Source organism: Notamacropus eugenii, chromosome 5, assembly GCF_028372415.1.
Source record: "Notamacropus eugenii isolate mMacEug1 chromosome 5, mMacEug1.pri_v2, whole genome shotgun sequence".
NCBI classification, from domain to species: Eukaryota; Metazoa; Chordata; class Mammalia; order Diprotodontia; family Macropodidae; genus Notamacropus; species Notamacropus eugenii.
The window spans coordinates 177593126-177694558 of NC_092876.1; the positions used below are offsets into that span (position 1 = coordinate 177593126).

At 40.4% G+C, this 101433-nt stretch overlaps 1 protein-coding gene across 5 annotated transcripts; it reads left to right on the forward strand.

Moving 5' to 3' along the window:
- Positions 1-13414: 13414 nt before the first annotated feature.
- Positions 13415-68934, forward strand: KCNJ5 (potassium inwardly rectifying channel subfamily J member 5). Of its 5 annotated transcripts, XM_072611566.1 has the most exons (5): positions 13415-13743; positions 16441-16533; positions 41711-41805; positions 55651-56594; positions 60894-68934. In XM_072611566.1, the coding sequence occupies exons 4-5, from the start codon at positions 55658-55660 to the stop codon at positions 61211-61213; spliced, it is 1257 nt and encodes a 418-aa protein (XP_072467667.1). In that variant the 5' UTR covers positions 13415-13743; positions 16441-16533; positions 41711-41805; positions 55651-55657; the 3' UTR covers positions 61214-68934. The 5 variants fall into 5 exon arrangements, with proteins under 5 accessions (XP_072467667.1, XP_072467666.1, XP_072467668.1 ...); XM_072611565.1 differs by lacking the exon at positions 41711-41805; XM_072611567.1 differs by lacking the exons at positions 16441-16533; positions 41711-41805.
- The last annotated feature ends 32499 nt before the right edge of the window (positions 68935-101433 follow it).

The following is a 101433-nucleotide window of genomic DNA, read 5'->3' on the forward strand; positions in this document are numbered from 1 at the left end:
CACATATATTAAAATATATGTGTATATCTATATAAAGGTTAGGTGCCGATGTGACTTGTGGAAGTGTTGATATTGTGGGAGAAACTACATCAAGGTCCGTACACCTTGAGGGCTACAACCCAGATCACACCAATGCCGTTACACTGAGTTAACGAAACTGAACCTGGTGTCCTGATTTAGCAAACTTAAATCATTCCTGGAGACAAGTCCTTACTTTCCTTACCCAATAGTGTTAAGTCAAAAGGATGACAGGAAAGGATTCTGGGGAAGTCATGAAAAGAACCACGCCATACTTTTTTTTCATTCTCAGAATTTCCACTAGGCTTTTTGCCTGCAGGTATTCTGATATTGTGGAAAAAATACTGAACCTAAAAGAAGGAGCCCTGGACTGCAGAGACTTGAGCCTTGGGCAAGAAATTTAACTTCTCTGATTCTTTTTCCTCATTATTGAATATAAATTTGTTAAGTTCCCATTGTGTCCCAGGAACTGAGCCCAGTGCTCAGACAAAAAGGAAGCCATTTCTGCTCTCTAGAAGTTTATATCTCAATGTGGAGAAAAAAATATATAGATATATACATATGTATAAACAAACATATGGGTGTATATAAAATGTGTGTATATTTGCATACATTATATATGTGAACATGATACATATGTAAGTAGATCTGACATACAAAGTAATTTTGGGAAAGGAGCAAAATTAGCAGCTATGGTGCTCAAGAAGGCCATTCTGTAGAAGTTAATACTTGAGTTGAGCTTTACAAGGAACTAGGGATTCTAAGAGGCAGAGGCCAGGCATCAAGACAGCCTGTGCCAAGGCGTGGAGACAATGTACTGTACATGGGAACAAGCAGGCCAGTTTGACTGCAATGGGGAGTTCATAAATGGGAGTAATGTGTAATAAATCTGGAGAGGGAGGCTGGGACCAGATTGTGAGGACTTTTAAATGCCAAGCAGAAGACTTTGCATTTTATTGTTAATAAAATGGGGATATTAACACTCCCACAAGGATGTTGTCAATCTCAAATGAGACAATAATATTATCTCATCTTTTTATGGTTCTTTAAGGTTTACAAACCACTTTCTGATTATTATCTTTTTGGATTCTGACAACAAGCCTTTTAAACTGGGAATAATCATTCATATTTATGCTTTATGATATGCAAAATGTTTTCCCGCACAACAAAGCCATGATTAGGGAGTGCGAGTGTAATTACCCCCATTGTCTGGATAGGAAAATTGAGGCCCCAAGAGGTTATGATGGTCACACAACATGTAAGTGACCGAAGCAAGATTTGAGTCCAAAATTCTTAAGTCCAAATCAAGGAATCTTTCTGCTGCAATCCACTGTAAAAAAGGTGTCAACTCCCATTTGGTTATTCAGAAAAGCTCAAGGGATTTGTACAGGGTCACAGGACTCTCAGCCCTAGGCTTTCACTTACTCACCAAGCTGCCTCCTCAGTGTGCTAATGTAGCTTAAGTACCTTGGGACCTTAAATTACAAAAATGTGAATTCTAATAACTAGACTGGGAGGTTAGCATTTAGCCTTCTCTCCTGAACCTCCTCCTGCTCTTCCCTCCCCATCCCCATGGTGGTATCTTAACCTTACATTCTACCAGATTGGCTCTCCCCAAGCCTGTGATGTCAGTCATAAACCTGGATAATAAGAAGTTCACAGTATACAGCAAGGTACTGCTGGACATTGTGCTGGTGAGAAATCATTCGTTGCCAGTAGGTGGCACCATTGGCCACTAGAGGAAAGAATACTCTTGAGTAAACTATTGATTCTGCATCTGGGGAGCATCTGGATGGGATTTTGTCAAGGAAATTAGCAATATATTCAACATAATTTAAAGTATTGTAGACTCCCATTGACTATACAGTATGAAAGGGAAAAGGAAGCCCTAAGAAGGAAAGAAATTTCCCAAAGGGTCACTCAGCAAAAGAAAGCAGACTGGATTTAGAGTCAAAGTACCTAGTTGTGAAGCCTGACTTGGACACTTCCTAGCCATGTGACCTTGGGCAAGTCTCTTAACCTCTCTGGCCCTCAGTTTCCTCATCTGCAAAATGAGAGAGTTGGACTAGATGACTAGATGACCTCTAAGGCCCCATCCAGCTCTATGAGACCAAAACCATTGAAGTGTGCAGTACAGCTCCTTAGAGCACTGGTGGCTAGGAGATGGGGAGGGGGGGAGTTGAGGGCCAATAGGTAATAGAGAGAGAAGATGAGGAAGAGATAGAGGGAGGGGAGAAGGAAAGGGAGAGAAGAGAGGGAGGGGGAGGGGGAGAGGCAAGGACAAAGAGGGGCAAAGAAAAGCAGGGACAGAGAGAAGGAAGGGGAGAGGTAAAGTGAAAGGGAGAGGAGGAGAGAAAGAGAGAAAAGGAGAGAGATGGAAGTGGAGGAGAGGGAGTGGGAGAGGAAGAGGGAATGAAAGAGAGGAAGAGAGTGGAAGAGGGGGAAAGAGTGGGAGAGGGAAGACCTGGGAGAGGAAACTTGACAAAATATACCCTTAGAAAGTTGCTTAGAGCACTAAGAGGTTAAATGACTTGCCTAGGATCACACAGCCAATCTATATCAGAGGCAGGCCTTGAGCCCAGGCCTTCCTGGATTCAAGGTTAACTTTCTATCCATTACACTCCACCGCCCAGTATATGCATGTCAGACATACAGTTCATTGTAGTAAATTTCTTTCCCCTGTATTTGGACACCTGAACAGGGAGAAAAAAGATAAGGAATGAAAAGCTTAGCAGACAGCGGCAAAAAGGCAAAATGATCTGTGACTTGTACCATGAATCTCCCTCAGTGCCTTCTGCATGAATTAAAATTCTGTATTGGGTCCTGGAGCTACAGGCTGAAAGACTGTCTGGCAGCTTGAGGTGGGAGGCACCACAATTGTGAGACTGATTTCATAAACAACAAGCCTGTGACTTTTCTTTTAGAAACAGAAATAGAATCCTCCACTGAAGTCCTTCCTAGGGACCTCACTGCACCAAAGGCTCCATGATCCTGGGTTCTCAAAGGCTATTCTAAGGGAGTATAAAGGCTGAGAGCGCAAAGACTGTCTAAACACACCCCACCTCTGCCCCTTTTCCTTTCCCTCTTCCCTCTCACTTTTCCTCTCCTTCCTCTTCTCACTCTCTCTCCTTCCCCCATCCCTCACTTTCCCCTCTCCCCATCCCATATATACTGTGATTAAGTGAAGCTTTGCTTTCATAAGGATGGGTACTGGTGAGGTGTATGCCTAGGACCACCCAACTGACACCCAAGAGGCTTATGTCTAAGGTGACCACATGATTCTACATTAATGCCAAGCCAACACCTAAAGACGTACTGAGGCATGTAGGAGCTGCATGGCAGAAACTACTCCCTCTAAATCACAGACCTTGAAAAAGGTATTTTAATTATTCACCTTTTCCTTAAACCCATTTTCCCCTCTGACATGCTTATTTTTGTTGATGAACCATCTTTCTACCAAAAAGACGATCCGAAGTCAGATTTTATTCCTCCATCCTCCAGTCCAATCCCCAAATCTCGTCATTCTTCCTCAGTAATTATTTTCATATCAGTCTCTTTGTTTCTATTACCAAGTAATTAGAGAGGCAAAATCATAGTTCTAGGATAACAGGATCTTAGATTTATAGCTGGTGAAGATCTCAGAGGTCATTAAATCTAGAAATTTGCAAAGTGTTGTAGTCGAGTACCCTTCACGATCCTTATGACCCTTTCAAGGAGTCCATGAGATCAAAGCTATTTTTATAGTAATACTAAGATGTTTTCTCTTCCAATACAATAACTATAGATATAACTTACACAAACAAAAACTGTTTGGGGAGACCTCAAAGATTGCGAAGAATATGAAGGAGTCCTGAGACCAAACACTTCAAGAATCACTAATTTAATTAATTAATTAATCTCTAATTTTTAGTGAGAAACCTGAGGTCCAGAGAGGAAGGATGACTTGCTCCTCACACAAGTAGTAAGAATACTTTGACTTCAAATCAGGTGTCTTTTAGACTCACAATTCTTTGTACAACAATGTCTGACTCTTTGTGACCCAATCTGGGATTTTTTTGGCAAAGATACTGGAGCGGATCGCCATTTCCTTCTCCATTTTACAGATGAGGAAACTGAAGCAAACTGGGTTAAGTGACTTGCCCAGGATCACACAGGTAGTATCTGGGGCCACATGCAAGCTCAGCAAGATGAGCCCTCCTGACTGCAGAGCCCAGCACTGTATCCACTGCACCACTTTGCCCCCAAATGCAATGATTACAAAGCCTCAGCTCTCTCACCTCCATCCTCTCCTCTTTCTGGCCCTTCCTACCTTCATTTATAGAATGAACCTCTCTAACGCATTGTTTTCATTATGCTTTTTGCTCACTCAAAAATCTTCTATGACTACTAGTTTCCATTGACTATAGAATGAAGTCCAAATAAGATTGTGAAGATAGATTGAGGTCAAACTATGGAGGGCTTTGAAGAATTCAATGTACCTTTCTTGTTTTACTTCCCACCATTTCTCTCAGCACAAACCCTCTACTACTACCTCCCATCTTCCTAAAGCCTGGCCTAACAACTCCCAGACCACATGGGACCCTCCTGATGCTTTTTAGCAGACTTGCCTTATTGTATCCCTTGCTTGGGACATGCTGAACACAGAACTTCCTTGTACTACAGACTTTTTCATGTCTACATGTCTAATCTATACCAAAGAAAGAGTTTTTTTAAGCTTAAAGTCCCATAGGGATGTATTATTATCTTCATAATATTATTTATTATTCTAAGCTCCCCAAGGGCAAGGACTGTGCCTATGTATCCAGGGAGTACACACTTTTGAGCCCTCAATAGCTCCTTGTACAAGGTAGGTCTCAATAAGTACATATCTACAAGATAGTTATTTGCTAATAACGATAGCTAATACTGATGTAGCACTGAAAACTTAAAGTGCTTTATGTACAAAATCTCATTTGATCTTCAAAATAATCCTTTGAGGTAAGTGGTACCGATGACATGATTCTCATTTCACAGATAAGGAAACAGACTGAGAAAGGTCAAATGATTTAAAGGGAGGTTCAGAGAGGTTAAGTGACTCAACAAGAATCACAAAGCTAGTAAGTGCATGAGCCCAGGTCTTTCTGACTCAAGTTCAGTGCTCTATGAATTAAGCTGCATTACATATATATACATATATACTTATAGATGGTCACCAGGCTTTGCTTGAGTTATTGGGGGTCGATGGGGCAGACTAGTGACCTAGGAGAAAAAGCTTAAAATATTTGTCTTGTTCAGATCCCAAGAAATTTGGTTGGGAATATAGCCTATAAATCTACTGTGTTTTAATTAATATTTCACCTTGCTGTAAATATTTATGAGACATTATCAGCCTCATAAATGCAAAAGTAATATCTATAAATATCAAGAAAAGTAATTTCCTATGAGTGATGTTTCTAATAGAATTCTTGGACTATCAATAAATTATCCAATAGTACAGGGCTCTGAGCCAAGTAGACTTGTATTCAAATCCTGCCTCAAATTTTTACTACCTATGGGACTCGGGGTAAGCCACTTAACTTCCCTCTAACATCATTATCTTCATCTTTTAAAAACTAACTGCCTCCCAGAGTAGGGAAGCTATGGCCCATATGGCCTTGAGGCCTTGGCATTATGACTAAGGCACATTCACAGCAACGAAGGAAACGTGAGCTGTGCAAATCCAGAGACATCTCCATGGGCTAATTGTGCCTGCCCTATGGGACAGCCTTCTGAGCTCACCTTGGATCCGTCATAGCTGAACACGCTGTACCCTGACCCCAGCATCATGAAGCCATTAGTCTTCTTGAAAAACAAAGGATGAACAACACCTCCCAGGGGTGTTGTAAGGAATGAATGAAATAATACATCGCAGGGCACTTTACAGACTTTAAAACACTACATAATTGTTTGCTGTATTATTATTATTATTAATTATTAATGTACTAAGCCAGGGGTGGGGAACCTACGGCCTGGAGGTCATATGTGTCCCTCTAGATCCTCAAGTGAGGCTTTTTTAATACAGACCCCACAAAACAAATCCTCTTTAATGAAAAGATCTGTTCTGTAAAACTTGGACTCAGTCAAAAGGCTGCACCCGAGGACCTAGAAGGTTACAAGTGGCCTCAGGGCCACAGGTTCCCCACCCCTGTACCAAACCAAATGCTGATGTTAAAAAAAGATTGGGAAAATCACCATTTCTATCTTAAAGGAATTTTCAATCTAGTAGACAGCTATTGGGGATAAGACAAACACACAAAGAACCATAACATAAGTTATAAGAATGTAGAAGATGGCCAAACAGTGGTATGAGAGCTTTGAAAAGCAAGTAGTTTCTCATGGATGGGAGATTTAGGAGAGGATCCATGAAAATGGTAGGACCTAAGCTGGGACTTGATGGTAGGGAAGATTTTTCCAAGGTGGAGCTATGTAGAGAGATCATCACAGATAGAGAGCACACTGTACAAAAAGGTACATAGTTGAAAGAGGACAGGAACAGAAGAAGGAATGGTCAATAGTCCAGTTTTCATGACTTAGAAAGGTAGATTGGAGCAAGATTGTGTCTAAGTTCCTTTTCCAGGTCTGAAGTTCTATGATCAATGACTTCTCTTTGTTTATAAACTGATCTGCTTTCCCCTCACCGTTTTTTGTGGAAAAGGGACAGAGAGCTAGGGCTGGTGATTATGCTTGGAAAGAGGACTCTCCCATCATTCTAAGAGGGGAGACAACATGTAAATACATATGCACATATGAGATACATACAGATTAAATGGAAGGTCACCCTAGAGAGAAGGCACCAGAAGCTAGAGATTGAGATTGGGATGGGGACCAGAAAGACCTTTTATAGAAGGCACCATCTGAGGTGACTTGAAGAAAGTCAGGGAAACTGAGAGCTGTGAGCTGTGCAAATCCAATGACATCACCATCCTAACTGAGAGGCAAGGATGAAGAGGAAGAACGTTCCAGGCATGAGGGGAAGCCACTACAAAGGCACAGAGGGGGAGATGGAGGGTCATGTGTGAGCAAAGACAAGTAGGCCAGTATGGCTGGATAGTATGTAGAGGGGTGTAATGTATAAGAAGGCCAGAAAGGTAGGGAGGGGTCATGGTGTGATGACCTTCAAATGCCAAGCAGAGGAATTTATAATTAATTATGGGGGGGTAACAGAGAGCCACTGGAGTATATTAAACAGCGAATGAGATGAACAGATTTGTGCTCTACTGCCAAGTCTAGATTCAAAGCTTTTCTATCATGGTTCAAACCTGTCAGGGCTTGACCTCTAAAGGCATGGCCTTCAAGAATCTAGGGTCACATCCATGTCACAATGAGGTATTTAGGTAGGATCCTTAATAAATCCATAATTTACAAAAAAAGAAACCCTTATATAGGCTTTAAAGTTTGCAAAGTACTTATGGATATTGTCTTCTTTGAGCCTAATGATACCCCATGACCTAGATACTTATAGGTATTATTCATCAGACTTTCAGTAGTGTGAAAATCATGATAATCTCTTGGCATGGGTTATGCATCCCAGGTTCCCAGGGCACACATGAGAAATAAAAGCAGCTCTGGAAATGCATCTATGGTTAGCTTAAGAGGATTAAAGCAGGTAAAAGAGGAAAGGTAAGATAGGTCCCTGGTCTCTAATTATCAAGTAGAACACATACAATTCTCAGGTGTTTTTAAGCTTCTCACCATCAATTTTCAACTTTTGAAGGATGCATTTAACACCTTTGTTCCAAAGAGTATTCCAGCTGTTATCTTAGCTATTACCAGCTTCTTCTGATGCGAGAAACAGAAGCCACGGGCCGGTTGGTTAAGCAATTTACCTAAGTTCTTACAAACTAGGACTGAAATCCCTAATGTTTTCATTTTCAGTCCTGGTCTTCTGCAAACTGAATCCCGGTATTGTGTTTCCCAGTTCCTACTACCATTAGGCAGCTAGAGTGCCAGGTCTGGGGTCAGGAAGACTCATCAGCCTGAGCCCAAATCCAACCTCAGACACTAGGTGTATGATCCCGGGCAAGTCACTTAACCCTGTTTACCTCAGTTTCCTCATCTGTAAAATGATCTGGGAAAGGAAATGGCAAACCACTCTAGTATCTTTGTCAAGAAAACCTCGAAAAGGATCAAAAAGAGTTAGACATGACTGAAAAATGACTGAATGTGTACGATTGCTTAAAGCAGCTTTGCAAATAAATGAGGCAACGGCTAAGGTCCTTTTCCAGTTCTGAGGTTCTGTGGCTAAGGACTTTTTCTTGTTTATAAACTGATAGGTTTTCCCCTCACCTTTTGGGGGGGAGGAGGGGAGGAGGGAACTGGGAATTGCACCTGTAAAGGGGACTCTCCCCATAGATGCAGCTTGGCAGCATTTCTGTAACTTGTAGTTTAGGAGAGCTGAGGGGCCACCCAGGGATTATTTGACTCACCTCTAGTCACTTAGACAGTGTGTGTCCAAGGTAGGATTTGAATCCAGATTTTCCTGACTCCAGTGCCTACTCTTTATCCATTATACCATGCTGAATTGCTAAACCAGGAAGAGAGAATATACATAAATAATACCAGTCATCTTTCTTTTCCACTAATAACAATGGAAATTGTTTACTTGCCACTCATCCTGGGAGAGATGGCTAGGCAGTGCAATACAGTCAACAACATTTTGCATTGAGCCAGGAAGAGCTTTCAAATGAATCAATCCATAATCATTTATTAAGTGTCTAATTTGTGCCAGGTATCATTTGGTACTGGGCATACAAAGACAAAAACACAAATGTTCCTAGGAGCTTCTATTCAAATACTTAAAGCAATATATACACAGATAAGTAAATTACGTATATATGATAACATATTCATGTACTTTTATTTATTTAGTATGTCTTTAAATATGTATGTATATACATAGCAGTTAGATGGCACAGTAGATAAAACTCTGGGCTTGGAAACAGGAAAACTCATCTTCCTGAGTTCGAATCTGGCCTCAGACACTTACTAACTGTGTGACCCTGGGCAAATCACTTAACATCATTTGACTCAGTTTCCTCATCTGTAAAATGAGCTAGAGAAGTAATGGCAAACTACTTCAGTATCTTTGCCAAGACACTGGATCCTACATTGGAGTCACGGAGAGTCAAACAGGACTGAAACAACTAGACAGCAAACATATGCACAAAGTATACATACATACACAAAGTAAATGCAAAGAACTTCCATTGGGATACTAGCAGCTTGGGGAGGACATCAAGAAAGGCTTCACATAGGAGATGGCCCTGAATCTGAACGTTGAAGACAGCCAAACATGGAGGAGTATTTAGGCAGTTGCATAGGAATAGGAGATTGTAATATGTAGAGTGAAGAACAAATGGGCCAGGATTTAGCAGGATTGTAGCTAGATATGAAGGAGTGATGTGTAATAAAGGAGCTACATGGGAGTCAGAAAGTCCTGAGTTCAATCAAATTCAGCCTCAGACACTTACTAGCTGTGTGACCATGGACAAGTCAATTAACCTTGCTTGCCTGAATCCCCTGAGGGAAAAAATGGCACTTTAGTATCTTTGCCAAGAAAACACCATGGTACATTTCGCAGGGTCTAAGGGTCAGGTATAACTGAAAAACAACAAATAAATAATAAGCCTGTGGAAAGTACTGGAAAAGTAGGCTGGAGTCATGTTATAAAGGGCTCTGAATGCCAAACGGAAATTTTATTTCATCCCAGATGCAATAGGGAGCCACTGGAGCTTTTCAAGTAGGGTCATGACATGGTCAGAAGTCTGCCTTAAGGATATTAATTTGGCATCTGTGCAGAGGAGGGACTAGAAAGAGGGGAGTCTAGAGACAGGGGGAACAATTTTGGAGGTTACTGTAATAGTTCTTGTGAGAGACAATGAGAGCCTGAACTAGGGGAAGTTGTGGTATGAGTAGGGGGAAAATGGATTATGAGATGTTGTAAAAGTAGGATTGACATGGCTGGGCAAGTATTTGGATATGATAGTAAAGGAGAATGATGCATCACAGATATTTCTGAGATAGTGCACCTGGGTGACTAAAAAGGTGATTTTTCCCAACAGAAATAGAGAAGCTAGGAGAAGGGATATATTTAGAGTCAAAGATAATGAATTCTGCTTTGGTTACATTGAGTTTGTGACACCAACAGGCAATTGGTGATGCATGAGAGGAACTCAGAAGAGAGATTCAGTCTGGATATATGGACCTGGTATAATTATCCCTTCTACATCATGACTTCTACCATTATGGTTTCGATATATTGTGGGTTGGGATAAGAAATTAAATGGGAATTTTTTTGTGAGTTTTGCAGAAGCTGTAGACAACATATGAAGATGAGCATACAATAACGGAAACAATTTAGAAATTCAGAAAAGCATAAAATATCTGTATAGTATTCTATAATATCAACATATTTTATCTTTTAATACCACAATAATTCAAACTTCTTCTCTGGTACAAAGAGAAGGTCAAAAATTTTACGTGAATTTTCCAGATCATGGGGGCACCTAACCCTCATGAAGTAGAAGGGATAATTGTAGTTGTCTGCTTAGAGATGATAATTGAACCCATAGAGACTACTGAGATCACCATGGTAGATAAAAGAGAAACCTATAGAAACCTATAGGTAGGTGGCAGGACATAGATGATCCAAGAGATAACCATCCAAACAGACTTAGAAGAAGCAGCCAAATCAAGAAGGAGAATCAAAATTGAGCAGTCATGAGAACCCAGAGAAAAAGGCATATTTAGGAAGAGAGGATTGATGCTGCCAAGTGCCACAGACAGGTCAAGCAGGAAGAGGTAAGAGAAAAGCCCTATTTAGCCCCATAGAGCCCTACCATACCTTACAGAGAAATTTGGTCAATGGTCTTTCAGACAAATGGCTTTGGAAAGTAGGAAACCACTGGAAACTTTAGAGACAACCTTTGGAAGACAGATTGCAAAGTGTTAAGAAACTAGTGAGAAGAGAAGAAGTAGAAGCAAAGAGAATAGACAGATTTTTCAAGGAGTTTGTCTGTGAAATGCAGAGGAGACATAGGATGCTAGTTTAAGGGAATGGTAAGACCAAGTGATTTTTAAAGGATATTAGAAGACCTGATCATATTTGTAGATAGTGAGGTGGGCAATCAGTTGATGGGGAGATATTGAATAGTAAAGAGAAGCAATGTTTGAAGGGTTGAGGTTGAGCAATCTTTAGATCTATATCATCCATCTACAAATATCAGCTTAATAACTATGAACAAGTCACTTAACTGTTTTGAGACTCAATTTCTCCATTTCTAAAATGGAGATAATAATAGTATTTAACTCACAGGTCTTTTGCACATCAAATGAGATGAAGCAGGTATGTCACTATGTAAATGTCAGCTATTAGAAGGTTCCTTAAATCAACTTGAAAAAAATGGAGTTGGGAGTGGTAGAGGAGGTAGAAGACTAGCTCGTGGAGTGGAAGGACTAGAGAGAAGTGAAGCAATAAAAAATCTTTACTCTGACTACAAGCTTGAAATTGCGCTGAGCGTTACTTCTATTGCCCAGCTACTTAGATAGCCTTTTAAAATTTTGCTTAACATCTATGAAGATCTCAAGCTCCTAGCAGATTTCAATCAAATTTCCCTCCACATTTCCACCACAAATAATAATGATGATAGATTCCATTCACCTTTTAACCTCATACATTTCCTGGGAGTTATAGAGGTGGAGGGAAGGGATGGTGGATTTATGAACTCTGGAAAAGTTGCTTCTTTATTTTCTTCCTATTCAGTTTATACACAATTTTCCTTATTTCCAGTAGCTTTCTGATGACTGTGACCCCACCACCTGGCAAGAAAGGTCCAGAAAATTCTCCTTGCCCACTGGGACAATGCCCAGACCCACAGTGGGCATCTCAGCAAGCTTGAGTATGGGATTTGAGATCAGGAAAGAGAATAATTACAGATTTAGAGATGTGAGGAACTTTAGCAGCTACTGAGTCTCAGTTCCCTCATTTGAAGAATGAACAAACTGAGCCCTAGAAAGTTATGACTTACCCAAGATCAAATAGCTAGAAAGGTCCAGAGCTAGGATTCAAATCTATATATCCTTTGACTCCAAGTCCATCACATTTTATGCTGTCTTCAAAACATAGCTCAAGCACCATCTTTTTTTCTCTTTTCTTTTTTTATCTATTTATTTGCTTTTAGTTTTCATCATTCACTTCTATAAGATTTTGAGTTCCAAATTTTCTCCCCCTCCCTCTGCTACCCCTTTCCTAAGATGGTGTGCAAATCTGATATAGGCTTTGCATGTATGACCATACTAATTATATTTCCACATTAGTCATGTTGTAAAGAAGAATTAGAACCAAAGAGAAAAACCATAAGAAAGAAGAAACAAACAGAAAAGAAAAAATAGTATGTTTCAGTCTCCATTCAGACTCCATAGTTCTTTCTCTGGAAGTGGACAGCATTGTCCATCATGAGTCTTAGAACTGTCTTAGAATCTTGTATTGCTGAGAAGAGATGTCTGTCAAAGTTGATCACTGCACAATGTAAACACCATCTTTTATACAAAGTCTTTACCGATACTCTCTTAACCACTTATGTTTTTACTCCCTAACCTATTCCATATTTCTTTTTGTTAGTCTTTGTATTCTTATATATGTAAGTATAGAATATAGGTTTCATGAAGGGAGGACCTGTTTTATTTTTTGTCTTTGCATCCCCAGAGCCTAGCATGTAGTAGGTGCTTAATAAGTGCTGATTGATTGATTGACTGAAGAAGATTACCTTCCGCTAGTGCACTGTGGCACTCTCCTCTTTGATTTCTGGTTTTCTCCCTTCCTCCTCTCATCTTCCTGCTCCCATTTTCTCCCTCCTATTTTGCATCTGGGTGACAAGAGGAAGTCTTGGAGATCAGAGGTGACAGCCCAGCTCACCTAGGGAAATACATCAAGAATGCATTTTCAGCATTTGGCAGGAATGAGGGAGAAGGAGCAGAAAAGGGGTAGGGGGAGGGAAAGGGGAGGAGATGCTTTTCTCTCAAGACCTTTTACTCACTCCTAGAGGCAACGGCTTTCTCTCCTCCTTTTCCCCACCTTTCCTCTCTGTTCATTCAGATATGATGTTCCAGGATCACATGAGATTACTCTCGCTCTCTCATTCTCTGTCTTTCCCTCTGTGTCTTTCTAATTCCCTCCTCTTTAAATAGGTTTATTATGTAGAGAATTCATTTACTGGAAAAAGAGAAATAGGTGGGGGGTGGGGAGGAGAGGGAGAGGGCAGTGGGAGGAGGGAAGAAAAGAGAGGAGAGAGAGAGAGAGAGAGAGAGAGAGAGAGAGAGAGAGAGAGAGAGAGAGAGAGAGAGAGAGAGAGAGAGAGAGAGAGAGAGAGAGAGAGAGAGAGAGAGAGAGAGAGAGAGAGAGAGAGGATGGCAAAGATAGCTAGCTAGCCAAGAAGCAGGAGAGGGGAGGGTGGGAGTGATTGAAGAGGCAGAAGAGGGAACAGGATGGCACAATCCAGCTTCCACCCACATAGCCCCAGGCCAAGGAGAGGCACAGGTAGGAAGAGGTTAAGAAACCCTGAGCTCCGGAGACGGAAGCCATCCGTGTGCTGGTAATGGCTCAGATTGGAGAGTCCCAGAGGGAATCCTTGACTGTGGTCCCTGCGCTGGTTCGCCCAGTTACCCCCAAAGTTGCTGTCAGCTGGACACAGGAAGCACCCTTCTCAGCAAGTAAGTTGTCTTCATTTTCTTTGTCCTGTGTTGATCATTGGGAGCAATGAGGGGAGTTGGTGAACTCTCGAACGAGCCTTTGAGGTAGAGCGGGAGGCGGCGTCCCTAGGGGATGGATATGCGTGCCAAATTCAGCAGGTGGCCGAACGACCAAAGGGCACCTGCTGCGGAGGGATTAGCCTGGGAAAGGGCACGGGATGGAGTTAAAAGTTCAGCCAGGAAAATGGGAGACGACCTTGCTACTGGGACCGAGGGAGTAATTCAGGATTTTAGCTTGAGGAATCATTGTTGCTTTCCCCTGGTTAGCCCCTAATAGGGGTTTTTAGGAAGACTTCTGCAATGGTAACGAAGCTCTCTGTTCCGGGGTGGGGATGGAGATAAGAATGGGAGCATAGGGGAAAAGAGGTGTGTAGGGTTCTAGCTGGCTATTAGGTGGGAAAGGAGATTCCTGTGGCATCAGCCGCTTCAAAAGTGTGTGGGGGGGGGGTGGTAGGGCCATGGAAAACAGCATATAGGATGTATAGACTCCTGTGCTTTCCATAAATCTTCATCAGAATCTGATTTCTCTTTTAAAGACTGCCAAATAGGAAACACTGCTTCACATTTTTCCCCTTCCTGGGCTTTATTTCATAGGAATGAAGGCTTAAAGGTCATCTAGTCCAATCTCCTCATTTTGCAGAAGAAAGTGAGGTCCAAAGTAGGAAAAATGACCAGCCAAAAGCCACTGCATAGTAAATGACAGTCTGAATTCAAACCCAGATACTCTATCTCCTGTCCAGTTGTCCACTAGACCATATATCCTGTCTATCTTATAATATTTTCCAATATTGTTCAATGAATCTTGTGGTTAGGGTCCCTGCCAAGCCAGAGGGAGGTAATAGTATGCTGGAAAAAGCTATGTATCTGGGCTCTGAAGTTCTAGGTTGGAATTCTGGCTTTGCAATTTGCTGCTGGTGTGGCACTGGGAAATTCAGTTCTCTGTGCCTAAGTTTTCTCATTTATAAAATGAGGAGTTTGGGCTAGAATCTTAGGGGCTCCTAACCTTGGCTCCATGGATCTCCTAGGGCCCCCATGGTTAGATTTCAGGGGGTCAGAAAAATTGGATAAGAAAATATTACATCTTTATTTTCGTTATCCTCTAACTGAAATTTAATATTTCCTTCAGTTATTAATGTAAGTAATAAGCATTCTAAGAAAAGGTACATTGACTTCACCACACTGCCAGTGGGGCCTATAACATAAAAAGTTAAGAACTCCTGGGTTAGATGGTCCATGAAGTCTCTTTCAGTTCTAAATCTTATGATTAGTACCTTTAGTCCCACTGAACCCTTTTACCTCCTTACAGAGAAATTCTGTAAGCTATCCCTGTGAATTCTGTAAGTCATCCCTGTGAATTCTGTAAGTCTGGTACCTTTCTGCAAGAGAGGGAATTACCCAGTGAAGGATCCTTGAGACTGGGCTTTGCCTCCTATCTGTGTGAGTTCCTCTGGATTTCAGGAAGGAGTCAAGTTCCTTTCTCCAGACCTACCCCATCCCTTGTCCTCAAGTGTTCAAAAGTTCTAAGGTCTATCCTAGACTTCAGATTGGGTAGCACAAACTCAGGAGCTATATCTGAGAGCTCTGCCTAATCATCAAGGGCACAAGAGTGGTCTAGCTTTTCATAAGGGTCTGTATCATCCAATACCTACTTTCTAGTATCATCTCAAAGCTCACTAGCTGGTATGAATGCAGTCCTTAGGCTCCCTAGAAAGACTGACTGAGGAGCTAGAGAAGACTTGGTAATGAGAGAGGAATAGAGGAAATTTACATTCTCTAGAACAGCTCTAGACCCATGTTATCACACTCTGAAAGTAATACAAAGGTGTCTAGTGTGGGAAGCATGTACCGGTGTGTGGTAAACAGCAAGGAAAGACTGTCACTGCAAGAAGTAATGACATCATTCCACTTACAGGTGTAATGTAATAGAACTTGTCCTATTCAGTGGTGAGGGAAAAGTGGGGGAGGGTGGGAAGGGTGGAAAGGATAAATCCAGGGCAGGTGTTTGAGAAGGAATGGAGCTGAACTCTAGTGACAATGTCAGAGTTATTATTAAAGATGACAGCTCACATATATGGTCTGCACAGACAAATCAGGACCAGGCTTCCCCAGAGCAGTACTCTATACCCACAAAAAGATCATCCATCCTATTCTCAATATCCCAACGCAGGCCCAAGCACTTCTCTTGTAAAACTGCAAACAGCTGGATGTACCTGCTAGGACTTACAAAATGGGTCCCAACCAGGTATTTCTTACCAAATTCCTGTCCAGGTGACATTGAAGCATTATGTTTACCTTTTTAGAGAGAGATGGGTCCATGAGGGTCCAGTGTACCCAAACTAGAAGAGAAGAAATAGAAGTCAGTCAGAAAGATTTACAAGGGAGGAAGACTGCCTTAGTAGCTTCCTATAGGTAATAAAGAGCTTTGTGGGTCATGATTATCCAAGTCACAGTTCCCCAGGGTTTCCCAATACAACTTTCTCCCAACCTGTGCTTTACAAATCCTGCCCAGAGTATCCTGGGTGCTTCAGAGCCTGTCCTACCATGGAGCCCAGCAGAGACATCGGCTCAGCTCGGTCACAAACAGCAGTTCCTCCATGATTCCCCAGCTGCCTGCTGCACTCACATCAATCGGACTGAATCCCTTTGTTGTCCCCACAGATGCTCCCCTCAGCCCCAGAAGATTTCTGCTGTGCCTGGCATGAACTCTGGTCTGGGGATTCTTATGTCTGCTTCAGTCTATATGTGATGAAGGTAATGAAACAGCAGGGGAGACCAATGGGAATTCCCATTCGCCAGTTTTCATTTCCTCTTCTCTCTCTAAAAGCCTTCCTGACCTTTATGTTTTTAATAGCTAATGGATAGCCAAACACACTCCACGTAGTGGAAAGACACCCATGACCTATTTGCGTTTAGTCTAGAGGCTATGTTGTCACGGCATGAATTCAGGGCACTACAGAGGAACACAATACCCTCCACCAGTAGCTTTGATCTGTGGATCTCTCAGTTTCTCCACCAGCAAAAGAGGCCATCGTTAGAGATCTTCTAGGTTGGCCTCCCATTTTACAAATGAGAAAACTGAGGGCTAGAGCATTTCTATGACTCCTTCCAGGTTCAAAAGGTAATCAGTAACATTAAGTGGTGAGGTTCAGATCTCACCTCTGATATTCATTATGTGATCATTGATAAGAGCACTTAACCTCCTCTCTTCTTTTTTCATCCTCTCCTTTCTTCATCTGTAAAATGGGAATGATAATATCTGTAGTACTGAGTTAACAGGGCAACTAGGTGGCTCAGTGGATAGAACACCAGGTCTGGAGTCAGGATGGCTCATCTTCCTTGAGTTCAAATCTGACCTCAGACACCTACTGGCTATGTAACTGTGGGTAGGTCATTTCAGTTTCCTTGTCTGTAAAATGAATTAGAGAAGGAAATGCCAAACCACTGTAAATCTTTGCCAAGAAAATCCCAAATGGTGTCTCAGAGAGTCAGACACAACTACATAACAGCAACTTGTTTAATAGGGTGTGTGTGTGTGTGTGTGTGTGTGTGTGTGTGTGTGTGTGTGTGTGTGTAGGGTGTCCCAAAAGTCTTGTTACAGTGTTAAGCATTGATAGTTAATCCAGGTTTCAAACCTCAGCTCCTCTGATCCTAATTTCATTGTTCATTCCACTATACAATGGACAAACCAAAGGAAATCTTAAATCCTCTCCTCCATTATGCTTCAGGGCAACCCCTCTCTACTGTAAGGCCTTAAATGTTCAGGGGAAGCCAACTCATAGTCCTGACTGGAGACTATTCAGAAAATGAATCAGCTCCCTCCTGTAACTCCCCAGTCATAATCCCATAAGGCTTTACAAAGCCTGTCAGAAAAAAAGTTTCAGATTCTCCCATGTGAATTGACTCTGGATTCTCTGTGCTGATGGAGGGGAGCAAAGACAGAGAATTGTCTATGTGGCCTTGGAGTGTATTATGGGATCATTTTGGCAGCAAATTTATATTTCTAATTATGTTTTGTTTAAATTATAATGTGTTGCACTCCCTGATCAAATGTTGTCTGGTACTTTGGGGGAAGAAAAAAATTGAGGGGAGGGAGGGACAAGGAACTGGGCCAGCTAAGTGATCTAGGAGAGACATGTGGGGATTAAAAATTCATTGTAGATAATTCAAGGCAGCTTAAATACTTTGGCCACATAATGAGAAGACAGAATTCATTTGAAAAAAACCCTGATGTAGGGAAAGATTGGAGGCAAAAGGAGAAGGGAAAGGCAGAGAATGAGATGGAGGGAAGCAATGAACGTGAGCTAGGACAGACTTCAGGAGACAGCGGAAGGTAGTACAAGGGTCTGGCATGCTGTGGTCCACAGGGTCAAGAAGACCAGCACGTGACTCAACAACAAACAAAACCGACAAAAGTAGATAGCCCACCTTCAAATCAATACTTGTTCCATTTAATTGAAAAATCCAGAGTGGACTATATTTCTAAGTATGTTTATTCTGATTAGAATAACATCAGTAACAAAAGGCCTTTTCCAACTTCCCTAAAGATAGAATAAGAGGCACTCATTTTAAAATGCATCTGGAGGGCTTAAAGTTAGACTAAACAAAGACCACTAGAATCTCATCCTCGGGAGATTTTTTAAGGTCAAGGAGCAGGCATCTTCTTCCTAGGAGGACTTTGATCCAGGGCTTTGAGATAGACTAGATGAATTCCTGTCAGTCTGATTTTTTTTTTAGTTCCTCCCACCTTGGCATTTTGATAAGCAGGCTATTCTAGTAAACAGAGGCCATGAGGGGAGAGGTAACTTTCCAAAGATCCTTGCAGCAAGTGAAGAGTATGAATCAGACTTTTTAACACGTGGCCCCAGAGGCTGGTTCATTATCTCCCTAACAGTGGAGTAAAGAGACAGAAATGTTCTGACAGGCCATTGGCCAGCAGCACTAGTGCTCTGTGACCACAAAAAGGCAAGGAGACAGAGAATCTGTCTCTTAGGCACCTGCCCTCGTATCTTTCTCTCGCTCATATCTGTCTGGCTCAGTTTGGGTACTGCTTGCCCCAACTGGGTTTGGGTATGTGCTGTTTGTCTCTGCTTTAAAGCCAACCAGTTCCCGCTTCTGTGAGCCAACATTCTCTGGTATGCATTGGAAAAGAGAGATGAAATGACTCCACTACACTGAAAAAAAAATGCAATCAATCATTGTAGATAACCCAATTCATTGTACCTACTATGAATATATGAACTGCATTCATAGCGCCTACTATGTGCTAGATACTCAGAGTAAAAAGACCAATAAAAAGAGGTCCTATCCTCAAATTTATTTAGATTCATCTCTTCTTCTGTAATCCCCCCATCCCTGCTTTAGCCCAGGGCCATTTCCCTTCAGACCTGGATTACTAAAACAATCTCCTGGTTGGCCTCATTGTCTACGGTGTCTTCACTTTCCAATCCACCCCACGTACCATTGTCAAACTACCAAATAAGTTTTTTTATCATGTCTTCTCCTCAAAAACTTATTGCCTACTATGCAATTCAAAAATCTTGTGCATTCCAAGGCACTCCATATTATTTCCCCATTCTACATATAAAATCTTATTTCACACTTCCTAAAACATCTTGTCCATTCCAAACTGGCATGGAACATACACTATTGCACTTCAAATCAATACCACATTCAAAATTTATACACACATATAATAAGTGTGTCTGTTTCATATGCAATATAATTTGTTTCATTATACATTATACGCCATTTGATCCAGTCAAACTGACTTGCTTGCTGCCTAGCACAGAGTAGGAGTTCAATCGATGCTAGTTGACTATCTGTTGTCTTACATGACATTCCATCATTCCCCCTCTGCTTGCACAGAGTCTGTCTTCCATGACTAGAATGCACTCCCCACTCCCCTCTCCCTCTTAGAATTCCTAGCTCCTTCATTCTACTTAAGATCTTTCCCCATTTCCCCTGCTGCTTCCCCCCAAATTACCTTGTACTTATGTTTCATCTGCTTATCTGTGATATTTTTTTTTTTCTTGCAAGAATATAAGTTTCTTGAAGGCAGGACTTGTTTCACTTTTGTTTTATAATCACTAGCACAGTGCCTGGCATATTGTAGATGATTATTCTATTTATTGATGTTATATACAGTATATTCCCTACCTACTTCAAAAAAAAGAACTACATCTCCTACTTAAACTTCAAACAATATTAGAGCTGGAAAGGATCCTTTAGTCCAATTCTTTCCATTCATAGCTGACAAAACTGAGACCCACATTGGGAAAGTGACCTACCCAAGCATCACAGCTAGGTTAATGGCAGGGCCAGGGCTCAGAGGAAAGCTAGGTGGCACAGTGGATAGATTGCCAGACCTAGAGTCAGGAAGACTCATCTTCCTAAGTTCAAATCTATCCTCAGACACTTACTAGCTGTATGACCCTGGGCAAGGCATTTAATTCTGTTTGCCTCAGTTTCCTCAAATGTAAAATGAGCTGAGAAGAAAATGGCAAATCACTCCTGTATCTCTACAAAGAAAACCCCAAATGGGGTCACAAAGAGTCAGACACGACTGAAACAACTAAATAACAACAAAGCTAAGAATTCAGTTCTTCTGATACTCAGACTAAGTGATTCTGAGGTCCATCAGAAACCCTCTTACCCTGTCCTTATTTATTTTGAAAAAGAATATGATGTAATGGATAGATCACTAGACTTGAGATAAAGGCATGTGGGTTTAAATTCTACCTCAGATATTTGCCAGCTAGTCATGCTACCATCACTTCACCACTCATTGCCTCAGTATCCTCATCTATAAAATGAGGATAATGATACTTATAATACTTCACAGAGTTGTGAGAATAGTGCTTCACAAACTTTGAAACACTCTAAAAAGAAAAGTTATTAAATTCTAGTTCCCCATAAGCATCTTTGACCTATCTCTCCAATCTGAAGGTCATTATCCATCACATAGAAAATATATACAAAATAGGAGTTTTGTGGTTGTTCTTTGATAATCATTTATGACAACACCTTAAGCACCTACTGTGTGCAGAGTATCTGCACCAAACAGAAGTCCTACCCTTTCCTTGTTCTTCGCATAATGCAATATGCTTTAAAATGCCTTTGTTTACAATTGTCCTTAGCATTTTTACAAGCTCATTCTGGACTTTAGTATTAGAATCATAATATCTCAGAATTTAAGGGATGAAATTAACTGACTAAGAAGAACATCCTTCTGATCCTCCTCTTATATCTTTTTTTCAATTTTCCTGTGTGTCTTTGGTTAATCTCCTTCCATTATTTGTAGATGCTCTTTTAAAAATTGTTATTTAATTTTTAGTTCATGGGATAAAACAAGCATTTCCATAACACAGTATATTACAAGATATTCTTTTCACATTAGAGAGCTTCCTGTGCAGCAACACTGGTTTCTAGAGGAATTATTCCTCCACTCTTTTCTTCTTGATCACTATAATTTGCAGTTTCATTGTGACAATTTCAGTTTTGAGAGTCTCCTATTTTTCTTAAGTCATCTTCCCTTTTATCTCAGATTGTTGGAGCGTGTGTGTGTGTGAGTGCGTAAATTAGAGAGCTAATGTGCTGATGTGAAAAAAAGAAATTCCAGCTCTCTCTCCATACTCTCTTAATTGATTCAGAAACATAAAATTATATAAATTGTTTTTAGCCCTTTCCCCTGTCACTTTCTTCTGAAACTTACCAGGCTCCTTCTTTCTGAGGTCCCTTCTGTGTCTAGGTTTATGATTTTCCAATCTTCTGCTATTCTTTTCTGTCGCTCCAGATGTCCTCCACAGTTTTTGCCATTGCATCTGAACATTTTTTTTTCTCCTTCCCTCTCACAATTTTCATTTTAAAGTCCTTTTAATCAGGTTGGTAAGCTTCCAGATAAAGCTATTTTTTCTAGCCCTCATGAGGTGAGTCTTGAACTCTACTCCTTGTCAAGAGCCCATCATTCTTAAACCATGGTCCAGAAAATTTAATCCTGTTCTTTGATACCATCTGCATGCCCAGCTGCTCACTTCATGAATTCTCCCTTAGCTTCCAGAGTCTCAAGCCTTCAACTGGAAGAAGAGATTAAAAAATATATATCACCTACATTTCAACGCCTTTCACTTTCCTCCCCAGGACTTCCATGTCACTCAAGATACATCCTTGGCTTCCATGGTTGTTCTCACCTGCTAGTGCGGGAATCAACAGACGTCTGCATTCTGTAGCTTGGCCTCTGCCAGAGATTTCTGGCAAGCCTGCTTCTAGTTTTTTTAGTGGAGCCAGGCCCTTTATCCTCACGAAAGTGAAAGCATTAAAGAAAGACCTGTAATTTTACAACTCAGATGGATAGGAACCTAACACATTATCACAGTCATATATTGTTATGCTGGGAATTTTTAAGTGCATTTCAACAGAAACCCAAGGCGGTTTTTAAATGTAGAGAAGTGCTACTTCCTTCACATTCCCAGATCTTTATTTCTAGTTGTACACTCTTTACCTGAGATCCAGTCATATGTCTCCAGCCACCCACTGTACATTTTCACTAGACTGTCTGCCAGAACCACAAAGTTGCCTTGTCCAAAGTTAAGCTCACCATTTGTTTCACGAAAACTAGCTCCCCCTCCCAATTCCTTCACTCTGAACATAACAATGACATCCTTTAAGGTGCCAGGTTTGAAACCTGGGCGGCCTTATCCTCTGACACCCAGTCAGTCATCAAGTCTGCTCAGTTTCTCCCTCCAAATGCCACCCTGTATTCATCTCTTCTTTTCTATTTCACTGCTTCTATCCCATGACAACCCTCCTGTTCTCATGCTTAGGCTAAGGGGCCCAATTATTCTTCCACTTTCTAATTCCAATTTGCTCAGCCTTTTGCCTTATCGCTTTTGCATTTGACTGCCTTTCTTCATTGTTTAATCTTATCCATGGTATGCCTTGACAATTCTTTTATTTTAGAAGGAATAAAGATTCCTTGGATGAGTCAGAAGATCTGGATTTGCATCTTGGTTTTGCCCCTTACAAGACCTTAGATAAGTCACTTCCCCTCTCTCAGCCTCACTTTTTACCTCATTAAAATGAGAGGTTGTATTAGAATAAGGTTTTTTAACTTGGGTGGGTAGGGTCTGTGAACTTGTTTTTTAAATATTCCAAAAATTGTGTTTCAATATAATTGATTTTCTTTGTTATCTTATGTATTTTATTTTATGCATTAAAAAACTTATTCTCAGAAGGATCAGATAGGCTTCACCAGAATAAGGGTTTAGGACACACACAGTGATCAATAACTGCTGAACTGGCTGATCTCAACAGTCCCTTCCAGCTCTAACATTCTATGATCAATTGAGATGATTCATTGAAAGTGCTTTACAAACCTCAAAGTATATATGAATGTCGGCTATTATCATAGTCTCATGAGTTTTTTTGATTCAGATAAGAGATGGATAAAAACCAAGTAACTCATAGAATACTTTATATCTCAAATCCCCAAAGTCTTTAAATTTTGTTGTAACTAGTGGCTCTGGCCCCCAACTAAGGAAGGCCCAAGCCCTGGGCTGCTATCAGAAGACTCCTCCAGTGGTCTAGCTGTCTTGGGGATGTGAGGATAATTTCATAGTCTTGTCTACCTTTGAGCGGCATAGATTCTCTTGTACTATTTGGTCACGATTTCTGATTGCATCCATTGGGGATTATTTTATATTTTTCAGACGCTTTCCAAGATTGATGAAATAGTTGCTTTTTGTAGTTGAATAAAAAGCAGTAGGATGTTGGTTTTATAGTTATTATTATCTCTTTTTTATCTTGTTTGATGGAATTCAGTTATAAATGATTCTGGAACAAATGGTTAGTGTGCTATATTATTCCTTTATATTTAATGCTCTGTGGATGACTGCACAGGTGAATTAAATAACTGCTTTCTGTAATTTAGTAAAATTATTGGAATGTAAACTTGTTCTCTGCAGGATTCCTGACAGCATCCTTGGTACTATTCTAGTAGTAGACAGGACAATAGAAATTAGATGTACTTCTTCCTACTCCTACAATGGTTTTTATTTCCTCGATTAGGTGCTTATATTTTGACTTTTTTTTTCCCCTTTTGGTTCCATGTAGCTGGGAGGATTTGATATGGCAATATCTATTAAAATATTATTTTAAAATTGTTATGGGTCCATGTTATATGCTAAAGATGGTAGGCAACAGGGTTTTTGGATGTGTTTCTTTTTTTCCCATGATAATGCTCTAGTTTGGGCCCTTAGGGGGCATAGTGAACAGAACACTGGGCCTTATCTTCCTGAGTTCAAATCAGACCTCAGACACTATCTATGTGACCCTGGGCAAGTCACTTAACCCTGGTTGCCTCAGTTTCTTCATATGCAAGATGGACTGGAGAAGGAAATGTAAAATCACTCCAGTATCTTTTCCAAGAAAACATCAAATGGGGTTACAAAGAGTTGGACACAACTGAGCAACAATTCTCTAATTTTAGTATAATTTATTTTGAATTTTCAAGGATATTTTGAAGCCTGTGTTTTTGTCACCTGTTAGTTTATGAAAGAGAGCTTCTAATGTATAATTCTCCCTACCAGATCACATTATGCTAGGTATTCAGTAGGTGCTCCATTTTTCCAACCCACAAGGATGTGTTGTATAATCTCTACCTTTATTACCACTTGTCTTAGAGATCAGCTAGTCCAACCCCTCATTTTATTTATAAGAAAATGAAAGCTCAGATATGGTGTCATGATGTTTCCAAGGTCCACAGCTAATAAATGGCAGAAACACCTTTTGTGCCTCAAAGGCACCACTTTCTGTATCCTGATCCCCTTTGGCACTCTGGGGAAGCCTACAGACCCCTTCCCAGAATCAGGTTTCTAAATCTATAAAACCAACAACATAGAATTATAAAGGAAAGCACTTATGTTGAAATGTAATGTAATATCTACATTAAGAAAAACAGTCCCAGAATGCCTATTCCAAGGCCAATAGTGCTCTTTTCATTCCACCATCCACCATCCTTTCTAAAGCTCCATTTTTCTCTGGCTCCCTCTGCCTCACTCATTCTCTGACTCTTGTATCTGCGTTTGCTCGTTCCCTGTGAGTCCTTCCTATCAGTCTCCTGGAGTAATGTCTGTGGCCATTTTGCTCACTCTTCAGGATCTCATTTTCACTCTTTAGTTTCCCCTCCAGCTATCTCACGCCTGTGTTTGACTCTCAGTTTGCTTGTTTACCCAGGATTGCTTTCTGTGGCTCCGGCCAGGGTCCGCGTATGAATGTTCATGTTTTCTCTACTATTCATATTCTTTTGTCATCTCTTCCACTGTACCCCTCTGGCGATCTTCTCTCCTCCCTCACATTCCCCCAGCCTCACTGGCAAACTGGCATCCACCCAAGAATCCATCCCTTGGGGCCTCTAGAAGATGCAATGGTTTCCCTCTTTGATTTAATTATTGAGTTCCTTTATTATTTAATGACATATCCATAATAACGGCTGACATTTATATAGCAGTTGATAGCTTATAAAGGGCCTTATTTAGGTTGTCTCCTGTGATCCTTACAACAGCCCCTTGTTAAAGTATTGTCATCCCCATCTTACAAATGAAGAAACTGAGGTTTAAAGAAGTAAGAGAATGTCCCCTAAGTGACAGGGCTGGTAACTGCAACTCAGACTCCAGTCTTCTGAACCCAAAACAATGCTCATCACATTATACCGTGTGTGTGTGTGTGTGTGTGTGTGCATGCATCATATATGTTTATGTATAAGTATATATGGGTATAACTGTTCATAACACATATATGTATTATACACTATAACACACTTATGAAGCAAACATGTTTACATGAGGAAGTATACAAATGTATTCTACATGTGTGCATGTGTATAGACATGTATAGATCCATATGTGCATTGTACATTGCCTAGATATGCATGGGCATATAGTATATGTACATATAGCAAGTATGTGTACGTGCACGTGTGTGCATGTGTTGTACACATATGATGTTATGAAAAGAGCATTGCTTTGGCTTCAGAAGACCTAAGCCAGAGTCCCAATTCTGTCACTGACTAGCCTTGTGACTTAGGGCAGAACTGTCAAGCAAGCCACTGGAACTAGATTAAAATGTAATTAGAAAATATTTCACCAAATAAATAAAAATACAATAGAACATAGGTAGTGTTATTGTGTGGTTTTCTAAGTCCGCCTTATTGCTGTTCACTTGTTTCAGCTTATCTAATTCTTCCTGACCCCATTTGGGGATGTCTTGGCAAAGATACTGGAGTGGTTTGCCTTTTCATCCTCCAACTCCTTTTACAGATGAGGAAACTAGAGCAAACAGAATGAAGTGAGTTGCCCAGGGTTGCACAGCTAATAAATGTCTGAGGCAGGATTTGAACTCAGTTCTTTCTGTCGCTAGACCTAGCATTATATTCCCTGTGCTACCTAGCTGCCTCTTTTCTAAACCTATATCTGCAAGGATCTTTATGTACAATATCATATTACCTCTCTCAGCTTCAATTTATTCATTTGCAAGATAGTAATAATATATGCATATATGCATAGGTATGCACATGTATATATATAATAATATATATGTAGAATATATAAATATTATATATGTATGTATACATATATGTATACATACGTACATAATAAATCTACGATAGCAGAACACAAATGAGATGAGACCATATACCCCCAAGTCATGTAGAAATGCTTTGGTGTTTTAGTGTGAGCCATCTAAGGGGGCGATCCCTTCAAGGATACAGATAGCAACCCATCCACTCTTCTTGATCCTGGACTGTTCTTTCCACCAATCTTCCATGGAAGACCTAGCTACCCAATGCCCTGGAGGGCGTTGCCTATTTTGTGGATGCCGATAAAGCATTCTCTTAAGTGTTATTACCCATGCTGCAGGCATGCATCAGTACAAAGACATCTAGAGTTGGGTTTGTTGTTTTCAGCTGCTTTCTCTGTCATTTTTCTCTCTCTCCTGAGAGTTGCTGGGCTTTTCTTTTATTGTTGTTCTTACATGTCATGCCTGACATTCTCCAAGGGCCCAGTCCTAGAAATGTCCTTCTAAAACCTCTTGTTCTTATATAATCAGTTCCCCTCCTTCTCAGATCATACCACGTTCATTTCCAATTGTCTCAGAGACGGATCTTGGTAAAAGAGCAGCACATATGCAAATCTTCAGAGACCAAGAATTAACAATAATATCAAACAGAATAATAGGAATAAACTGTCTCCATAATTCTGGAGAATATAAGCGGTGTGTCCATGGGTAATTCACATTTAAAATGGAAGGGAAATAGATTTAGGGAGCTAGAGGAAGTGGCCTTTGTCAGCTTCTCAGCTCTCAGGGTCACTTGCTTCTTTGATTCTTGAGGGGAAGTAAATCTGCCCAGAATAGAAGAAAAAACCCAGCCAAAAATCTTCCAGCTTCCTGGCTGATAGGATTGCTTAGCAAACCTTTCTCTATCTTTGTTGAATTACTCCAGAGAAAGACAAACACAGCAGACCTTTGAAAATCCGTACCCTTTACTTGTAACTTGTTCTTAGCTCTTCCTTACTTTTATTTTGAATTGCTAATTTATTCAAATGCATATTGAAAACTTCTTTCAAATAAAGAATGATTTTGCCCCTGGATATTTTTTTCTAAAGAGAAAACTCCCCTAGAAAAGATCAGCTCCTTCAACCTCTCATCAGATGCACTGGACCCAGATGGTTCTGGGGGAGAGAGTGAGACACAGCCCTCCCTCACTGAAATCCAATTCTCTTGTAAGTCATGGCATCACCTTCATGATGTCATGGTCCTTTTTGAGAACAGACAGTAGATGCTGTACAGTGAGCCTGGTCTTCCACGAAAAACAGACACTGTTTAATGGTATTTAATTGTCTTTTTTGGTTTTCACTTTAGTTGAAATTCTGCTAGGTTGTTTTCTTCTTTTTTTTTTTTAAATGACAGCGACTAAGGGATTTGACCACAGTTCTCCTAATAGGGTACTTGTTTCTCTCCAGATACCAAAAAGTAATGCATGAGGTTTTGTTATTTCTTCATCCCTGTGATGGGAAATCCTCAAAGGATGCAGTGTAAATGAGCAGCCAGTTAGCCAGGGGCATCTGCCATCCTGAAACCTGAGAATGGCTACAGCAGTATCCTGGCAGCCACAAGACAAACAGTGCCTTGGGTGAGTCTTCTGGCTGCAGCCCGTCCCTTGGCTCCCCAGCCCCAGCATCCTCTTCCCTTCATCTGGTTCCAAAGCCAATAGTTTCATCATAGTTTAAAGGTTTTCAGGGTTTATGATGTAAAATGCTCTGTAGCTCAGTTAGTTGGTGTTCCCCATCTTCCCTCCCTTCACTCCAATGAGTAAGGCATATGGCATCTAGGGCAATGAAAACTCCTTAAGGATAGTAATTCTTTTCCCCTTTTATCTTTGAATCCTCAGCACCTAGCTCAAGATGCAGAGAATATGGCAGGCACTAATAGGTTCCTGTTGGATTGGATTGGACAAACCACTTGATCTCTCCAGACCTCAATATCTTCATTTAGGAAATGGGGCTAATAATAGTCCTGATAAGAACTCATGTGCTTTGAAAATAAAATCACAATAATTATTATTTTTATTATTATTATCATCATCATTATTATTTTGTCATCCAAGATGTGGGGTTACAAGGTAGAAGCAGCACAGCTTGGAAAGAACATTGTTGGAATAGAAAGAGTTGGGTTTCTAGTCCTAACTATTTGCCACCTGTGTGACCTTGACGAGGTAAAAGTCGCTGCAGGTAACTTGATGGAATAGAGGACTAAGTGATATGCTTGGACTTGGGAAGGACTAGGTGCAAATCCTGCCTCATAGACTTACTAGCTATGTAATCCTGATTAAGTAACTTGAGTTCTGTCTGCCTCAGATTCTGTATCTGGAAAATTGGAAATAATACTAATAGCAGCCACCTCATGGGGTTGTTGTGGTGATCAAATGAACTAACTTATGTAAAACACTTCACAAACCTTAAAGTGTTATGTAAATGCTAGTTAATACTAATAATGTTCAGCAGCCCTGGATGACAGCCTGATCCCTAGGGGAGAGGGATAACAGATCTGGTACCCAGAGGAATGCTCTTTGACTCTTCTTTCTCACTCCACTCCCCCATGGGGACCTGACTTTGGCCCTATGCTATTCAACAGTCGAATCTTTCTCTTGTGTCTTGCCCAGGATCTTTCATTTAGAGAGGAGGTGTGTATTCCATGCATTGCGAGTGTCATGAATAATGACATGGAAGGAGAAAAGGAAACACTGGGCTCTGGGAACAGCAAGGTGGCCAATTGGGCTGGAGCATAGAGAGAATAAAAAGGAAGTCACGGAAAGGTAGACTGAGTCAGACAGAAAAGCTTTAAGTATCAAGCAGATGGGTTTGAGCTTATCCTAGAAGCAACAAGGAGTCCCTGAAAGACTATGGAGCAAGGGACTAATATGGTATAAACTGAGCTTTGGGAAAAATTGCTTTTGTCAACTACGTGGAAATAGGGAGACCAATTAGGAGGAACTCTGAGAGTCCAGGAGTGAGTTTAGAAAGGCCTGAAGTAAGGTATTAGTCATGTGAGAAAAAAGAGGGTGGATGAAAGAAATATTGAGGTTAAGGATAAAGATTGGACCTGTGATTTCATTGGTATAGCAGACTCCCAGGGGAGGAATCTTCCTCTGCCAATGAAGGTCAGCATCTTTTCTGAAACTTATAATCTTAGAGTGTGGCCTAGATCGGTGGTGTCCATCTCAAATACACAGGGCAAGGCAAATACAAGGATCTTTGTATGCCACATATTGTCTTAGAAAATCACATATTAACATTATCTATTTTCTATTGAATTTTTATTGATTTTTGTTAAATATTTCCTAGCTAAATTTAATCAGATTCAGGCCACACTAGGGAGTTCCTGGTTGGATGTTTGACACCTCTAGCCTAGATCATTGAGAAGTTAAGTGACATGCCCAAAGTTACACAGTTCATATGTTTCAGAGGTGGATTTCAATTCCAGTTTTCCTGGCTTTGAGGCTGGCCCTCTATCTATCATGCAGACTCTCTTGCAAGAAATATTATGGAAATAGAATTGACGAGAATTATATACTATAATATAATATTATATTATTATATTATATTATATATTATTATATTAGTAATATTATATATTAGATATGAACAAGTAAGGGAGAGTAAAAAGTCAAGAGTGACTTCAAGTTGTATACCTGGATGACTAGAATGATTATAAGGTTAATGCTTCAGACTTGGAAGGGGCTTTGAAAGCCAGACCCTCATCCCTTTGCAGTTGGAACTTGGACTGTGGACTCTGATAGGTAAGCTTTATCATATCTAGAATCGCCATACTACCTTCTAGTCATTTCCCCCCAATTTTTAAAAAATTTTTCTTTAAAGTTTTGAGTTTCAAATTCTATCCCTCCTCTCCCCCCAACCTGAGATAGTAAAAAGTCAGATATAAGTTATGCATGTACAATTATATAAAACATTTCCATATTAGTCATTTTGTACAAGGAGATTTGAACAAAAGAAAAAAATGAAAGCAAGAAAAATAGCATTTCTTTTCAGTCTGTACTCAATCAATATGAGTTCTTTCTCTGGAGGAGGATAACATACTTCATCATGAGTCCTTTGGAATTGTGTTGAATCGCTGTATTGTTCCTAGCCATTTCTATACTAGGTGGCCTAACCTCTGACCATCCTACCAATCCCTCTCAGGCAAGCTTTTTCTCATCTTTCCAGAAACCAAGTCACAATGCTACCCTCTTCTCTCTTGTTATAGTTCAGTTGTTTTTCAGTCATGTCCAAATCTTTGTGATCCCATTTGGGGTTTTCTTGGCAAAGATACTGGAGTGTTTTATCATCCCCTTTTCCAGCTCATTTTACAGATGAGGAAATTGAAGCAAACAGGGTGAAGCAACTTGCCCAGGGTCACAAAGCTACTAAGTGTCTGAGGCCAGATGTGAACTCAGGAAAATGAGTCTTCCTGACTTCAGGTCCAGCACTCTGTCCACTGCATCACTTGGCACCCCACCCACTTTTCTAGGTAGAGAATTTTTTTTTTCTTCTCCTATTAGAATGCAAGCCTTGAAAGCAAGGACTATTTTATATTTCTGTCCCCAGCACTTAGCACAGTACCTGGCTTCATCAATATTTTTCATTCATTCTTGGTCAACAAAAGTAAAAAATCCTGAATTTCAATTTCCTCATCTGAAAACACAGGTGTTGGATTATTGATCTCTAAGATCCCTTCCAAATCTAACATTCTATGAGTTTATGAATGTGGGACGTACAGGAGAGATTGAAAATGAAAGCCTTCAAATTAGGGCTTGAAGTTGAGAGTAACAGAAACACTGAAATATGAATAGTTTATTTTTATGTAGCCTCAGTTTTCTCATCTCTGAAATGAGGCAGTCACACTAAACAACCTCCAAGAATCTTTCCAACCTCTAAAATTTATGACCTCAGGAGGTTTTTGTCAATTAGTAAAGACCAATTATGAGACCACCAAATAGCTCATTTCCCTTGGGGCTTCTCTCTAAGACATCTAGTCTGGAAAACCTCTGTCCTTGTGCCTCAATCCAAAGCTGAACTTGATTCCAGAGAATTATGTAAACTTTCCTTGTAATTCCAAAAGAACAAGGATGTTTGGACTTTTTCTTTTATGTCCCTAGTCTATCTTTTATAAGGAGAAGGGGAAGGTTCTCAAATAGATGACTTAGCCCATTATAGATCAAAGAGGATCGATCCAAGGGTCTGGTGTTTGTAGCATCTCATCAGGAAAGGGACAAGCCAACAAAAGCTGCAGAGAAATCTAAGCTTTCATTTTCCTTCAGTCAGGAACATTCATCATTAGCATTTATATAGCATCCGCTGTTTGTAGACTACTTGTTATCTTGACAATTGGAGAATATCTCTTAGGGGGACAGCTCTGTAGCAATGAATAGAATCCATCAGACATACTTTATTCTGAGGCCTTTTTAATAAAAGGAATCTGAATTCTCTCTATCTCTAGCCTTCAATGTAGATCTCAGTCAGCTCATGAGACATCATCATTCCCCGCATGAGCACGGGCAAATTTTTAATTTCTTGCAAATTTCAATACAGATCATGAATATATAATCTGCTCCCATGAACCCATATTGAAAAGAAGGAGAAACTGACAGGACAATCCAGAAGTCCTTTTCCATAAGACTTTGCAAGTTGGGAGATTTAACCTGTTAATGGTGTTCCATTGAGACTATTATATAAAAATAAATTTGCATTTCCTGAGCCCGTACCAATTAATGACAGAGAGGAAGCCTAGAAGACTGCTAGGTGGCATGATAAAAAGTAATATGAAATTTAAAAACTTAGTGCTGAAGGTCTCTAGTGGAGTGTCCCAGGGATCGATTGTTCAGTATTTTCATCAGTGCTTTGGATGAAGTCCCAGAATGCATGCTTTTCAAATGTGCAGATAACAGGCAAGAGAGGGCAAAAAGTAAACACATAGAATAACAGAACTCAGATGCTAAAAGATATTGCCAGATTAGTATGTTGTGCCAAATCTAATAAGATGAAATTTAATAGGGATGTGTTTGTTTGGTTGGTTGGTTTTGATTGGCTGCAAAACTATAGGATGGGGGAGGAATGATTAGACAACATGTAAAAGAAAAGAGCTGAAGGTTTTAGTGTACAGCAAAATTAAAAGGATCATTTATCAGGTGCAAAAACTAACACAATATTTATTAGGCTACATTAGCACATGAATGGGGTCTAGAATGAGGCATACAAATTCTACTGGATTTGTTCTAGGCATATCATCTCAAATATTGTGTTCAGTTCTAGGGACCATATTTTTGAAAGGACATTGACCACCCTGAGCACATCTGGAGGAGGCTGACCAAAATAGTGAGAGGCTTATAGGCTGTACCCTTTCTATTGAAGGAAATGGGTGTAATTAGCCTAAAAAATAAGACTTACAGAGACAAAAGGGGACATGATAGCTGACTTCTGGTATTTGCAAGATTATCTTTTGAAAGAGGGATTATGAGAGAGAGATTAGTATGCTACAACCGAGGCTTTACCCTGGGGTGCCAACAGGGGGAAGAGTGGGGAGGATTTCTTCCATGGAGAAAGAGACACTTCATCTTCAGAGAAACATGATTCCTTTTTATTATGAACCTAATAAACATCAATCAACACGAACATTTCAATATACAGAGAACAGAAAAGATTGTATGTGAAACTGAGAACTTATATATGGTTTGGAATTCTTAAAGTGTACATTAAATTTACAATGACAGTAATGTTCCCTCTTTGCTCATGTTCCCTTCTGAATTTCCTTCTGCCTTTTTTTTTTGTTTTTTTTAGTATTTCGCCAATGCTCTTTTTTCTTTTCTTTTTATTATCGCTATTTTACCATCACTATTCTCCATTCCTATTTCTACATAACTCCCCTTGCCCCCAAACAGACATCCTTGCTTGTAACAAATAGCTCTACTCACACAAAGCAAATAGGCACACTATCTGTATCTGAAAGGGTCGTGTTTCTTCCTTGTACCTCATTTGTCAGCCTTTTAATGTCCTATGATAGCACGAAGCACAGTTGCCTCTGGTCAGCCCATCACTATGGGTACCCCTTCCTAAGGTTCTCCTTCTTTGTCATCCTTTGAAGGAGTGTAGACTAGAATCCTGGGAGACAAACATCCCCTCTCCTGGTAAGTCTATACTTTGAGTTGGACAATCCTCTGTACTGTTGCTGCCTGCCCACCCCCAACCAATTGAATTTGCCCCAGCCGCAACAATTTCTAGCTATAATTCTACAGGCTAGCCCTATTCTCCTGGATCCCACATGAGAACACTAAGAACAATGAACAGCAGTTGCAAAGACACAGATTTAGGCAGAAAGAAGGGCAACTTTCCTAATAGCTAAAACTGCCTAAAAATGGAATAGGTTACCTCAGAAGGTAGTAGGTTCCCTATGTGAAATGGTATTCGAAAAGAGGTTGATTTAACAACCAGTGATCTAGTCAAAGGAATTCCTTTTTAGGTTCTGATTGGATTAGATGATTTTTTTTTTACTTTCTTTCCAGTTCAGATATTCTGTAATTCTGTGACTGATCTGTTGACATACTGACTAGTGTGATTATTACAGCAGCTCAAAAGAAATGTGAGATGCGCAAATTTAGAGGCATCTTCCTCCCAAAGGCTCGCATGGATTACTTGGGGCCGGTCAATAGCAGAGCCTTCTGAGCTCATACTGGTCAGATCAGCCACAGCCAGACACACGGTAAGTTGACCCTGGAATCATGATGACACTTTGGTCCTCTTCAGGCACGAAGGACAAACAGCAGTGCCGTTATGCTATGATTTCCTATTAGTCAGGAACAAGAATCCGAAGGGAGGCTGGAGTCAACAGGTCCATCCCCCTGCTGTTGGGACACGCTGTTTATTCTGTTCTTACCGCTTCCCTGAAATGTTTACAAGCATTTTCCTAGTGCTTCTGGCCACTTAATCCAGGTGGTCAGAAACGATGGACCATCTCATTACGAAGAACTTGCTCTCCTAAGTGTTGACTTTGTGGTTTCTCCAAAATTATCCCCACTTTTCCTCTTCTTCATTCAGCCATCCAGGGTAGAGGGAAGGCAAAGCCTCCTGACAGCTCATGAGCTGCAGACATCATTTTGTATTGCAATTCGGGCCAACTGAACAAGCTGGACTTGGGCTGATGGCTCACTGCTTCTATTCAAACAGGAACGGTCAAGGTCAGTCTAGCCAGGAAGCCTGTGTTACTCTCCAGTAATGCCTTTGAGGCTGCTGGCAAGAACAGTTGGTCCCAAACTTCCAGGTCTGATCCCTGTTCACTGCCTGGGCATCACTCTTAGTAACAAAGTTTCTGGATATACACTGAGCAGACAGTGGGAAGCTTTATCTGAACTTCTGTGGAGAAGGGTCCCACAGTTGTGCCAGAATGTCTGAGCCTCTAAAAGTAAGACAAAGAGTAGCATTTTGATGAGACCTCAGGAATGAAAAGTGACAGTTTGATGGGTTAGCCAGAGAGGGAATGGACCAAGTAAAGTAGCCTTAGCTATTCCAGAAGAGATAGGGAAATAGAGCCATTGGCTGGAGGTCCCTAAACGGCCTCATCTTCTCAGAATGGAATAGTAGCAGTAGAATCATTTCAGCAACAACTTGCACAGTGAACTGGATTCCTTCATCCAAAGAATCTCTCAAAGACCCTCTAATAATGTGAAGAGGAGTTGAGATCTACATTGGAAGAGGCATCTCTTGTAGTATTGAAAGAAGTTAACTGATCAGAAAAGAAAGGCAAAGTAAGAAAAAAGAAAAAAATCTTCTGGAATGGAAAAGTGCCCCTGTGAGGATAGGGAAGGCTCACAACATATGGGTAGTGGGAGGATTCTCTGTTCTTCCTCAGAATTCTTCAAAGTCCAACTCAAATACTATCGTGTCCAGGAAGCTTTTCCTTATCTTCCTAGTTGGTAACAACTTGCTCCTCCCTACCCCTGCCCCTGACCTCAGGTAGCATTTGATTTTGTAAGGGGATAATGAACATTTCATTTATATTTAATTTAATTTTATCCCATTTGTAAGCATTTATTTTCCCTACCTCCCATTCCCCCACTGAAAAAATAGAGAAAATATGCCTAGTCAAGTAAAATGAAGTTCCACATTGATAACATCTGAAAATATATATCTTACTCTGCATCTTAAATCCATTACCTCTCTACCAGAAGGTGGGTAGCATAGTTCATCAACATCCCTCTGGAATCATAATTAGTTGATTCATTCATAGGAGATCTTGTCTTTCAAAGTTGTTTTGTCTTTGTAATATTCTTGTTACTGTATAAATTGTTACCCTGGTTTTGGTCACTTCATTCTGCATCAGTTCATACATGTCTTCTAAGGTTTCCCTGAACCTATCAATTTTCTCAATTCTCACAGCACAATAATATGCCATCACATTCATATGGCATAATTTGTTCAGCTATTGCTCAGTTGATGGGCATCCCCTTGGTTTCCAGTTCCTTGCCACTCTAAAAGGAGATGCAATAAATATGTCTATTGTCTTCCAGTCATTTCAGGCATGTCCTACTCTTTGTGACTCCATTTGAGGTTTTTTTTGACAAAGATGCTGGAGGGGTTTGCCATTTCCTTCTCCAGCTCATTTTACACATGAGGAAACTGAGGAAAACAGGATTAAGTGACTTGCCCTGCATCACACAACTAGTAAGTGTCTGAGGTTAAATTTGAACTCAGGTCTTCCTGACTCCAGATACAAGGCTCTATCCACTGCCCCACCTAGCTGCCCTAAAAATATTAATACTGAGTTCATTACCCTTACCATTTAATATCGCCTATTATGCCTATCTTTGTTGTCTCACTTATCCCTCTATTATATTCTCAACACTAGGAGGGCACTAATATCATTGTATCTCTCCTAGCATATCACAACGCTAGGCACAAAGTAAACTTATTAAATGTTTGGTGGAGGATTTAAAAAGTATGGAAGAAGAACCAAGCTTATTATCATGGAGAGTAACAATAATAATGATCTTTAAAAGTAACAATAGCTCACAGTTATATGATGCTTGGTGGATTACAAAGTACTTTCCTCACAGCAAGTGTAATCATTGTCATTTTACAATAATGAAACTGACTTGTCCAAAGCTACCCAGCTAGTAAGTTACAGACCTGGGGCTTAAACTCAAGGGTCTGAAATCCAGATTTAGGTCTAAATCTCCTCACCTCAAGATCAGAGTTCTACATGTCATTGAAGGGTACCAGAATGGTCCCTAACCGAAAATATTTTCCCCTATTTTACATGAAATTCATTTTATTTTGTCACACTATTTGTAAATTCACCCATTAGGAATTAATTTGGGTTAACCAACTTTTTGAAAAAAAATGCTTATACAGAATATACAGAATGAGAGGTATGTTTTTTGGACATGGCAAATGTTTGGATTTATTTTGCTTGACAATGCTTATTTGTTTTTTTATAAAGGGCATGTTTTTCTCTTCGTGTTTGGGGGTGAGGATTTGAAGGTGAGGAGAAGGGCACTATTGTTGGGTTGTCCTCCCCACAAAAACACCGGTGCTCTTGTTCAAATACATTCAAGAGAATAGAAGGAAATTCAAAAGCAGGACAGCTTTGAAAGTTACATGTTGAAATTATTACATACTCTTCTAAAAAGCAAATGATACTTGAGAGGTTTGAATTTTCACACATAATCTTTTCTGATAAACAGATACCAAGAAAGAAAAGATTATATCAAAATCTTTTCTTTCTTGGAATTTGTTAAATCTAGAGTAAGGGTTTTTTAACTTTATGGAACACTGGAAAGGTTTAGATCATCCAGGCTTTGGTTTGTAATGTATCATAGTCTCATAGATTTGGAGTTGGAATAGACCTTAAATATCATCATCCAACCCATTCAGTTATGGAAAAGTAAACTGAGGACTAGAGAAGTGATGTGACTTAACCGAGGTCACAGAGATAAGAGACAGTGCAAGAATTCAAATCCAAGACTTTAGACTCAAAATCTAGTGACCTTGCCATTATACAACTCCTACATAATCAAACTGATTTTCACAGTCAGTCAAAAAGCATTTATTAAACTCTTACTATGTGCTCAACTTTCTCAGGTATAAAATTAAAGAGTTGGACAAGAAAACTTCACAGATCTGTCCCAGATCTAAATCTATGGAATCAAATTTAACCCCAGATTTGGTGTTCTTTCTCCCCTACTCCAGCTGTTTTCTTCCTATTTCAGAGAATCATTCAGAACTGAGAGAATGGCGATTTGAGGCAAGCAGGAGGTCATTTTGGAAAGAGTGGCACCAGGGGAAGGGGAAGGTTAGGTGTTGCATAAGGATCAGGAAATCTGAACGGCCAGACAGTCACTGGAGGCCTCACAGAGTCTTGTAGACATTGGCACCAGAAAGTGCAGGACAGGTGCAGAATGAGACTTGGGAAAGTACCCACACAAGCTTCAAACTTTTACATAAGGCTTTCCCCAGCTTTAGAAGTTCACAGGAAAATTAAAAATTGGCTAGGCCAAAGAAGAATTTCAGGAGCACCTCAAAGGCAATCCAGTGCCAAAATGTATCAGAGAGGAGGGCAGCCAGAGAATTAGCAGGATCACTTGGCTTCTTCAACATTGAAGTGCTACATAAATATTCATCATCATCATCATCCTCCTCCTCTTCATCATCATCAGGGATAGGGGTACCAACCCATGATTTCATTGTTATGGGAAGTTCCCAGATGAGAAAAATCCCTTTAGTAAAAGGGACTGGTACCTTTTTTGCAATTTATAGTTTTAGAGAGTTGCCTAAAGCACTAAGAGATTAAGAGACTTGCTCAGGGTCATTCAGCCAGCTTGTGTTAAAAGTAGGATTTGAACCCAAGTTCTCTATCCAGTACACCAGACTACCTCTCAGATCATTATTATTATTAGTCACAATAATAATAATATATTTAACAAATGGGTACAAGGCATTAGACAATGGAATGGCAATAGGGAGAGATGTAAATATGTTCATATTCCTATTAATGGTGATAATAATTTTTAAAATAATTATATATTTAACAAATAGATACAAGGAGTTAGGCAACAGGGTAGGAATAAGGAGAGATAAGTATGTCAATGTTATTATTATTAATAAATAAATGCAAGGTATTTGACAATAGGATGGAAATAAGAGATATTAATGAGAGAAGTTAATGTGTCAGTATTATTAGTGGCAATAATAGTTTTTAGAATAATAATAAATTTAATAAATCAATTCACACGTTAGACAATAGGATGGGAGTAAGGAAAGTTATGAAAATGTCAATAATAATAATACATTTAATAGATAGATACAAGGCATTTGACAATAGGATGGAGGCGAGGAGAGATATAAAGATGCCCTCAAGGCACTTGGCGACAGTGCTCCGAGATGAGTAAATGGATTCTTAGTTTTGTCCTTACTGAGGAAGACCTTAGATTCCCATTACTCCCATTCTCTTACTATCTTCTGAAAGAAATTAAAAATAACAGTAAAATCAAATAGAAGGAAAAGTACACAATGCACTCACATAGTTTTAGAGCTGGGTGGGATCTTAAAGATCATAGAATCACACATGCAGAGTTGGCAGAGACCTCAATGGTCTTCTAGCCCAATTCCCCTATTTTACAGTTGTGGAAACTAAGGCCCACAGAATGGTTACAGAGCAAACGCTGGCACCTGAGCTGGGACTAGAATTGAGGTCTCCCATCTCTCAGGTTGATGCATTTGTCCTAAATCTAATCAATTTAGCTTTTTCTCCCTGGGACTAGATGGCAGCACCAACACAGGAGTTTTGAAGAAATGCCAGGGTGAAACTGGAACTTTGACGGAAATGTTTAATTTTCCCTTGCAAACATCCACTGAGCCAGAGGATTGTTGGGTTTCACTGTGATTCCCCCATCTAAAGGAGAACCCACATATATAACCAATGAATCTCATTTCCATACCAGAGAGGCTAGTGAAATCTATAATAAGAGTTATGTCACTAGACTCTTAATCAAATATAACCAACTGTGCAAAGTATTTAACTTGAGGAACTCAATCCAAGAAGTAGCTCAGGTGGACAGAATTGCAAATAGCTCTAAACTTGGGCAGGTCGGTGGTGCCGAGGATAGAGTGTTAGGCCTAGAGTCAGGAAGGTGTCTTCCTGAATTCAAATCTGGCCTCAGATACTTGGGCAAGTCACTTAACCCTGTTTGCCTCAGTTTCCTCATTTGTAAAATGAGCTACAGAAGAAAATGGCAAATGACTCTAATCTTTGCCAAGAAAACCCCAAATGGGGTCACAAAGAGTTAGGCATGACTGAAATAACTGAACAATAAAAAGAAAACAAATTAATGAGTGCTTTATGAAATAGTATGTTTCAGGAGTATAAATATAATGGAATAGAAGCTCTTTGAGGTCAGGAATTAGGTCATTTTAAAATTTTTATTTCCCCAGCACAGTGCTACCTACAGAGCAGATGCCCAATACATGTTTGTTGGATTGAATTAAATATTCAGTAAATGGTTGTTGACATCAGAAGAGACAAACTTGCCCTCCCACAAAACGCCTCAGAGTGCCAAATGTCAGACACAGAATACTAAATTATGTGGACAACCTTCTCAACCAAAAATTAATCTCATCTGTGAAACCTGGGAAATCTATTCACAAGGCTGGCGTTGCTGTAATGTTCCTGGCCTACTGGGAAGAAATTATTCATTCTTGGCCAGAAAGGAGGACAGGCATCGCATTTTAGGAATTCTGTTCTTACTGAGTGTTCCCCCAGGGTAGGAGAAACCTTTTTTATCATGTTCCCTCGAGCCCAGTGCTTCAGCTAATGACCCATCACCTAGCTCCGTTTCATCCTAGTGAGTGGTGAGGGAGGCCACATAAGGAGGTCAGGGCACTTTGCCCCCAGATGCCCAGATGGTCAGTGGGAAATTCCAGTCAATTGCTGCATGCTTCCCTGGGCAAGATCACTGTGTCCAAGAGAGGCAAGCAACTTAAGCTTTCCCTTCCTGATCCTAACTACAAGCACCCTCAGCCACAACATCCCCCCAGCCCGGAGGTCAGACACAGAGAATGTGTCCTCACACACGTCACTCTCCCTGTAAAGTAGTACTGGGCAATTGTATAGTTTCTTTTGGTTTTTGTCTTTCTGTGCCCATGTTTTCAGGTCATTTCCCCTCTTCTTCTCCAAGACTCTCTCTCCTTTTTATTTCATTTCTATCACTACCTATTGCTTAAGAGTTAGAGAAAATATATTTTTTAAAAAGTTAGATACCTGGGGCACTGTATTAGATAGTTACTTGAGACTGTAAGAGATTGAATGACTTCCCCAGGATTGAGAAAATTAAATGTCAGGGTCGTACAATGAGTATGTGTCAGAAGGATAGGAAAGAGAGGGGAATAAGCTTTTACATAGCATTTACTATGTGCCTGGCATTTGTGCTAAGTGCTTCTTAAAAATATTCTCTCATTTGATCCTTACAACGATATTACAAGGTACGAGTTGTTATTATCCTCATTTTATAATTGAGGAAACAAAGTCTAACCGCAGTTAAGTGACTTACCCAAGGTCTCACAGCTACTAAGTGTCTGAGGTTGCATTTGAATTCAAGTATTGCTGCCTGACACTCTATCTACCACATCTGACAAGAATTGGACCCAGACCTTCCTTGCTCGAGGCCAGCTTTCTAGTCACCATGCCAAACTACCTTCCAGTAAATGTGACTGATTACTGATTGATGTAGTGTGAGGGTAGGAGTGAAAGGACCAATCTCTTCTAATGGATTCCCTACCAAGTCCAGTAAAGGCAGGACACTGATACCTGGACTGCAGCCAATTCACAGCAGCTGCCTGGCAACATTGACATTCCCAGATAAGGAAAAAGAACAAGGACAGGGACAGAAGCACCTCCCACATAACAGGGGAATGTGATGGTCACCATTGGAGCAGAGAAGACAGAGGCCAGCTGAAACAAGGCTAGCTGTGGCTAAGTAGGGCTTCCAGGCTCAGGCTGAGATTCCTACCTCAGCTCAAGCCTCAAGCCATGATTTTTTGGGGCAAATTATGTCATATTGACTGCCCCTGTTCACTTCTTCCCACCTTTCTCCCTCTCTTCCCCACTCCCATCCCTCACAGAAGCATACACATACAGATACTCCTCTCTGGGGTTTTATTTACCAAGGTGGATTCACTAAAAACATCATTAGGACAGGTGTGGCACAAACAGGAAAACTTTACTGGGAACTTTACTGCTTCCACTCCACCCTAATGCCAAAAAATTTTTTTTTGGTCCATAGCTATTATTTCATAGGTATAATGAACTTTAGGTATGGAAATTCTCTCCACAGATGCTAGAGCAGCCATTTTCTGCCTCATCATTTTAGAAAGCTGTCGGAGAGGTTCAGTTATTTGCCTGGAGTTCCATGGCTAGGAAGTGTTGAAGGTAGGACTCAAACTCAGACCTTCCTGTTTCTGCATCCAACTCTTTTCACTGTGTCACATTTCCTCTCAATACCAGACAACACACAGCAAAATAGAACTAAGATATGTATTATAAAGAAATGTCACTTCTTCCCTCTGACCCTTTGTCTCCCTAGGAAAGAATCTCTCCCTCTTCCCTTTCTCTCTAGGAGGAAGTTTTACTAATGGGCTCATCCACTGTGAGGGTCACACTATGTTCAAAGAAGAATTAGTTCTTCCTAGAGACCAGAGCTAGAACAAGGCATTTATAAGCCCTGGGCAAGATCTGAAATTTGATCTTCCCATGTTATATAGGCCAGATCTTTGAGCTGGTAACAAATCTATTTCAACCTATGACAAAAGAGATTCCTAAAGCCCATATGACTCTCACTCTAGATATGGCAGGACCTTGGCAGTCACCTAGTCCAAATACCACATTTAAAGATAAGTAAATGAAGAACCAGCAGATCCTATCATGTTGGAAAGACTTTAAGTCTGAACCTATTGACAACTACATCACTATCCCTCCAAGGACCAGCTTAGTTAATTTCAAAAAGGTTCAAGACTTTGGAAGGTCAACCACTCAGGAATGAGGTTTTTAGGCTATGGTAACTCATAAAGACCTTCTACTAAGTCATGAAAGGGCTCCAGTCTAGGTTAGCGGAGGTTTTATACATCCTAGTGAAATTACATGACTGCTGAAGTATTAAAAGAAAGTATGAAAAATTATTTCTTATACAAATTAGTTTTATATGTGAGCTTGAGCAGTTGTCCCTAGACCTTACCACCCTCCATATGAACTGGTCACAGAGGGTCCAAGATCCCTGAGATCTGATTAGTTAGTCCCTGGAGTGCAGAGTATTGTTAGCCATTTGGGGGCCTGTCCTTCATGGTTTCCAAGCCCCTCCAACCACTTCAGTTACCTTTGTCTCTCTCTGTTCTTGATATTTGAAGAATGCCCCCCACTTCACTACCCCAGCAAGTGATAATGTTACTGAGAGAATTTTGCTCCTGGTGAGGTCATGGGGTAGCTAGGTGGCACAATGGATGGAGCACCAGCCAAGAAAAAGGAGGATCTGAGTTCAAATCCAACTTCAGATACTTAATGCTTACTAGCTGTGTGACCCTGAACAAGTCACTTGACCCTAATTGCCTCATACACCAAAAATAAATAAGTAAAATAAAGAAGATCCTTTAACCCAGCCTACCACCCATGAGGCCTGTGGTGCTCCAATCACATGCTGGGTGTGAGCAGCCTCAAGCCGTAAGCATATGAGGTGTAGTTGACCTTCATCTTCCCTGAGATGAATCAATTCTATCTAGGCCAGCAGACAGATCAGCTGTTCTGGAAGGCTCCTGACAGATGACTGGGAAAAGAAAACTTGAGTTTGAGCTGTGTAGTTGCCCCCTTGAGTAATGATGGTCACGCCCAAATTTCACATTCCTAGAAAATAGCTAATTTTCTCCCTGCACTTTCAAGCTCCTAAGAGACCAAGTGAATGTGTTCTACCTTATTTACAAAGATCACGCTACAATCCATCATCTCTTTGAACTGTTTATTTAATAATAATAACAATAGTAACTGACATTTATTTAGTTAGTCTAGTATTTTGTTAGTTTCTATAATTAGTATTTGTAATATATTATATATTAAATATAAAATGTTATATTTAATACATATCTACATAAATATATTCTGTATTTAATATTTATACATTAGCATACATTTAGTTAGTTTATTTAGTAGTAATAACAATAGCTAACATTTAAGATTTATTAAGTGTCCTATATACTTTACCTTGTTTGATGCTCATGATATTCTGCGAGGTGAATGCCCTAGGTATGATGATCTCCATTTTCTAGCTGAGGAAACTGAGGCTGCTTAGGGAGGAGGACTTCACAGAATTATAGTTCTTCATCTAGAAGGAGGCATCTAGTTCAAGTCCCTCACTTTACAGATTTCCTCATTTGTTAAAACAAGAGGATTGGACTTGACCTTTTCCTTCATCTCCTCTATCATTCATGTCATGGTATCTCCCTGCAGTAGTGGAGATAGGTATTTCTGTAGCAAGTCACACTCTCCCTTGATCCTCCTGTGGCCAAAGATGCACAGAGAGATTGCTGGAGGATGAGAGATGCCATTGATGGTCATAAACCTACATCTGGAAACTGAGGCCCATGAAAGTGAAGTAACTTGCCCAAAGTCACAGCAGTAGTAATATCCAAAGGTAAGATTTGAACCCAGACCCTCTGATGCCAATCCCTTCTCACTGAAACAATTTTAATATGAAAAAAAATCATGCCTTTACCATGGTAGACAAAAACTTCAGAATTTAGAAAAATTCCTACTATTTTTTAACTATGTGTTCAATCAAGTTCAACAAATAAGAAGTACCTACCATGGGCAAGGCATTTCCCTTGGTACTTGGAGGGAGATATTGAAATAAAGAGCCAGTCTTACTTTCAAAGATTTTACTAATATAACAGAGGAATAAGATAAAGAGCTATAAAACGTTGCAGGATAACTATGCCCATGGCAGAAATCAACAGACTTTAAAAAGTGTCCCAAGGGAGGTACAAAACACTCAAGGTCTTCAGATGGGATTTCCTCAGGCAAGGAAGGATTGAGGCTGATCTTTTACCAGACTTACTGCCTACTTTCTACCTTATCTCCTGGGGCTTATTTTATGCCATTCCTTTGGGAACCCAAGTCCCTGTAAGCATTTACAGGATACTGCAATCTCTCAAGCCCTAGGGTGCTCTTAGAATGCTTCTGGAAACCAGTCTGTAGTCATGATACCAATTGGACCACCACCATACCACTGTGCACCACTTAGGCCATTCTGCTGTACATTAGTGACCACAAATAGCATCTCCCATCCTCCACCAACCATCTTTGGCCATCCTTAGCCACAGAAGGATCAAGGGAAAATGTGGGTTGCTCCAGAAATACCTATCCCCACTACCACAGGGAAACACTATGACCTAACTGATAGGGCATCAGAAGGAAAATGATAGGTCAAGGCCAATCCCTTCCATTTACCAGTAAGGAAAATGAGACCAAGATAGATGATATTAATTTGAGTGAGGTCACACAATTAGTAACTGATTGAAGTAAATGGCCTGCTTGACTCCAAGTTTATAGTTCAATGAAAAGAGTGTTTTATCGTTGGAGGGGCTGAGTTCAGATCCTGCCTCTGTGACTTACTACCTGTGTGACCTTGATTTTGCATCTCTGAGCTTTGTTTTCTCACCAGTAAAAGGAGGAGCTAGGCGGCACAATGGATAGAGTGTTGGCCCTGAAGTCAGGAAGACGCTTCTCAAGATATTTACTAGCTGTGTCACCCTGGACAAGTCAATTCTCTGTTTGCCTCAGATTCCTCATCTGTAAAATGAGCTAGAGAAGGAAATTGCAAATCATTCCAATATATTTGCTGAGAAAACCCCAAGTGGGATCATGAGGAGTCGCGCACAACTGAAAATGACCAAACAAAAGGATAGGTTGGACTAGCTGACCTCTGACTGTATTGTAGCTATTATGCTGTATTCTATATTTAGTTGCCTTTTTCCATTCCTGTGAGATGAGTAAAGTCCTTGATGGCAAGACCAGTTCTGATTCATCCTTGGATCTCCCCCTTTCCCTTCCTCCTGTCCCACCCCTTTGTCATTTGTGAGAACAAATCCCAAAATAGTTTTAGAAATTCATTAGATTGTTTGGTAGGAAGACATCTGGAAAGTGTGGCTCCCTCTATACATCCTTGTGAAGATACATTATATAGAGTTCAGACAAGGGCATAAGGACATCTGCCTGATTGGCCTCATGTAGGCTGTAGGAAGCCTCTGGAAAGGCAGTTTGAGATGGAGTTGGTGGATAAGTCAATCTAATTTCGGGAATCTGAAACACAAGCTTTGAGTAGTCCCAAAATAAGATCTGGGGCAGCCATACTGTCTCTGAGGTCAGCGTCACCTCTACAGTAACTTTTGAGTTAGACAATATTCTAGCCTAGGTTCAAATGATATTAATAAATGATAAATAATAATTATTTTCTCCACCCCTTCAAGCACAATGCCTTGGCATGTAGTAGATTCTCAATGACTGTTGAATTGAATTGAACAATAGGGAAAGCATAGGTTTTATTTTTGGTTTGGCAGAAAATAGAAGAAGATGTGTTTTATATATATTATATAAGTGTATGTATATATGTGTGTGTGTTTATGCAAACATATATACATATATGCACATACATACATGTATGTGTGTATATAATATATGTATACATATATGTGTGCGTATGTGGGTGGGTGAGTGGGTGTGGGTGTGGGTGTGTGTATACTTAGGCTCTTTACCATTAAGCTTTGGGTAATATGACAAACACTTTCCTTCAAAAAACACTGCAAAAATTAAAAATAAAAAGAGGGCCAGGTCAGAATGATGCATGGGACTCAGGAGGTGGCAGGACTGGAGTTAAAAGGATTTAGAGCTGAAAGGGACCTTTGAGATGATTTAGTCCTGCTCTGGGCCTGAGCCATCAGTTACATCAGAGTTTATAGGATTTCTCTGTTTGTTTTCATTGTAAACTCTCCCACAGTTCATTTGAGCCCAGCTTCACAGCCCTTTCTTAGTGAAGAAGGGACGGTGACATCCCCTTAGGCGTGCCTTGTCACCTGGGTAGGCCTCAGTGTTCTTACTCACAAAATGAGAATTGTAATGTAATAACTGTCTCCTTTCATCATAGCTCATGGTGCGGACTCAAGAATGTAATCCAAGTGCTTTGAAAGTAAAACCACTATAGGAATGTCAATGCGTCATCATCACTCCTTGAGAGCAAGGACCATCTTTGTCTTCCTTTATATCCCTAGGGCTTGGCACACAGTAGGCGCTTAATAATGTTTATCAACTTAGCTGTTTATTGCCTGACCAATTGACATAGAAAGAAGGTAGAGTGGAAAGAACAGAAGGCCTGGGTCCTACTTCTAACTCTGTTCCCTAACCAACTGAATGAACTTGGGCACATCAACATACATCCATCCTACCGTCTCCACTTCCTTGTCTAGAAAATGAGGGGACAAAACTGGAGGACCTCAAAGGTTTTTTTTACCTCTGACGTTCTTGGATTCCAAATGCCTTTACCTCATTATCACAATCATATTTTGCTGGGACAGAACATTCCTAGTGGTGTGACAAAATCTACCACTATCCTTATTATATTTTTATTATTATCACCCAAGGCTCAATTCAGTAAACATTTATTAAAGCCCTACTGTGTTCCAGGCACTGTGCTCAGTGCTAGGGATGGAAAAAGAAGTAAAAGACAGTCCCTGCCCTCAAGGAGCTCACCATCTAAAAGGTGTTTTCATTCTAGAATGGAGGAGGCTGAGGTATGACCACTGATTATCAGCTTATCACCTCCGGACCAGGAGGTCTGAGGCAGGACTTCCAACCTCTCTATCCCCCTCCACTTCTTATCTTAGGTCCCAATAGCCCTTCTCCAACATTGTCCAGTCAATGGGCCTGGGGAAGACTGAGCAGAAAGAAGCAAAACCTGTTTCTCAAAGGAGCAAATGCTAATTGTGCTTTTTAAAAGCTGCAGCAGGTAAGTTTAAAAAACAAACCCACAGAGATATGAGGAGACAGTGTGTTGCAGTGAACAGAGACCTGAGTCTGGTTGCAAACTATGAGAGTTCAAATCTCAGCTCTACTCTTGACCAGCTTGAATAAATACCCTGACCTTTCTGAGACTGTGTCCTCATCTCTAAAATGAAAAGGTTAGCTCTGAGGATACCATTACTAGAGGTGGGGGGCCCCCTGCCCCTCCCACATAACTGGCAATCTGAACAGTATAGCTAGCTGGGGAGAGGGATAGCAGGGCAGCCCCCTCTTAGGTAACAAGGCCCCAAACTGACTCACGATTAATGGACTAAACTCATCACCATGCAATGCTCTGGGAAACAAAATGGTTCTGTCCATGTTCCATTAGTTCCCAGGGGAAGGGGTGGGGGGAGCATTTAGCCTCTGAGCTCCCTTTCCAGGCCTCTCTGAGCTGCCTGGTGGTTGCTATCAGGAAAGAGCTATTTTTAAATCAAGACACAGAAGGGAAGCCTGGGCCATGAAAGAACCATGCCTCACTTTTTATGTTCCTGGCTCAAAGCAGGTGGCCGTCAGGGGACCAGAATTCAGGCAGGAGACATGAGAAGTGTTTTAAAACACCAGTCAGGATGTTCATCCTGAGGTGGCCTGCTGGGAAGAAGGAATTCACCAAAAGTCCCAGGGCCTTAATTGAATTTGGAGTGGCATCTCTTCGTGAGGAGTCTGACTACTCAGGCTAATTGCTTTGGTACTCTGGTTTGCTGTGCTGCAAACACAATGATATTTTATGTCTGCGTGCAGCCTTTCAGGGCCATGAGTCTCTCTCCCACCCCCATCTCTACCCTCCCTCTTCCCCCTAGTCCTTGGCTGTCTGTTTTTCTGGTCACTTCTCAGGCCTCCCCCTCACTGGAAATTTGGGTGCTGTGAACAGACAGTGAGGTCATAGGCAGCTGCAGGCAGAAACTGAGGGCTGGGCAGCTGTAAGACCTGAAGGAGACAGGGTGGCTAGGGAAAAGGGTCCTGAGATTTAAGTCAGAAGATCTGGATTCAAGTGTTGGCTCTGCACTCAACTGAGAGCAAGGCTCCTTTCACCTCGTTTTGCTCATTTGCAAAACTGAGAAATTGAACTAAATGATATCGCAAGGGAGTGTGATCCTAAGGTCCAAGTTACCCAAAAAATTTTCCAGCATCTCCCGTACTCCTGTGGTGGGAAAGACTGTGTTCATTTCTCTCTAGTGCCTGGGACTAGACCTGTGATTTCATTAGTATAGGGAGACACAATGAGGAAACGCCTCATACTGATGCAGGGAACGAATGAATGAATGAATGAATGAAGCTTTTACTAAGCACTATGTGCTAAGCACTGGGGATAAGAATAGAAAAGGAGGACAATCTTTGCTCTCAAAGACATTCCATTCTAATGAGGGAGAGAAGCAGAGAGACCACACGTATTGAAGGTATCATTAGCAAGTCAGCCAACTGTCATTTATTAAGTACCTACTATGTGCCGGGTAGTGTGCTAAGCCCTGGAGACACAAAGAAAGGCCCCTCAAAAGTCATATGGAGAAGTCTCATGGTCCCCAGGGTGTAATAGCAAAGCAAATAGTAATGCCTCTTCTTTAATGCCATTTCCATTGACAAAATCATATCAATTTCTGAAGTTAAACCACTTGATTGTGCCAAAGAAACTGGTGGCAAGAACTTTCTTTTCTAGATATGGCTATAGCACCTGCAGAAGCCATATCTTCATGGCAACTGCTTCCAAGGATGATGGCTGTGGGGACAGGTCTCAGAGCATTGCTATTCCAAAAGCTCTTGGGTCCAGGGTCCTCGGCTGCTTCTATCAGGGTCTGTGGAAGATGATGTTCAACAAGGTGGTAGTGCTTTGACCTTTACAGTACATGGTACCTCCTATCTCTCAGCCAGGTTCCTCCTTACTTCAGCTAGGCTGGTTTGCCTGCCCTACTTGTGGCAACTGGCAAGGAATAGCTACCCTTTCTCCACTGAAGTTGCTTCCCCAGATGATATCTGTAAGAGCCAGGCTGGAAGCAGGTCTAGTCCTAGGGAAACACTGCTATTCTCAAAGCTCTAGCCTAGGGTCCTAGGCTTTTTCCAGGGATGAAACTCCTTCTACCAATTAGGTTGGCCCCCTTCTCTGCAACTTGAAGTCTTAGAAAGTTGTCTGGGCCACTGAACGGTTAAGTACCTTGTCCTGGGTCACATAACAGCATGTGCCAAACGCTACATTTGAATCCAGGTCTTCTTGACTTCCAGTTTCACACATTTTCTGCTTGGTATGCCTGGTATGTCACATCCTAAGTGCTTAAAAATGCTTGCCAAGTTCAATTGAAAAGAAATGGATTGAATTTTGTAGCCAAACAAAAGATGGGTGTTAGGAGACTGAGTAGACCTCAAAGATGCAGAAAAAATGGGGGAAGTTTTCTTTGTAAATGTTCAAGCATCCTCCTTTGTTGTAATCAGTACCCTTTTCTAACTGTGTTCTGTATCTGCTGTAACCAAATTGCTTTGCAAAAAAGCACATCTTCTCTTTTATCACTCTTTCTGACTCACCCAGCTTTAGAGATGTTATCTGCCAAGTTCACACACACACACACACACACACACACATACACATACACACACACACATTTCAATCACCTACTGATGGTGTGTGTCACACTCTTGAGTGGATAAATAAACTGCAGCTTATCTCTTCTGTGTATCCTGTGCTGGCTTATTTTCTCACAACACTATGACCCCACAAGAGAAGTATGTGGTAAGGTGTGTTGGAAGGCTGTGTGATATAATGGTAGGAGGGACTGAATTTGGAATCAGAGGAACTAGGTTCACATCCCAACTTTGCCACTTATTATTTCTGTGATCTTGGGTAAGTCACTTAACCTCAGTTTCCTCTGCTATAAAATGAAAATTTGAAATAGATGGCTTCTCAAATCCCTTCCAACTATGGTTGGAATGTTTCCAATCTATGGTCCTCCCATCAACCTGAATGCTACAGAGTTAGGTATGCTACAGATTTAGGTATGCTACATGTATTATTAGGTTTAGTAACACAGGTATAACTTCAAAAGTACCATATTTGGCCATAGGTAATTCAAAGTGTAAAAGAAGAAATCTGTCTAGTATGTATTGGACAGTTCTATTGTTTTTTCTGATTTAACTCAAATACCCAGGCCTTGAGTTCCCATTGTGCTCCTCTGGGCTAGATATAAGGCTGCCTCCTAGCTCCTAGTCCAATGGCTTTTTCATCCTGGGCTCCAGCTTTTATTCTGTGGCATTTTCCTCCCCATTCACCTCACTTTCAGCAAACACTTTAAAAAATCTCGTTTCTTTCTGTATTTGTTTTAAGCTCACTACCTACCTATCTCCACATTTGTGGTCCACTTCACTCCAGGAGAGAGCTAATCCAGCATTCTGTTGCACAGACCTCTCAGGGGCTCAGTATAATACTGATCATTAAAGGCCATTAAACCAATGTTTCTGTTCTCTCTTTGAATAGGGATGCTTGGGGTTCAAAAGATTTCTCCTTATTTTCTCAGATGAAACCTCTGTCTTACTGATCATTACCTCAGGAAAGCTACCACCTTCTCTCCTACTGATATAGGTTTATGTGATCCAAAAGTTCTTAATAATAGACATTTTCCCCCATTTGCATTTAAACAAACAACTCAGGGATTCTTTGTTAGGAGGCGAAGAGGAAGAAGTAAAAATTCTGACTATTCCTATTTTGTGGTAAGAAAACTGATCCTGAGGCAGGGGCATCAGTTCAATGTACTTTTCAGAAAATTATGTGGCCTTTCATTCATAGGTAGTATTTGGCCAGAGAAGCCAGTGACATCTGACTTCCTGCAGCTACAACTTGGAGAGGAATCCCCATTCATATGGACAGGGGAGTCCTATAGTCCAGAGGGGCAATTAAGCCCAGTAGAGAGGATGCCAGCTTAGATGCCTCCCTATGTCTGCCCTTTAATTTTTATGCTTTTTTATATCAAAGAGATAAATCTGTTTTGTTGGACCTTTAAACTTCATACTTCCCAAGAACTTTAATCACATATATGCACCATTCCCCATTCACCCTCAAAAGGAGATTAAAGCTAGAGAGTCCTAATGATCTTGCTTAGATTTTAATAAGATTTGCCAAGGTCACTGCCTTAGTCTGTATCCTTCAGAATACAGCTAGAGGCCCCTGGTAGCTGATGATATGCCAGATACTTTCCTTGCTTCTCTCTAGAGGCGAATGTACCAAAGGCCCCTAGTCCAAAGAGAATATTCTGAGTTTTGAAGGGTCCAATTAAAGGGAACCCCTGCACATCCTTTTGACCTTAGAGAGATCTTTTGGAATAAGAATTTTTGCAAATCCTTGAAATGAGAAACAAGAGAATTCAGAGGGTTAAGGCATGGCCTGTCTCAGCCTGAAGCCCAGCTATATTCCCAGTAAAATGTTAGCTCTTTGAGGGTAGGAACTATTTTCCACTTTTGGCTTTCTGGTCCTAGCACCTTGCATTTAGGAGGGTTTTTTGGTTTGTTTGTTTATTTTGATGATACCAAAAAACTAACCTTGTTGTTCTTTATTTTTTTCTTTTTTTAAATTAAAATTTTTTGGTTACATTTTAAGTTCCAAATTGTCTCCCTCCCTCCTTTCCCATCCAACACTAGAGAGAAGGCCACCATTTGACACAGATTTATAAATATATTAAAACCATACCTGCATACTTCTATTTATCAGTTTTCTCTCTGGAGGTATGGATAGCATCTTCCTTCATGGGTCTTTGTAGTTAACTTTAGTATTTACAACACTCAAAATAAATTGCTTGTTCACAATTATTCTTCAAACAATATTGCTTTGAGTTGTGTACATCATTCTCTTGGCTCTGCTCATTTCATTTTTCATTATTTCATGCAAGACTTTCCTTTTTTTTCTAAAATAAGCCAGCTCATCATTTCTTACAGCACAGTAGTACTCCATCACAAAATATTTGTCAAATTGAATTATTTACTGGTTAGCTTTGGACACATTATTTGGATATATATATAATATATATTTCTAAAAATGAAGCTGATAATAGCTTATACTTTCATAGTGCTTCCTAAAAACACACAAAAATTTTTTTATAGCTTCTTTCGGTCCTCATAACATCAGTATGAGGCATCTAGGGTCGTTGTTTTAGTCTTTTTACAGATGGGCAAACTGAGACATTGAAAGGGATTTTCCCAGGGTCAGTGAAGAAGTCAGTTGTGGAGGGAGGATGAGAACTCTCTAACCACTGATGCTCAAAGTTTCAGTTTACTTGTATGTAAAATGGGAACAATAGTTATATGATGTACCTTACTATTATTTTAAATACTATATAGTGTGGAAAGCACCCTATGAACTTATTATAAGGTTATTTTAAGTCCTTATTAAAATTAATGAAGATATTATAAAATATCTTGGAAATTCTGAACTGCTATAAAATAGCAATTAAGAGTCAAATTATCCCTTTTGGGTCCTTCTATAGGAGATTTTCAAATATCGGTGTTAGTGCTTAGAACACCCTTGTTTTTTTTAAACATACTATGAAGCTTTATCTTTTAATTCTGAGTGAGAGTGAGTTGGATAAGAGAGAAAGACAACAAAAAATCAGCACAAAACATCCTGTGACAACTGTGAGGGGGCTAATCCAAAGTCTTCTCTTTTCCTGAGTACATCTTAAAGCAGTATCCTAATCACACACAAAGTACGTCCCAGATCCCAGTATTTAAAATTTCTATGATATTGTCGTTTAGAGTTCTAGTAATTGGACTGTCCAGAATCAATTCTGTTGTTGGATCCAAACGTCTATTTGGTCCATCTCTGGGCATCTTTCATTTCAGAAGAGCAGGATTTCTAACCACCCTCCCTTCCCTTGTAAGTGTAAGTCCCTTAGAGTCGGGAACAGTTTGGATGTTGTATTGCAGAACAGTGTCTGGCCCAGTAAGGGTGTTTCATAATGCTAGTTGAATGAATGGATGATTCTAATGAAAGAATAATATCCTTGGGGAGGGGGGTTGCACCTGTGGCCTCGAGGCTACATTTGGCCCTCTAGGTCCTTGGGTGCAGTCTTTTGATTGAGTCCAAGTTTTACAGAACAAATCTTTTTTGTTAAGAGCATTTATTAGATTCAGTCAAAGGGCTGCACTTGAGGACCTAGAGGGTCCCATGTGACCTCGAGGCCACAGGTTCCCCACCCCTGAGCTACACTCAGGCCTGGACTTGATTTTCACCTTTTCTGCAAAGAAGCTCTAAGCCTTTCAATCTCATTGTCTCATTTATCCTTGTAAGAGGCCTGACAGGGAGTGGGGAGCAGGTGGTATAGAAGACAATAGAAAATACACATTAAAGATACAAAGTAAACAGTTCCTTGTATGACCCCCTCATTTGATTTGGGGAAGGTCGTTCTGAATCTGCTGGATTTGACCAAAAAAAGGGAAAAACAAAGACTTCTTATGGTAGGAGATATCCAGGAGGGGCTAATGCTGCTGGATTTATGTGCCGGTAGATTTATGAAGGATGCTTTGCATTTGTTTAAACAACAGCTCTGATTCTTTAGTGAGATAAACGTAGGTAAAATCAAGAAAAGCCTGCTCATAAAAATGGCAAAGGGTCTAAACGGTTTGTGTCTCCCAAGGTGACATTAAATGTGATCTACTTTCTGGAGAGGGCCAGCTTAAATAGTCAAGGTATAAATCGTGAACTACCTGAGTCTGCAGGCTCCACATATTCTCATCCAGCAGCACTATAAAAATGCCACTTCCTTCCAGTGGCATGTGAAATGTACTTGTAAACTCCCTAGGTCAGGAAGTTGGAGAGAGGTAGGTGTCATTACATATCTATGGAAGCAAGCTGGATAAAGTATGAACCCCATCTCAAAGTTCTCGGGGACCTATTGGGAAACTGACATTCTCAATGATTTCTCGAGTCACTTCCAGCTCTACACGTCTATGATTTGATGAAAATCCTGCCATATGCCGTTGTTCACAAGCTCTTAGAAGGCAGAGACTGTATCCGAGGCATCTTGAGAGAGCAGGTCAAGGAAGATGACACTTATGAACGTGGCATTTCGATAGTGGTGGTGGTGGTGGCGGTGAGGATTATATATAGTCACCTTTTAATATGCACTCAAACTTTTGGACAGATTTGTCATTCCATGTTAGTCTACATTTTTAATCTCTGTTATATCTTCCCCTCCTATCTATTGCCATGGCCACCACCCTAGTACAGGTCCTACGTACCACTTCCCTAACTATTTCAGTGGCCACTGAAAGATCTTCCTGACTTCATTCTCTTATCCCTTTATTCCTATTCCTTACATCACTGTCAAACTAATCTTTCCCTTGCATGTATGTGGCTCTTTTCCCCTCTCCTCAAGAATCTTCAGTGTCTCTCTATTGCTTATGAAATGAAGTTTAAACACCTTTGCCTGGCATTCAGATTCCTCCACAACCTCGTAATGTCATACCTTTCCTTCCTTACCAAACCCAAGCACTCTTCATCTATGACTATGATTTCCAAGCTTTTGCTCATATAGTACCCTACACCTAGAATTTTGGAATTCCTATTAAAGCCCTGCTTATGCGCCACCTCTAAAAATTCTCTCTTGATTTCCTTCAGTTGATAACAACCTTTTCCCCCTTGTACTTTACATGTCATTTTATACCTCTTTAACTCACTTATCATGTATTATAGTTTCTGTGTACATGTATATATATATTTGTATACATATACACATGTGTACACATGTATGTGCATAGCTTCCTGCTAAAATTAAAGCTCTAAGAAGACCAAGGACCTTGAAACCTCCCATTCACATCCAGCCATCTCTAATGGTGTCCACAAAATAGGCAATTAATAAATATTTATTGAATTGATTCACTCCATGCATGTTAAATGAATTGCATTCTACTTGGTAAAAACTGCTGTTTTACAGTTTGAGGTAGAAAGGTTTGAGGTGGAAAGAGTCAGGAGATCTGGGTCCTAGTTACAGCTCTACCATTAAGTAGTAAAATGAACTTGGACAAGTCATTTTGTCTCAGTTTCCCCATATGCAAAGATGGAGGGGGTTGGATTTACATATTTTTATGGCGTCTTTCACCATTATGATTCCATGTTTCTCTATGTTTTGCTAGATTTCTCTGCTTAGGACATGCTCAACTGAACCAGAAAAATCAGTATCATTGATTTATGTCTCTTTTACCCCAAAATAGCCAAGCTATGGCTGGAGATTCTAGAAATTCCATGAACCAAGACATGGAGATTGCAACCACCCCAAGAGATCCCAGGAAGATTCCCAAACAGGCCCGTGATTATGTCCCTATCACTACTGATCGGACCCGTCTTCTGACAGAAGCCAAGAAGCCTCGCCAGCGATACATGGAGAAAAGTGGCAAGTGTAACGTGCATCATGGCAATGTCCAGGAAACCTATCGTTACCTAAGTGACCTCTTCACAACACTGGTGGATTTGAAGTGGCGCTTCAACCTCCTTGTCTTCACCATGGTCTACACCATTACTTGGTTGTTCTTTGGCTTTATTTGGTGGCTCATTGCATACATTCGGGGAGACCTGGACCACGTTGGGGACAAAAACTGGGTTCCTTGTGTTGAGAATCTCAGTGGTTTTGTCTCTGCCTTCCTGTTCTCCATTGAAACAGAGACCACCATTGGGTATGGCTTCCGGGTTATCACAGAGAAGTGTCCAGAAGGGATCATCCTCCTATTGGTTCAAGCCATCCTAGGTTCCATAGTCAATGCCTTCATGGTGGGTTGCATGTTTGTCAAGATTAGTCAGCCCAAGAAGAGGGCAGAGACTCTCATGTTTTCTAATAATGCTGTCATTTCTATGCGGGATGATAAGCTTTGCCTCATGTTCCGGGTGGGCGACCTCCGCAACTCTCACATCGTAGAGGCCTCCATACGGGCCAAGCTCATCAAGTCCAGGCAGACCAAAGAAGGGGAGTTCATTCCCCTGAATCAGACAGACATTAATGTGGGTTTTGACACTGGGGATGACCGCCTCTTCCTGGTGTCGCCACTTATCATCTCCCATGAAATCAATGAGAAGAGCCCTTTCTGGGAGATGTCCAGGGCACAGTTGAATCAGGAGGAGTTTGAGGTGGTAGTTATCTTAGAAGGCATGGTAGAAGCTACAGGTAAGACATTGCCAATTGTCCTCAAAGTGCAGAGAGCAACTTATTTTGGGATGACCTCCCTATGTCCTGACTCTGCTACCTACTACCTGTAGAAACATCTCTTTCTGATTCAAGCCTCAATGACCCTAACAGCTCTTAATCTATAATCATGTGGCTTTATCCAGTCACTATATCTCTTGTCCAAGAAAGTCAGACACCCATATGAAAACGTGAAGTCCAGGCCCTTGGGAGAGCTTATAAATTCCTGTACCAGATCATGAAATTCAAATATATTTTTGAAATATTTCAAAATATCAAGGCTAGAAGGGACTAGATCAGGACTTCTCAATCTGAGGTCCATGAACTTTAAAAAAAATATATTGATGAGCATATTGCAATATAATTGATATACTTTGCAGTCCAATGTGTTTTGTTTTATTTGCTTAAAAAACATTATTCTGAAATGAAGTCCATAGGCTTCCCTAGACTACCAAAGGGTGCCATACAAAAGCAGTTAAGGGCTCCTGGACTAGAGTTCACAGAGAATGCTTGGGGAGAGAGCATAGAATTTAGGATACAGAGAGCAGCATTAGCACACAGGCCGACACTAACTAGCTTACATAAGTTATCTCACCTCTCTGACCTTAAGATTCTTCACCTGTAAAACAGGGTGGGGTGAGGGATACTTGAACCCCTCCCTTGCAATGTATCTCACTGTAAACCTGTGGAAACTGGAGGAGAGTGGTTTAGTCTTCACTCCTGCCCCCAAATGAGACTCTATCTGAATGCTCCTAGAAGGTTGCCTGCCTGCCGTTCAAACTCATTGTTCTTTCTTTGTACATAACATTGCATCCTCAATGACACATAAATACCCGGAGGTGCCATGGAAATGCATCTTGGTGTCCTGACCTGGCACCTCAGCCTAGGGCTGCTGCTGCTCAGAGACACCTGATGACAAAGAGCCTTCTTGGTTCTGTGCCAATGTAGCACACTCACAACTTAGTTTTAAAAAGCCAATGGCTTGTGAGCCAACTTATGGTCCCTGACTCCCTCGTCTCCCTCCCCTCTCATCCCCTCCCCCAACAGGGCATTGTGAGGAATCACAAGATCAGAAGTACAGAGCTGAAAGTGACCTCTCAGGACATATAATCTAACCAGCTCATTTTTACCAGTGAGAACAATGAGGCCCAGAGAGGCAAGGAGTAGCTGAGTGAGGATTCAAATCTAGGCCCTAAGATTCTAGATCCCAGAATGCCTTGCCCAGCCCTTTCCTACACCTGACTTTCTGTCTTATTACTAGCCTCTCTTCCTTTTTCCCATCTGCCATGCCTGTGCTTTCTGCCTTCCAGATCTGGGGATATCAGAGAATGAACCAAACCTAACCAAGGCATCATCCAAGAGTGAACCTTGATCTGGGGGACTGAATGAAAGTTGCTCTAGGAGGCAGGGAACTTAACAGTATCTTCCATCCTCAAATCCTCCCCACTTTGGATTTGGGCCTAAAGATATTTCAAGTTCAAATCTGAAATAACAAGGTAGGAGGAAGGCAAGGTGCCAGGGGCTGTTGGAACAGGGCCTCTCTGGTGATTTACTCTGTGGCCATACAACTAGCCCAGGCTTGAACATCTCATTGGAGTTGGGGTGAATTACCAAATGGCACATGGTGGCAGCCCTAGGAATCAGTGGGGCCATACATGACTACAAATGCTGGAAGCCAGCTGCCAGTTCTTGGGGATGACAAGCTCCCCAGGCTCTGAAAGTCACCCTGTCTCTGGCCTTGGAGTCAAGATCAGGATAAGAGATTCTCAGGCAAAAAGTGGTCATTCAGAGATAGACTAGTGCCCCCCAAGCCCATCATCATCATCTATGACAACATCAAACAAAAGCAAAGGTACCCATCAGAACAAGTAATGGATGTCTCTCTTCTCTCTCTCTGACAAAATAGAGTAGTGTACGGGAATAATGTTCTTCACCTGTCAGCCCTGCTGTCCAATGAGAAATGGTAGAGGTAGGCCAACCCCAACCCTGTTATTTTTCCCAAATAAGTCATAGAGAGCACCATCACCATGCCAGCCTCCTCCCAGGGGAGTGGCAGGTGGGATGGGAGACCCCCTTCAAACTCCCTTTGGTCTTGCCTTCAGAGGCAAGGCCTACAGGGCAGTCCAAGCAAGAGAAGCACAATTACTTTACCCCTAGAAATGTTACTCTTGACCCAAATTCAGCTTTCCAAACAATGGGACAGTACAACCCCAGTAGGCTGACTATATATGTTAAGGCTCACCCTAAGTCAGGGCTCATTAGTCTTTGGTACCAGTGCCATGGAGGAGAACCTGAAGTACATATTTGTGAAGTACTATTTGTGATATTTCCCATAGTAAACAAGAGACTTATGGGAGCCCATTTCCCCAATGGGATCTATTTTTAAATGGATCAAAAATTGTTTTGACAAGGTAAGGTCAGCCTGCCTCCGACTTGTTAAGCTCCCCAACATGACAACGTTCAGCCCAGGGAGATGGACCTCACCTAGGCAAGCAACTAGTAAGAGAAGATAGCACATGGCCTAGAACCCAGAACAGGCTTGATAATGTAGGAAAATCCAAACTGGTAAAAACAAACAAAAACTGACTTTAAGCTAGGTTCCCTTGATGTGTGATCCCATCAGGGCTCTGGGCAAGAGAAAAACATTCTTCCTCCATGTCCAAAAGGTACTCAGTCCAAAGGACTGCTGAAAATTTACTTCTCTGTTCCAAAACATGGAGATTTCCTCATCCATAAAACAGAGCTTCCCTGCCTCTCTGGGGGGAAGCCTGAATCTAAAAATACTGAGAGAACAGAAAGCCTAAGAGGACCGGAGCTATGTTGATGGTGAATAAGAGGTGATGAAGTATTTAGTGTCCTTGGACAGAGTACCAACAATGTGTGGGCGTGCAGATTTCTTTCTTTTAAAAGAAAATGTGTATCCCAAATATACAGATTATGGAGCGACCGTGGAGGTGACTAGTAATTATTGGTAATAACACTAGTCCTCTTTTTTGATATGTGGATATGAGGCTCCCACTGAAGGCCTTCTCTAATACTTTATTGGGGTCTGAAGAGAACTCAGTTTTTGGAAGGAATGCCAGGCGAGTCCAAGTTCTGATAGGTTCAACCAAGATTTTGAGTACAAGCTGGCAACAAATGATATGCCTTTCATCCAAGGACCATCCTAGCTAATTTTAGAGAAGTCTATCACTGGGATGTCTACTGAACAATGCATGCCTTTTCCTTTTCTTTTCTTTTTTACTCTGAACCTAACAATTAATAACAAACATGAACATTTTGGTATACAATGGAAAACAAAACCCAAAAGATATATGTATCCCTGTACTCCTTGAACAATGCATTTTTAGCCATGGCAATCCATGAAGGTCACATCCAATATAGTGCAGTGGACAGAGTGCTAAACTTGGAATCAGGAAGACCTGAATTCAAATCCAGCCTTAGATACTTATTACCTTTGTGACCCTGGGCAAATTATTTAACCTCTCTCAGTCTCAGTTTCTTCATCTATAAAATGGAAATACTTTATAGCACCTGCCTTACAGGGTTGTTGTAATGAACAGATGAGATAATCTATGTAAAAACATCTTGCAAATCTTAAAACAGTATATAAATGTGAGCTATCATCATTCAGGACTAGGGGTCTGCTATCTGCATCTGCAGAGGGAATACCTACATTGATACAATTATGAATCCTTGAAGGACAGATGTATGATGCTACTGATCCATTGCCAGGAAGTTGTAAACATTCTGTTTTTTCTCCAGAAGTGGTGATAGGCTGTGCTGAGCCATCCATACTCTGTCAACCAATCCACCTTGAAACCAATAGCACAGCACACATTTTCAAGCTGGCCAAATGGAATTTCAAGTACTGGCTATTGGGGTGAAGCAGCTTTTGCCTGTAGGAGGACTATTTGAAGTCTTTTAACAAGGGAGCTGACTAGCAGAGGAGCATTCAGATAGAATATCCCAAGACAAAGGCCTACCTTATACCTCTTTTTAAATCCTCAGCCTTTAGCTGGCAAATAATAGGTGTTTTATAAATGCCTACTGGCTGACTGATTGCATCCACTCCAAGAGGTTGTATAAGTCTTTTTTGTATGGATGCAGTTTTGCAGATGTGCATGTGTGTAAAAGAATTCCAGGAAAGGACAAGGGTGCACAATCCCATGAGCATTGCCAGTTTCTAGAGACACACATCAATCAATCAATCGATATTTACTGATGTGAACAGCCATATCCCAGTGGGTATCTCTAATTCTCTGTCCTCTGTTCTCCTAGGCATGACTTGCCAGGCCCGCAGCTCTTACATGGACACTGAGGTTCTCTGGGGCCACCGCTTCACACCAGTCCTCACCCTAGAGAAGGGCTTCTACGAGGTAGACTACAATACCTTCCATGATACCTACGAGACCAACACACCCACCTGTTGTGCCAAGGAGCTGGCGGAGGCCCAGAGAGAAGGCCGGCTCCTTCAGTACCTCTCCAGCCCCACCCTGCTGGGGGGCTGTGCCAAGGAAGGATTGGGCCAAAAGGCAGAGGAAGGAGAGGAGGAAGCAGAGGGGCTGGGTAGAGCCAGAGAGACTAGTAGCTCTGTGTGACTCCTGTGCCCAAGGGAATGGAACATAACCTTCAGTCAGAGACACTAAATTGACCCAATGAGGCAAACTAACTGAGATGGGTTGTTTAGTTGGCCCTGGAAGCAACAGAGGCTCTGAGGAGATAGGTTTTTAGCAAATCCTCCCCTTTCCCAATGTGATGCCATTCTGTGCACCATGACGTAGCTCTGCCTGTAGAGACATTGCTGGGAACCCTGCTTCTTACACCTGTAAGGGTCATAGCTCTGCCCCTCCCACCTTGTCCCAACCGGATTACGTCTAGGGGTCCAAGGAGAAAACCAGGCTTTCTGCCTTATGGTTGTGACGTGTTTGCTTTTGCTACTTAGTCCCTCGTTTCTTTTCCCACTAACCTGGGTACTTTTCCTGAGCTGGATGTCTGGGCAGCCCTCATAAAAGGATGTGGGCGTTGCTAAAGGACCGAGGTGGGAGTGGAGCAGTGGGAAGGGGCTAGAGATACTTCTGCCCTGGAGTCCATTAGGCCTGGAAATGGATTCCCAGAGGAGACATCCGCTCCCCTCAGAGAAGGAAGGCTTCTTTATTTGAGGGCTTTTGCTAGTTAGTGGGGCTGACTCTGAAGAAAGAATGTTGTCCAAGATATCTGTTACTAGTGTGTTGGGTTGAGTTAGTTTTTCAAATGTAGCCTATTCGTTCTCTTAGAAGTTACTAGTAAAACTTGGACCTATGTTCTAGTAAAACCAGACCAAGGATGTCAGATTAAGTTTGGTTTTTATTAGCAATTTTACAAAGCATATCATGTTGGGCTCCTCAAATCTCTTCCAGGTCAAGGATCACTGGTTCTGTCACAGAAAACTTTTGCCTAAAAAACTCAGAACACTTGTAACTTTCACGTTGCTTTTCATTCATGTACCAGAGTGAGCCTAAGGTGAGAGCTAAAGAAAGTGAGGTTTACAGATTTATTGTTAAAGCTGGAAGGGCAGAGATGAAAAGTATGGAGAGGGAAGGAAGAGGGGAGGAAAGAAATTGTAGTTTATTTTTTAAGCAACCGCCTGCAAAAAACAGTTCCCAGGCTCTCCTGATTCCCAGTTCAATAGTCCTCCTATTTTTAGGGCCAATCATGACATGTAAGGGGATAATCAGAGATAACCTTTTCTCTAAAGCAATTAATATCTCCAGGGTGAGCCAAGTGGCCCAATTTAAGTTAGTAACAGTGTTGAAAGAATTCCAAGTCTTCAGCAGTGGTACTGTGAATGGACAAGTGGAAATAGTAGGTGCTCATTTGGTGTCAAAGACTAACTGCAGGCTTCACAATCAAGAGAACCTGATTAGGAGTCCTACTGCCCTCTCCCACACTGGAAAACTGCTAGCCTTAGTGGTAGACAGGTGGGGAGGAAGGGCCTGAGGCAAGGAAACACTAGGAAGGAGAAGGAGCGAGGTTCACTCTCTTTTTCACATTCTCCCTCCTCATCCCCATGAGAAATGTGAGAAGAACTAGGGATCCATGGAGAAATGGGAGGTGAGATGATATAAAGAGGAAAAAAAATCTCAAAAAAATTACCTTTTGTAAGAACTTAGCTATTTTTCATCTACAAGTATGGGGAGAGTAGAGATCATTGCATGTAACTCATGGGAATTATTTAGTAGATGAAACCTGGAGAGTGAGAGGGAAGATGTATGACTTTTGTCTGTCTAACTTGGTTGGGGGAGAAGAATTCTAATTGGCCAACCAGACTTGAGAGAAAATTTTTTCAAAGATATCATGGCTTCAGAATTCTCTTCAGCCTCCAAAGTTTATATCGCCCCTACCCACACTTGTCATTTGCTACCCTGTTCTCTATCTCTTCCTCCTGTTATCATCCTTTACCACTAAGCTATAGGAATTCAGACATCTTGCAAATCCAGAGTTCCTTCTCAAAAGAGCTGATCAATTTAAACCAAAATGGAGTAGAAAGGAAGAAAATGAGGCATAGGGGATTCAATTTCTCCTATAATTTCTTCCTGATTTCTGTTAGGTCTAAACTATGCTTCTCATCAGCCTGGTTTCCAGGTGGCCAGTGATGCTGCACTCCTCTTCTGGCCTTGGAATAGGTAACCTTTTCTCCATTCCCAGCTCTCATACCTTTCTGGTCCTCCCAGCTCTGCTTCAGGACTGTCAGAGGTCCTGAGTAAAGAGGAGAGCAGTAAAGTCCCCTGCTAGACTCCTATGGGCAAGACCACATGCCCTGGGCACATGGTGATGCGCTGCTGTGATTTTTCTCTATAAAACACACCAGTAACATGGAAACTGCCCTCAACTTCCCAAGAACGATAATAAATCATACTTACAGAGTACTTCAAGGCTTACAAATGCACTCTTCTCACCAAGACTCCATAAATGGGGTGTCTGATCTTTGTTACCTGGGTCCATGGGTACATTATGAAAATAACTCTGCAAATATTTGGGAAAAGCCCTAGCACCCTTTCCTGAAAAGTTGGACATAAAACAGAGGAATCATAGTGAAGAGAGGGCACGCTGAGGGCAACATGACCTTTGACAAGCCCCACTCCTTTACCCTCACCCTCTCACAAAATAGAAATTCTACTGCAACCACCTCTTATACATGAAGCTTTGACCTCATAGAATCAAAACTGAGAGAATGCAGCCCTCTGAATTTTGAAAGAGATTGGTGGCTTTGCAAACATAAACTATGGATTTCAATAGTCTCATGATCCCAAGGCATTATCCAGTTTATTACATTCTGAAAGCTTCAGAAACTAACCCCTGGCCTCAGCCTCTGTATATTGGAAATTACCTGTGATAGAGACATTTATTAACTGTAGTAGAGAGATTGGATATTTTTTTCAAATCACTATGAAGAAGTAAAATACTCCTTAACCTCCCTTTGGTCTCAGTTTCTTTATCTGTAAAATGAGAGATTGGACTAGGTAACCTTTGAGGTATCTTTTTATTCTAGATCTCTGATCCATCTTATAAGGAGAAAATCACAAATTAGCATTATTTATGTTGTAATGTATTTTTATTTATCGTATCAAACATTTCCCAATTACATTTTTATTTGGATGGGTCAGATTCAGAAATTTTGCAGCCTTGTGAATCTGACATCCCTGCATCTTGTGGCTCGGGTTTGAAATCCAACTTTGCTAATTGCTACTGATGTGATCTTGGGCACATTCCTTCATCTCCCTGGATTGGCTTCCTCATTTGTAAAGTGAGAGAGTCCTTTCAAGATTTCACATTCTATGCTCCTGAAGAATCAAAGAATACTCCCACCTTCAGTAAGTTTCATATATAATCTTAGTAACACAACTACTTCTAAGAAACACATATTAAATGCTTTCCATGGAATTCAAAGACAAGGTTGATTCTTCCCTCAAGAAGATTACAGTGTAGTAAAGTGATTGAGACTTTTTTTTTCAAAAAAGGAGAAATTTAGAAAAAATACTTTAAGAAAATTAGAGGAGAGAACGACCCCTTAATACTTAGGTTGAACAGATCCAAGCAGACAAAGTCCTTATCATTTTGGCAAGTACCAGCACTGAGTCATGACCTATTGCATAGAGTGAATATTTATACATATTTCCTGCCTATAACCAAAAACCTTTTCTCCCACACACTATCCTCCTACCTTCCAGTGTACTAGATTTCTCTGGTATGAGATAAAAGTCATAGAGACCTAATTACAGGCAGAACTCATCTAAACATACCCTTAAACAATCATTTCCTGAGACAACTTCAGCCCAAGCCCAAGAGTCATGGACACATACATACTCAGAGAATGGCATAGAAACTAATGGGTGGAGCATTGCATAAGGTCAGGAATAAAAGGAGTCCCTGTCTTATGATTAGGCAGCTCCAATTAAGTTGGTTGTTTTTACTGAGCCTCAGTTTTGATCTACGTGCAATGTTCTCCCAGTGGCAGGATAATTGGGAAATACCCTTTTTTCCCTGTCTCTGGAGAATTAATGGATTGTGAAAGGCAATTAGATGGGAGAGAATGGCTTGCTGGGGAAGGAGTCATTCATCCTATCTGACTTGGGTTTTGCTAGAGAAGTCACTGAAATCAATGTGTCAAGTCTTGCTCTGCCTACGTAGGATTTTTCAGCCCACTTATTAAAAAAAGAAAATGCCATTCTGATGGCTAAAAAATCTATCACAGTGAAGTGTATCTGATTCTCCAGAACTGTTCCTTGTTATAAATAGGCATCCACTTGCATTACATTTCAGCTCCTACACTTCAGACAGGCTTAATGCTCTTGCTCTTTTAATAGTTGAAAAGAAAAACAGTCAGTGACAAGACACTATTGTGAAACTGAGGTCAGAAAGTGGTTGAGGAAATGAAGAAAGAGACTAGTGATTAACACAGTCTTGGGGCAAAAGGTTGGATCCAGCTTTGAACCTGGTGTTGGGTCACAGATCAGCCTTTATACAAAAAAGTAAAGGGGAGTGCTAGTAACTATGGAGATAATTCAGGCTATGGGGAAAAAAGTCCAACATCAAGGCTTCATCATGTCATGAAAATCACGCTGAACTCTTGAAGGATGTAAGCCCTGAAAAATTTAACAAAACTGAGATGGAGATACTTTCAAAAGACCAGCATACCTCAATATGGAAAGGATCACTACTAGTAGACGAGCTGCCAAGTGATGATGTCTTTGGTAGGATAATCTCATGTAGGATCAAATTACTAGATAATTCATAGGAAAAAATTCGTTTCAATAGACCTTAAGAATTTGGTACTAAAATCTCTTCATTCTAGTGTGGCAAATAACTAGTTTATTCAGATTGGATAATCCTATGGCAAGAAAAATCCCCTTTAGGAATAGTCTGGAATAGAATGTTGTCTAGAGAGAAGGGCAGGACTCTAAAATGGACAGAGGGGGGACCTTGGAGTCAGGAAGATTTGGGTTCTTACCCCTTGCCTTTGCAACTTACAGATTATATAATCATGGGCAAGTCACTTGATGTCTCATTACCTTAGACAGGTGTATATGGGGTGTTTAGGGAAGACTAGCACCTCTGGTATGAGGACTTGCTGGGCCCTTTGCAAAGTTGTCAATCCACCTTTGGTGACCATCTTCACTCAACTCTCACTTGTGGCTCCAAGAAGCTATAGTGTGTACGGTGACTATACCATGGTAAAAGCCATCTCAGCAGATGGGCAAAACCAAGTTGAGGGTTCCACAGAGCTCAAACCAGTCAGTGAGTTAGAAGGGTTTGTCCTCCAAGAATGTAAAGACTTCCTCTGGCTTAATGGGTAGATGAGAACATTTTATTCCAGTGGCCATGAAGGTGGCTGAAGCAGACATTGTGGAGCACTTAGAGTTTGGTCAGGCATCAAAGACTCCAAGGTCATCCACTGTATTCATGGGCCATTATCTTGCAACTAGATTTTGATGACTCTGGAAGAGAAGATGAGGTTGATGACTTTGTACAACTCTGCCTCACTTAAATCCAAATCACATGCAAATTGAGATATTACCCTGTGAAGTCATTGGTCCCCTTGAACAGCACCCTAGGGCAATTGTCTAAGTCAGGGGTTCTTAACCTGGGATTAATAGATTTCTTTCAGGAGTTCTATGTACTTGGTTAAGGGGAAAGATACATCATTATTTTCACTAACCTATGATTTCCTTTGTAATCTTATATATTTTATTTTATGCATTTCAAAACATGATTCTGAGGAGTCTATAGGCTTAACTAAACTTCCCAGGAAGTCCAGGGTCACAAAAAAGTTAAGAATCCCTGTTCAAGATCAACTTTTTATGTTAATCAAATTATCTATATAATTGTTAACTCTCTCCTTCATTTTTGGACTGTGTAGACTCTATTCAAGTCTCATCTTTTCATTCAGCAAAATGGATACTAGTACCAAGCTTATTAAAGAGACTATGAAAGTTAACATTTGCAAAGTACTTAGAGGTTCTCCAAGACCAAAATTTCATGTGGAAAATGTCATCAGCAGGGGAGAATTTGAGACCAACTTTTTAATTTACTATGGCTATGTAAAGGCAACTTTAAAAGCTCAGATTTGCAAAAGATCAAGTTGAAAAAGACCCCTACTTAAATGGCACCAAAACTAGACACCTTTTCAATAAGTTAATTAGTCTAGCCTGGTCCTTTTAAAGTTGACAAAAATGGTAGGGGGTGGGGAATGAATATTTTTAAGTTGCAAAGAACCAGACCTTCACTGATGCAAAGACAATTTACAATGTCTGATTCAACTATGCCCCCTCCCCCTCATCAGCTCAGAACAAATGACATTTGATTCACCAACCGATTGGTATCACCCCTGACATGGACTGAAAACAGGTGGAGAGCCTTTAAATTACCACTAGACAAACACAGGAGTAATATTGGAGAGGAAATGGCCTTCCTGGAGGTGAGTATACAAGGCCCAGTTAAAGAAACTGAAAGCTATGGAAGCAGCCATCTGTTTCCCCACAACAGACATGGTTATTCCCTAGGGCTTACCTTCTAGAACTCTTGTAGGGTTCTATGAAGCTTATTGCAATCAATGGCCAAGTGAGGGGAAAAAAAGATACATACACTAAGAGTATACACTAGGACTCCTAACCATGTTACTGAACATAGAATGAATTTCACTGGGTCCCAATGAACCTACAAATTATGAATAAAAGTCTTCCCCTAATGCAACAGGATAGATACATATGATCCCTGAAGAATTCACTGACCAAATTCTAGACTTGTGTCACACTCTGTCATTAACTCTCCAGGAAAAAAAATGGAAATAAAAAGTTTCCTCTTGACAGCTAGCTATTTTATTCATGCTGGGAAGCTACCATATGAAGAACATTTATGTAGAACTTTATGTTAACAAGACATTTTTACATACATTGATTACCTTAATTTCATGGCAGTCCTTCAAGATAGACAAAGAAAGAAAGAAAAAAGAAAGGAAGAAAGGAAGGAAGGAAGGAAGGAAGGAAGGAAGGAAGGAAGGAAGGAAGGAAGGAAGGAAGGAAGGAAGGAAGGAAGGAAAGACATAGAAACAAAGAAACAAAGAAAGGGGTAGGTAGGTAGGCAGATAGAGAGATAGTAAAATGTTAAGCTGGAAGAAGCTTTAGAGATCACCTAATGCAACTCCTTCATTTCAGACATGATGAAAATGAGGCTTAAAAAGGTAAAGTAATTGATTAGTATCACATAGCAAGCCAGATCCAGAGTCTAAGTCCCTCATCTGTTGGCATAGAACCCCTTTCAACAGACCAGGCTGATTCTATTTGACAGAGAAGGAAAATGAGACTCAGAGAAGTTAACCAAAGCCACATAACATGTGCTTGATGGAGACCAGAGTCAGACCCAAATCTTTTTGATTCCAAATGCAGTGTCCTTTCTACATGCTAGACCATGTTCCCTAAAGGAAATTGCTACCCACTCCCAATTTAGAAAAAAAGTTTCAATTCACTGAAAGAGAATTTAGTGACCATTTAGCAACATTACTGAAGAAATCCAAAATATTCTTCCTAAAATAGACTTGTCTAGAGTCATTTTATATCATTTTCTAAGGACGATAACCTGTACTCCTCCATAATCAGAAGCCTAATTTGAAGGTAGGTAAGTTCAGAAACTCAGACTTCTCTGGGGTAATGATGCAATCAGTTAGAAAACAGTCATGTCCTCTGTGTGTTTGCCATGCGCTTGTCTCCATGAAATGGAGAGCAAATGTCATTGTCATATTCAAAACGATCATTGAAATAAAACATGATGCTAAGGGAAGAGATTAGCATTTCTCTCTGCCTGATTTGATGCTCTGCTAGAGTAACAGTCTCCTCCCTAAACAGCGCAGTTGCCTCAAAATTGAGCCAGTAGTCATTCATGAGTTCACACACCATCTGTTTCCCCTCACGCATGAGAGCTCAGCTGTGTCTGGCCCTCTCAGACAAAGAAGGGAAAGGAGAATGCCAGATGCTGGGTGCAGACCAAAGAGCTCTACTACACAACCTTTAACGTTAGAAAATTGGCTTTTTGGTTCAATTAATTCCTATTCAACAAACATTTATAACATGCCTACTATGTGCAAGGAACTAAGCTGGGTGCTGGGGGTACAAAGATAAAAATGGAAATTGTCCTTACCTTCAAATAATTTATATTCTGCTGAGTGATTTGCCCCCATCATTCCTTTAAGTGAGTGGCCTGAGAGAAGCTCTTTTATTATTCCAGTTCCCCATCTCCACCTGCCCAAAAAAACATCCACCAGTCTACTCAGTTGTTATTTCCCAATTCCAATGACCATCCTACCGTAGTTAATAACATATATTGCCACTTTCATTCAAGGTCAGGTTAAACAAAAGAGTCGATGTTCTGGAGTTCATCAGCCTAGAATGGACCTACACTTTAGTCTTTCTCCAGAGCAGGGTGAGGTTAGCAGCATTGTCTGAGGGCCTGGAATGTTGGCCTAGTGAATGGCATGACAGGCATTGATACAACCTATTTTGTGGAAGTTAATCCAACCCTTCTCATTTACCAATACTAATGGTAACAAGAGTTTATACCCCTAAAGTTCATTCCTCAGTTTAGGGCTATCCTGCCCCAGGGGCCAATGTTAGTGGCTGGATCAAAAAAAGATGTGCTGGCCCTCCCCATGATCACATGGGTACATTGGTGGTGACAGGGCTTACAAGGCACTGAAAATAAACAAAAAAGGGTGAAACTTTGAGGAATCAAGTTGAGTTAGACAAACCATAAATTCTCTGAAAATCCCTGTATTTTGGCTTCCTGATCTATTATTTTCTGCAGCTCTAATCATGAACCAATTTGTCCATTCATTTGAGTCACTTGAATTTTGATGATCAACAGGCACTCTAATAACTAGACCAGTTTTTTCATTTAGACTTTCTGTCCTCCCAATTCAGTCCCACTTCCACAGTCCAGGTCAGGAGCATGCTCTTCCCTGATCTTGTCACCATGGAGCCTTCCTAATCATTTGCAATCAGGAAAGAGCGTACTACACAAAATCAGGAAAGACTTGTTGCTCCTTTCTCCCCACTATAAAATAGGAGAGTGAAGTCAGATGCATACAAATCTGCCTTCCTAAGGATTGTTGATGTTCATGGACTTCTGGACACCCATTAACTAGGCTAGATTGGGTGCCCCCAAACCCAGCTCTTTAAAGATGAAGAAATAACTTCAAATTCACCCTCTAGAGACCACTAATATCTTCTCAAATTGAAGGACTAGGACCATCCTAAAGCCATTCAATACAGATAAACAGATGGTACTAGGAGCCTTGCTGTTCTCCAAACTGCCAGGCTTTTACTTGCTGGGCTCTTCATCTGTACTAAGTGAATAGACTTAGACAAGTAGCTACATCTGTAACCAGGCTATCCTCCAGCTATTTAATAAAGAAAAGCTCTCCTGCTGCTGCACTTGAGTAACCTTGACAGTGTGCATATTTCAAACAGGCAGCATTTTTGCCTCTCAGAAAACCTAAGGAGTATTTTGATGCAACATCTCAAAGAAGAGTCGTCGGCCTCTTTTCAAAGCTCTTGAATTTTTTTCATGATGAATGGGAATATTTATTCTTTGAGACACTGCTCATTCTAAGTATATAATCCATTTCCTGAAGTGTGGGATGGCGGTGTATGGCTCCACAAAAATCTAACTTCCAACTGTAGGACATATGCTCCCCAGGTGCTGATAAAGCTATTTCTGTCTATCCCACTCTGCACTCACATTCTCCCCTTCACCCTATTTTAATACAAAGTTTCCAGACTGACCAACTGTTCTCCTCCTTTCAGCTATATTCCCTTCTCAAAGTTCTATCTTTTGCCCATTTAACTCTTTAGAGATATTAATCCCAGATTAAGTTAATGTAGTAATCATTTTAATCATATAATATTGAATTTGTATCCACTTTAAGACAAATCTACATTTCAGGATGGGATAGGTCAGAGAATCCCAGTATCTTAGAAATAGAAAGGTGAAGTTACTAAATACTTACTATGTGCCAGTCGGTGTATTAAACACTGGGGACTCAAAAAAAGGAAAAACTTGGGCCCCATTCTCAAGGAGCTTACATTCTAAAAGGAGTAACTCTCTCTCTCTCTCTCTCTCTCTCTCTCTCTCTCTCTCTCTCTCTCTCTCTCTCTCCATATATATATATATATATATATATATATATATATATATATATATATATATATATATATATAACTGTATAAGACAAACAAAAACTATGTGCAAGTATAAACAGTAAGTAGAAAGTAGTCTTAGAAGAAAGAGCAACAGAAGGGGCCAGAAAAAGGCTCACAGAGCGTCTAGTCTAACCCATACCTGAACAAGAATTCCATCTCTAGCAACACTGATAAGTGGTCAGTTAGCTTCTATTCACATCTCCAATGATTTACCAGCTTTATAGGCAGGCCATTCTATCTTTGCATATCAAAAGATGTTAGGGAGATTTACTCCATGAGCTGATTTCCATTTGTCCCAACTTCTGACTTTTAGGGCCAAATGGAATAAAACTGAGCCCTCTTTCACTTAACAATCCTTCAGATATAACACTGATATTATAACCCATCACTTCCTGTCAAGTCTCCTGCAGTAATGTTCATAATAATTCCACTTTTTGCAAATCAGCACTATTTTCCATTCTAAGAAAACACAAGGAACATCTTTGGGTTAACATTCCTAGTTTTTTCAAGCAACTCTCATGACTTAGTTTCAAGTCCCTTTACCAACTTGGCATCTTCAGTGAACATGTTTTAGCTTGTCAATGTCCTTTATCAAATAATTTCAGTGGTTTGGTGGGGGGAGAAGTTGGGGGTTTAGAATAGTTGGGTTTTTCTCAATAGACTTTTCAAGAAAAACAAAGCATTCTATATCATGATACTTATAGCCCAGGAAGGTTTCCAGTTGACCTCATGGATTATCCTTAAGAGCTAGTTAGCTTCACTCTGATCCAGGACCACATATCGTTCAATATCCTCAGAGAAGCATTTTACTTACTTTATTAGTCATAAAGGGGTTGAGGTTAGCTCATACTAATGAGACAACTAGGTGGCACAATGAATAGAGTACTAGACCTGGAGTCAGGAAGACCAGAGTTCAAATGTAACCCCATACACTTACTAGATGTATGACTTTGAGGAAGTCACTGTTTGCCTCAGTTTCCTCATTTCCAAAATGAACCTGGTAATAGCACCTATTTCCCAGAGTTGTTGTGAGGATAAAGTGAGATAACATATACAAGAATTTTTCAATTCAAAAAGTCTTCAATTTCATTAAAGCACCATATAAATGCTAGATATGATTAATAGGACTAAAATTCAGGTGAATTAGAGCAAATCCCTTATCATTGCTGAAAAATAATAATAACCACATAGTAATCCTTTTTATATTGCACTTTAAGGTTTACAAAGTACTTTACAAATGTCAATTCACTTTATTCTCACAACATTCCATTTTGCAGATGAGGAAAGTGAGGCAGACAGAGGTTGTGACTTCTCTAGGGTCACATAGCTGGTTAAGTGTCAGGGGCAGGATTCAAACTCATATTTTCCGAATTCCACAAAATGCATCACTTTTCTACTGGTTTGGGTTGGCAATGTTACATTCACATTCCAAAGAGAGCATATTAAAACACAGAGTAAAGGTCGGTTAAAGGCTGCTTTTTCCACTGCATCAGATCACTTTCAAACCCTTAGCTGGGATCCATTGTGTTCTTTATTTTTTTAGTACCATGGACAGCTGCTGAGGTCAAGCCATCTTTATCCTTCCACATTCTCAGTCAATCATAGAGACCACAATGAATGTGAGCACTCACTATGTTTAAAAAAATTTATTGAGAATAATGTGTGGGGTCTTTTCCAGGTATTAACTTGGTTTTTAAAAATACACTAGGTCCTTCTCATCACAGTTACAGATAAGGATACAATTCCCTGCTTTTCCATTCTGCAAAAAGGGAAATCTTGCCTGAAATAAAGGTACTGGATGAAAACCTCTGAAGCTTAAAGCTCTAACTGGTCATTGGCCCCTTGCCCTTCTAGACTATCTCTCCCCCTCCCAGCCTCTATTATCTGTAGCATGGCAGTATATCAATGTTAGGCAACATTTTTCAGTTTGAAGCTTATTACCCACAGGAGAAGAGTTGCTAAGGAACCACATTATGGTTTCTACCTTGCCTTCTTGTCTTTCTTCAGTCACCCTTATGACTCTACTCCCCTTCTCCCAGAGATGCTATTTGGAACAAGTTTCTCCATGAAGGGATTTTATGGTGAAAGGATAATGGTGAACAAGCATTAGCAGGATCCCCTTACAAGGGGTTACAAGGTGAAAAAAGGTTAGGAGTGGAGAGAAGTGGGAACAGATATTCATTAAGCACCTACTATGTTCCAGTCACTGTACTAAATGTTTACAAATGTTATCTTATTTGATCATCACAACAACCCCGTGAGGTGCTGTTATTATTCCCGTTTTCTCAGGTGAGGAAAATGGGGTAGGCAGAAATTAAGTGACTTACCCAGGTTCATACAGTTAATAAGAGTTTGAAGTCAACTGAGTTAGAGAAATTTTAATGCTAGAGTAGACTCAGACTACCAGACTTGGCAGGGAGTACTAGGGAAGAATGGAGTTGGAAACAGCAACAGCAATGGTCATTTGCTGCTGAAGACTTGTGCATCGCATGACCTTCTTATCACCAACACTGTTTTCTGTTTACCTAAGTACAATAAAATTTCATGGATGCACTCTCACAGCAAACATTGGCATCTAATAGACTATGTGATTGTAAGGAGAAGAGACAGACAAGATGTGAGAGTGACAAAGGCAATATGTGGTGCAGAGTGCTGGAATGATCATAGACTTATCTTTTTCAAGCTAAATATTCGCATTCATCAAAAGTGCCGCCCCCCAAGGCAAAATGACTATCAGAAGAATCAATGTCAACAAATTAGAGCACTTCTCTGAGTTTGAACAGTTTGTTGCTAACTTGGAGGAAAAGTCGAACCAATACATAATCAGCAACAGTGGAGTAGAAAAGGAGTGGGCAGCTTTCAGAGATTTGCTCTACAGCCCTGCATTTGCTTATCTGGGTCAGAACACTCACAAACACCAAGACTGGTTTGATGAAAATGAAGGGGAAATTCAGAAGCTGCTAAATGAAAAACAAGAACTCTACAGGCTATACCCACAGGATAGTTCATCCACCTCTAAGAAGGCAGCATTCAATTCCATCAAAAGCAAAGTACAAGCAAAGTTTAGAGAGATGCAGGACTCCTGGCTTAGTAAGAAGGCAGATGAAATTCAGTTTTATGTTAATAGTAACAATCCAAAGTGCTTTTATGATTCCCTGAAAGCTATTTATGGACCAAAAATCTACAGTGCATCACAACTATTCAGTGCTGATGGAGCCACATTGATTAGTGATGAGGACATGATCCTAGAGATATGGGCTGAACACTTCCATAGTGTTCTCAACAGACCATCATCAATCAATGCTGAGGCCATTGACTGTTTACCTCAGGTTGAAGTCAGTCCCTTCTTAGATGAACTTCCAACTGAAGAAAAAGTTTTGAGGGCCATTAGGCTCCTTTCATGTGGCAAAGCACCTGGTGCTGATTCTATTCCAGCTGAGATTTACAAGGTGGGGGTGCCATTACTCATACAAAAGCTGACTGAAATTTTCCAGGTTATATGGCAATTTATCCCCCAGGAGTTCAAGGATGCCTCCACTGTCTATCTCTATAAAGGTAAAGGGAATAGATTGTCCTGTGACAATCACAGGGAGGTGTCTGTCTTAGTCATTGCTGGCAAAATTCTTGCTAGAGTCCTCTTAAATAGGCTGATCCTTCACCTGGAAGATGGTCATCTACCTGACAGCCAGTGTGGCTTCAGAAAGGGCCAAGAAACAGTCAATATGGTATTTGCTGCTCGACAGCTCAAGGAGAAATGCCAGGAGCAGAACAGAGGTCTGCATACAACGTTTGTAGATCTGACCAAGGCCTTTGACACTGTTAGTCATGAGGGCTTATTGAAAATTATGTCAAAATTTGGCTGCCCAGAGAAGTTGATCAGTATTGTATGTCAATTGCATGATGGCATGTTTGCCTGGGTTTTGGATAGTGGACAATGCTCTCGTGCCTTCCCAGTCACCAATGGAGTGAAACAGGGCTATGTGTTTGCTGCTATGCTTTTCAGCATGATGTTTTCAGCCATATTGTCAAATGCTTTCAATGAGGATGAACATAGCATCAAAATCTACTACTACACCGATGGTAAATTCTTCAATTTGAAAAGGCTACAAGCCAAGACCAAAGTGGAGGAAAATTTTCTGTTTGCAGATGATTATGCACTCAGTGCAGCCTCTGAAGCTGAGATGCAACAAACTATGGATCAATTCTCTGCTTCCTGTGCTAATTTTGGCCTAATAATTAACTTCAAAACACACAGGTGCTCCATCAGCCACCACCACACCATCAATACATGGAACCATTGGTTACAACAAATGGAGAAGTTCTGAATGTTGTGGAAAAGTTCACTTATCTTGGTAGTGTACTTTTCATGGATGTACACATTGACAATGAGGTTGATGCACACATTGCCAGAGCTAGCTCAGTGTTTGGGAGGCTCCAAAGAAAAGTCTGGGAGAGAAGAAGTATTAGACTGACTACCAAACTGAAGGTCTACAGAGCCATTGTGCTGACCTCATTGTTGTATGCCTGTGAAACATGCCTGTGCTGTATGTTGTGAGACTGTATGGACAGTCTACCAGCGCCATACCAGGAAACTGAATAGCTTCCATTTGAACTGTCTTAGGAAGATTCTGCGGATCACCTGGCAGGATAAGGTACCAGACACTGAAGTCCTTGCTTAAGCTGAACTACTAAGTATTCACACTATGCTTCAGAGAGCGCAACTCTGATGGACTGGCCACGTTGTTCGAATGCAAAATGTGTGCTGGCCAAAAAGACTTTTTTATGGAGAACTCTCATGGGGCAGAGATCACATGGTGATCAAAACAAGCAATACAAGGACACTCTCAAGGTCTCTCTCAAGAACTTTGGCTTTGACTATGCAACATAGGAGACACTGGCACAGGACCGCTTAGCATGGTGTGCCCACATCAGAAAGGGTGCTATGCTCTATGAGCAAAGCAGAATTGAGACAGCACAGAGTAAACATAGGATACACAAATTTGGAGTACCCATCCCAAAAATTCACACAGACTATCTGTGCGCAATCTGTGGTAGAGCATTCTGAGCTCATATGGGTCTGATCAGCCACAGTCAGACACACTGAAACTTCACTTTATCATGGTGATGTCATTACGGTGCTCTTTTAAAACGAAGGACAACAACCAACCAACCAAGTGCTTGAGGACTACTGGGTTAGAGAAATGTTGGTTTATATACTATTAAGATTCTCATTGTACTGTACTGAGAGTAAGACCTTGACTCTAGTCCCAGAATTTCAGTTAACTAATACTATGACCCTAGAGAAGTCACTTCACATTTCTAGACCTCAATTTCCTCACTTATAAAATGAGGGGCTTAGAATAGATGATCTCTAAGATCTTGTTAAACTGTAAAGTTCTAATGTTTCCATGAGTCTAAGTTAGGGGATGGGGACTTTCTAGTTGCTCTCAACCATCTTAGTCCCACTCTGAGACTAGCCACTGTAGGTCTAAGGAAATGAGGCAACCATCTTGCATTCCTATATCCTACTACGATCTATCTCTCTCAAGCCCATTTTTTAACTATTTCTATTTTTCCTTTTCATTTGCATTCTTTACATAATGTCATGACCCAAAGGAGATATAGGGGAGGGAAAGTTCTGCTGTAAATATCATTAATTAATTCCTCTGACAATGGAAATTTATAATTTAGTGTCTTTAACTACATTTTAAGTGTTTAGATGCATTCCTGAAGCTTCCCTTTATATTTCTTGTCATCTCATTTCTACTGTAATATTTGTCTTGCACTTTACTCAGAAGAATGTATTCTCATTTTTCTCCATAGGCAGATTTGCATTTTCCAACTTACTGAAGAAAATGGTAATTGCCTCCTGTGAAACAGTTTACTAGAAGCTGGATGAGGAAGAAGGCAGGAAAGAGAGGCAGGAAATTCTGTATCCACATATCTCTTCTCTAACTTTCCACATCCTCTATCTTTCCATTTCTTCAGGGCTGAGTCTTCTTTGCCTTTGAATAGGGGAACATGTGGTCCTCAGGTGCAGAGAAAAGAAACACATCTATCCTCATGTTCTGTCTTTCACCTAGTCTGAAACACTATGCTGACAGCCTGGTCAGTCTCTTCTGCCATAGCTCAACCAGGCCTATTCTCCTGGTCCCAAAATCTCATATACTTACCTTTTTTTTCCATCCAGGCACTCTTCTTCAAAGGCCTTCAGAGTCATTAACTTCAAACTAAACTAACCTCATCTCTGTACCCTGCACATGATTCATTCATTCTTCTTGATTTCATATTCTGGTTTGTAAAGTCAGTTCTTGAACATGTCTCCAAAACCTTAGTGATTACTTACAATTCTCCATCATTTTAAGTTTTTCAAAATGCTCCCTCACTAGGACAACAATCCTGTAAGGTCAGCATTGAAATTATTTTTGTGGTTGTTGAAATCTGTGGTTTCATCAGCATGGGAGTTTTATGATGTGGAAATTCCCTCCAATATAGAGCCTCAAATTATCGTCTAAACAATTGACTGTTGGCACTGGAAGATTAAGTGATTTGCTGTGGTCAAAAAGTCAGAATGTGTCAAAAGCCACACTTGAATTCAGGGCTTTCTGACTCCAAAGTCTTCCTGCTGTCCAGGGGACCAAGATGATGAAGTAAAGGGAAACAGTAGGGAAGTTCAGCTCTCTCCTGCTGCTCAACTGCCCAATCACCAGATAACTAGCCATTGACTCTCTTTGCAAGTATTCCTAACCCTATTTTATAGATATGGAAAATAAAACTGAGAGAGGTATTGGGACTTGCCTGTGATTCCACAACTAGTAACTGTCAGAACCAGAAAGCAAGCCCCCAGGTGTTTCCTGACTTGAAGTTCAAGGACCTTTTTGCAACATCATCCCCCTTTCTCTTCTCTGCCTTCTGTGTCCTTTGCCTTCTTTAGAGTCTATACCAAACCTTCTTTCTCCCCAAATCACTCCCCCCAAAACAACAAGAACAACAAAAAGCTTTTGCCTTTGGACCCTGGGAGGGCATATAATGTTTTTTCTTTCTTTTTAAGTAGTATTTTTCTCCAATTACATGTGAAAACAATTTTAACATATATTTTTAAAAATTTTGAGTTACAAATTTTCTCCCTCTCTTCCTCACCTCCGCTCTCTCTAATATGGTAAGCAATTTGATATAGATTGTGTATATGCAATCATGTAAAATGTATTTCCATATGTCATGTTGTGAAAGTAGAAAGGGGAAAAGCCTAAAAAAATAAAGAAAAGAAAAGAAAGAAAAAATAAAGTAAAAATAGCATGCTTCTATATATATTAAGACTCCTTCATTTCTTTCTCTTGAGGTGGATAACATTTTCCATCGTGAGTGGAACTGTCTTGAACCATTGGAACTGTCTTGAACCATTGTATTCCTGAGAAGAGCTAAATCATTCATTGTTGATCAATATACAATATTGCTATTACTGTGTACAAGGTTATCCTGTTTCTACTCACTTCACTATATATCAGCTCATGTCTTTCCAACTTTTCCTGAAATCATCCTGCTCAGCATTTCTTACAGCACAATAGTATTCCATTACATTCATATGTCACAACGTATTCAGCAATTCTCCAATTGATGGACATGTGTTCATTTTCTAATTCTTTGCTACCCCAAAAAGAGCTGCTATTAATATTTTGTATATATTGGTCATCTTCTCTTTTTATGTTCACAGAGTAATGTTTTTATTTATTACATGAGTAGCATTGTACTAGACCCTCAGGTAGGATTACATGATAGGTGCGTGGAATAAAGGGGAAGTTATTCTCAGTACATAGACTCTCCCTGATTAAGGGGACCATTACTAGATATTCATAATGGTTTACCCAATTCAATTTATTCTTCTCTCAAAACCACCAATACTATAAGAAGGAAGGAAGGAAGGAAAGAGGGAAGGATGGAAAGGGGGAAGGAAGAAAATACTTACTAAGCCCTATTATGTTCCAGGCACTACACTAAGCACTTTACAAATATTATCTCTTCTGATTCTCACAACAACCAGGGAGAAAATGCTATCATTATCCACATTTTACAGTTGAAGAAACTGAGGCAGGTGAGGCTAAATGATTTGCCTAAGATCACATATGTAGTAAGCATCTAAGACTGGATTTGAACTCACGTCTTCCTGACTCCAGATCCAGTATTCTCTTCATTGTGTCATATAGCTGGCTCTAAATCTGGATGGGAAAATGCACTTCTGTAAAAGTGGGATAGACATTTCCTTCTCCCAAGATCTGTTAATGGTCAGCGTACCCATTGTTGGATGAGTCAAAATAGATCTTAAAATGCTGGATGGACCCCTTAACCTGGGCTCTATGTACTTGTTTTAAAAAATATTTTGATAATTCTATTGAAGTGCATTTGGTTTCCTTTGTAGTATTATGTATTTTATCTTATTCATTTAAGAACATTATTCTAAGAAAATGTCTAGAGTTTTCACTAGACAACTAAAGGATCCATGACACAAAGAAAGGTTAAGAACCCCTGTCTTAGAACCACAGAATCCTAGAAACTGGAGAATCACATAATTTAATCTTTCTGTTTTGTAGATGAGGAATCTGAAGTTTAGAAGACACATAACAAATGCCTAGTTCTCCCAAACTCAAACCTAGAGCTCTGTCTATCATCCCATCCCTCTTTCTCTGACTTCTTTGATAACCAGCTTAATAATTTGTTCAGAGACTTGTTGGGGGCAATTTAAACCGGGTGAAGAGGAGTAAGGGAGGAGGGAAATACTTGGAAAAATACACCACAATAGAAGTCTGTTACAAATTTAATCTACATCCCAGTAGACTACAAAATGTCTGTCATTATATTCCAATACTCTGTGATCTAATCTTTGTGAATGTTCTGTATAATGATAAACATCTCAACTCATCCATGCTTTCCCATCGCATGGAAATCCCAGCCATGTCCTACTATAAGTTAACCACAGGGGTTCACTCAATGTGTTGGGGGCTTTCATTTCATTCTCTTCACATCATATGAATATCAGTGAAGCAAAAGGTCTATTCCTTACCTATTCTTATTGTGTGTCAGGTCCATTGATTGTACTGGTTTCTTGCCTTTTACACCACTTCTCCTGCATAATTTTTCATTTCAATCAATCAGAAAACCCTCCTTAAATGGAGGATTTTGGAGTTTATTGCTCCTTCCATTTGGAGGGAAGTCCTGGAGTGGAGTACTAAGGCTGATGTAATCTTGGAGAATGATGATAATGAGATTCCTGGAGCATTCCCAGAATAGTGTAACCAGGTGAAAAATGAAGATGTCTGAGCTCAGATCTTTTGTTAAATGGAGGATTTGGAGGTAAGTGCTTAATGTTGTTTATCCTTCCTTTTTAAAGAGATAACAATGACATCATAGAATTTGCAGCAAGTGAATTGGATTTGAGAGAGGCAGAGCTGTGCAAAGTTGTCAGCCACACTCTCTCTTCCAGAGTCATTAAAGTCCAGTGGCAGGATAGAAGTCAAGATGACTGGCGATGGTCTGGAATGCAGTGGATGATCTTGGCGTCTTTGATGTCTGATGAAACTCTAAGCCTTCACAGAGCCTGCTTGAGCTGCCTTCAAGGCCATTGGAACAAATTGTTTTCATCTGCCCATTCCACTGGGGGAAGTCGTCAAATGCTTGGAGTGGACAACTCACAGTCTGATTTGAACCCTATGGGTTACCCTCAACCTGGTGTGGCTGCTGCCCATGCTACAGCTTCTTGGAGTCACAGGTGAGAGTTGAGTGAAAGTGAACGCCAAAGGTGGATGAGCAGCCCTGAAAAGGACTTGGCAAGCCCTCACACCAGAGGTGCTAGGCTGCCCTGAATACACTATACGTCCCAGATGCTTGATAAAGGTTTACCAAATGATTGACTCACTGACTGACTATTTTTAAAGTATCTACCATACTGTACCAGGGGTTGGGGAATACTAGTACAAAGAAGGAAGCAATCCTTAATTTAAGAACGAGTCTACATTCTGTTGAGGGAGACAAGTACATAAATATACAGAATAAATATAAAATTTATAAGTACAAATATATATAAAAGTAGTTAGACACAAAGTAGTTTTGGAGGAATATACTAGCAATTGGGGAAGGGAGGATTGGAAATAGGAATCAAGCTTTGGGTGGAGAATGGTGCCTGAGGTACATCTTTTAAAAATTTTTATTTATTTTTAATTTATGGAATAAAATTAGTACAATAACATCAAAAAGATGGCTGCACATAAAACTGAAAATCCTTAAAATAAGGCAGGGACTGTGAGGATGAGGCAAGGAGGAGTGCATTTTAGGCATGGGAGATGTTGCTGTCTGCTCACATCCATCAAGTGTCTCTGCTGTTGTAATGTGACAAAATAATCAATAAAATAATCACCTCATCCTACAAACAGATTCCAGCATGAAAAGAAAATGCACATTGAACAGGCGTAAATCACATCCTAACTGTTCCCTAGACTACCCAGATGAACGAAAGGCTCAGTTTGCTCATCTATAAAACGAAAGAGTGAGATGAGATTATCCTAAAGATACTTTTTAGCACTCAGTGATCTCCTAATGCCACTTACAGAGAATATTTCCCTAGAAAAGCAAAAAACAAGAGTGTGATTGAATATGAACCTTAGTCTTTGCTGTCTTCAGGGAAAGAACAACAATAATCCTGGATTGACTGTTTATGGTGGGCATGACAAATCAGAGCAGAATGGATGGAGCACCACAGTCCGGTTTGCCCCTAACCAGCCCTCAAAATAACATCCTCACTTTTGGCCAGTGCACACCTGCTTTGTAGATTCGACGAATGGGGCTGAGGGAGAGTCAGAATGTGAGCTGCTTCCCTTCTTCCAAATGCTGAGCTCCTTTTATTTTCATGCCTTTCAAGGTCAGGCACCCAAGCTCAGCTCTGAGGTGATTGCCAGAGTGTGTCTTCATAAGTCGATACAAGGTACACAGACCTTTCTCCAACCAAGCTCCCCATGTTTATAATAGCCTTGGGGTGTTACAGACCTTGTTTGGAGTAGGAGTTAAGATGTTTTTCTTTTTTTTGCTTTTGCAATACCATGTGCAAGACAGACTTTTCACAAATACCAAAATAAAAAGAATTCATTTCAAAGCATCCCACTGACAAGTCCCTCTTGCCATTGGAGTGGCTGATTTTAAGAAAAGCATTGTTAAATCCCCTCAGATGACTAGCGATTTCTTAACTCGAGTGAAGACACTCATGATGAAAGATCACAGAGTTATAGATTCAGAGCAGAAGAGATCTCAGAGGTCATCTGGTTCAAATTCTTCATTTTGCAGGTGGTAAAATCAAGGCTTAGAAAGGTTAAGGGGCTTGATCAAGATCTCATAAGTAGTATGGTAAGTTGAAGAGGTGGAATTTGAGCCTAGGTTCTGGGACTTCAAGTTCAGGACTATTTGTCACATACCACTCTTGCCATGACAGACCAAATAAGTGATCGACTCTTGGAGTTCTCCAGAGACAAATTCTAGAAAGTATGTGAGTTTGACCTCTGTCACTGTGCCCTCTAGCTTCCCTTTTCATACTTTTTATCCCCAATTTGAACCCTTTCCTACCCACAAAGTTATAAAAGTTGTTATACTGTTCTTTCCATTGAGAAAAGTACCTGGTAATCAAATTCAACCAAACAAATACTTATAAAGTACCTACTGTACACTGAGCACTAGACTAAGTAATGGAGATCCAATGGTAAAAATGAAACATTTCCTGCCCTCAAGTTTATAGGGCCCAGTGTGAGTTGAGGAGGGGGGAAGAGATTTATGTGCACTGATAAGTTATTAAAAATATGTACAAAATAAATACTAAGTAATAGAGGCAGGGCAGAGGGGAAAAGGCAGGGGAGGCACCAACATTTTAGGTATCAGGAAAGAGCTCATATTGAAGAAGAAATCTAAATAGAATCCTGAAGGAATCTAAGAATTCTAAGAGATAGAAAGATGGAGGGAATGAATTCTAAGCATAGAGAAAGGCCAGCACAAGGGCAAGGAGGCAAGAGATGGAATAGCAATGGCAAGTCTGGCTATAACATAAATTAAGAAATCAGTCTAGAAAGAGATGTTGCAGCCAGATTATAAAGAACTTTAAATACCAACATGACAGCCTAGAGGTAAGAGAGAAAGAGTGTCATTTCATAAGAAAGGGGAATGACAGGGTCAGACGTGTATTTTTTAAGAATATAAGTTTGATTGGTATCTGAAAGATGGAATAGAGTGGGGAGAGAATGGATTTGGGGAGACCAAAAAAGAGTCTGTTACAAAGTCTAGGTTTGGGGTGGTGATGGTGATGAAGACCTGAACTAAGATGGTTGCTATGTAAGCAGAGCGATGGGATTGGGTACACAAGATGATGTAGAGGTTAAATCTGCAAGACTTAGTAATTGATTGAACATTGAGGCCAAGTGGAGAATCAAGGATGGTTTTAATATCACAAATTTGGGAGACTGAAATGATGGTGGTACCCTCCATAAAAAGGAAGTTAGGATTGGGAGTGGGTTTGGGTAGAAGGATAATGAGTTCCATTTTGAAGATGCTGAATTTGAAATACCTATAGAACAATCAGTTGAGATGGCCAATAAGTAGTCGCTGATGTGGAACTATAGATATGTAAATCAATCGTAGCAATGGAGTGGAAGATGGATTAGAGTACAGAAAGTCAGGGAGATCAGACAAGAGATGATGAGGCCCAAACTAGGATGGTAGCTAGGAGGGAAGAGGAGGAAACACATATTATCAGTGCTGTGAAGGTAAAAATGATAAGGCATAGCAAGTGGTTGGATATATGAGGTGAGACTGAGGCACTGAAGATGCCACCAAGGTTTTAAACCAAGGCTATTAGGAAGATGGTGGTGCTTTCAACAATTATAAAGATCTTGGAAAAAGGATGGATCTGGGGAAAATATGAGTGCTATTTTTGGCATCTTGAGCTTCAGATCTCTTCTGTACCTTTGTAATTGCTTTCTCCCTGGCTTAGAATGCATTCCCTCTTCACTTCTGCCATCTATAATCTCTCTCTTCCTTCATGATTTAGATCAAGCACCACTCTCTGCATAAAGATACACTACTGAACTCAACTGCTAGTGTCCTCCCTCTCAAAACATCTTGTATCTAACTACTCTGTATTTATTTTGGTTTGTTCTCTTCATGAATACTGTATATATTTCAATAAGTCATTGTCCCTCCCATTAGCATGCAAGGACCTTGTAGGAAATGGATTGTTTTATGAAGATCTGGCAAAGGAAACGGAGGAGCAATCAGAGAAGTAGGGGAAGAACTAGAGGACAACAGGGACATAAAAACCCATGGAGGAAAGAGTATCCATTTAGAAACAATTTAGAAACAGAGGCAAAAGCTACAGAGTCATCAAGAATAATGACTGAGAAAGGTCCTGTAATTTACCAATTAAGAGATCACTGGGAATCCCAGAGAGAGCAGTCCCATCTGAGGGATGAGATCACAACTATATTGAACTAGGACTGAGAAGATATGATGGGAGTCAGTTTCACCATAACAGAGAGTAGGAAGACGGGCTACTGACTTGAGAGATTGGTATAGTTTTGTTTTTGTTTTTAAGGATTGGTGAAAGCTGGGCATTTTTGAAAGCAGCAGAGAAGGAAATGATAGTTAAGGAGAGGCTAAAGATTAGCAGTTGGGGAGGGGGAAATTATTGAGGGAGCAACCTCTCAGAGGGGCCAGAGGAGTTGGGATCAAGGACATAAACTATGAAAATCAAAGGAAATCGTATATAAAAAATACCAGAAAATCTTATTATTATTGTACCAGCCTATATTTTTATTTATTTATCTGTGTCAGTGCGCTCTCAGATTGTGACCTCCTAGAGGTCAGAGACTATGTTTATGTAATTCTTTTGGGGCAGCATACTTCATAAAGGCTGTTTGATAATGAAGATGGTAAGGCTGTAAATGCTTGTAAATTAAGTGAGGATCCTGAAAGGAGGGATAGGCTAAGTTCACTGACTGAGTCTGTCTGTCACCCTGTCACCTATGTCTTTACTAAAGCTGATTCACTTTCAGTTTGCTAGAATCCTTCTGGAGGTGACATATCTAATGGTAAGAAAACAGTCAATCATGTACAGCAGCAACACAATGGGTTCTTAGGGTCCTCATAAGGGACAGCAGCACATGAAATACACAAAAAGCAGCGGCTCATTCTACATCTAAACCTAAGAACATGTTGAATTCCCATTCATTCAAATAACCTCAGTTTACCAAATCTGAGTCTTGTTTCTCCTGCACTTCTGGTCTTCTGATGCTTTTCATAACACTTCTCTAAAGGCTGGGCATATTACTCAGCATCTCAAGGGGCATGAAGTAAATCACTCTTTGAGTGATTTATAAATATTACAGAATCAGTGCTGAGTGTGATTCTGGTCTAGGTATTACTAGGTTAGAGAATCTTGAGTTTGGTGTCTGCTCTAAGCATGATCCCAAGATCATTTTTCTCACTTCTTTCTTTTTTTTTTTATTTATTCATTTAAGTTTTCAACATTCATTTCCACAAAATTTTGAATTCCAAATTTTCTCCCCATCTCTCCCCTCCCCCCACCCCAAAACTCCGAGCACTCTAATTACCCCTATCACCAAACTGCTCTCCATTCTAACATCCCTCCCTTCCCTTCTCCCCATCTTCTCTTTTGTCCTGTAAGGCAAGATAAATTTGTTGCATTTCTTGTTTCTTAGTTGTGTGCAAGAACAATACTCAACAGTTGTTCCTAAAACTTTGAGTTCCAACTTCTCCCCATCCCTCCCTCCCCACCCATTCCCTTTGGGAGGGCAGGCAATTCAATATAGGCCATATCTGTGTAGTTTTGCAAATGATTTCTAAAATAGTTGTGTTGTGTAAGGCTAACTATATTTCCCTCCATCCTATCCTGCTCCCCATTTCTTCTATTCTTTCTTTTGACCTTGTCCCTCCCCAAGAGCGTTGACTTCTAATTGCTCCCTTCTCCCACTGCCCTCTCTTCCATCATTATCCTCACCCTGCTTATCCCCTTCTCCCCAACTTTCCTGTATTGTAAGATAGGCTTTCATACCAAAATCAGTGTGTATTTTATTCCTTCCTTTAGTCCAATGTGATGAGAGTAAGCTTCATGTTTTTTTTCTCTCACCTCCCCTCTTTTACCCTCCACTGAAAAGTCTTTTACTTGCCTCTTTTATGAGAGATACTTTGCCCCATTCCATTTCTCCCTTTCTCCTCCCAATATGTTTCTCTCTCACCACTTAATTTCATTTTTTTAACATATGATCCCATCCTATTCAATTCACTTTGTGGTCTGTGTGTGTGTGTGTGTGTGTGTGTGTGTGTGTGTGTGTGCAATCCCACCAACTACCCAGATACTGAAAAGTTTCAAGAGTTACAAATATTGTCTTTCCATGTAGGAATGTAAACAGTTCAACTTTAGTAAGTCGCTTATGACTTCTCTTTGCTGTTTACCTTTTCATGCTTCTCTTCATTCTGGTGTTTGAAAGTCAAATTTTCTTTTCAGCTCTGGTCTTTTCATCAAGAATGCTTGAAAGTCCTCTATTTCATTGAAAGACCATTTTTCCCCCTGAAGTACTATACTCAGTTTTGCTGGGTAGGTGATTCTTGGTTTTAGTCCTAGTTCCTTTGACTTCTAGAATATCCTATTCCAAGCCCTTCGATCCCTTAATGTAGAAGCTGCTAGATCTTGTGTTATCCTGATTGTATTTCCACAATACTCAAATTGTTTCTTTCTAGCTGCTTGCAATATTTTCTCCTTGACCTGGGAACTCTGGAATTTGGCTACAATGTTCCTAGGAGTTTCTCTTTTTGGATCTCTTTCAGGAGGTGTTTGGTGGATTCTTTCAATATTTATTTTGCCCCCTGGTTCTAGGATATAAGAGCAGTTTTCCTTGACAATTTCATGACAAATGATGTCTAGGCTCTTTTCGTGATCATGGCGTTCAGGTAGTTCCATAATTTTAAAATTGTCTCTCCTGGATCTATTTTCCAGGTCAGTTGTTTTTCCAATGAGATATTTCACATTATCTTCCACTTTTTCATTCTTTTGGTTTTGTTTTGTGATTTCTTGGTTTCTCATAAAGTCATTAGCTTCCATCTGCTCCATTCCAATTTTTAAAGAACTATTTTCTTCAGTGAGCTTTTGAACCTCTTTTTCCATTTGGCTAATTCTGTTTTTTAAAGCATTCTTCTCCTCATTGGCTTTTTGAACCTCTTTTGCCAATTGAGTTAGCCTATTTTTAAAGGTGTTATTTTCTTCAGCACTTTTTTGGGTCTCCTTTAGCAAGCTGTTGACCCACTTTTCATGATTTTCTTGCATCTCTTTCATTTCTATTCCCATTTTTCCTCCACCTCTCTTGATTTTCAAAATCCTTTCTGAGCTCTTCCATGGCCTGAGACCATTGAATATTTATTTTGGATGTTTGGGATACAGAAGCCTTGACTTTTATGTCTTTCCCTGATGGTAAGCATTGTTCTTCCTCATCAGAAAGGATGGGAGGAGATATCTGTTCACCAAGAAAGGAACCTTCCATAGTCTTATTTTTTTCCCCCTTTTTTGGGCATTTTCCAAGCCAGTTACTTGACTTTTGGGTCCTTTGTCAGGAGAAGGGTATACTCCGGGGGTCTGTAAGATCTCAGTTCCTCCAAGGTGGTACAATCAAGTGTGTACGCTGGTCTGGGAGGAAACAGAAATTTTTGTGCCCAGAATCTGAGTAATAGAGTTTTGTCTTCACAACCACCTCACCTCCAGTTCCACCAAACCAGCACTGGGGGCTGAGATTCAGATAAGCTGCAGGGGCAGGGCCACCATTCAGTGTGAGATAAAGATCAGCTGCTCAAATCCCTTAGGAGTATTAGGTGGGGCAGGGCTTCTACACAGGGCTGAGGTAAGAATCAGCTGCTCAATGCCCCAGGGGTTTTACGATCCAACAATGGATGCGGGTGCTGTGGAAGCTGATGTAGCCCCACCAATGGAACCTCTGTGGGCTGCAGACTGAGGCCAGTGCTACGGGAAGGCCCTTCTTCTTTCTCCGCCAGTTGAAAAAACCCTCTCACTGACCTTTGGCGCCTGTGGGTTGAGGGATCTGCAAACTGCTGCTACTGTGACTGGGGATTCTGTCCCTGAGGCCTGCTCTTGTCCTCCTCCCAGAGCTGCAGCGAGACCAAGGCTGGGCTGGGCTCTGCTTGGCATCTGGTGTGACAGACTTTTCCCGTTGGTCTTTCAGGTTGCCCTGGGCTGGAAATCTTCACTGTATTGTTCTGTGGCTTCTGTTGCTCTAGAATTTGTTGAGAGTCTTTCTTTACAGGTATTTTATGGGCTGTGGGGGAAGAGCTAGCATATGTGCCTCTTTCTACTCCGTCATCTTGGCTCCCCCCCCTTCTCATTTGTTTCTAGCCACCTGTTGGCTTCCCTTACATTTCTTATGATATAAGCTGTATCTCTCTGCATATTATGGTAGCAGCCACTTTCAAAAGAACTAATTGGGTGAAAAAGTGAGAGATATGAAATAAGACTGGAAAGGCAGTTGGCAACCATGCTATGGAAGGCTTTAAATGACAGGATGAGGATTTTATGTTTTATCTTAGAGGCAATATGGAGCTACTGAAGGTTATTGAGTAGTAGGATGACAAAGTCAGATCCATGCTTTAGGAATGTTCCTTTCTGTGGCAGCTCTGTGAAGGATGAATTAGAGAGGGAAAGTTGGGAGAACAATTATGAAACTGTTGAAATGCTGTAGTTGATGATGCAAAGTGAAGTAAGCAGAACCAGTGGGACATCGTACATGGTAATAGCAGCATTGTACGATGATCCAAGACAATTCCAAAGGACTCGTGAGGAAAAATGTTATCCACTCCAGAGAAAGAACTGGTGGAGTGTGGATGCAGATTGAAGCATACTCTTTTCATGTTATTTTTTTCCATAGTTCTTTTCTTTTGGTCTGTGTCTTCTTTTTCACAATCTGACTAATATGGAGATATGTCTTACATGATTGCACATGTATATTCTATATCAAATTCCTTACCATCTTAGAGAAATGAAAGTGAAAATTTGGAACTCAAAATTTTTAAAAGATGAATGTTAAAATTTGTCTTTACATATAATTGGAAAAAATTAAATATTATTTAAAAAAAAGAAATGGTGCAGTTGAGAAATGATGAGGTCCTGAACTAGGATGGAGACTGTGAGAGAAGGGGACATATTGAGAGATGTTGTGAAATAGATTCTATAAGTCTTGGCAGCTAATTAGGTGTGTTCAAGGGAGGGAGGTGAATAGTCAAGGATGACTCCAAAATTGTTAACCTGGTTGAGTAGAAGGATGGTGGTCCCATCAACAGAAATGAGAAAACTTGGAGTAAAGATAGGTTTAGGGTGAAAGATAATGAACTCATTTTGGACATGTTGAAGTGGAGATGCCTATAAGAGATGAGGCAGAGCTGTCCTATAGGCAATAATTAGTGACGGATAACTAGACTTTGGATTATCTGTAGAAATATGATTTCTGAAACCATGAGAGCTAATGAAAACTCTGAGAAATTCTTGCTTGTAATTTCTGTCTTGCACTTCCTGCACCTAGCTTAGAATCTTGTGCGTAGTAGCTGGTTAATAAGATTACTGAATTAAATTCCATTCTCACCAAAGTCAGTATGACTTCTTAATACCCCATTGGCTAAAAAATCAATGCCTTTACAGAGGACTGTTCTGAGTCTCCAGAGAAGCAAAGAATTGTAGTCATCAAGTCAACGAATATTTATTAAGTACCTACTATGTGTCGGGTACTCTAGCCTGGTTCTATGGAAAAAGGGCTGTATCTTGAACAGTGATGTCAAACACAAAGAGAGATGGGGGCCACTAACATGTACATAAGGATACCTATAAGTCTTGCATTTTCTTAGATTTAAAATATTTTCTATTTTATTTTTACATATTAATATTAAATGTAATGTTATCTATTACGTTTTTTATTTTGTTAAATATTTCTCAGTTACATTTTAATCTGATTTGAGCCACACTCAGAGGTGTTACAGTCACAGTGCAGCCTGTTGTGTATTTGGTAATTCTAGAGTCAGAGGACTCAAGTCTGAATTCTAACTGAATTTTTTTTATTACTTAAGCAAGTCATTTCATTTCTCTGTGCCTTAGTTTCTATGCCTGTAAAATGAGGGAATTTGACTAAATGGTTTCTGAGGTCTCTTCAAGCTCTAAATTATTGGTTATATGATTCCCAATTTTAGATCTAAGTTTTGTAAGTGGAGAAATAATACCCATAGTGGGGAGGGAAGAAAAATTAGGTGCTTATTTATAGGATATGTCAAGTTGCAGCCAAGTGTAATCAGTAGGGCCATTTCTGCCAAGAATTTTAGCTTGGGGACATCTGGAAGGTGTTCGAGAGCAAAAAGCAACAGTTGTATGTACTGACAGCTGATGAGACCCCTTTTCATCTTACTTGCTCAAAAACCTTCTGTAGTTCAAGTCTGAATCAAGTCTGAACCCCTTAATCTAGTAATCAACAGACTTTCTGCAGTCTAAACCTAATCTGTCTTTTAGTTATTCCCAACATATAACTTCAGATTTACCTGAGAATTTTATTCTCACCTGCCATTGCACCTTTGCTTGAGCAGTTTCCCCACATGAAATCCCCTGTCATCCTGAATCTTGCCTAATCTTTAGTTCTCAATTCAAATCCCACCTCCCCTATTAGGCCTTCCCAATGCAACCACAATGATCTTTCCTTTCCCTGACCAATTGTGGTACTTCCTGGCTGAATCATTCACCTGGCACAATACCTTTCATATCTGGCACAATATTTTGCTATCATCACTTGTCTTTTTATATACTTAACCTTTCATGTATTCCACAAATATTTCAGAATTTTATGATTTATTATTATACATAATTTACTATGTATAAGGTACTTTGACAGTGGTGCATGGATTGAAGCAGGGAGAGGGCCAAGGAAAGAAAATCAATTGGGTGGCCAGGGGATGCCCAAAGATAGATAAGCTATGGTTCTCCTTCAGGGAAATTAGTCTCATAATATACTGCATATACATATCTTATCTTGCCAAATAGACAGTAAGCTTCCTGATAACAGGGACTATTTTATTTATATTTCTTTATATTTGCATTACCCATCCTTGCTCAAAGCAGGTGCTTTATGGATAATGTTTTTGGATTAATCTAATTCTCAAAGAAGTCAAACAAACTTTCCACTTGGTATAATTGCTTTTGGAGAGGTTCCAAGTCCGAAGAAAGACAATTTGCAGTCCCATTTTTGCTTTCACAGAAAATTAAACATTTTGTTTCAAAGCTAAAGGCCTGAGCAGATACCCTGCTGAGAAGGTCTAGTTCTCAAGAGGACAGGGGCGTTGATCCCCAAGGCCGTCAATTTTGGCAGATTAAAAGGGAAAAGGAAGAATGGTCAACTGACCAGGGCCTGAGTTGCTGACAGCAACTCTGGTTACTGTAATACACCTAGCTCTCCCATCCCCCTCCACTTCTATTAAAGAAGAGGTCAGGCTATATTAGGAGCCAATCTCAGAAGCTATTAAGAGGTGCTAAGTGCAAATTAGGAGAAAAGGCTCCAGAGAATGGGCAAGCAAACCCAAAACAAGAGGTTTAATCAGTTACGCAGTAAAAATAGCAGGTTGAAGAGTGATAATCAACCCCTCCTTGGTCTGAGCTCTCACAGAGGGACACAACAAGGCAATTTTCCCCTTACACTTTTTGCAGAGTTCAAAAGCCCTGTTGAAACATCTGCCTCCTTGGATTTTAGTAAGGGCAAGCTTCAGAGGAAGATTAAAGACCCATTTCATCTCATCTAATCCATGTTCCCCCAAAATATTTCCACCTCTCCCTCTGCCTTGCAAGCCTAAATCCTGTTCTCAGTCCACACTGTGACTTCCACTCTCTTGATCCCCCAGTTATTTCCTAGGACATCACCCCTTCACTAGCTACATTCTCCTCCTGTCCCCATCTGGAACCCTTTGTAAACCAGTTCAACTTTACACTGTTCTTTGGTTTTGGTCCTTTGCCCTTATTGGATCTCCAATCTTGCCTTGACAAGCCTCAGTGCTGTGTCACCACCACTCACCACTGCCTAGGTGGTACATTGGATAAAACACTGGGCCTGGAGTCAGGAATACCTGAGTTCAAATCCAGCCTCTGACACTGGGCAAGTCACTTAGCCTCTATCCATCTCAGTTTCCTCAACTGTAAAATGGAGGCAGAAACATCATATACCAGCTGGAATTGTTGTGAGGATCAAATGAGATAATATTTGCAAAGCAATTACCATCATGCCTGCACATAGTAGGCACTTAAAAAATGCTTGTTTCCTTCAATCCTACACACATTCTACTTATTAAAACTGCAGAAAATCACAAAAGGATGGGTATACTAATCTATGTTATATAGCCACAATTGGACCTTCACTCCTGCAAAACAATCCTTTTATATCTCCCTAATTAACTCATTATCCCACTTACCACAGTGGTCCTTCCAAACCTTTTCATCCCTCCTCAAACTTCTCATGACTCTCAGCTGAGAACCTTGTCTCATATTTTACTGAAACAGTTGAAGCCATTTACTCAAGGTTCCTTCTTGTCTCCTTATCTCACATCACTCATATACTTTCCACCACTATCTCCTCTTTCATCCCTGTCTCACATAATAAAGCATCTTTTCTTTTTGTAGAGGCAAATCTTTGTGCATGCATAGGAGATCCCATTCTATCCCATTTTCTGTAGCAGATTGCCCCCTCTATTATCCCTGGGTCAGATCCCAATTGTGAGGGAATTATATGGACAAGTGTACAACTGATCCTAGAGGTTGTAGGGCAAATTCAGTGGATAGAGGTCCAGACTGGGAGTCAGAAAGATGAGTTCAAATCTAGCTTCAGGTACTAGTTTGTGTGACCCTGGGAAAGTCATTTAACCCTGTTTGCCTCAGTTTCCTCATCTATAAAATGAGCTGGAGAAGGAAATCGCCAACGATTCCAGTATCTTTGCCAAGAATATCCCCAAATGAGATCATGAAGAGTCAGACCTGACTGAAACGACTAAACAACAATGAAAGAGGTTATAGAAAGTCACTGCAATTTATTGAACCCCTGATCATGGGCTAATGACATGGTCAGTTCTGATCTTGAGGGATATCACTTTGGCATCTATTCTGAGAAGGGATTGGGGAAGGGAGAGACTCAGGGATGGGAGATCAAATAGGGTATTATTGCAGTAGTCTGGGTAGAGGTGATGAGAACCTGATCCAGGGAGGTTGTGGTATGAATATAGAGACGAGGAGACAGACAGATGCAGGAATATTGTGATGGTAGGATCAATATGGTTACTCCCAGGCCTGAGACAATCCCTGTTACAAGTTGAGAAATCCTGAAGATCCTTGGGGCTCAGTTTTTAAGTATGCTAATAAGCACTACATTGCTTTCAACTTCCTGTCAAGATCACAGGAACCCTACTTAATAGGCTTTTTAGCCACACTGAATTTTTGACTGGAATTAAGTGAAGGGACTCTTATTACTAAATAGGCTCTAAAGCAGGGCAAGCCTTATGTATGTAGTGAGAAGGCAACATCCCATATGGGAATAGTCCCCCTTCCTCCATCTAAATACATTCCTCTTCCCCAGTTTATCTATAATTCTTTAATTGGGAACAAAGTCTCAGTGACAAAGAAGAGTTAACACGTACCATTTGTAGGAGAGGGCAAAGTGCTGGATTTGAGTCCAGATTCTGGTTCTGATGCTTACTACCTGTGTGATCCTGGGCAAGTAACTTCTTTCCTGGATCTCAGTTTCTCCATCAGATAGCAGAAAGTGCCCAATAAACTCAAAGACCCCAGTTACTGGGGTAAGGACTCATTATTCAACAAAAACCACTGGGAAAATTGGAAATCAGTTTGGCAGAAATGACCAACATTTCATAACATATACCAAGATAAATTCCAGAGGGACACAGACTTAGAAATAAAAGGTAACATCATAAGCAAACTAGAGTGTCTAGGAAGAAATTACCTTTCAAACCTATGTATAGGAGAAGTGATAAAAAAAATACAACAGAGAGTATTACAGAAAGTAAAATGGGCAATTTAGATTATATCAAATTGGAAGATTTTTTGCACAAACAAATATGATACATTTAAAATAAGAATAGAAACATGGGAAACTGGGAAAAATCTTTGCAATGAGTTTCTCTTATGAAGGTCTCATATTCAAGATATGTAAGAAATTGGTTTAAATTTCCAAGACCAACAGCCATTTCCAAATAGATAAATGGTCAAAGCATACAACCAGGCAGTTTTCAAAGGAAGAAATGTAAACTATTAATAACTACATGAAAAAATTTTCCAAATCATTAATAATTAAATAAGTGCAAAGCAAAGAAAACCCTGAAGGTTCACATGGAATCTCTAAGATTGGCAAAGATGGCAAACAAGAAAAGTGGCAAGTGTGGGAAAACAGGCACACCAATGCATCACTGTTGGATCTTTGAGACAGTCCAGTCATTCTGGGAAAACATTTGGGACTATGTCCCTAAACTTCATCAACTTTGCATACTTTTTGATCCCACTTTACCATGTTTAGGGTTACATCCCCAAAGTGATCAAAGAAAGAGGGAAAAGGATCCATTCGTATGGTAGTATTTATATGAGATACTTTTGTAGTAGCCCCAAACTGGAAGCTAAAGGAGTATCTACTTGCTGGGGAATGTGTGAACAAACTGTGATCTAAAAGTAATGGAATATTATTGTGACCCAGGAATTTGTCAGCAGACAGTTTCATAGGCCACTGGAACTACCTCTATGAACTGATGCAGAACCAAGTGAGTGGAACCAGGAGAACAATTTTCACAATGACAGCAACATTATAGAGAAAAACAACTCTGAATAATGCAATAATAAACTACGAGTCCAGAAGACCGAAGATGAGTCATGCCACTCACCCCCTTCTGGAGAGGTGATGTACTAAAAATCCAGACTGAGGCAGCATTTCCAAAAATGATCAATGTGGGAATTTGTTTTTCTGGACTAGCATGTTTGTTTTCAAAGGGTTTCTTTATTGTATAATGGGGAGTAAGGAGTAAAGAAAGGGGGGAGAAAGTGGGAAGAAAAGGTGTTAAATGCTTGTAAAAACGAATATTATTTATTACATGGGGTAGCTTTCCAGGAGGGGGAAGAATACTGATGATATAAAAAAGGCATCAGCAAAAACTAATCTTAAAATATATAAATGAATATGTAAATTAAAAATAACAATAATTTTACAAAACACATATGAGTTAGACTAATGACCTCTCCGGTTACTTCTAGTTCTGAATCATTGGTCCTATGATCTCTAAATTATAAATGATCGGGTCAGATCCTTTCCAGAGAACTGTTTTTGATGAGGAGGTAGGAGTGAGGGTACCAGAATTAAGGAGAGATGAATGCAGATCGAAGAGATTAAAGGGACTAAAGATAAGTTGAGGATTTAAATTGCCAGCAAGTTCAACCTGATGGTGATTAAGAACTTTCTTCCGAGTCCAAATCATGCCAGAGTAAGAGGTAAGGAGAACGCCACCTATGACAAGGCACAGCTATACAGTGCCATCTGGCAGAAAAGCTTTAATTAAATTTACTTTCTTTTTTAAGATTCATTGTCATATTTTGTTTTTTATATCACAATTATTTCCTGAAACATATCCTACCAATGAACCTTCTGTTGAAGCAATAACAAAAGTTAAGCAAAAACATTCCCGTCTGATGGTAGATACAGTGCTTTATTCCCATGGCTCTCCTACCTCTCCAGCAGGTAAGGAAGTGTGATGAGTCATCTGTTCTCCGCAACCAGATTGTTCATTGTTATTAATCTTTTTTTTCAGTTGCCTTTTAGTATTGTCTTCATTTCCATTACTGCAGTCACTGTGGATATTGTTTTTCTGATTCAGAGGCATTTACTCTTTTAGTACTACAAACTCCAAATAAAATCACAGGATTATAGATTTAGAGTTTGAAAAGACCACAGAGATCATCTGGATCAAGCTCCTTATCCGAGGAAGCTGAAGACCAGAGATTATTACTTTTTCAAATCTATAGTATCCTTGAACTTTGGACTTTTTTTTAGAGGTAATCAGGGTTAAATGACTTACCCAGGGTCACACAGTGTCAAGTTTCTGAGGTCAGACTTGAACCCAGGCCCTCCTGATTGTCTGTACCACCTAGCTGCCCCTAACAAGTGTTCTGTGACTGTTCTCAACACTTTGCCTGTCAGAGGGCACTTTCAGTGAAGGCCCTCTTCTAATTCTATCACTTCAAGAAAGAGTTTCAAATGACATGTTCTCTATACATGTATTTCTTCACATATGCATTCTGGACAGATATTTTTCTTATTTGTGCATCCCTTCCTATGCACACCTTAACATGAATTCTCTGCATATGTCCATTCTTCCTATTGAATTTATGTATTTATGGGATAATTTGCCCCAGGTTTTGAGGAATTTTTATTGCTACTTTTCTTACTATGTCATTTCATTAAATGCTTTTGCATTGATCTAAATGTGTCCTCTGGCTCACTATTTTATGTAAACATGAGGCTCCATGAGTTATGGTTTTATGAGGTGAAGAGTACCTTGGACCTGGAGAATCCATTCATGACAATATGGAGGATCTCTTTCAGGTGCTGTATTTGTTAATTCACAGTACAAGTGTCCAAGTCACCCTGGCTTTCAACCCAGCAGCATCTCGGATCACACTGTTTTCCCATCCCCCATAACCAATTAATTGCAAGGTGGTATGTATATCTTAATTCTATTTCCTCCTTTCCATTCCTGTTTCTACCCCTCTAATGTAATGCCTCGTTAACTCATTACCTTTTGCAAGTGATACAACAGTTTCTTAATTGGTCTCCCAGGTCTAATCTCTTTCCCCTCTCCAATCCATCTTATATGTTGCTACCTGAATAACTTTTCCAAGGTACCATTTTCTCCAGCCAAACTGAATTATTCACCATGTCCTAAGTGGACTCCCCTTATTCTCCTTGCTCCAAACTTTCCCTCATGCTATTCCATCTGCCTGGAACATATTTACCTTCTCCTTATCCCCCATTTCCTCCGCCACGCTTGTTGAAGTCCTATCTATCACCAAAACACAGATCGATGGGGTGAGTAGGTGGCACAGTCATTGTGAATAGCGTACCCTCCCTGGAGTCAGGAGGACCTGAGTTCAGATTCGATCTCAAACACTTAACATTTACTAGCTATGTGACCTTGTGCAAGTCACTCAATCCTGATTGCCTCACTTTCCTGTGTGAAAAAAAGAACCCCATCAAACATCACTACCCCCTGAAGAATGCAATGCAATTTAAATGTCTTGAAGGTGAGAACTTTTCATTTTTTCTTTTGATCCCTAGTACTTTGTACATTCCCTTGCACAAAGTAAGTGCTTAATAAATGCTTATTAAATTGAATGGGATATTTCTTGAATTTCCCCATCAGGAAATTATCTTTTCCTCCTCTGCCTCTCCCTATAATGTATGGTTTGTACCTTTCCTATAGTTCATCACCATTTCCTTGTATTTTAGCTATTTGTACTTGCTAGTATCCTCTATTACTGATAGTCTCTTGTCAGGTTCCTAGAGGAAAAAGTTTGTTTTTTTTAACCTTTGCTTCCCCAGAGGACAGCATAGAATGGTCATGTGATTGAAGAATCCAAAGATTATTGGTAATAGTTTTAAATGACACCAAGGCCCCAATAGTAAGCCATAAAAAGGAACATAGTACCAACTAAACACCATTGAAATACTGCAAGGGAAGGGAAAAAGGGAAATGAAACAAGGTTCTACCTTTCTATCCTCCTGTGAGCAAAATTGTGGCACCTTGCATATCATAGCCCCTCTGTACATTTTTGTTGAATGCCTGCAAACATGACAGAGGCAGAGGAAAGAGCCAATCATGAGTCCCTCCACCCACTCTAGCCACCCTTCAGCCCACCACCAAAAGTTGGAGCCAAGCCTTCAGGTTTGCTGGGAAAATCCTGGATGGGAAAACCCTCAGAAGTTGCTTGAATATTTGTGACCACTTCCCCAAAAGTACCGTTAAGAGTAGGTAAGTCTGGGAGTTTTGTGTAACCAAAGTGGCTAGTTGAAGGCTTTTCGGGGATGCTTTTGGTTACTCCAAATAAAGTCAGCTCCATGCTTTTCTATGTATGATGCCACTTTTGTAAGAACTTCATTGAGGATGGGAGAAAATTCTCTGCCAATAAGAATTAGCAGAAGACTACTTAAATGCCTATAATATGCTTTATGTACACGATCTTGTTTTGATACATTAGCCCTGTGAAGTGGGTGATATTATTCCCCTCTTTTACAGATGTGGAAACTGAGGCTCAGAGATTGAGAGATTTGCCTAGATACCTCTACTCCCTAGATGAGGGGTTAATGGGGAGCAACCCGAGGCCTCAAGGCTATTTGTAGCTTTCTAGGTCCTTGGGTACAGCCTTTTGACTGAATCCAAGTTTTACAGAATAAATCCTTTTATTAAGAGGATTTATTCTGTGAAATTTGGATTTGGTCAAAGGGTCTTACTTGAGGTCCTAGAGGGTCACAAGTGGCTTTGAGGCCACAGGTTCTGAACCCCTGGCCTAGATTACAAAACTCAAAGGGCTCCTCTAAATTACAAATCCCTCTAATTAAATTTGGGTTCCTTGAGGAGGGAGACTTTCAGTCTCTTTTAACTGAGCTATTTCCCTCTCTCCTCACTGAGTCATTCATTCACCAAGAATCTACTTCCTATTTCCATCGCCATCCTAGGCACTGAGGGGGTAATCAAATAAGTATGAGGCATAGCTCCTGTGCTCCAGGAGATTACAATCTAGTTGGAGAAATAGACTAAAAGCCTGATAAGGTTCAGAAATGATGAAAAGCAGCATTTAATGCTCCACAGTGTCACTTCTGGGCCATGCTTAGCTCTCTCTGATATCTTCTCCCCTAGGTACTTGTGACATCTCAGGGACATCACCCGAGTGATGACGCTGTCGTCCCAGTTCCCATGGAAACCGAACTGGAACAGAAGGAACAAAAGGCTGTTGAAGGTCACCAGTGCAAAGGAGACAGTGAACAAATACATAGCAACCACGCTCTCTTCTGGCCCTTCCCCTGCCCCTTTCCCTCCAGCACAGAGTCCTCTCCCTTACTCAGAATGGCTAAACAGCATCACCTTCATCTACAGAAACGTAGCCTTGCTGAACATCAGAGCCAGAAGGGACCTTTGAGATTATCAATCCAACCTCTCTCTTGACAGAGGAAGATTCTTGCTACTGGAAGAAATTCAAAAGAACAAACTTCTGAGCTCTCTGGCTTTACCAGCTCTGTGATTTGGAGTCAGAAGGTGTGGATTCAAATCATAGCTTTGCTACCTATTACATGCATGGCTGTGTGGAAATCATTTACCTCTCTGGGCTCCAGTTCCTGGTGGGATTAGATGACCTCTGTGGTATCTTCTAGTTAAAACTCTTTGATGTGATTTCTTTTGCACAAGTTACACCTTCCATTACAATATGCCAGTGCTGACCAGCAAACATCTTGGTCCCAAATGCGACTGACATCTATGAGGCCTCATTTACTGTCCACTCTGAAACTTTTTTTAAAGATTTTCTTTTCAAATTCAAAGCTTCAAAGAATTTTTACATAGACACAGTAGAACACAAAAGAGGATTCTATTTTTCATACCTTCTCATGCATTTCTTTTGTTTGTGCTTCCCTCTAAGTTTCCTCCTGTATTCTTCTATGTGTTTTCTAAAATGTTACAATAAACCTTGTTCCCTCCCATCACTATTGCTCACTCCATCTCCCTCCACTTTCAATTAAAAGTCCCAGTGGTTTTATCCAAAGATGTAAGTTACTGCACCTTGCGTCCATCATCTCTCTTCAAGGAGAAATGTAACAAGTTTCTTCATAGACCCTCTGGAGATGTGACTGGTCATCATCCTGATGAGATGTCAGATATTTTTCCTTACATTATTGCTGTCCTCATATAAACTGTTCTCCTGGATCACTCATTCCACTTTGCCTCACTTCCCTCTATAACTATCTCTTATATCATTCCTTACAGTGAGGTAATAGTCTACTACATTCTTCTGTTCAGGCATTCTCCAATTGGTTGACACCTCCTTAGATTCTATTTCTTTGCTTTTCTGCCTACCTCTCTCACTTTAGTTCCCCCATCAGCACAGGAAGTTTGTTCTGCTTGTGACCTCAATATTATCCTCCCTCTTAATCCAAAAGACAAGGCTCCAGAGATGCAAATAAAAAGTGAAAGAGTTTTTGCCTCCAGGGAGCTTACATTTTAATAGGAGACAACATATCCTTGGGAGAGGGAGCCAGGAAAAGGAGTTTTGTCCAGGGGAGTAATAAGGATGGTGAATTGTGCCATAAACAGAGATTGTCATGCCATTTCCAGAAGCAAAGATAGTATTGGTTTGACTGTTGGATGGAAAAACTAGGAACGTAAGATATTGAAACCCCTCCTGGTTTAATGGAAAAGATAATTAACCTGGGATTCAGGACAGAACTGAATGAGAACCTAAGCTTTGATGCTTACTAGCTATATTATCAAAGACTTAAAGGAAAAAAAATATGAATTGGACACAAACCCAACAAGAATTCCTGGAAGTTAAAAAGATGATTTTCAAAATCAAGTAAGAGCAGTAGAGAAATGAAAGCACAGAAATGAAAGCAAAGGAAGAAAAAGAAAAAGGAGTGAAAAGATAATTAACAGCTTGGTAACAGAGATACAAAAATGCTGAAAAAAATAACAAGTAGAATAGGCCAAATGGAAAAAGAGATAAGAAAGCTCACTAAAGAAATTCCTTAAAAATTAGAATAAGTGAAAGTCAATTGACTCCATGAAATATCAAGAAACAATAAAAGTTAAAAGAATGAAAAACAGAAGAAAATGTGAAATATCTCATTAGAAAAATAACTCATCTTGAAAATAGATTGAGGAGGGATAATTTAAGAATTATTGAATTGCCTGAAAGTCATGACAAAGAAAGAGCCTAA

Bases quoted from the DNA above. Each gene is read 5' to 3' on its own strand.
- KCNJ5 (XM_072611564.1), top strand. From the start codon at position 47,385: ATGCTAATTGTGCTTTTTAAAAGCTGCAGCAG. The intron at 47,417-55,650 runs GTAAGTTTAAAA...ACCCCAAAATAG, and splicing joins CTTTTTAAAAGCTGCAGCAG to CCAAGCTATGGCTGGAGATT. The intron at 56,595-60,893 runs GTAAGACATTGC...CTGTTCTCCTAG, and splicing joins AGGCATGGTAGAAGCTACAG to GCATGACTTGCCAGGCCCGC.